The sequence below is a fragment of the Anoplopoma fimbria genome, chromosome 1, assembly GCF_027596085.1.
Source record: "Anoplopoma fimbria isolate UVic2021 breed Golden Eagle Sablefish chromosome 1, Afim_UVic_2022, whole genome shotgun sequence".
NCBI classification, from domain to species: domain Eukaryota; kingdom Metazoa; phylum Chordata; class Actinopteri; order Perciformes; family Anoplopomatidae; genus Anoplopoma; species Anoplopoma fimbria.
Window position 1 is genome coordinate 23410423 of NC_072449.1, and position 119099 is coordinate 23529521.

The window sequence follows — 119099 nt, forward strand, 5'->3', positions numbered from 1 at the left end:
GTAAGTGTTCACATAAGTGTTCATGTTGATAGATCAGATTCCAGACAAAACAAAAAAAAATCTGGTTTAGTTATTGTTTGTGAAGACTGTAAATAAATAATGTTAATAACTTAATAACCTGCATCTTTTTATGATGATCTTAGGATAAGAGAGAGACATTTTCCCAGTAGAAACATTGAGCTGCTGCTGCAACAAGCAGTAAAGTAGTGGATTAAGCTGTAAACTAGTTAGTGCAAACATAACTTTGCGTCAAAGATAATTTTTTTATCTATTATCTGTGGCGATGTCAGGCTTCAGGACTAAAATGTTGACGCCTAATCCATGTTTTGACAAGTACCATGAATCAGGCCGATCAGGACTGTGTGACTTTCTGCATTGGGAGAAATAGTGTTGCACTGACTAAATAAAAGGAGATAGCAGAGTTTTGAAGCGCTTACACGAAACTGCAGCACCCCATTTTAACCAGGATTATCGAGTGGATTTCAAAATTGCAGGTGGGGATTACGGCATTATCTCCTCAATCCCAACCCCGTTGTTCAATATTTTACCCGCAGATTACAGGCACACATGGCCCACGTGAGTCTTTCAGTGAAATGTATTTGTCAGCAGAGGTCAGCGGCTAGTGGACTGCCCCTCAGTAAATCTTATTGACATCTGACACATGATGTAAATCTCTTCAGAAAGAATCAATAATGTCCTGACTGAAGCAGACGAAGACGTGAGGTGTTCCCTGTTTGGGCGGGGGTTTAAAAGACATATGGCTGCTTCCCCTGATGAAAGGCTTTTTCATTATGTTGTTAAACCAGCAGCACACCGGCAGCAAGGAGAAACCCCTCCCTACAAGAATAGCCATCCAGCTGGGGTCAAAGGTCAGGGCCCTCCCTGTTGGTCAAAAGAGAGGAGTGTTAACAGAGAACTGTGTCCATCTGCAAGCTGAAATCAAACCTAGAGGTTAGGTTTCGACCCTTCATCCTCTGTCACTGGTTTCTATTGTTTAAATGCTTGATCGCAAGTCCCCGTTTTTAAAATGTCTCCACTATGTCTCTAATGGCTGCTCAACGCCTGCAAAGAGGCGATCCAAGCGTTAACTCTGTTCTTCTCTGTCTCTTTTGCTGACTATGACAGGAGATGGAGTAGCTCACAGGCAGAGAAGTGAGTCACTCTTCTACCTATCATCTATCTTTATTTCATCTGTCACCACAAAGCTCATAACGTCAGTTCATGACCTTCCAACCTCAACTCCTTCATCCTCTGCTGTCTTGACAGGCTCAGCGGACTGAGATTTATACCCACTCAAGGCCATAACAATGTTATCGCCCTAATTTCTCACCACCTTTTGACATATACTTGTTTGGTCAGTGACTTGCTGAGCGTGTCCAGCGTCACCCATCTTCCACCACAAACTAGTTTAGAGATTGTTGCAGTAGATTTCTTGTTTGAGGAAGAAATGGTGTCCTTTTCCTTTGTGGCTTAAAGACATTTAATATATCTGAGAGAGTAGGCCTTCACATTTTGTCTCTTTCAGTTGACTGTGAATTCAATGTGAAACAGTTTCATTCTACCGTTGTCGCGAGATATCCTTGCAATTATATTTGTATGAAAGACAATGGCAGCGGAACCGTTAACTTAGAAGTCTGAACTTTGGCAAATGTTTTGACTATTTTAACTCATCTTTTAACTAAAAACTGTTCGTTTTTACCATTTAATTTAACAATTTTTTGTAGTTTTTGTAGGGTCAATACGTTCAGTGAAAAAAATACAGTTAATCACTGAACTATAAACTGATAATAAAATAGTATAATCTTAAAATAACAGAGGTGAATTTAATCTTAAATATACTATAAAAAATCATACAAATGTCTAAAAATCCGAAAGAATTACAGCAAAAATCAATTTTCTCACAAACCTCTAGCAGTATCCGGCCCTTTGGTTTTATCTGCTGAGGTTTTGGTGTATATCTGCCTCCACCCAGTTTGGGGTGCTCAATGAAGTAAAAATAAGTCTCTTTTCTGTGGATGAATCCAAAACTATCTGTAAGGCTGGATGAACCGACCCTTTTTTAAAGCCTCACACAAGATTCACTGATGCAGAAGAAAGACTCTGAGATGTGAATGACCTCATCTTCATGTGTACTTTCTAGACTAAAGATAACAAACTCTGAGTCACTCATAAGCATGTTTCAAAGCTCCCACGCCTGCCAAGTATTAGCTGTGCCCTCTTTCACATGTACATGCCGTCAGTGTGACACTGTTACAGACGTATATGACTTGATAACGCAGGGCTAATATTACCCGAGCATAGCGGAGCTGCATCTAAAGGAACATGATGGAAAAGTGAGACATCCTCGCTGACGTTTTCTTCAGGGCAGTGGCAGCGTTACATACCGTACAGCCTCAGTGACTGAGATAACACATCATTATCTATTTTCAGTCGACTTAACTGAGTCTATGCTGTTATTATATATGCAGTGTGGAGACGTGGAGTAGAGGGTTTATAGACAGGAAAGAGACAAAGACGTCATTTTCATCCTTTAGGTGCTACATAATTTAAAAACTCTTCAGTGTTGATTAACTAATTTCCATCTTCACTATTGAGTATTAAAGCTATATATCCTGAATTGTAACCAGGCTGTAAACTGCTCTTGACCCATTTGATTTCCTGTTTTTTGTTTTGTCATGTGGATTCAGTCCCGCACTTTTGTCTTTAATGCAAATAAGATCAGCCCAGGTTGTGTTGACATTCTCTTACAAAGCCCTACAGCTGAGACTTCATGAGAAGTGAAGGCGAGTAAACTTAGTGCAGTTTAATGTTGATGGAAATCAAAAGGTAACATTTGAAATATTTTATTTTTGAAAATCAATTCACCCAGATTAACAAGAAAGGGTATTATACTTGTATCAAGCCTTCATGTTTGTACGGTAAATCAATCGTGCAGTTGTGCTAAGCTAACAGGTTGCTGGTTTTAGTTTATTTACCATACAGACATGAGAGTGCATCAATCATCATAACTCTCAGAGGAAAACAAATAAGCAGATTTCCATGAAACTGTTCTTTTGAGCTTCTGAGATTTCGACGCCTGCATATAATGGAGGTTGATATAACTGTGTTTGTAGTGATGACAGTTGTGGAGATTACATACAAAAAAATCACTTTGGCAAAGAAAACCAATCTGCTTTTCTACAAGCAGTAACTGAGAAAAAAATCTGTTTTTTAATTTTGTAATTTGGGTGAACTGTCCCTTGAAAGTATTTGAAAGCAGTTTGTGCTTTTTGAACCCAAGCAGCCAAAGAGTTCAGTGTTTTAAATTACTAGAAAAATTAGACACCAGACATTACACTTTTGTCTCCTGACACACTCTCCAGCCTTCACAGCTTCATCAGCTCCCCCTTTCTTAATGGGTTTTTTGCAGAAACCCCTTGTTTTATATACATTACCAGTCAAGAGTGGGAGAGAACCTTGCAGTTTCAGCTTCATTGTGGCCAGCCTCTGGGACTGAAGCCAAGCATTCCCCGTAAGGGAGAAGTTCACTGATCTTGTGCTAATAAATTGCTCCAGTGGTTTATCACTGGTGGCTCATGATGCAGGCTAAAAGTCCCTGAGCTGTTGAACATGGTTTAATGTTTTACTCTTCAACTGGCTGTAAAAGTCTGCGTCTATACAAGAGGAATGTGTGAATCATGCACAGCAGCTTTAACAATGACACAAAGGACAGTGGGGTCACTATACGATGTATTAAAAAAGCAGGAATGTTGAGTGCCATCTAAACAGGAAGATGTGTGCAATGTACACACAAGCTCAATGAAGTCAGGATTTCTGAAGTGTCCTTGAGCAAAATACACACAATCTTGGACCACTGCGCCGAAGCTGACCTTGCACTTAAATCCCTCTGATGTATTTCCCTTTTGATGGAACAATTGTGTTTAACATTTCACGTATGAACTGTGCTTAGGTTTTTTCTTTTTTTTTTTTAAATTGTAGTATTTGCCTTGAAGCAAATTTAGGTTGACACCAGGCTGATGTTTCACACAACAATAGATTTCCAGGGAAAAATATCCAGAAGACAATAATAATGGTGGCTTTAAAGCTGTACTTTTCAATATTTATACCATGAAAATGGTTGCTCAGTGAGCCCACAGAGAATTATCAACCAACTTTATAGTTCTCCTCAGCTTTACGGACAATTATTATTATCTTTCAGCTTTTGGTTTTACTGCCTGCAACTCAGCTGTTTTGGTTCCAGCAACAAAATGTAGCTCAGCATCAAAGGACAAATAAACGCAGTAAGCAACTAGATGGTGAACATAGCAGAGGATTTAAATGTTAAAGATACAGATATAGCCCTTAGGAGTTGTTAGATACCAAAAACAGAGCTAAAAGGTGAGTAAATATTAGGCATACATTCATCTGTTGGCCAGACTTATGTCTCCAAAAAAAAGCTAATGTTGCTTCATGTCTGCCAGATGTGTAAATAAGCAACTGTTTGCTTAAATGGTTGCCATTAACTTCATAATGTGATAATATGCCGTATTTTCAGCTTGTAAAGCAAGAAAAAAAAAACCCTGTCTTGTATCAATATATTGGCACTGTGCTTGGTTTAGCTGTATCCAAAAGAAAAGTGAACTACATTACAAAAGTAGACGCTCAACATGTAAGCCACGGTTTACTCTTAATGAATTTACTCTTCTTCTCGACAATAAGGGCAAAATTCCAGCAACATTCCTCAGACTGCTTTACAACAGTGACCTCAGCTGCAGTAAATGGGCACAATCCTGCAACAACAAGTCTTAAATGTACATTGTGTTTATAGAGAAAACAAGGCAGGACCTCCTAACAAACCAGCCACTGCTTAGTCAGGGTGTGGTGGACGTCGCCCGGGTAAAGTGCCACATATTGCTAATCCACTCCATGTGTTTGAAACCTGACACACTGACCGAGAGTGGAGGCACAACAGAGCGGATGGCCTTGTCAGTGATGGAGGGCTCCCTGGTGACCCATCAATATAGAAACAGCACTGCCTAATGATCATATTCTTCATCTTCCATCACCCCAAGACCTGCAGCCTGGTCTGCTCCAGCATGCAGGATACAGCCTGGGGCCATAAGGCAAGAGACCACAGGGGCCACAGTCCTGGCATTTTGATTTGATTTTAAACAAACAAACATTTTCTCCCAAAGTTAGATCAGTTATGGTTACTTCACATGAAATGGGTTTTATATCTTTGTTCTTTTTTTCTTTGCTTTTCTCACTGGTTTCAAGTGGGAGTGACTCAACATGTCACGCGCACCAATCAGAGTTTTGCAACATTTGAATTGAGTTACTTCAAACAAACCACATCTACACAGTCCTGGAAAAGCAGATTACCAGAGGTTTTGAGTGTTATAGTCTCAATAACTTAAGATTTTAACTTTAACTTAACTTTATAAATAAGCAGCTGACTCTTGCTCATTAAGCCATGGATATATAATGTTGAGGAGACCAAAAGATGCTTTTTCGCCTACAATATTTTTTTGTGACACATTCTCAACTCAGAGGTTTACTAACTAGCTTTTTCTGAGCATTACCACCTGTGTACTGTGTACTGTATGAAGGTGAACATTGACAGTTGCAAGTCAGTATGTTAGTATGTTTGGATGAAGAAATATGTAATCTTAAGCAGCAGTATTTGGCATATCTTATTTTCATTCAACTGAGAAAATTAGTAATAATCACAATTTTGAGAACAACAGCAAAGTTTCAGCCGGCCAATCAAGACAATAGCTTTGGATCCCGCAAACCCAGAAAAATGTACCGCAGATCCCTCTCTCAGCATCTCGTCCCACATGGCTGATTCTTAATCAGAAACGGGCAGACTGGATCAGGTCCCACATGTGGAAGACTGGATTATAAAAGCTGTGAACAATTAACATGCATGAGGGTCTGCCCTGCCTCAATGAGAAGGGAATGGTGTCTGCTTATGTTAATTTCTCTGGATTAATTTAAGATGCTTTTAAGGGCACTTCGGTGAGAGGGATTTTTTAAGTAGAGTGACTCTTTTGCCTTCTTTGTCCAGTCACAAAAAAACCTTGCATTACTGAAACAACTGTACATCCAGTACTTCAGATCCTTTGTATGGATAAATATTAAGTTAAGTGTGAGCAGCAAACTCTCTGGTGCCACCATACAAAAACATTTTAGGACAAACAGTAACGAGTCTGTGTTTCTGTGTGTGTGTTTCTGTGGTGTTGGCTCAGCGCTTGGCTGGCGCCATGTTTGGCCCCATGGCTGTGGCTCCAGATGTGAACGACTGCTCAACACAGCCAAAGAAAGGAGGAGTATGAGGAAGAGTCCGCAGCAGGGTTGAGAGGAAGGAGGGACCGCTGCAGGGAAACTGAAACGTGACCCCGTCGTCCTCAACGCTCCCTACACCGCCCTGTGTGACACATAACTCATCCTGAGGAGTCTGAGCTTTCAAGGGACTGTACAGAAATTATTTTTGTAGTGAGGGGGGCTGAAATTTATGATTATGTCACTTTAAAAAAAAAGCAAAGGTCTGCCCTGTCTAACTCTGTCTAACTCTAACGCCTCTGTAGGCGATAATCTCACTGCTGTAAAACTTTTCCTTTCTCTGCTGCTGTCAGATTTCAGTGCAGTGGCCGATCAATGTGACCCACCTCCACCCCTCCATTCTGTTATCACAGCTGATCTCAAGACTTAATAATGAAGATATAGCAACTACCTGCATAAAACAATGACGTTTTGACGGGTCTAATCGCCTCACATATCTCTGAAACTATGTCAAATAAATTCATGCAGTTAGTAAACGCCTCTTTCAATTAATCTATCCTGATTAAATTAAAGATTGTGTACACCACTTAACATCTTAATGGAACAATAGAATAACGACCATCACACTAGAAGTAGAATTTGAAATTGTTTCAATTCTTTCGTAACCAACACTGACGACAAAAAACAGTTTCTGATTACCTTTTAAATCTAAATCATAGTAGCCTTTGATATGAAAATGGGAACTATGATGAAATGTATTAAATCTTTGGTTAAAGAATAAAAACTAATCACTGATGGGAAAGAGAGACATACTGTCTAAGTGAACTAACTATTGTTTTATTGCAGATCCAATGACCTGCATGCATTAAATGGGTCACGTTGCCCTTGATTAGTAGAACAAAATCCTCCTCCATCAGACGAGCCACCCTTTAAACCAAAAAAATACAAAATAAAATACCCTCCCCCTTTTGCTGGCCACTCTTCCCTCCCTTTCATTTTTCACACCAAAACAAAGCCAATTAATTCATCTCTTCTGAGAGATACAGTGATGTGTACAGTGATGAACCAGAGTTGAAACAATCCCTGTTGTCTGCTTCCACCTCCACCAGTGGACGCCTGCCAGTCCCGCTGTAAATCAACCACAGTGGACAAATTCCTTTTATCGCATTAACTCTCCCCTCGTGTTAGGGGGCAAATATTGCTGATTTACATATGCAATTAGCAGTACCAAAGGGGCAAATTTCAACCTAACAATAGTTGTCATGGTCCAAAAGAGTAATGCAATTAGAGCCAATTGTTTAAGCACGCCCGCCCGATTAAATTACTCACGTGCTGCTGACAATCAGTGTCTGGCTGTTCGAGATGCATGACTAATGAATGACATGAGGACATGCTGCCACCTTGCATTACTGCATGCCTGGCTTTCCACAGACACAGTCGTCAAAATAACACCAGATTCCTTTCAAGTAACACAAGGTCGAAATCTTTTCACACCAGCACAAAATATCCCAGAAACAAATTATGAGTTACACAAAAAGACCCACAAATTCTTTAAAGTTTTTGAGTTGACTCTTATTTTCCTGTTTAGGAAAAGTTAATGAGAACAGAAGTTTAATTTAATGTTACATCCAAGAGGCTTTTATTATCAACTCTTTTAGTTTTACATTGCAAGCAGGAAATAAAAGTCTTAAACCTAACGTATAAAAGGAGGTAATAAAGAGTAAGAATACTTAGAAGAGGCAGAAACCTCCATGGAGCACGCTGAGCTCATTGTTTTTCATCTTTCGCACCAAGTTCAGAAAGTTCATGTTGAACAGCTTCATACAGCCTGAAATCACAGAGGGATGGTATTTTAATAAAAGCAGGGATGATCTGTTTGTATGAACAGCTCAGATTTAATAAAGTATGTAAATAATTCCTAAATCTAATATTACAAGCCTGAAATGTACTGTATGTATTTTAGTTTGACATATTCAGCTGAATTTGAAAGTAATCTAATATTAAGAATAGATGTGATCAGCATTTTACTAATCCTGCAAAAGTAAACATTTTATAATAGAAGTAATACTCCATTCATACAAGCATTTGGCTGCAAACTCAAGGGTTTTGCTTCATGCCAAATTAACTCCATGCAGACTTAGATTTTGTATTTAGCTGGCAGCCCTCCATAATCAATACTCAGGTGGGTACATTTCTAGTAGTTCTATTTTGATGGTGGCTGCTGGTTCTTATTGTTTTTATCACTTCCTTCCTGACTGACAAGGTCTAGTGTGAGAATATCAATACAGAAAATCAGCCTTCCTTTGAACTTTGAGGCACTTGAGCTTTATTCATGTATTTCTATCTAATGCTACTTGAGTTATTATGCACTACCGAACTTTTAAGAGGGACACAGTGTACAATAAAAAATTCTGCATTCAAATCGTTACTTCGGTAAAAGTATCAGTAAGATATGCTTCAAGTATAAAGTAAAAGTAATGGTTTCACAGCATAATGCCCACCTAAATGTTATTATATGTATATTATCCTGTATTATTTTACTGATCCATGACCATGTAAGCAACTGTTTTTAAACAATTTCACTGTTAATTCTTGAAGTAAGTGAATTATTGATACTTTATTTTAATAAAATATCTCAACAGTTCTTCCACCAATGATAGTGGATTGCCAGTCACTATATTCAGGAAAAAAAGAAATCTGTCTATTCCAACAGCAGTGCAAATGACCACATATATAAGCTCTTTTTTAAGTGTTACCTTTTAGACCTGATGAGTAACCTTGTTGCAAATAAATGTCAGCTTTGTGCCAGGACAGCTTGGCCCGGCAACAAAACATCAATTGTTTCCAATTGGCAGAATTTCCTTCCCTCAGCCGTTGCTGCGGCCAATCAGAGGCTGGCTTGGTGGAATGGAGCGCGTTTACCGTGGCAACCGCTCCACTCTACCTCTGCTCACTGACACTCCTCCATGGATGCATTATGCACTCCTCACACCCTCCTCTCTGTCTCCGTCAGAAAGTCAAAAAAACACCCACCGGAGAGGTGAAACTGGTTGTTCCCTGCAGCTCAGGATGAGGTTAATCCTGACGGAGCAATGGAGGGGGACTGTGTGTGTTTTACATTCTACATCCTGCTTTCTGGAAATCCATTTTCCTATTAAAGGAGATGAGGTTATCTCAGGGGTTGAGGGTGGTGTCTCCAAATGAGCAAGACATGAGACAATCTGCAAGCTTATGCAAGGCAGCGTCCCTCGCCTATAGCAGCAGTTTGTTGGGGGAGGCAGTGATATTTGAGCCACAGCACAGATGTGGGAATAAAGCTAAAGACAAGTGTGGGTGGTGCTGTGTGTTTCAATGCAGCTGGGTTTAAAGACAAACCACACTTATTTGAGTAACCCTTCCCTGACCGCGTTACAGCAAACAAACAGAGATACTAAACATGCGGACCCCCAGTGGAGAGACCTGCTTGACACAGAGCTGAATGGGTTTACAACGACAGTGTTGCCATTAGGGGCTCAGAGAGACTGGGAAGCCATGTTTAGAGGATAATCTTGGCCGGACCATCTGGTCAAGATTTTCTCTCTTTTCTCTGGATTTCTGATTTCCTCTTTTCTAACCATGAAAGGATGAAAGAAAAATGTATTTTGCGGTCTTGAAATGCAACTGAAGAGTCACATGGATTTGATTTCACTTCCTCAACTGGATAATTGAGAGACATGTAGCAGAAAGGGCAAAGGCTTGTGCTGCATCCCAATCCAGTGGTGAACTGCATAATCTATACTTATACTATTACTGATCACTTCCAGTTGCCTCTGCCCATCTGGATGCTTCAGCAATCCCATTGCCCTCCCAGTATAATCGCTGTTGACACAGGAAATTTAATCTAGATATCTTGGTGATGATGAAAGTGGTTGTAATAGGAACTGGGCTTGACAGGAGTGTGACATCGCTACTGCAGGGCTTTACTCCATGAGTACAACACTGAATTATGCTGTTGGTAGTATGGAACCTGCTGTGTATTTACCATATGCCAAGGACTGAATAAAAGTATCTATTCATAAGTTAAAAAAAAAAGGAAAGAAATTTATATTTTACCAAATTAAACATAAACAAAGCAGTGGCCATTTCAAATGCAGGCTAAATAGATTTTTATGTTTAGATTTTTCAATGTATTTTACCCACCCATAGCTTTCCATTGACCTCCATACAGCTTAAAAATAACTAGTACTCCTTAAATGCGCTCATGTTGTATAATCCATCTCAGTGATATCAAGTTTGCATCAGTTTTTGATACTATTACATTATTGTTGCATAAAAATGCAATTCAGGCAGTGATTCATTTGAGAAGTTTGTTACACATTACTTCACAATAATATTGTATTTTGTATTTAATTATTGATGCAACCTCATTGTTTCCTATCCTAAGTCGTGACAACTTTTTGTCTTTATACACTTTATTGTTATTATTTATGTTTTTATATAATATTTACTACCTTTTTTATACTTAAATTTATGAATAGTAAACACACAGCACATATTCTTCTACAAATCTGTTTTTGTACTTCTGCTGCCAATCAACAAGGTTGATGTGATCTGATTTAACTTTGACAGAAAAGATAGGATGCAGATATGATGTACTATAATGGATTACACAACGCAAGCAAGTTTTAGAGTCTTGTAGTAGAATTTTTATGCTGAAGAGAATTGAATGGAAAAGAGCTGCATGCGTTTAACAAAAGGCAACATTTCTTAGACACAGTAATAAAAATATTAATGTGAGATTTTTTCGGTAAAAGGCAAACATGCCATAATTCTGATATAATTCTTGTGTGTGTGTTTAAATGGTAAATAAAAAATAAAAAACCTGTGGGTGTATTTTTGAAAAATATCCTCCTTTCTGTCATTTTTTGAAAAGCTGTAGTTCTGGAGACTTGTAGTTGAGATGAACCAATGTTAAATACAAATGATTTGGATTTTTCATTCACTTTTCTCTATTGTTATTGTTACCACTGGAATAAAAATAATAACAAATGATTTATCAAAGTGTAAAACTAATTTGCTGCTTTGCTAGCAAAATTAAGGGACTCAAGTGCAGCCAGAATCCACCACAGGCCAACGTTTGTTATTGGCATTACATATGTTTAATCACCTAATCAAACTAATGCCTCATCTGTGGTGTATGTGTTTTAGGATGAATGGATGTGTAAGACAACGGCTTCGTCCTGTGCTCAAAAATAATCTTATATGTCACTTTAAACTAGCTGATAATAAATGATCTGATTAAAATGTACAGTTGAACTCCAGAAATAGGCGATAAAAACAGGCCAAAAGACCATAAAATGTCTATTTTAGTCTTTTGCTCTGCTCATGTATCTGTCATGTGGCCTTTTACCATATGGCTAGATTGTGGGGTGCATGGTTGTGGCCACAGGAAGCCATTACTGAGGGGCTAAAGGCTGGAGTTAAGATTATCTGCAGGACTTTAGGCAAAAGAGATTTGTTTCCACAAGCAAAACACAACACTGTATTTCGTAGTGAGAGGATTCTGAGGTGACAACAATTAAATTCAAGATTAAGCTAATTTAATTATGGTTGATGGCCATTTTAGTTGAGTTTCTTGGGAAATTGTACTTAATCTGTGAAGCTTTGGGGTAAAAATGCGATTGTAGATCTTTTTTTAGCTTCGGTACTTTCATTACTATCGAATGTGTAAATAATGGAGATTGTATCACTAAAGCATGTGGTATTGAAAAATAATCAAGTTTTAACACTTAAAGAAAGCTTAAGAGTTTTTCCATTAATAATACTAATTTCTGATACTGTATCAGAAATGCCTGCAGTACAGCCTAAAATGCTGGATGAGTATTGGCGAGTACGTGTGCCAATGCGTCTAACCCATATCACTGTATCATTTCATTTATCAATTAATTTACCCTACACAGGAAGTACAACAACAACACCTGTCCCTTGCAGCCCCATCTGATCCTGCCCGATTAATACTACACATTTGCAAATTAGTACAGTACACCTGCAGGGAAACACTCTCATGCACCTTGGTTTTTCCCCCGATAATGCTATTGTGAGAGACAATATCTGAAGCAATCAACAGGAGGAAAGTTAGTTAACATTAGCTGTTAGCAGTTGGTGCTGCTTGGCTAAATAAAGGAGCTAACAAAGGGCTCTTTTATTTACATTATGATACATTCAAGGTCCATTGAAAATTTGTTTTAGGCGAGGGTATAATATAACGTTATCATGAATGGGTGAATGCTAACTTAAAACCACTAAATAAGTATTAATATTGACCTAGTTTAGGTTGAGTTATAAGCAGAGGGAGTGTCCTTTTCACTTTGGATTTGACTGAAATTGAAGATCTGCCTGGGTAGCCGGGGAATTCGGAAAACAAAAAGAGGACACCAAGCCACAGGGACACACAGTACAGTCAGAGTGACATTCTTTAAAGGAGGTTTTGATGTGGATGACCAGGAAGCCTCTAGAGGTTCAAACGCTGCTGGAATGATTTGTCATCGTGAATGTCGACTCATGTAAGCAACGGTCACTGTAGGCCCTTTCAGGTTCACCGACTCAAACTGCAAACGTCCAGCGTACACACTGCACACGTAGCCATAAAAGTTAAATATGCACTGTTTTATCTGAGAAGGTGCTTATTAAAATGCCAAACCCTGGGGTTGAGTTTTATTCTGAGATGTACACAGAGAAAATAGCTTTAAAAAAAATAAAATTCACACACTGCATGGATGTAGTCTTACATTTTAAGCTTTGCTTTCCTCAATATAATAGTTTGTTAAATTACACAGTAAAGTCAGATAGACATATTAGGGATTGATATCAGGGATGAATAAAAATCTGGTTAATAACTCTGGCCTATAACTCTAAATATACTATTCAAAATCTTAAATTCACACAGTCACAGTGCTGTGCTCTCTCTGCAACATTTAAGGCACTTAAACATAATAACACAGGCGTTCATGTTTGTGTATGCAGTCACAAAGATTATAATTATTTTGAATCACATACGCAGATCAGAAAGAAACAGATTTCCAGAAACCACATCTCAAAAGCACACTTTTCTCCCCCGCAGTATACAAACTTAGGTTGACAGAGTCACACCTCTCTGGATGTTTGCATAGGAGCTGTCGGAGAATTCTCACAGAGGTGTCAAATACTGGCTGTTTTTTTCTATTAAAAACAAAAAATATCAAGTTGAGTCTGAAATGCTTTTGCAAGCCCATGTTATCTTTCAGTACATCTTTCTTTTGTTGTTTCTTATTGATCAAGTGAGAAGAAAGGAACATTAGCCTGGGTTGATGTTTCCAGTTGACGCGAGAACAATGATAAACCCAGATATAATATAAAAATCAGGTCAAGCACACAAAAAATGAAAGGCATGCTTAAACCATGATGACATAGAAAGCAAAAGAAAACCAACCAGATCGAAACAAACATCATCAATCTCACGTGTCCTGGTACAAGCAGAAAATGATTAGCTTAACTGCTCTGGATGAAAACACGTGTGACAAACAAGACAACAATCTTTTCAGACTCTATCATCATAATAATTATTATTAACGAGCGATGGAGTAAGTATTTTACTAATTCAAAAGTATTGAATATTTGATCTTGTTTTGTTTTTGGTTTTAGCTTTTCCTGCTGGATTTACTCTTCCGCTGTAATCATGTTTAGTAGAATCAACCACACAGTATTTGTAGCACATTTATCATGATCTATCAGAGATATCATTGATGTGTATGGGTGAGTTTATGACCTGTGGACGCCTCCAGGTTCCCTCCCCTCAGGGCTGCTGTGTTATTTCAGTAATCCAGGCCAGTGATTGATCCAAGCATCGCAGCTTTATACTGCTGGCAGGTAGCCACGGTGGGTCTGACTGACCTTTGGCCCCAGGTCACTGCCTCTGGTCTTACTTGACTGATTTTCAAAAGCTCGCTGAATGGATCCACATCAGAAGAAATGCATAAATCAATATGCAGGAGAGGCTGTCTTTTTCTTTCCAAATTAAAAATCGTACAGCTGTATTTCTTCTGATTCTGTGCAGTCCAGCTGCAGCATCAGAGAAACCAACTGGGTCAGTGAGGGCAGCGTGGTCAGACAACCGTATCATATAGAGCTGTGCAATACTACTCTTTGTCATCCAGTCTGTTATCCGGGACAAAGATACTTGGGAACACAGATGGAAGAATTAAGAAAAATCAAGCCTTTATCTGTAATATCTGCAGTCTACAAGCTTTTTATCAATCTTAACATGAAGCCTCTCATAGAAAAATAACATCTACTGTTGCAGTAAAGACTATCAAGCAGGCCTCTCATTAACTTGATGACTCATTTGTGGTTTGGTCTTTCTTTTTTTGTATTTACTCATCTGATGTCCCAATATTCAAAAATGATGTACAACTATTTTACATCTTTGCAGCTGTTCCAGTTTGTTGGAGGTAAGTGGATTTATATGACTCAGCTAATGCTCTTTGCTTTGGAGGGATGGGTGGAGCAACCTGTAAGTAATAGAAGATTAGATTTTGGATAATCCGGGACTGAACATACAAGAGTGTCCACAGCGTATGTGTTATCAATAACATTCTGACTGGGGATCTATACTGGGATAAAAACTGCACTTGGATGGAATGGATGCATGGAATTAAAACAAAAAGTTAAGCAATGAGGGGGTTTAAGTTACATATTTACTACTATAATGACACAGTACTTTCTACTTGTAACAAGGTAACAGATTTGATATTTTAATGCTATTAATTATTGTATCACATATGTAAAACAAATATTCATAAATCCTTAAATATTTCACATGTACTTGGTCATTTAAAAAGGACAATTTGAAGTTGTATTCTAGGTTCATCCTAAAAAAGTAAATATTTCATTAGTACACTAAACTTATTCTACTTATTCATATTTACAGTGTACTTTGAGGTAATCTTAAAGCCTTTCTAAGAATTTCACCCAGGTGCATTTTTTCAGGTCAAACTATTGTTCCAAGGTCAATAATGAGGCTTCATGTTCAACCGGAGCTTGTTGTCTGATGATTTGGCTGACTCGTGAGTCTGCTGTGCAGCTCAGATTTTTCCCACACCTGAACGTTTTTTCACTTCTGTAGGATGTAGATTCACCAACTCGCTCACATACATCCCCGCTTCAGTTCTTGCACTGTTAGAGCTGTTTAACTTCAGTATGAGGGACGACAGTATGACACTTCTTCATAAACCACAGCTGCTCTTTGATGTGTTATTTTTCATGGGCGAGGAAAGCCTCATGGGTTGGGCCTTTTCTTCGCCTTCACCACCATCTCCTCATTCTCCAGCTCCTCCTTTAACCCAGCTGCCATCTGACTTGTCCAGCATACGTTGACCAAGGTTTGGGTGAGCTCACATAGCAGGAACGATACCGATGTGTGCACAACGTGTGTGAGAACGGGACTCTACCTGCAAATCATTTACCAAGCGAGCGGAGGGTCATTTGAAAGAGAGCAAAGCCAAAGGGCAGCATTGTACACTGAGCTGCACGTGACTCTGCTCTGCATGGGAAACATGGAGCTTGCAAACATGTAATTAGCTGTTACTATTTTCATTCTGCGTTGCCCTGAAGCAGTACAGGGCTGTTGGTTGTACACCCAGCGCCAGGAAAGTTTGAGGCCAGCTTTTGAGTCCTATACTCTCCAACTTCATCTATGAGCTTTCTGTATTGGTCTGAGGAGAGACGGGGGACTGTCCTGGCCAGAGCACCCCTCCCTGAAATGAATGATCCCTCTCACAGAAGGGAAACTTAAAAACAGCTATCCTGGATGAAAAACAAGCTCAGGTTTTTTCAAGGATCTTGGCAATATCCTCAAAAAGGAAGACTTTACACAGAAGCAAAGCAAAGCCGTGCTGTATTTCTAAAACAGATGTTGTTTTCATTTTTGAAGTAGACTGAGAGAGTTGAGATTTTACGTTTTAGGAAGACTTTGGCCAGCTATTGTGCACTAAGTGGAAAACAGGACTGTCCCCCTGAGGAACCTCTCAGTGACGTTGACGTTAAAACCTCATTTTACTCTTCCCTAAATCCTGCTGCCCTGAACATCATCCAAACTGCAAGTTTATGCAAACTCCTGGCACTGCTTCAAAGCAGGTCTGGTGTCTGCCTCACTTCCTCTGCCCCCTTTCCTCTGCTCCTTCGCGTCTCTCCATCTCCAGCGGCGTTGGAGCAAAGACTACTAAAGAAGGAGGACAGAAGCTGGTTTCAACTCTAACCTAGATCACTGAGTGGGTGATGCAATAGAAAAGAAACTGGATTGTGGATTCATCAGATAATATGTACAGTACTTTGGACAAAGTACTAATGCTAACAAACAAAATCCTATATGTATGCAACTAGTGTTGATTATATAATATGTGGAGAAGATAGGACAAGAGGAAGATTTTTTTTCATAAGAGACAGACTTTTAAAAAAGGGCTTGGCTACTCTGCATCACTGATCTGAATGTAAATCTTCAGATGAGCTTTTTAGTATTTTAGTATCATTAAGAATTAATGTTGATAGCGATCATCAATAATTCAAATAGTGTTTTATGTCCATGCTCATGTTTTAAATGCGTCCAGTCCTTTCTTGTTTGTCAGTATGCTAGTTCGGGAGAACAATATAACGCAAGTCCAGTCAAATAAAATGATTATGCTGTTATGCTGAGGAAGTACCTGTACCTTCTAATACCAATCCTGCCAGAAAAGGATATAGTATGCCCCAATATATATGTTTAATGCAGTATGTCAAAAAATCCAGGATGTCCTGCTGCATCAGGTTGCATTTTGAAGCATGCAAGCCAGCATATGCTTCTCCCAGCTATTCTGACCCAGAATCGTCTCTGCAGCAGAGATATGACCAAGACAAGGCGCTCCCACTGAAACGACTGGGCCCCTAATAGAGTCCGATGAACAGACCCTTCCAAAAATCTACTTTACTCATGTCAACGCATGAGCACGCTCTCTTTCTCCTTCTTAACACATGCATGTTAACTGAGAGAGACTTACTTAAGGACTGGGGGCTACATACAATACACTCCAACATTCGCTAATAGTTTAGATCAGTACATTTCTCAGGGTCATGTGGCCGGCAGCCCACAGTCACACCTGACATCCCAGTGCTCCCACTACAATCCTCCCTCCTTAAAAACAGTTTGCTCAGTCTGCCGGTCTTAGAGTAAATAGACCTTTACAGAACAGAAAATGTTAAAAACATTTATTGAATAGAATATTTATCAACAGATTCTTAAGATAGATGAATATCATCATTAGCATTTTATAATGCTGCCTGGCAATAAGTCCAGTCCTCACAATATTATGCAATTAGTTTGGCTGTACAACGTTAACACAAGCCTATAGACATGGCTGAAAATGTAAATTAAACATCAAGGGGCTGCATTATAGCTAGCAGGACAGAGTATGCACTGAGATCATGCACTGCAGGCTATCACAGCAACTTGTCCTTACTGTTATCTGCAGACATCAAACTTTTGGAGAGGAGTAGACGTTTACCTGGTTGTTGTTGCCGCACTCTGATTGTGTTTTTTATTTTCTCTGGATAGTTCCGCTTCATCCACTGAGCGAGCTTGTAAACATTGACACAAACTTTGACGTGAAGGGTGGGCGTGGCCTTTGAGTAATAAAAAAAGAAAGAAGACATACCATTTATTTTAAGGAGAGGAGAGGGTGGTTTCTTTAGCAAACTGGATATATTTGACTTAATAACAACGATATTGTTCATTTGTATTGCCTCTAGTCTTGGGTTTGTGTGACCCTATTTTGGGTTAGGTCTAAATTAATGATGCATCGATACATATCGGAAATCGGGCCCTATACTGACAAAAATAGTAATTTAGCTGGATGAAGTGATAATGAGGCCAACCTATTCAATTGTGCAAGTTGTTGGTGATTGTAGGATTAATCGTTTTAATTTAAAATAATAATTCAGTAGATTTATATCCGTATCTATTTTTACATTTAGTTTTACAGTTATGAAGGCAATGTTAAAGTCAAGCCTGATGTTGCCTTATACATAAAAGAATGATCCCCATCACTTCCACCCATGGGTGAGGCATACAGCTTATTGATTAAACACCTGTATTGGAATATGTATTCCTAGTCTTAATATTCATCAGGTCTTCTTCAGATTTTGTGTCAAGGTCAATTTAGCATAATTACCACTTTAAAAAATATCGAAGTGACATCACCTGAGTATTCATTTTGGCTTGGGGAGACTCTAAAAACAGCATCATGGGAAGTGTAGGATCCAGGCTTTTTGGAGCTTGACCTATACTAGGGACTAAAAGTCAAGGTGTCTTAACATGTAATGATTTGATTTGACCACTTTTTAAAGTCTGACCCTGAACATTATGTAAGTACAACACAAAATCACTGGAGTGCCCCTTAAATACATATTCACAGCAGGGTGTCGTTTTAGCATTAAGTTACTGTCACCATATGTGTGCCGTGCCATATGGGACATTATGTATTAAAAATGTAAAAGTATTTTTTTCCAGTCTGTAAGCTAGTTTGTTGCATGTTTGTGTACAACATAAAGTCTATCCAGGAGCACTTGTGTCACCTTTCCTTATAATTCAAGAGCTCATTTCAGGATTAACTTTTCTTTAATTGTTCCTTGGAGTTGGAAGAGCTCACTGACTTTGTGTGCTGTTTGACTGTATGAATTAAATCTGATGAAATTCTGAAAATTTAAAAAATGAGCACAAGTGGTCAACAGTTTGCAGATTTTTAGTTTTTGCCACGGTTTGCACTGTATGAATCACAAATAGGTAAAACAACTATAATATATGGTATTTTATTTCAATTCAGAAATTAACAAGCACTCATCAATCAACATATTAAAACGTTTGTGCCATCTGTTCAAACTCACACGACGGCTCCTTAAAATAAATACTTTAAAGAGGAAATAATACAGACAGAATATGTGAGGCTCAAACCACAAGTACAAACGAATTATCCAAATGTCCAAAGAGACGAAAGGGTCTGAAAATTCCCAAAGTCAACCCCGACTCTCCAACGAAAAGTGTTTGTATAAAACAGCTAAGTGTTTTTAAAAATACAGAATCTTACAAAAAAGTTTTAATCTTCTCACCTCTTTAAATCACTGTAAAATATCAGCTGGTATTATGACAAGAAATCAGGAGTTTTTTCATGTATAATAATAAAAAGACAGAATGTGCTTCTGCATTTTTACATTAGTATTCACATATGTGTACTGTATCATCAAAGTCCTCCACCCCTCTGATGGTGCTGTAATGAAGACAGGTGTATCGCACATCCCTCCAACCGCTCCCCGTCACAACATTGTGTGCCGAGCTGAAGATAGACACCGGTTACCGTGGTAACAACAAAAGGTGTAGTCAGTCCCGAGACACCCACTTATTTGCAGGGACCATGTCATTAACCACATTCTCAAACAGTACACAGTCCATAATTGTAAAACAATACACTTCACAGCCAAGTGTTCATTGTCTTTATAGGTTATTACCGAGAGCGTTCACATTTTCTGTATATAAAAAAACAACAACGACAAAAACGTACTTTTTGACAATTCGTCAACTTTCAAACGGTCCAAAAAAAGAGACAAAATAGCCATCAATGGGAGAGGACTTCAAGAATACAGGTTACAGTACAAAAATGTGGTCCAGGTGGTAGCACATGAAGCATGCATGTGTTTATGTTGCCCTGCTCACCCCTAAAACCCTCATGCGAAGACATACTGTATAAAAAGGCCACATGGCTTTTTCTTCACTATTAAATGCACGTGTCCAACAACTGGCCTCTTTGTCTGCTCTGCTCATCTTAAGATCGACAAAAGGTGCTTTTTCTCCCTTATAGGTAGCCTCCACTTTGTTAACGGAGCTTCATAAGATCACTATGAAGTGTTTGGTACATGAGCATGATCCTGAAGCTATTTACTACTGGGTCGCACTTATGACAAACACAGACTGTAACTGTGATGGGAGCAGTTAACTAGAGGAGACAGATATGTAGCTTCAATGTTATCAGGTAAAAAACTTAAAAAACTAAAAAACTTGCTTGGTGGAGCTTGACAGTTTCAATTTTATGTTTAAAAAGCCCAAAACTTGTAGGACTTTCTTTGTTTTATGCCAGGCCTGTTTAATTATAGTTTTAGGAGTAGTTTGTCATTTTGGGAAATACATTTATTTGTTTTTGGTGTGTTAAATGAGAAGATCAATACCACTCTCATACCTATCCAAAGCAGCCAGTTAGCTTAGCCTAGCATTAAGACTATAAGGAGCAAACAGCTAGTCTGGCTCCGACCAAAGTGTTTTGTATGGTTTAAACAAATGAGACATAAAGTTGCTAATGATTGAAATTTACAGGTGCTGGTAAATGGATTTTGTTACCTTTTGACACAGCCAGACTAGCTGCTTCCCCCTGTTTCTAGACTTCATGCTAAGCTAAGCTAATCTGCTGCTGGTCGTGGCTTTATATTGAACGTATAGATATGAGAGTGGTATTGATCTTCTAATTCAAATGAATCAAAATTTAGTACTTTTCCTTAAGAACACAAAAAAAATGTCAAGATTGAAGCTGCAAGTTTCTCACTTGAAAACATCGATTTTATGTTTGTGTGTACATAAACTTCACGAGCAGTTTCTTACCAAGGGCTCTGTGTTTGTTAAAGAATCAGTGGGAATATGAGCATGTAAACAAAAGGCAGTTGGGCTTGAGCATGAGTCTGCTGAGCTCCCTCTTCTTTAGATCCCCCAAACGGGGCGTCTCTAACCAGAGTCTAACTTTCTCTCTTCTGTAAGTGCAGAGGCTTAGAGAAGCCCTTCACCCACTTCACCCCCTTTTTTCCATAATCTTTAACAATTGTACTGCGGAAACAACAACAAAAATATAACTTAAGATAATCTCTCTAGGCACTGTTTGATTTCCAAGGCTTTTTGTTGTAGACTGTGATAAAAGGTCAGCAAACAGATAAAAAAAAAATAATAAAAAGAAACACCAGAGAGTGATGGTTCTGCTGACCAAACACTTTCTGCTCTGTGATGTATCAAGGTCCTCCGAGTCAGCTCACACAGCCAAACAGACTCCCTTCAAGCTCTGTGGTGGAGAGGCTGTAAGGGCAGAAAATATCTAAAGGGTAAGTGTGTAAAAGTTTAAAGGTTAAGTGTCAGTTCCAGTCTTTAACCTATCTTTCTCAAAACAAAGGTCGGATCTTAAGCCATAATCTTCTGGGGAATCTCTATAGAAGCCTTGATGAAGACGCAGTTGTCTCGGATGTAGTTCCTCTTCTTGATCTCCTCGTGAGAGATGAACTTGGGGTAGCCGAAGCCCAGTGTGCTCTCGTCCAGCGAGTTGCGGCTGCTGCTGGGCTTCTGGAAGTTTTTCCAGTTGGGGTCGGGGTTGAAGGTCTCCGTGATGTGCTGTGGTTTGGAAAGCGACGGGTCGCTCTGGTCCATGATGGAGAAAGTCACCTTGTAGGAGAAGGGCCACTCCAGCAAGCTGTCGTACTCTCCAGGTAACACGCGGATGTAGACAGAGAGGTGGGAGCCCTCGCCGCTGCCGTTGCCGTTCAGGAAGGCCGACACCTGCAGCTTGTAGCCGTAGCGATGGGTGTAGAAAGGCGGGCTGAAGAACTCGTGGTTGCTCCGGAGTTTGGCCTCCTGGAGCTTGCGTGAGTAGTCGCTGAGCTTCCAGATGAGAACGCCGTCGTGGCTGACGGACAGCTCTTCCATCTCCCTCCGCAGCTCAAGGATCTCCTGCCGCTGACGCCCCACCAGGTTACACATCATAGTCAGGTGAGACTTAGTGGTGTCTTCCAGATGACGACTGATAGCCAGTTTGGGGCACTGCCAGAGATAAATCAAATAAATGATTTATTAAAAAGATGCTGCACAGTGAGTAAGTAGGGAGATGCGTAACACATAAAGAGGTTTTAATACCTGGAAAATACAAGAATTTGGCTGTATTTCACCTATTTGTTTTTCAAACAGTAGGATTATATTTGACGATAGGAGGTTCGAATAAATAAAAAAAAAGATGAGAAAGATGCTTCAATATAGGATGAGATGAAAGCAACACCTGTGCAACATAATTATCATCCTCCACTATATATATAATCTGGTGAAGACTGATGAAAAATGATCGACGATGAACCATATTGTTTTACGCTCATCGCCCTTATGTTTGCATTTGTGCAGAAAGTACGTCCTGCTCCTTTTTTTTGTAGCAGTGTGAATGAAAAGTAGCGTGTGTCTTTTAATTTAACTGAACTATGACTTTTAGGTGAAGGGGTGTGTCATTTGTGGAACATTTTGATGGAGTTGTTTTTTAAATATCACCGCAAAAATCTGGATGCTGTTCGTGTATGTTCAGTTCAGTGTGCATTATCTGAATAATGTATTTGTTTACATCCACTTAAAGTCACAGATAGACAAAGATGTGGATACTGTGATCATTATATGTAATAGTCACTCTCCGCTCTGAAGACCACACGTGTCCAATTTGTTTCAAATTGATGTCAGTTTCAAAAATAGACAGAAGTGCCAGAATATAGAAGTGTTGCGCTCATTAAAATAGAATCTACAGGCACAGTACTGTATGTTTGAATAAGAGAAAAATCATTACTTAGCACAGAGTGAACAATGATTTGAAGGAAATATAAAACGAGTTGCAAACACAGTCTCACCCTGTGTTTGCAGCCAGCGTCTTTGAAGGGGCACAGAACGAGTGCGCTGCCGCAGTTGTCCTTCACATGGTTAGCCAGATCCTCTCGGGCGATGTTGGGTGTGCCGCACTGGTTTGGGCACTGGACAGGAAAGCGAGGGCAGTGGTACTGGTGGTTCTGCAGAGGAGTCAAGAATAGTGTTAATGTGTACACTGCTGACCTACAGCATGAGTGATAAGAACACATGCTGCACGGTGGGGTTGCAGATTAATGGTTGCACAGTGGGAAATGTCCTTGAAAGTAAAACAAAAATACATGTGGTATTAAAAATGAGGCTGCAAAAATAGACCAAAAAAGATAGAAAACAAATAATCATGCACCATGGAGCCACAGAAAATATTGGGAGCATTCTGCCAATAACACATGCAAATCAGTGTAACAAAACACTCGTAAGAAAAGGACAAGCGCTGAAACAATAACCTGATGAACAGATAATTAATCAGACAGGTAATTTTCTGACAGAGGAAATGATTTATCAAGAAAATAATCTGGAGATTGATCAACAATGAAACCAGGACTGTAACTTTTCATGATCTTTTATTCTTTTCTTGATTAATTATAAAATGTGGGATTTGTTTTGTCCGGCAAATAGTCTAAAATCCAAAAGGTATTCAATTTACAATAACATTAAACAAAAGGGCAGGACACCTTCACATTTTTGTAATTTGTTCTTAAAAAATGACTTAAACAATTATTTGAATACAGTGACAGACAATCAACTAATCATCAAATTTTTGCGGCTGTTAAATAAAAATAATCACTAGCTGCAGCTTTACAGACTAATAACTAAATGGAACATGAGTGTTTGCCATTGTGCAATGCAAATGTATTATCTCATACCACTATAATTCAAAATGTACACATTATATCAGGAGGCAAAAGGCCTTCAGGCTCAACCAAAATTACGTTAAATGTGAAGTGACTAGGAATGAAAAAAAACATCATAAACGAATTGTAAAACACTTTGTGTCCAAGATCGGGTTATTACATCTTGGCCCCAAATGTGGGGGAGGGGAGAGTGACACTGGCTGCTCAGCTTCTGGCCACGTGCACAGAGGCAGGCACTTGAAAACAGCAGCTCACACTAACATTCAGCTACCACAGGACAGAGACAGCCAGAACCACAGTGAGCCTTTCCGAATGGCCTTCTCCGGGCCATTCTGAGGCTGGAAACCATTTATGATAGTATGACGATATTGACAGGAGTCTAATGTTGATAAAGATTGACTCAATCATGCCAAATTTAACTAAGTAATTTCACTAAAAACAAAGATTTAAACAGTCGTTTAAGATTCAGGTGGTAACCTCTATGTGAAACTGACCTGGATTGTGTCGAAGACGAACTCCTTGCCACAGTACTTGCAGGGCTGTGTGCGTTTCGGACACTCTGCCAAGCCGTGTTGGGACAGCAGACGACGCATCATCCTCGCCCCACACTTGTTCTCACAGTAAACACTCTCCTGAGGACACACACCCTGGTGGTTCTGGGAGAAAGAGAGGAAACACAAAATTACAATTCAAAGCAGGGTAATAAAGTCAACACATGTAATACTGTAGATAAAGTAGTGTTACATTTACTCAAATTAAGTTTATATACTGCAGTTTTCATAGCTCATAGCTGCATTTTAATGAACAAAATATATAAAACTCTTCTGAAAGCAATGGGGAAGCAGGTCAAGTTTAGACTCATCTATGATGACTATGTTCACAAACAGTAAGAAATAATTAATTTATGAGTACTACCTAAAATAGTTAAATCAAGTGTTTACTGTTGGACAGATTTATGATCTTGTTTTCTTATTGTTTAATCAAATATTGCCTAAATTAAATAGATATGTACTTTATACTTTGTTGCAGGGCTAGCAGATAAACCAAATGTATAAATTAACAACATTATAAAACGTTTTGTAAATTAAATTAAATCTGATGGATCAATCCAGACAAAAATAAAAAGTAAGCCAGCATGTCAAAGGAAATGTCATGTACTACTATTTTCGAACTAATCAATCATTATATTTAGTTGTTTAAACAGTTGACAATTTATTGCGATATAAATCAGACACTATTGTGATTATAGATGAATCATTAAAGAATGGTTGCCTAACCATCAACCATCCTCCGGTTGTAGTGTCTGTACCATGTGATTTGCTGTTTTTATCTTGTTTAAATCATTGTATTGAATATCAAGTCATCTAGGACCCTGGGAAATTAAAATGAATCTCATAATATTTCACATTTCATAGACTAAACAAACCATCTGTCAACTGAAAAAGAATCTGTGGATGAATCATTAATGAAAGGTTTTAAATGATACACAGTTGTAAACAAGAATGAGTAATTCCAATGTGAGAGCCAAAAGGTGGATGAATGCCACTGTAACTGTGTGAAGAGGGGGCGACCATGTGGGCCAGAGTAAACAGAGGAGGGGCGGTGGAAATGACAGAGGTGTTAGTGAGGAGACTTTGAGGTAATTCAGCCCGCTCACCGAGGAAAACACATTCAGCATGAAAGACCCACTCACAGGTTCTTTCCTTTTGCCAAAACACGTGTTATTTCAAAAGAGACCAACACACGTGCATTAGTCTCTCCCGCTGCTTTTCACAAAGACGTCTTTCATATAGGGATGGAAATTATGTGGCGTCACTCTGTGCTGTTTACGTCAAGCTGAGTTGTAACAGGAACAAAAATAGAATAAAAACAGGTTTGGAGTCGGTGTTTACCTCGTAGGCTTCACCGGTGAACTCGCTGCCACAAAACTCGCACTTGACCTTGCGCTTGGGGCAGTCGTGCTGCAGGTGGTCGGGCAGGTCGCGGCGTGTCAGCTTGACGGAGCAGCGGTTGGGGCAGGGTATAACATTGAAGGCGCAGGTGGAGAAGTGGCCCTGAGGGAGACACAATGAGACACACCCACACAAACACACGCAATGTTAGGAAATACAAACAAGGCAGAGTGTTTGATAAGGCAGTTGAGATTAAAAAAAACAGAAGATGGAGGAGAGACAGATGAGAGGATATCAAAGCTTCTCACCTGCAGCTGCTTCATCTGGCCGGTCCAGCGGCAGCCCTCCTCACTGTGGATGCAGCGGATGGGCAGCGCCAGGATCTGCTGCTCCAGCTCAGGATCCGGGTAGATCTGAGGAAAACAACCACACCGAGGTCAATGTAGCAGTGGAAGACTGTAATATACCACTTTCACAAAGTAAATAACATGTTAGGGTGAATCTGAATTTCAAAAACTTAAAAACAGGGCTATGAAGCTGAAAACAGGGCTTTTACTCTAACCAAATTAAAAACTGATATTTTCGAGTCGCCATGTTCAGACCCACTCAGAGGCAATTGAAATTCTCCCAATTTCTTATCTTGCACATTTAAACAGTAAAAAGTATGTCACCCTAACCCTGCTTCAAGTCATTATGCTAAGCTAGGCTTAACAAATCCTCCTACACTGCAGGTTAATGCACACAGTTGAGATTGGAATTGATTGGTGTCTCTTGGAAAGACAGTTAAGACTGAACTTTAATTAGCTCGAGGAAAAATCATTGTGCGGCAGTTGCAGTACAAGAAGTGCAAATAGAAAATATCAATGTGGTGCAAATTCAAAATATATAATACACAATGCCAGCAATATTAACAGGATAACGATGTAGATCATAAAATCCATAAAAACGGTTAAATAAGCGTGATTTTTTACAGTGACCATAGCATGTTGGCTTCTACACCGCATCATACAAGACTGAATGTTAAGCTACAGACAAACTGGAAGGTTAAAATGTTGAGAATGTGTTAAAGAACTGCAGCACTGAGTCGACCCAGACCGCTGCAGTGATAATGAGTTAGTTTATGGGTTTTAAGGGACCTTTGAAAGAGAAGGGGAGCAGAGGAAAATATTTATGAGCGATGAGGATGAGTCAGTTTTCTGCCCAAACACCCCAAATCCTCCCCTTCAGTACGCTGTCCTGGGGATTTACAGCTCTGCTCTGCCTCTCCATCCCCCAATGCTGTCACACGAGCAGAAGACTGGTCAAACAAGACAAGCCACTTCCTCAAAATGCCACAACAACCCTCTAAACAAACAACAGCTCAGTAACAGCCCGACTGCGCTCGCGTGCTGTTTCTGCACCGAAACCTGGGAGCCATCGCCTTCAAATTAAAATTTCATTTGGAAAATAATGTACAATAAAACACTTAACTCGCTCATTGTTTAGCTGATGTGTTAGGGGATACATTCCTCTGCCAAACTAAATAATCATATAAACCATATAAAATTAAATATGATCTACAGACAAAGATATACCTAACATTAAAACAGATGCTTTACTAGCGGCACTTCTACAGTAGCAGCAGACGTTTTTTTGCTGCCATAATCACATTCTTTCAGCAGAGGCAAAGAGGGAAAAAAAATCCTCTAAAGCAAACTGAGACACTCTCTCATTGTTCCAGTCTTGGAATCTGCAGGGAGACGGCAATAATGACCTTTTAATAACTTAGTCCCAGGCAGATCAGGGGGGTTAAGCTCTTTTGAGCTCCAACTAGGGGGTTTATTCTGTCTGGTTTAGCAATTGTTAGTCGCAAACTACAACCACTATTACTACTACAACTACTACTACAGCAGCAGCATCACAATCCTTTAATGACTGCAACCCTCTTGTTCTGTTAAAAGGAGGTTGTGTTTGTGCATGTTTTTTAAGGGACGGTGTGCAGCGAGCGCTACCCTGACAGAAGACCACCAAGACGGGGTAATTTGCAGGCGATTGGGAATCTTGGTAAATAACAACGTCTGACAGGTGCGCCATGAGCACATCCTTCCCGTGGGGAGTCCCTGCTATTACAGGCGCCTTCATCGCTCTCAGCACAGCATGCAGACCTGCACTGCTGCAGCTCTGGGTTAATGGCTCGACGGCTAATTCAGGCTAATGCTAACTAACTGCATGGGAGAAGTACATACAGAGGACTTCTTTCAATCGATGCCAAAAGCTGCTCAGACACAGGGATGATCATAAACTGTTGGTTGGGTTTTAAGTCTCTCATGCAAAGTTCAGAATTTATCCCTTATCCTTTTGTTTCACTCTCTCACTTTACAACATGGATATCACGTGCGAGAGAGCCATCCTGTGAGTCTGAATACAGTTAGTCACTATCTTTGTTCTCCTTTGGGCACAGTTTGATTAACCGCCTTAAAGAAACAAAGAGTTCAGTTGAAATCAGATTAAACTTTTCTTTTTTTTCTGGGAGAGATTTATTTAAGGGGCAAAACTTAATGGTTGGATCGACTGAACGTACTTCTTTTACCCACTGTAATGAAATGACATGCAGCCGCTGACGCTGGGTTAAAGATTACTCTTTTTTTAAGCTAGCACACCCATAGCACTATGCAAATTGTGCAAATATACAAATATACTCTCATGAATTAGGGATATACCTACATGCACACACAAATATGCAACATATATAAGATGGTTGTAATGTATGATGTTGTATTATGTGTTTTTATTTCTTAAAAGCCACACCAGGGACAAGGTCCTTAAACTAGCATTTAGTAGCAAGTATGTAGGCCTTGAAGTCCTACATACTTTGCATTAGTTGCACTTTATTTTAATGTAACAATGGCTTCATGTATTGTCCCAGTCATTCATTAATACATAAATAAAATGGCTATGGCAGATGTCGGTCTGTCAGTCAGTCAACCTCTTTGGTGACGACTAAAAAATTCATGATCCCCAGAGGATGAATCCTAATGACTACTGTTATCCTCTGAACTTTCCTAAAGTGCCACCATGAGGCTGCTTTGTGGTTTTGAATGAAACTACAACTATTGGATTGATTGCCATTCAATTTGGCACAAACATTCATTCACTGGGCAACATATCAATTTTCCCAATTCTTGTATTTATGACCAAATAGCTGCCAAACTAAAATCATTCCTTCCAGCCTCAGCAAATGTTAGCATGCTAAAATGCTAAGTTAAAAGGGTGGTCATTGTAAAATATGTACCTGCTTAACATCAGCATGTTAGCATTTTCACACAGCTCAAAGCAGCTCTTTTTTACATGATGCCTGTAGACTCTTTTAGTCTTATTTTCATAGTGTTATTATATTTGCGAGGAAAACTGTTTTGTGAGAGTGTTAATCATACCTTGGCATAGTCCAACGGTAGCTGGTCCTCCGGACACTTGAAGACACCCTCGCTGCAACAAACAACAGAAGAGCTTTGTTATTATTTGAATCACTCAGATTAAAAGATGACAAAATGGTTTGCAAGCATCTCAACAAAAATGATCAGCCATTTTTAAAGCACTTTCAGCGTTCAGTGAGATCACTTTCTCTGACCCTGGATGAGAACAACTGGAGCTAAATGCAACTTCTTTGACAGTCTGTAAGAGCAGCACAGCATTGCCTTTAGTTTGATTCTGTCTCTTCATACACTCTTAACATGAGTAGCTCTCCGACTCATCACTCTGTGTGACGTGTAAACACACACTTGCATCCACACATTGCACAAAAAAGTCAGATCTTTAAGCTTCTGGCTTCAATAACATTGACTCTTTCATCCTCTCCCCCTCAGAGGAAACGTCTGCACAGATATTATTATAACAGCGGAAAAAACTTCAAGTTGGGACCTGATTGCTTTATTTATAATACATAAAGAAATGATGACTTCCCACCTACTTTTATAGATTCTCTCACAGCTTCAAGTGAGTGTTTAATTTTTGCCTTTGCTTGGCAGTCCATATAACAATGAGCTAGTTTCAACAGGATTCTTTTTCCTGAGAATAAAGCAGTGTAAGCATCGCCTTTATGCTCAAGGCTCTGCCTCAGGAAAAACAGACAATTTGCTGATTTGCTTGTTTGAGAGTGAAAATAGTTTTTTTGTTCTTTTCCTAATTTTCCTCCTCCAGCAGATCACCCCAAAGGAAGACTTTATTTCAGGCCCCCACTCAGTTTTTGTGGGGCCACAGCGGAGCCCTCACTGGCCTGTTTTAGGGCCAGATGAATGAGTGCCACTGCTCATTAGGGCATCCCTACCCTGATGTCATCATGAAATATTCACACTTGTAAATAATGGAGGCAGCAGCCACTTGGGGTGAGCTGCTACACAGTATCTAAGCTTGCAATCATCCAGACACACAAAGGTTACTTAAAGAAACACAGAAAAGGAAATCGTTGGTGGATCTCTTGAGATGTCAGCGGTGTCTTTGTCTCGAGCTCTCCTGCTGTTTCTGGAGCAGAGATGCTCTCACAGTCTGCATCCAAGTCTGCTATTTTGATAAACGGTTAATTCATTTCAACATTCACTAGTTCCAGCTTCTCCTATTTTCTCCTCTTTTTATGTGTTATGTGATGGTTAATTTAACACCTTTGGGTTTTAAACTGTTGATCCTATAAAACAAGACATTTAAAGATGCCACTTTGCGATTGTGGGAACCTTTAAAAGGCATTTTAACACTTTATCAACCAAACGATTTATTGCTTAAATCAGTCGATAAGGAAAACAATATTTTGCTGCAGCTCTAACCTGTTAAATGTTTGTTTTGTTATATCCCTTTAAATCTACTGAAACTGCAGACAAGAGAGATAGGCGGAAATGTGCATTCGTTCAAAAGTCACTAGCCCTGAAGCTTGATCTGACCTCCTGTGCAAAGAGGCCTCTTGTAACCCTGGCCATGCCTAAATTATGTTAAAACTAATTAAGGGACAACAGTGTGCAAACAGTCAGTGTTTTTCTCTCGGTGCTTTAATATGGTTGGCTGCAGTGTCACCTGACTGCAGCTCCCAGAGGCACAGCGACATGTGACAGGGCGGGAGTGCACTTCATCCCGTCTACCCAGCTGCTATGAAACGAGGGAGCGTGCTGACGGGGGTTGGGGGGTTGGGGGGGGGGGGGGGCCCTGAGAGGGAGGGAGGGTTGGTGAAAAGGGGGTGGAGGAGGGAGGTTAATGCATGACGAGACAGCAGTAATTCTCCTCCATTAGGGTCACTGTGTCAGCATGAGAGCTGGAGACCAATTAACAAGCCACAGAGGACTGTAAAAGAGGGTCAATCGATTAGAGGCTAGGGGAGCCCAGTCAGCATCTCACGTGTAGTGTGAAGTCATTTACAGTACTCATCGCCATCACCGAGAAATCATCCGGCACCGTGGAGCATAGAGAGCACCACAAACACACAGCGAGAGGAGATGGGAAGAGACAGGCTCTCAGCTCCGGACAGGGGACAGCCAGAGGCCCCGTCCAGCTCGGGCCCCGTATCTGACACACAAAGAGGCAGACAGGCGAAAAGAGCCAAGTCACAGACTGTCAGGATAATTCCTCCCATGGTCGCAGAGAAGCTCCCGCAGCCACACATTCATGTGTTCGGGCCCCACTGCTGATAACACCGCTCGACTCTCTTGGTCGCTCATGAGTCAAACTCATTGCCGCTTTGTGACAGCAAATTAGCAGAGAAAGGTTGGGCCGATGTGTAACGCAGCTCCAGTTCAATTACATCCAACTTCTCTGACTACTGAGGGCTTTCTAGAAGAGACTGGAAAGCAGCATGACCAAAACACTGAATATCACAAATAGGGCTTTGTTTTTCAAATATATCAAATCATTATTTCATCCATAGTCCAAAACACAAAGATACCCAGTTCACACTGACTAAAATAAAATAAAGAAAAGCAACAAATACTCAAAAAAGCGGCAGGAGTCCAATGATTGCTTAGCATTTTTAGCCGTAACAGTAGCATTGTATCAGCCAGTGTTAGCATTACCCAAGACGGTGAACATGGTAAACAGTAGCTGCTTAACATCAGCATGTTAGCATTTAGCATAAAGTACACCATCACAGGGCTGCTAGCATGGCTGTAGGCACTTAGTCTTTCACTCGTAAGTTGCTTGATGAAACGTTGTGTAGCTTATCAGAATTGTTTACGGTTTGTTTTGCTGTAGATCAGCCAATCGATTGACTGACTAATCGTTTCCACTCTAATCACAATTTTGACTCAGGGCCAACTTCGATTGAATCACTTGAGAAACATTTAGTTGATTAAAACATTAGCTGAACAACAGAAAACAATGTTGGTAATTAATTAACTCTATAGGTCATTTATTAGGCAAAAACTGCCAAATGTTTGTTGATCCCAGCTTTGCAAATGTGAAAATTTGCTTTTTTATGTGGTTAAATATTTTGGTTTTGGTTCGTTGGTCAGACGAAACAAGAAATCTCACGATGCCCCCTTGGGCCTAGATTATTCATAGAAATAGCAGAGATCCTAAACAGTAGGCACAATTGTTTGCAGCCCTAATGCGGTCATTAAAGGATAAATATAACTGTTACACAAAGCCCAAAGGGAAAACGCCTTTGTACAAATCCTTGCAAGTGGGAACTTGCACATCACAAACAGCCGGCCTCTTTTAAACCAAGTTTCCCACAAGCGTTTGTCTCTGACCACAGTTCACACCCTCGTCAGTGAAAATCCAGGGTGAGAGGCCGATAAACAAGTGTTTCAGCGTCATGTTGGGATGTCACAGGGGAGCAGCTTAAGACCGGACAGCAGACATAATACAATCACCTCATTAAAATTTCATCACGTCCCTCTGTCTGCACGTACTGCAGGAGCAGCCGAGGCTCTCCAGCTGCTCTGCTGCGGAGACGACCATGTTTGAATCACCTCAAATTCACTGTCAGACAATGGCACACACATTATCACTTTGTGTTAGCATTCACCCCCTCTGCAGGTGAAATCCACCCACTATTCAAACCCCTCAATGCCTTGGACCTTAAATCCCTCTCCCCTCTTATTGGCCCCTCTCAAATCTTCTTTTCAGGCGCAGATTAAACAGCCATCCATTCATCCAGGCGATACCACAGGACAGCCGTCACAACATGCTTCGTCACTCTGCGCACGGCTCCTGACAGGCAGACGGTGAAGTACAAATCCCTCAGGTTTAATCTCACCGGTGCAGAGCGGAGGGTTTACTTTTCAGGCGACAGCGACCAGCATGCAGGCCACACAGAGCGAGCATCGTTGGTGACAGTAACCTTGAAACCTGCTCTATATTAACTAACAGAGAAACTCCTAAACAAACCTCGCTGTGTTTGCCATTGTATAGGGCAGGGCTGTCGAGACACGCTAAACAAACTTAATCAAAAGCATAGGGTCTTTGGAGAGGGCAAGTCTGGTTCACATTAACACTCTAAACAGACCTCTGTCACATGAAGTATTTTCTCAGATAGCATCGAGGTCCCTCCACTGAACTGCCCGCTTATCTCCTGCTGGAGCTCACCAACAGCTTTTATGTTCATCCTCGTGCTAAACCCTTTTTGTCTTTTCAAGTTATAACCAGGATTAACTTTAATATACACAAACAAAACCTTGAATTCCACCAGCGCCCTCCGTTCGGGCTTTCGGTCTCGCAGCGGAAACTAGGCTCCCCGATTCTCCTCTCAGGAAGTTAAAGAGAAAACAGGAATCTTGTTTTATCTCAGATAGAGTTCCTATAATCCCCCCAAATCCATCTGGTTTTCAGGTTGTGTGTGTAGGTCTGTGTGCAGTCATGACATCTTTCTTCTGATCCTCAAATGTTGAACTATAAGGAGTTCTGATAATAAAGAGACATTACAGAGTGACTGATATTCTTCCATGTATCATCAGTTATCTTGATGTTGTGAAAGCAGATTTCTTTTACTGAAAATATCACATTTTTACATACAAAAATGTCCCCAAAAACTTGAGGTTCCAGCGTCTCAAATGCTTTCCCTTGGCTAACATTACAGTACATTTAATATTAATGGGGTTTGGACTGTTGCCCGGAAAACTACTTGCCCTCAAAGATTTTTGACTAGAGGTCACAGGACTTTTTTCTCAATCATTAATTGCAGTGCTACATTCGACTGTTTCTTATGGATATGGAAATACAACACCTGAAAAACAAATTCATCATCACCTGCAAGATTAGTGACGTTTACAGTTGCTGCTAGTCTGATTCAGTTTTCTTTTGACAGAGCCAGGCTATATGTTTCCCTTGGTTTCCAGTCTTTATGCTAAGATAAGATAAGCACCTGCTGGTTGCAGCTTCATATTTACGGTACCCCAATTCAACACTATACTATTCTCTGTACTTTGCCCTCATACCTACTGAAAGTAGACTATATAAACTGGATTATAGTCAGAGTCAGCAGTTTTTACAGCCATAAAATTATGTATGATGTGTGACTTCGGACAGCTACTGCCACTTTTACTACGGAAACTTCACAAAGGGAACGCAAACTGTTTTACACAGATTTAATAGATTATTCATATGTTTTCCCAGCTGTCTCTGGAGCTGTCTCACCACAACCCACAATTTGTTGTAATTTCTTCCAAATGAAAATTGGGGTTCTGTCTGTGAGTTTCTGTTGCTCAAGCAATTTGGAACAATAGTTTATATTCACTGGAGGACAAAATAATCTAGCATACTGTCATCTTTCTGTATAGTTAATTTTGTCAGTCGCACAGTATGTGTAGGCTGTGCTACTTCTTAAACCAGCTGACAATCTATCCTTGTAACAACTTGTTCTCACTACTGAAAGCTGCAGAAGTTGTTCAGCCTGCAGAAGCTCTTCCTCTCATCCTCTAGCTGGATTAACTTGTGCTGACTAAAGTGGCCCCTAAACGAGGTTGAGTGACGGGGGCTGAGGCCGGGTGGCGTTTCCACAGGTGGAACCTGATACAATGTGAGCGCAGAGCTCCCTTCGCCCACGGCCGATTTGTCTCGCTTGTCTGAAATGGGAGGAGCAGCTCCTACTTTCACAGAGTGTGATGACACACCCGCCCACAGGTGGATCGACTGCTCCTTCTCAGGCTTTCTGTGTGGGACATCCACATAGAGTGGTGCTGTGACAGCTCCTTGTATGGGATTTATTATCCACTGGATAAACTGCCCATACCTATAGTTTGCTAGAGATTATATTGAGTATAAACCCTCTGACGTTCTAGTAGGAAGGCAACGCTGTCTATGACACAAAACTCAGCCTGTTGGCCATCTCGTCCAAATATCTAACATTAAAATCATCAAAATGTTTGATAACTGAAGGTAACTAATACATGCTTATGCTGCAGAAAAAAGATTGCTATTAACCAATTTTTGGAGAGGAGCTGTAATGACGCCAATTAGTCAAACTAGGTTGATATTCGATTAATTATTTCAGACGTTTTCTTCAGAGAAAGAAATCCTTACATTCTCTTCCTAAGCTCCTTAAATGTGAAATATTGTGGTTTTAAGTCAGTAAATTTAATATGGTTGGATGGTTGGACTCTGACAAAACAAGACATCTTTTGATGTCACTTGGGCTCTAAGAATAGCAATTTAAGCAGTTTTCTGATGTTACATCAGCCTTACGATTAATCAGTTAATGTTGAAGATAAACAGCAGATTAATCGTTAATAAAAATAACCGTTACATAGATACCTAATTAAAGCTGCATCTGTTTTTGACTGTTAGTCAAACAAAACAAAGAAAAATAGATATACACATCTAGCATGATAAGAGACTTCTTTTTCAGCGCATAGCAAAGCCTCTCAGCCAGTTAAACAGTGAATACTTACTGTAAATCCTCTTTTCTGTTTTAGGGGACTGGTTTACCCTGCTGTCCTCCTGCAATTTTATTCATATTTATAGAGGTCATCTGTGTGCTTAATCTTGTTCCAATCTGCTTTGTCCTTACTTTGTAAAGTACAAATTTTGTCATTAATTACTGACCATATTTCACCGAACACAGAGTCGGATGAATATTAGTCGAGTGTGATTAAGTGTTTCACGAGCGTCTAACAGAGCTATCCGTTTGGCAAAGGAGCTGTCAGAAAGTCAGTAAATTTGAGTTAAACACAAGGTTTATTCATCTTATGAATTCTGCAAAAGCACAGAAGAACAGAGATAAATTCTTAAATCATCTGTCTTGTGTAAATACAATATTCTTATACCCTTAAAAACATTTTCATAGTAAGATTTTTGATGGACTTCAGGAACCTGTTTGTTGAGTTTAGTAGAAGCCTGTCTCGAATATGACACCTGTAAAATCCCATTCGACTTCCTCTGCTGGTCACTAACAGCCCCTGGCAGCTGTTTCATATAAAGTAACAATGGCTGACAGTCTGCAGGTCATGGTCATCAACAAGACTGAAATAAATTACATCTGACTCCGTGTTAGACAACCCTAAAAAGACAGGCGGAAAATCAAACCCCTTCCAATAGTGATTACACTTATTCAAATAAATCAAGCAGTGCTAAACTTTAAAGTGCAGTTCAAATCTCTATTTTATGCTTCCCTATCCAGCCTGATACTATTTCTATAGTTTGTTGCTTTGCCAAAGCAGGGGAAAAAAATGATGCAAGTGGAAGAAAGGCACTACGAGAGAGAAAATGTGGATGTGTGTAGGTGGATGTCTGGCCTCATTCCCTGGCTTCATCTCCAGCACCCCATGTAACACACTCACTGGGACCAAATGTGGACCAAGATAGAAAAAACATTAAAAAGGATGGTTTTATTATGAGCTACACTTACACTATCTACAAAACGTGAACAAAAGAAAGCATATGTTGATGCTTTCGTTCCCTCTCTTTTGTACAATGTCCCTATGCAGAGATAATTTTACAAACTGCAGATCCTGACGGTTCGGACACCTGAGGCCATGCATGCTCATGCCGTCATCGCTTATGTAATGATATTCATTTCTCCTTGCAGTTCACCTCACCATGCTGACATTTGTGAGCACAAACCATCTGTGAGCAAGTTCACACAGCTATAGAGCGTCCAAAGGCTAACAAATTCTCAGTTTGTTTTTCTTAAATGTCAACTTTGCAGTGGCACCGGCAGCAGATGATGAGTACTCTTAAAGATGTACTGTATGTTGTTTAAGGACTCTGATGGGACTTTTTTTTACAATTTACCAGAGCAACATTTTTGGGCTTGCTCCTCATCTTTTTTGGAGACTGTTGAAGAGATAATGAAAATCCCAGACAATCTTATGACACAAACCATATTTTGGATTTGAGCTTCTATGTTTTATTTATATTTATGACTCTTGCTTTTTACCCGTTTACATCTCTGACCTCGTTTACATTTAGTTTTTGCACAATAATTCCCCTTCAGGATTAATAAAATTCTATCTTATTTCATATTTTATCTTAATCCTGCTAAAACAGAATTAATTACCCATTGATTATAAGGTTGCCTTTATGCACACATAAGGGCTTGGTAGAGCATAATTATCATTGGTTTTATACAGTATGTTAAGACCTACATTTCCTGGACGGAAATCTTTTGCTTGTGTGATTACAAAGAGTAGCTCCGAGAAACTGTGGAGGCAAAATCAGACAGTCGGCTTGAATGTGTGAGAAATGAATACGATGACTCATCGAATTGCCAGAGGTGCGGCTTAGAAAACACCGTGCCATGATAGCGAAGAGTAAAGGAAGGAGCCACCTGCCAGAGGACAAGCTGGCTACAAAGACAGAGCTAGAGGAAGGAAGGAGGGATGGATGAATGGATGGATGGATGGAGGGAGGGTCAGGAGGGAAGAGGAGCAGCCATCTGCAGGCTGAGCGCAAGCCTGCGAGATGCCTTAATCCATCCTTAAGTGTGTGAGGAGGGGAGACAGCGCTTAGAAGTATTTATAATCCCCTCGAACTGTCTCCTTCCATCAGTGTGATCGGGCTTTGACATGGAGTCTTTATCAGAGGGGACGGTTATAACATGAAATGCTAATCTTTTCTAAGTTTGTTTCTGTAGACTTTATGAATTTATAGCAACTCAAGTTGTGTAGGACTTCCTCCTCACTCTAACTTCTGATATTATGAATCAAGAGGCATAGTCTGACATTTTGTAGAATCAATTATTTGCTGTTTTGCAGGGAGTTAGATTAGGTGATTGATCACTCTCAAGTGTGTACGCTTTGCTTAACTTAGTTTAGCAAAGGACTGGAAACAGGCAGAAACAGCTAGCCTGGCTTTATGTGAAGGTTTTTGTACAGATTAAACAAACAAGATATAATTTGTTAATTAGTGAGCTTTGGCGGTGCTATAGGAGGAGCTTTAACTAGAGCAAGGCTAGCTGTTTCCCCCTGATTCAAATCGGTGTGCTAAGCTAAGCTAACTGACTGGCTGACTGTAGTTTGGCAGAAAGTAAAATAAGTAAATTTATTGCAATGTTGCAATTACTTTACCACTGTGTCAAAAGAACCGCTCGACATGATACATGGATTTCAGTCTCAGTTATGCTGTTTCATATCCACACAGATTGGCAGGAAATCAAATAAATAAAACCACAAATGTAATAGAATGTTGAAGGATCTTTTGTTTTCCTGGTTGATTTCATCACCCAGATTAAACTCTGTATGCATGAGGTACAGGAAAATCAATCCACTTTCATTAACTGCTGCTGATCTGGGTGCAGGATGGTGGCGGTGGGGGGTTGAGGGAGAAGTCTGTCCCATCAATTGTATCGGAAGCTGAGCTCATGCATGCAATGCAGTGCAGTCGCCATCACCCAGGCAGCAAAAATAACGGAGGCGTACCCACATGCACAAGGCCCTGCATTGCACTGCGTACATGAAAGGAAAGGAGGGCTTGAAAGGAGACGCGTTACGTTTGATCTGGTTGAAGAGCAGTTTGTGGAGGGGCAGGGCGGGTGGAGGATTGCGCCTGGAGATCAATGAAAGTCCTGAGCTTTAACATGTCGCACATGTCAGAGGGACCTACTGGTCTGTGAAAAAGTGCTAAAAGCACTTGCAAGGTTGCAGAACGTGTGAAAAATCCCACTTTCCATTTTACTACCCACTGTCACACATTTGCGAAAAACAGTAATCAACTGTTATTCACCAACTCCAAATGGAAGCAGTTACATGTTATAAATTTCTCCAGACGCATGTGAATTTTAGCTGTTTTAATCACAGATGACTGGTCTAATTTTAGCTCAGCTTCAGAGGACCGATTTCTGCTCAAAAGGGCGATCTGCAGCGACGGCGGCTGGCTTCGAGGAGCTGCGATGCTGCCTAGCTAATCCTGTGGAATGCCTGCACTGGACGGAGGGGCTCTGATAGAGCCAAGGCATCGCCTGGCCTATTAAAAGGGAGAGCTGCCTGCCAACTGTATGCATATGGCTCTGGAGAAGCAGCACAAGTCACAGTCGCCTCATTTTTCCTTCCAACGGCATTAATGATTCAGCTATTGGAGTCACAATCATCGAGAAGCCCAGCATGAAATCACAGCACTAATACAGATTAACTGTGGAAGCAGCAGTGCGCTTCGGGCCTTAAGCTGAAAATGCTTTTTCAATCAGAAGCCTATGTAAATGCTTCAGTAATAGCCTTAAAGGTGTCATTCAAAAAACAGAAACTCGCTAATGTGCAGGTGTTCAGTTTGAGGTAATTTCTTAATTTGTAAAAAACCTAAAGCAACAGCTGGACAATTTCGAAAACGCACTTATTCGCTTTCTTGCTGAGAGCTACAGCCCTAAACCGTCTATCTTGATAAGCTTAGCATAAAGACTGGAAACAGGGGGAATTGGCTAGGCTGCACTCTCCAAAGATAACACAATCTCCACTATATATATTGTTTGTTTAATCCATACAGTCGTTTGCAGTCGTAATGCTAACCAGATGCTTACTGTAATGTTATGGCTTTATATTTGACAGATATGAAAAGCCGTTTCTAAAGACTTTTGCTTAAGATAACATTGTTGTTGATGTGACAGATGGTTGATAGTGAAGAGGTTAATGCCCTGTAAATAATGAGATAAACTATTCGCTATCACAAACTATTTCATTTAAACAAACTTTCTCTGATTAGAAAGGATAGTAGCAGATAAATATATCTTGTCCTGTATTTAAACGCCAGGCAAGTTTTTGTTCAAGCATCCAGAGAGGAGGTGCAATTATGAAATATGAAACCTCCATCAGTCAAGACAGGATGGAGCTTTAATGGAGTCTCTCTACTTCCTCCCTCACTGTAAAGAAAGATAAAGAAAATAAATAAATCCGGACACAAAATCCCACAAGGCGTTTGTGTTAAAAAGCCATTAAAATTTAAAAAAGGATTTTACATCCAAAGGTTTCATGCTCCTTTAACCAATTAAGACGCCGTGTGTGAAGTCATCCCTTAGCAGGATAATTCTCAAGCTGTTTCCTAAATTAAGCGGTGTGGATTTCAGTATGAATTAACTGCCAAAATGCCTTTTTTGTCACACTGGTCTTAACTCCTGTGGAAGAATGAAGAGGAATATGCCAATGGCTTGTTAGCTGGTTCGAATGTCTCATTATTGCTGCGTAACGACCTCCTGATGCTCTCTGTGGGGTTTGTTTTACGAGTTTCAAAACCACCAAGATCTGTTTCACTCAGCCCAGAGGCCCAGAGAGACAGTTTCTCTTTTAAGAGAACTTACCCTGCTGTTGGCCACCAGAGGAAAGGCATCAATCAAAGGCCATTTTGAGGTAAAGTTTCACTATTTAGCAGCACCTATAGACACATGAGCTCATGACACCAGAGGAGGAAAAGGATAGGCGGCTGCTTTGCATGTATTTACCATGGATCAAGTTTTATGGCAATTCATAAGCCCTTCACTCCTCTCGTTTAAGGAGTCTGCTCTCGATGCCAAAACCCATCCAGAAGACAAAGAGGACAGTTTTTTTTCTTTTTTTATCTACTGCACGCCTCTGGGGAAAGAGCCTGAGAGAGGCACTGCTTTCATCACCATTCAATTAAAACAATTGTTTTTGTTTCACAGTGATTGTCACTTCTTTGAAAATATGTGGAGCACAAGTCAGTTGTAAACAAGCTGAGAGGGAAAACAACACAATATCTACGAACAAATAAAAAAAAAAACAGACCAATAGAACTTATATCATGTCCACGAAGGCAGATTTTCTCTCCTCATTTCTGCATGGGATTCTCTGCGGCCGACAGCAGCAGGTGGGCAGTGCAGATAATCCCTCCAACCAGTAATATCTTATGGACAACAGATCTTTTAATTAACCTGAACCTGTTCACCCCGTGCACTGGAAAAGGAAATGTAACCCAAGATCTGCAATCATGCCAACAACTTACTTGATTCAATCCGCTTCACAAAATGATTCTTGCTTGCTCGATGCTACAAGAGTTTCATTATCCTGTTTTTATTGCTGCACCTTTATATTGTTTTACATGATGTACTGAATCTGTGATGTATCAATCTGTTTTTATGCTGTTAAATGAACATTTTCAATTTGTAGTCACAAAAAAATGCGTCAAACTGCGATAAACACAAAATGTGACGAGGTGCAATGAAAACATACAAATCCTGTTGTACCTGAAGCATGTGACTTAAACGTCCGATAAAGAAACAAAAAATGTTGACAGACAAAACATCAGATCTGTGGGCACCAATGAAGATAAGCATTTTTTTTTTGCTGATTCTCTGTATATCTGATAAAAAAAATTGCACTACATTTGACTTGTTTGCTCTGTTACAAGTATATCCATCATTGTTTCTTTTTAGTGGTTGGATCTTTGAGCACAAACTCTATCAAACCGCTGGTAACCATAAAAGAGCAGGTCTGCAGTTAATAACCAGCAGCCTTTTCTGTCCTGTCATTCATAGATAAGTACTCAAACACACCTCTCGGGCTGACCTGCTGTGCGTGCGTGAGATAGCAGGTGTGGGTAAACCATTATCAGCTTTACTGTGGAAGTTATTTTAGTCCGATCCCACAAGCAAAGGAGAAATATGTGAATTGCCCTCTGTGACACATTCATTAATTTGCTAGAGATGGAGGAGGTACAATTCTACAGAATCCTTAAGAAAAAAGACAGATAATGTTTTTTTATGTGTCGACACAATGACTCATTGATTGTTTTAGAAGTTATGAAACTGATAAGCGCATTGGTTTTTTGCATCACTTGGACTTAACCAGGTCACAGTGAACTGAAGATAGAATGGAGATGGGATAATGATTTGGATTTCCCCTTGTCAAAGTCTGTGAAATGCCTCACTGTGATCCACCGTTATCAGAGCCGAGTGCGGGAAGCACAGCCATGAGTCTGATGTGTCATAAGTCACTTGTGTTCCTCTCAGGCAGAAAAACTTTTTTTCCTCTCAACTTCGTCTTTCTTCCTCGATGCTAACCTCCAAAAACTAGTCAAACTGACGGCTCACTTCCCTCTCAGATATCCTAAAAGAAAACAGCGTTATATAATGTGAATTTCTACTTTGGACTCATTTTTATTCCTATTTAACTGCTAGCAGAAAAGCTCCTTTTCCTGATTTGTCAGTTAACTGATTCAGGCTTGTGAGGTGTGCACATCAGTGGCAGTGACAATTTTAGGTCCTGTGCTTTTGTGTCCATGGTAACTGGGAGGGAAGGTGACGGCTTTTTAGGTGTGTGTGTGTGTGTGTGTGTGTGTGTGTGTGTGTGTGTGTGTGTGTGTGTGTGTGTGTGTGTGTGTGTGTGTGTGTGTGTGAACAGTTGGCAGACAGTGAGGACACACAGACACATGCAATAATTCACAAAAAACAAACAATCACTGCTCTTAGTATCAGCTGTTATAATCTCAGACATGCTGCGGCTCCAGTTTTTCCTTATCAGCCTGAATCTGTGGAGGTTCGGCCTACATGTACAGTAGATTAAAACGATACAGAAAACCACCCCCGGCCTGTACATGCCCTCCTCTGACTGACTGTGAGCCAGCTCAGAGCTGCGCCGCCTGCAGTTGTCCACTTCTCTGCTTTGTGGATGCAATGTCTTTGTTCAGCGAGGCGAGGTGCTGACGTCAAATCGCCTCCTTTGTTTCAAAACGCCTCAGCTGCATTGTTCGTCTAGCATGAATTCTTCAACCTGCCGTTGTTGCTGGGAGCAACAATGAGATAAATGACAAGATTTTTCAATCAGCGCATAAAAAAAGCAGAGGGGGAGCAAAGAGGAAAACAAAAAGAGGAATTAGCAACAATTAGATTCGTCACCTATTTCTCGTAAGAATGAATCACAAAGAGGACAATGCAATTTTTATCTTTTTTCCGTCAAATTTTATGCAATGCTTTAAAGGCAGTGTGAGCACCACCGAGTTGTTTGTTTCATTACAGTTTCAAAATTTTCTGTTTTTCTTTTGTCAATTGATATAGGTAGATTACTTTGGTTTTTGACTTTTGGTCTGACAAAACAAGCAATTTGAAGATGTAAATTGGGTTATTTTTCTTTTCTTTTGCTATTTTATTTAATTTTATTGACCAAACCTTTGACAGATACATCATGAAAGTCACCAGCAGTTGAATCAGTAATGAAAACAATAATAAGTTGCCAAGTAAGGGGCCCGTTTGTCAATACACCACAACAATCAGCCAATCCTGTGCCATCTCTACGGTTGGTGGCCTGAGAAAGTCTAGAAAACAAGCGCCCCCTCACGCTGAATAAGGTTACTAAATGATCCATCTGGACATGCACCTGACAGAGCGACTTCCTGTGCGGCCCTTTCATGGGATCAATAGTTGGCTTGTGCAGAGGGAGGAAGGAGTTGGTTCAGAGCATTAACGTGTTGACATATGTGAGAATGAGCTGCGAGACACAACACAAGGGAGTTAGTGTACTTGACAGAGTCATTGAGCTGTTTGGTTAAAGGACCACCACAGTAAACAGCCCAGCTGATGAGATGAAGGCAGAAGAGTCTTGGCAGGAAGGAAGGAAGCGGGAAGGCTGAGGGGCAACTGGGCAATGACCTTAACATTGACGGGGCCCCGGTGGATAAATGACTATAATTCAGAGTGTGTTCGCCTCAAGTGAAGGGCTTAACTGCTCTGCCGACACCTGTTCAGCTCTACAGAGGAGCCTTTCACTGAGGACAGGTGCCTCGGCAGTGAGACGCCCACTTCCCTGCGCTCTCTGCTCCACTCCCAGCTGCTTCCCTTTCAGACCTCGGACTCAGATTCCTCATATGCCGGCCTGTCAGCTCAGCAACCACTGCAGCGGTCACTCTGCAGCCTGATGGTGAGGATGGCCCCCTTATACAGATGAGACCTCTGCACAAGCACCACAGCAGCTTCTTGCATTATAACAGATAAAGTGGAAATATTGCAGGATCAGTGTGTTTATGATAAATTGGAATGTGCCGCAATCTAGGTACTTTCTCACGCTATGCTAGATGGGGGTCAAGTATGTGTAAGCTTCACCTCATGGAATAATAACATGACATTATTTCCATTACAATCATCAGTTTGTCTCAAATTCAAGAGAAATTAGCTTATGACTGATTCATTTTGGAAATGACTGATGCAAGTCATTTCCTGACTCCATTCCCTATATAAGTGGGAGCGGTAATTGTTGGTAGCCCTAACAATTAGTTTTATTATTTTATGAATGAATCCTCAATTAACCCATTAGTCATTTGATCTATAAAATGTCAGAAAACATAAATTTGAAAATAAAAAAGGTGACGTCTTTAAATAGCTTTGTCAGTCCAAAACCCACAGATATACAACTATCATATAAGACAAAGAAAAGCAAGCTCACAATTCAGAAGCTGATACAAGGGAATGTTTTGATATAATATATATATATATATAAATGACTTAAAGTGACATTAAAGTAATAATCAAAGTAGCTGCCATTTAAGTTTCTGTTGAATCACCTAATCAACTAATGGTGTCTTACTCCTGAACACCCTGTTTTGGGCATTCAGTAATGCCCAAATATTTGACGCAGATCTGGAAAAACAAAAAGCATCCAGCTGGAATAATTTCTGTGGGAGCTTGAACATGTGTGTGCTGCTGTGTGCATATTCACAGTCAGCTTTCTAGCTGGTTCAGTGACCTGTGCACTAGACAAACAGATTGAGGGGGGGTCAGTTAGTACGATGGGGAGCAGAGCGCAGAAGAAGCCAGATCGAGCACTGAAATGGTTTTGAACTGAAAAATGTTTCTCATGCTTTCAGTATATTCTGTAGTTTAACACCCCAACTACGAACCTTCTGGAGAGACTAGCAAATTTTGTGGGAGCAGGCAGAGAGCATGCTCTTGTTATGATAACCATACCTTGATCTAAGCTGTTTCACATAGCATGCATACCCAGGCATGTGTAAGCACTAGCCATGCTGCTCAGATCTGGGCCAACTGGCTGCAGTCCAGTAGCAGCAGCAGCAGCAGCAGCAGCAGGGCTGGGTTTGGCGGCTTGGTCCCAGCATGCTGGCTGTGTGAGGGGCAAGGTGCTTCGCTGCATAGCTGGAATGTTTTCCATCTTTGTTTGGCCCCAAAAGGCTGCAAGATTCATTTAAAGGACCTCTTATAGAGGCAAGTTGAGGCATGTCTATAACTGGCTCTTATAGGGAGTTGCATTTATACTGCTGCTGCTGCTCATTCAGTGACATTAATGACCGGGGTTTAAGTAATCTTGTTTATAATCTATTTCTTGCCTGGTCATGTTCCCAGATCTCAGCTACTAATTTAGGGAATATAGTGTCATTATAAGGTGTAGAAATGACAGTTAAAGGTACAACAATAATGCCAAAGTTGTAGTAAACCCTGAATTCCCTTTAAGTAAACCACCTTCAGAAATTGAAATCTGAAAAATAAAGTCTCATCCTGAAGACCCAGAGTTTAAACTAATGACCAAATGTAGATTTATTTTGCTAAATTCCACAAAAGCTACAATATTTCCGACCATACTCCGCAACAACCGAAACCACCCGGTGATGATGAGTTCAGCTCTCTTCATGTAACATGAAGTCAAACTAATTGCAGTCATTTTAAAGTTGTTCTCTGCAAATGATTCCGGTGTGTGGATGTTGAGTCACTGCTTTATGACTTTCTGTAAAAACACAAATTGCCTTTCGTCTAAACTTCCACATCCTTCTCAACAACATGTCAAAGAAAGGACACGATGTGTTGTAAATTGATTTGGACAAATGAGTTAGGGGTCATGTAGAAGTCGAGTAGAGGCTTAAAGTTCTTGTACATGCTAAAGCATTTAGGATGTATTTTTGTCTGAAGCTGTGGCTGAAATGTTTTGCTTGAGTTTCAAACAAGCAGCCACTTTCAGAGGTCCTTCAAAAGCAATGAATTATGCTTGAACTGGTGGCGTCTAATAAACTCCCTCGCAGCAGACAGATGATGTGACCTGAAAGCGAAGCACGGAGAGGCTGAAACAACTCAATGAGTAAATCCACCTAAGACGTTTTAAATGCCCCTCCATCCTCTGAGAGTCACAAGTGTCTCACTCTCGTTTCTTTAAATTCAAACAGCTGTCACAATACGAGTCTCACAATAACATCTTTTCTGGAACTCTGCAGCTGTGTGAAATGGTCAGGTCACTTTCTCTCAGCGATGTCATCATCACAGCTGCATCTCTAAAGCCTCTCTGCTTCCTCCCAGGAGACCCACTGCAAATTACCTTATCCTAAAACAAGCCGGCTTAAATCCATCTGTGTGGAAATGACAAGAATAGGGCTATTAAGTTATGGGAAGTTTCCTCCACAAATGTCCTTTAGTTGTCTTTACTTCAAACCATGGTGGGAAAGTTTACAGGCAAATCAGGGCATGTAAACAATCTTCAAATGGGCTCATGTGTCATTTACCATGGTGTTAGCCAGAAAACCCAGAAAAAACTGATAATCTACCTTCTCTGAGGTTGACACAAAGTGAGAGTTCACTCATTTCAAACCAGGTTCTGGGTCAAAAGTTGCAGTTTGAGGTTTGTTTTGGAGGGGGGGGGGGGCTTTCTTAACATGGGAAATTGCTGGCCAACCAATGTCAACATCAATTTCCTTACACCCATAAAATACTGTGATTAAGACTTGTTTCCTGTTGTTTGTTTGGATTTCATTCTCAGGCTTTCATTTTCAGATTGAGTGCAGTGCCTCCTTTAATCTGCATCCCTGTTCATACATGATCTGACACAAAGTTTAGCAACTTTTTAGATGACAGATTAATCATTTTGTTCATTTTTTAAGCAAAAACGTAAACAATACACAATATCTTTGGGTTTTTGGATAAAACCATAATAATAAACCTTTTTTTTTGACATGGATACAGTTAGTTAAAAAAAACAGTAATTGGAAGATTAATCAGCAATGAAAAGAACCTAATGGCTGTTAGCTGCAGGCGTTTTTTATAATGCCTACACTGAACCAAACTCCATGACTCAAAGACATATTTTGAATAAATCCCTTTGCTTCAGGAACTCCATTTCCAATTCAGGTAGTAATACATTTAAAGAATCAGGAAGTAAACATCCATGTTAAACTTTAAAAATAAGCGACTTCTCATATGATCATTAGTTTCAAAGTCCATGATGAGATGACGGGTAAAGTTCAGGAACATTCCGTCGCTGCAATAAAAGCAACGAGTGGGCGGCACAACTTTACAGTAGCTGTGGTTTTGTTTGTCTCTTGACTCTACAGGTAGGGCACATCATGGAGGTGACGGTACATTGAGAGAGTATAGAGTACTGACTGTTCTTTTCCCAGACAAACACTGCTGTATCTCTTCTCCCAGGGAGTGTCTCCCTCTATGCATTGATGTGGTCAAACTTACTGGGCTGTTTCCAGCTCTGTCACCCCAAGTTCATCAGCTGACAGCAGCCTCAGTGAACACCACTAAGAAGGATTTACAGAGCCCAAAGTGTAGAGCGGAGGCCTGAGGGCTTTCACTCAGCTAAACACAACATCTCTCTGTGTGTGCAGCTCACTGACCACCGTTGTCGTCAGAGACAGGATGGGACAGCAGAAACCCCTCTAAACTCTCCGGATCTGGACCCAGGATGCCTGTGCGGCCTGCGGACACCTGCAGGGGACTGTGAATGTCTCTGTGATGGGACTGAGGGACGGGGATGTTAATGAACACACAGTCATTCATCAGCCATCCATGGCATTGCTCCCATTCAGATACAGATACCCACTGAGACACAAAGCCCCAGCTGCCTCAAGTGGCAGACTTACACACAACATTGGGCACCAATGCAACACAGCTCCATTTAGCCCTTTAAAAAACGCCCAAAGTGCCTCTCTATACATCCTTCTGCACGGCTGCGTGCACAATGGATAGAAGTGGATTCATCATGTGTTTAAAAGGAGAGAAAAAAACCTTGATTATCACATGATGACAGAGCCAAATGCCTTTAAGATCTGACGTTTGATTTTTATGGGACTACTTTCTAACAAATCACCCTTTATTTGGTGTTTTAATGGTCAATAAATCACTTTCTAAAGCTTTACAGATCAGTTATTAATCTAAATAACCTTTGTGGTATATAAAGTGTCTATCCTCCAGCAGAACAAGTGTCTTTTGAGCTCTGTAACATTGAGGGTATTTCCTGTCTTGCCAAGAATTGAGAAGATTGATACCACTCTCATGTTTGTACAGTCATTATGAAGCTACAGCCAGCTGTTATCTTAGCGTAGCATAAAAGACAGGAAACAGAGGGGAAAAGCTAGCCTTGCCCTCTCTGAAAGAAACATAATCCACCTAAAAGCACTTCTAAAGCTCATTAAGATATATCATTCATGTAATCAATATTTGAAATGTAAAAAATGTCAAGTTGTGGGTTTATGAGGATTATTCATTCGCCAGAGCAGTGACAAATTGTGTTTTTTTACACTCTGGTTTGTGTACAAACTAAACAAACTAGATCTGACAGCTGTTTGCTCCTGTTTCCAGTCTTTGTGCTAAGCTAATCTAACCAACAGTTGCTGACCGCATATTTACTGTGCAAACATGAGAGTGGTGTCAATCTCCTCAACTATCACTGACAACCTATTAACATGTGTAAGTGCAGACTTTATGAATTATTAGAGCAAGTGTTAATTAAAGGATTAATGACATTTATTACTGCATTAAATAGACTCTGCAACAATTGTGACAATCAATGAACTGATCAAGTTGTTTGTCTTGCAACAATACTTGATCGTGGCTACTCCTAATGTGAGCATTTGCTGCTTTTCTCTGTTTTATATCAATGTAAATTGAGTATCTTTGGTTTTTGGATCAAACTAGACATTTAAAAGAGGTCCTTTTGGTCTTTTTGTGAGATCTTGACCGGCTTGTTTACTTTTTTGGGGAAATTTTATGGACTAAACGGTTTACTGATTCGAATTATTGGAAAATTGCCCAACAGATTGGTTGAAAGTGAAATTTATAATTAGTTGCAGCCCTGATTGAGTGATTTATGAACCATTAATAAAATTATTAGTTGGACATTATAACCGTGAGGTCACAGATCGTAAAGTAGTATCGATAATCTTGCCCACACATTATAATAAGACATACTGCTGCTGTCGTACTTTTGATGTTGGTGATTGTGCATCAGGGCATTCAGACTATAAAGGCGTGGGAGAGTGAGTATCACCTATATCAATGAGGAGAGAAATAACGGCACTACACACAGATGATGTCTCAAAGTTAAAATGAATCACAGCCAATTCCAACACTACTCCCTCCCCACAGGATTTTGGACATTGAATAATCGAGTCGTGAAGAAATTCTCATATTAACCCACTTTGTAGTTCCTCGTGACTCTGGCTAAGTCAGCAGTTGCAGGACTACACGACTGCGTGGAAGGAGAAGCTCCCGAGCCGAGCAAACCAATTACACCCATGGCAAGGCCGTGGCACCGCACTGCATCGTCCCCACAGAGACGCTGCTGTCACATTGCATGGCATTACTGTGGCTCAGTGGACCCAGGACTGATGAGCCATGAGGCCTGGCATGTGTGAGGGCTACTTAGCCCACACACAGTGAAGGGAATTGTGTTACATACCATTAAGTGTTGATTCTCCATTATTAAAGAGGCAGTGTTGCTAAAACAAAGGCGGTCCTGGTCGACCTCAATTGTTGAACCATGTGACTCATATTTGATTGCAGTAAAGCTGCAGGGCTGGGCTGCTTTTTGCCCCATGACTCTCCCTTGGTGCTGGGGCAGCCTTTCAAGACTGTGAAGTATTTCAAAGCATTCCTTGAAAGCGGAAACACAGCCCATTGGCATCACATGCTAACATGCCTATGGACACAGACAAGGCACACTCACACTCTTCTCAGCGCTGACACATGACATGGGAAAGTTAAAAAAAAAATTGTGTTTCCCTCTAGTGCCTCTCAGAGAAGTTTATTTTGACAACCTTCGTGGTGAAAATACAGGATTAACCCTTTATTGGGTATCACTTTAGCATTGAAAAGCAGTATATAAACACTGAATAAATGTGGTTTTAAGCAGATATAAGTGAGTATTAATGTACAAGTTAGCCGTACTCCTTAGTTGTACTCCTTAACAGCTACAACTCCTCATCTCATTTGTGTAATAACGTAAAATATGTCTTCATAGGAGAAGTTATACTTGTTGTCACTAATGCAACACATTATTTCAACACTTAAAATGTACTTATATCTGCTTAGAATAACATATTTTTAAAACTACATTAAAGTGTGATATAAACCATTTATTATTTAGCACTTGCATGCTGCTTATGATTGCTAAATGTGGGGAGTTAGTGTTGCCAATGAGATAATATTGAGGACTATGTTGAGGAAGGATGATTAACACTGAAGAAATGCCATGCAGTAGCATTCTTGCATGTCTTGTTGCAACAGAGCAGCGAGCTCCGGAGACGGCGACAGAGCTGTCAGGGTGAAAGTGAGCAGAGTTGGCTGGCAAGCCCTGACTGGATGTTACACAGCCTTCAATAATTACAGGGAAGAGTATCAACCTAGTTGCACAATAGGCGAAGCATTAGCTAACTACTGTCTGTCAGCCTCAATAAACTTGAACTCTCTTCACAAAAAGATGCGCGCGCTCGATGGTCAAGAGAGCTGAAAGTGGCCTCAACGGGCACGCTTTGTTAGTTAAAGATGCGACAGAGCAGCTTTGTTTCTGTTTGTCAGAGCTAGTGAAGAGCTGCTGAAATGTAATTTACTGTTGATGGAAATTTCTATTTAAGCTTTATTCAACCTGAGAAGTGGATCAAGAACTGGTAACTAAAGCAACATCTGAAACAAGTTGTTATCTTTGAGCGTAATAATGTCACCGTGGCGCAAATACATTTTGATTATCTCAAAAGTCTGAATGATTGTAACATGTTTGGATATTTCAACACCACTATCTGATGCACAATATGATTTAATATAATGATGTAAAACTTGTTTGTGGGACACCCTTTATGAAAAGACTATGTTAAGTTGGGAAATATCTCATTGACTGGCTTATCCTTTCCATTTGGTTATAACACAGTTATAAATGGTTTTAATTATCAATGCTTTGCCTATACATGTTAAATAAAGAGTTTTGATCATGAAGTCTTTAGTTACAAATGTTGATAATTCATTATTAAAGACTTTTAATCATTAAATCTATAGCTGAAAGTGGTTTAACGATCTCACCAGTCAAAGGGACTTAAAAATAAATCCTTGTAACTGAAAAGTTAATGATTAATAACAAGTTATAAAGATGTAGTATTCAATAATAAAGCCAAAGTTACAATAGGACTGCCCGCTCTCAGTCGATTAGTCCACTGATTGGCCGTTTTGGTCTTCGCCAACTATGATATCTTTAGTTGTTATGTCGTTTTTTTATGTTTTTTCATGCTGAATGACTTATTTCCAAGAAACCTATGAGCACATCTTTTGTAAACACAAGATTTAAAGTGGTGCTTTTGTGTGATTCTTTATGGAGAAACTCAGTTTTACAGATCAGTTTTTACAGAGTGTTTCTTTGGTCGAGGACCGCCCTAAGCCAAAAGTTATAACTCCTTCATGAAGCGTGCCTTCTTATCTAAAATGTCACTTTTTAACTTATTGCAGGTTTTTGCAGACATTGAAGCTGTACAGATCTCACAGATGTTGCACCAGTTGTTACATCTACATGCAGGTCAGAGAGTTAAGAATCACATTCACATCTGCACTGACATCACAAACAAACACTAGAAAAGAGTTACTCAACGAAAAAACTTTCGTAAGTTTGGAAAATTTTGTTACATTCAGTCATTCTGTGGGAGTATGAAAAGAGCATAAACTGGAGGACAAAGACGGAGGCGGGCAAGATGAGGCAGACAAAGCGCCGGGCCAAACTTATTGATCAGCAGTGAACACTGTTCCTCCCTTGCTCTCTTTGTTCATCTGAGTGTCTGCTTTTCAACCAGATGCAATTTGCTGCTGTCTAGTGAGCAAGAGGAGATATCCTGACGACTTTAGAAGCACGACACAGCGGTTCATGTACTCAGAGCATTCATTCACGTCCCCACCTTTCTCCTGTTAACAAGCAGACTGTTATTCTGATATTTATGGATTAAATTAGATATTTATCTGTCCTGATTTAATGTCGGTTACAAAAGTATTTTTTGCTTAAGAGTTTCTCTCAGGGTACCATCAAGTGAATCATTCATCAAGTGAAACTGAAGACATTTTAAGATCTTTTTTAGCGCTGGTTACGGTTTAATAATTGTTATTGAAATAAGTGCAGACCAGTCAGATTGAGTTAATTACTAACTAGAAACACAGCACTTTTAAGAGCTGCAAAACTGACTTTGACAATATTAAAATGCTATATTGAAGAATATTTAAGAGATTAAACTTCTCAAAAGGGTTTCTCAAAGAAAAATAAAGCAAACCACCGTTCGTTTCTGTTTTGTCTCCCTCTCTTTACCTTTCCAAACGCATCACTGAAGTCCTGATATGATTCATGCAAAGGAGCTGCTCCTCCATATTATCTAGATATGACAACCTCAGGATGGTTGCTCTGTGTGTAAATAAAGAATATCCACGTTCATTCAAAACATATGAATGAAATGCATTTTTTTTATTAATGTGTCGTGCCTGTCAATCAAGAAAAAATGAACTCATATGAGTCAGATCCAGTGTAATACATGAAGATCTTTCTGAAAACCAAAACAACTTTCACAATCAAATCTTCAGACCTTCAGTGTCTTTTCTCGAAAAACCTAAGATATTTAGTTTACAATCATATACAAAATAAATATCTGGAATTTTTGCGTGAAAAATGTAAACGAGACATAACATTGATGAATCTTTCTTCAAACTCCTATAAAGGGTTACTTTTAATAGATTTAATATTACAACACAAAAATATTCCTGCACTCTCACTGTCTAAGACGTCCATGATACAAGTTGATAATTTGCATTTAAAGTGTGGTAGTTGTTGTTGTTATTATTGGTTTCCTTTTAGTTTATGCTAGTTTGTGACTGTTTTTGGACAGTCCACCTAAAGATAAAACAAAGACTTTCTTTCTACAAGTCTTAACACAGACTTCAATGTTGAGGAGATTAGGAGGAGGTGAGGGGATGCTGGGAGGGAGGAGGGAGGGTCTATCAGACTGCTGACCTCGGAGTAAAAGGTCCCTCAGTGGCCCCCTGGCTGACACCAATGGAGGAATCCGTCTAATCCTGGACTAAGGGCAGACTCTCCAACACACACACACACACACACACACACACACACACACACACACACACACACACACACACACACACACACTCATCATCCTCAACCCAGCAACCCCATGCAGACTCAGCCACCCTGAGGGCAAAAGCACAGCCAGGATGGGGAGGCGGGGACCCTTAGCAGGACACCACAACAACATGAAATATATGAACACTAAGTCCCTTCACAGTATAGAGCCAATTAGTCAATACTGCAAAAGCACAAAATAATACTTTGCATCATTGTAAGCATCGTTTTTTTTGTTTTTTTTTGAAGCACGGATGATGAAGCAACAACAAAAGGCCATCTCCTTTGAGCAGAACAATGACAGCATGCTCCACCTGTCCAACAAAAGCACCTGCATGACTGATCCAAAACAAGGTGCTCATCGGTCATGTTTTCATGTTGACACAGTAGCTCATAACGGCATGAAATCATTCATTCAACGCAGGCGCTGTTTGCCAGGCCCCGACGTATGCACTGTGTCATAATCCTTGTGCAGCTAAAAATGAATGTTAAACCCTTCCGAGGTAAGGTGAGGACTGATGAGGACACACCTACACATCCTTTATTTACTGTCGCTCGACCGAAACCAGCCGAGGCTGCGGTGCGGTCTCCCGGTTTCGCCTGCACAGAGGTGGATCTCGCACCCAACAAACACACCGTAGCCTACCTCAGGAATTCTTGCAGACAGGTGTCACAGAACCGATGTCCGCAGGTAGACACTTGGACCGGCTCCCGCATCGCCTTGCTGCAGAGCGGACACTGGAACCGTCTCTTTGGCTTTTCCAGAAACTTGTAATCAAACCCGGGCATCGCTACAGGTTCCGTGGGGGTAAAAAAAAAAAAAAAAAAAAAATTAAAATTCCCCGGCCTTCAGCTGCAGGTTTAAAAAAAAAAAAAAAAAAAAGGTACAAATGTCCTCTTTGATCCCCTCTGTGAACTTCTTCTTCTTCTTCCTCCTCCTCCTCCTCCCCCCCCCCCCCCCCCAGCCCCCCTGAAAACGGGGCTATTTATCTGCACTGCTGTGTTTAAGCCGATGAGGGCTTCATAGCACGTCCCTTCCGCCACCGACCGATCGGGCTTTGGAGAGGCGAGTCCTCCCCGGTTTTTTCCTCCTGCAGCCTCGGCGACTGGTGGCAACAACAGAGCGACGCGGTGCCGTCCAGGAAACGCTGCGGAGATGGACACAGATCCGTCCTGGAAAAAACCTCTCTCTCTCTCTCTCTCTCTCTCTGTCTCTCTCCCTGCACGTTTTACTGCTCGGGGTTAATGCGTGGCCCTCGTCTCCTCCTCCTCCACCTCCTCCTCCTCAGTGGATGCAGAACTGACAGACTGAGCACAATGCATAGCCCCTCCGTCTGTTTAGGTGCACCGAGTCCCGCCTCCTCCTCCTCCTCCTCCTCCTCCTCCTCCTCATCCACGCAGGAGGAGTCAAGAAGCTGAAACGCTGCTCACACTATTTTATCCTAATTATCTCTCATTATGGAGCTTTAACTGGAGCTTTTGTGTGGCTGCTAATGAAACACAGTGTTTGTTTTCCATGCATTAATATGTATTAGGTATATTATTTGACAGATGCAAGCATATATGTGTATTTAGTGCACACATGCTGGCCACGGCTTAAGAGATATTAAATATGTAGTCGTAATGAGAAGGACATTTAGAGTAGGGCAAGGTTTTGTTGTTTGTATCAAAGACAATTAAATATTTAAGAAATGTCCAATTGATCTAATACAGGAGCCTACAGGACAGTCAGAGGTGACAGGTGCCCTCTAGTGGTAGAGCAGACACACAATGAATAATGTAATGTATCTCAGTGTGTTTTATGTTACAATGTTGCATTTATACATGATAACAAATAAAACCTCACATACTTTGTTACACAAAAAAACAAAACTGTGCATGCTTTTATGGCAGTAGAAATAAAGAGCACATCCACATTTTTAGCTTAATCTTTCACCTGCTGTATTGCCACTGGATTACATCATCATTACATCATCATACAATACAACACTGTTGAGGATCCATTTCCTCAGAAAACAATAAATAAGGATAATGATAACCTGCAAAAAAAACCTCAAATTATATTTGTACAATTATGTGATTTTGAATCAGGATCTTGATGAATACAGTTGGAGAAAAATAGATATTAATCTACATGATAAGTGTAATATATAATCAAATATAATTATAGTTACCCTAATCATACCAAGTGATAATAGCAGTATGAAAACTACATAATAAACCAGGTGATTAATGGGAGAACAATGGGGAGTGTGGAGGCAGAATAAAAGAAAAGGTAATCTGACTCTCACTGAGAGAACCAGCATTATACTGTAGGTTAGTTATTCATTTTAAGATGGTGATTAATATCTTGTATTATTTTAAAGTCAACATTTCCGGTCATGATAAGGAGATCTCGTTCTATGTTTCCGGACACCCCCAGGAAACATTACATTCTGTGAAATAGGTTGCATTTTTTAAACTGTTCAAAATGTCATTTCAGATATCCAGAAACCGGCAGACACCTGTGAGGATCATTCTTTCTTTTCGTGTGCCAATACAAGTTGTAACACTATAAAATGTAAATATAACAAAGTTATATTAACTTGTATATACTCAGTACATTTAATTACATGTAAGTACAATTGAGGTAGTTTACTTGTGTAATTCCATTTTAAGGTACTTTATTCTTTTACTCCACTACATTTCAGAGGCAAACATTGTACTTTTTACTTCACTACATTTATTTGGCATCTTAAATTTCTTTGTAGATTGAGATTATTAAAACAAATGTAAACAAATATCAACTAATACATTAAGATGCATTATGTTATGGATTAAGTATATAAGAAAAAATAGCCCTTCAATTACCAACTGCAACATCAGTGATGTACATATTAATGCATCACAAAATTATAAAAGGGTAATATAATATGTATTATTCTGAAATGTGCCATTCTGCACAATGAGTCATTTTACTTCTATATTTTGATACTAATACTTAAATACTTAAATACTTCCACTGCATTTACAGTTTACAGTCTAGGTCATCTTATGATTACAGTTTACATGATATGTGTACCATCGCTTTTTAAACATAATACAAATGTCAGTGAGTTACAACGCAGACACATACCTGTGTCTGAAATCACAAATGTATTGTATAGTGCACCTTATTTACTGTCTACCATTTCTGTGAGTGTCCAAAGTGTCAGAGTGTGAAATTTATGCTCTATAAATAGTGCCACAAACTCCTACAATGCAACAAAAACCATAGTGTCCAAGTATATGAACTTATGATCCTTACTGTTAAACCTTGTTCACATTTGTGGCATTGCCTATACTTTAGATTTTGTTTCGGTTTATTGATCTTTTTATAGTTTTTTTGTTATAGTTGCACTCTTTCTTACTTTGGACTGCAACTGCTGTACAACACTTTCCCTCAGGATATATAAAGTTCAATATTATTTTATTTAACACTACTGTCTGCTAAAATACCACAATACATATGGCTAATTTACATTAGTAAGCATATGTCAGTGATGGAGAAAATGTCGATATTAACATGTTGATAATAACTTTATAGTTAAACTATTAAGTGCCTATTATATAGGGAGTAGTGAACAAGAGAAAAAGGGAAAAAGGGAAAAAGGGAGTTGTTTCGGACAGAGTCATTAAGTCTTAAGAGGTTGATCAGTTGAACCATGAAAAACACATCGTTATCTGGTTTGAATGCTGCTGCTGAGTTACAAATGTATTGGAGGACTAATCCAATAAAGCACAATGTGAGAACTGACGATGCGATCAATATTATTGTGTTTTTTTCTTTGGACTGATGATGGTCAAGTGGTTTTCATTCTTCTCGTTTCTCTGCATTCTGTCATGTCCTTCACCAGTGGCTTAAGAGAACTCAAACCAGTTTGACTTTTTCTGGCCTTTATCATGCTAACGCTGCACGTGAGAGAGGACAATAGCTCGACACATGAAAGCTGACTAATGACTTCCTGTAATCCATCTTCAGTAACAGTGTTGCAACATTCTTTTAACTAACCTGGTGAGAGATACTCCTGTTGAAACACACAACGTTTGACCTTTTCTGTGCTTTGCTGCATGATATCAAACCGCAGAATGAAAGCAACATTCATTGTACTACTACTACTAGACAGAGAGAGGAAGACCAAGTGAGAAGTTGAGGGCGCAGCTGCGGCGTGAAAGGAAATCTTTCAACTGCAGCACAGACGGGCCGCTGGGAAGAGTTATATCCAGAGGAAGCTTCACCTTATGCCACTGCTGGGCTTCAGGGCGACCGCGTAGTGGGCGTGGGTTCGATTTTAGGACAAAATCATCTCGGAACAGGTTCCTCAAGCAAAGCTGAAACAGGAGGAATGGACAAGGGTGAAACATCAATAAGAGCTTAAACTAGTCATTTCAGTCATTTTTCAGCAATAATGTTAAAAAGGAGGAGGATTTGCTACTTCTCATCATCATATAAGATAGTTCACTGAATATCTTTTGGACTGATGGGGGAATAAAACAAAGAGTTGGCTCCGGAAAATTTTAATATTTCACCATTTTGTGACATTGCTAAAACAAACAATTATTCAATTGATTGAGAAAATATTCAACAGAATAATCAGCAATTAAAATAATTGTTAATTGCAGTCCTAAACGTCCACACATGATTTATCTTGTTGAACAGATTACTGTAGACTGATAAATCGATTAATTCCATTAATAGGCCGATAGTGGCCGACAATTAATTAAATATCGATACATTCTTGTCATGCTCTTTGACCTATATGAAACAGGATCCCCCCAGTTACATGTCTGTACTGGTAAACATGGTATCCATAACACTGTTAAAAGCTCACTTTGAGATTTCTGTTGCTATGATCATTTTTACTGTTTTTAAATTTTGGGTTGTTGTACTTTTTAAAAAGTAATACAATTTAAAGGGAGTGTTTTGAGGCCTTGGCAGGCAGAATTCCTGGTTCCAGTTTATTCTTATGTTTTTTTGTAGCTCACTTATGAGTTCTTGTATATGAAAGTTTAATTTTCTGGCTTTGAACTGTTGTGTTGAAGAGTTTTATTGTCCGATGACTAAATCATGTTGTAGATGCTTTTAGATGATTCATCAGTGACACCAGAATCTCACTAGAGACTTGTGTTAACTGTTACACTCCTATCACCTAGCCAGATTCCTTGTATGTGTAAGGTAGCTGGCAATAAACAAGTTTCTGATTCTGAGACAAGAGTCTGCTGTTCTCATAAACGACCTGACTGTGCAGCACGAAGACCTCACAGACAAACTGAAGTTTTGGACTTAAATCAGCTCCACCACCAAACTTTGATTTTGTTGGTTTGTTAATAAGCTTTAAATAAGAAACAGACTATAGAGGGGAATTAAGTAACATTGTAGTAGGAGAATCAAACAATTTAGTTGTTTTTTTTACTAAAGACATGACTTTCACTCCATTCATGATACAGTATGTGTTTAGTTCTATAACAAATCAAGGTGTTTGTAGGCTTCACTGCTTTTTGATCCTGTAATACTTAATCGAAAGTATATAATGTACATGACAAAATGCCGTAACCCAGTTCTAAAAAGATGTATTATTATTCTTATCAGTTTATGGACTGGTTCGATCAGTATCAAACCTTGCTAATGACCTCTATGAGTGTTAGTCCATGTTGATCTTCATGTCCTTGTCACATGATCCAGGTCAACCAAACATTTAAACAGCAGCCGTGTAGCCTGTAGCCAGCATCACCAACATCTCTGTTGCTTATTAAATTGTGATGCAGTTTAATCTTCTCTAAATCTGCAGCTATTTTCAATTTGGAGTGTAGAGGGACGATTTAATCCCACCTTCACTGTTTTTTCAGTTTTCATTAGAATCTGTGGTTTTGCAGAGAGGGACAGATTGCTGTTTTTTTGTTCCTCTCAGTAAGATGTCTCTGGCAATGTCATAATAATTTTAGTCTACAATCAAAAGCCGCAATCCAAAATGATACTGAATTACTACATTTGGCCTGCAGATAGAAAAGTTCTAATCAATTGTAGCAAGAAGGAACTATTTTTTAAATGTTTACAGAGCGACTGTGACTGGAAATGCTTTAAGATGTACGACTGCATGAAACAAAGCTGTCACGTCATCAGCCAGTGAGCTTTCAAACATACAAATGAGTCCTCTCATAATTCTTCATAAACATGCAACTCTATCGACACTTTCAAGAGAGGCTTGTCCCAACTTCAGCCTGTCTTTCATCTGGGGATTAGCACTCTCTCAGTTACATTTCACCACCATCCCAACATCTCACAGTGTTTGTTAACAAAGGCTAATAAGCGAAATATTACGTTTCACTGCCAGCAGAGTGTTGCCATGACAACAAGCCACCGATGTCACCGTGAATGGGTGGCTCTCGTCAAGCTGCACCGCTTTAGGTATCCCAGAATCCTCTTCTTTTCTTCCGAGGCGGCCTCGGGCCCCTTTCCCCAGGTGTACACCTCCCCATCTGTGGAGAGCAGGAGAAGAAGCTGGTCACTGTTTCTCACAGAAATCGTTAACTGACAGCTCTGTCTCTCCTGCAGCAGCAGCATAATGACTCTATCTGAAGGAAGCCAAAGCTGAACAAAGACTTCCCTCAACAAAGAAAACCTCCAGGCATGGCTGCCACTGCTGGCTTTCTCCCCGGGGAGCCAGTCACTGGCACAATATGGCATTTTACCTTTTAACCACCAAAACAGAGACTTACAGACACACAAACACACACACATCTGTTCTGTATCTGTTCACCCACGTGTTCAAAGAAGCAGAACAATGGTTTTGTATGTTAAGCCCATTGGCTTAAACCCTGTATTGTACTGCTTACCATTATTCCAAACCATACTATATGTTCGATGTAACCATTAAACTTTCAGTTCATTTCAGTTTGACATCAAAATAAACTTCCAGAGACTTGAAAGAGTTAAATAAAGCATCACAGTAAAAATGTAATCAACTGTTTTTTTAGTTCATGTTGCACCACTGTTGTGTGGTCACATGGTTGCTCACAGGGACTGAAGAAACTGGGTGACTCTCATTAAGTCCTCCTTTTTCCTCCAAAGCAACTAAACCACAGATATCTGAGCAATGTTATCTTAACTTCGTGCTGAGATGAACCCTGTTGTGTTTGCTTGTGCAACTCCTACTCTTGCATATCTCTAAAGGTAGTGATGGATTAACAATGAGAGTTTATCTTTTTTTTTTTTTTTAAATGCTTCTTTTGTGTACAAGTGCTTGTTGGAAACTTTACAATCTCAAGACAGCTGCAGAAAAGCAACTGTTTTAATGCAAAACCATTAAATTCCTTATCATTTTTTTAAAAACTGATTTGTCTTCAGGTATAATTACCAGACAACATGACCCTTCTATAAGACTAAGTTTCAGAAGTCTGGCTTTTTTGGTCACAACCAACTGAACGAGTTTGTAATAACTACCAGCATCATTAGCATCATCAGTGACAAGAAATCTTTTTCCTGTCTCCCCTGATTTTGGCCACACCATGCCAGTAAATTTCGACAGATCTTCCGGTTTTCCTGGCACTCCTGTTAACTTTGTAGCACCTGGTATGTAGGAACAAATGACACCTATATCAGTTATTAGTTCAAGAATTCTGGGGACCTCACGTATACCCCAGCCTTCAACCTATGGAGGTGTACAGGGCCTTTAAAAAACGAGCCAGTCAAAACATCAGTTATAGTAACTTCTACTCACCAGATCCGATAGCTAAGGAGAAAGCGTCTCCACAGGCAGCCATGGAGATGCCCTGCAGCCCGGGCACCGGGTAAGGAACACGGCTGCTACGACGGGAACTACATCCCATCTGACCATGCTGGTTGCTGCCGAAGGTAAAACACTGCCCCTTCTCTGGAACATGTGGGTGAAAGTGTTTCATTTATGAAAATCAATATCAGTATTAAGACTTAATACACTTTACAAATGTAAGTTTAGCTTTAGCACTATCGCTTTACTGTTGAACAGGTTGGAAGGGATCTTTTCAGCCAGCGTTTCACTCAATCTGGTGCTGCAGGAACCTAGAGAACTAGTGTGGCTATTGCTACATGAAACAGTGACCTACTGTTATTCCATATCATTATGGAGGCATCACTAAGAGATGCATCATTTGATCTGATTCAAAAATCTGATTTGATTGACAAATGATGGGAATATTTTACCTGTAACAGCAACAGAATGCGATGTCCCAATGTCAATGTGAACAATCGTCTCACTGTTGAGTGGGGCTGATTGGACAGGAGTGTAAGAAAGGACTTCTTCCACCTGACTCAAGGGATTTGGTTCCTCTCCAACTGTTATCTTATCCAGCCCAAGCTTGTTGAACCTGATCACAGCAAAACAAAAAAATCCAGGTACTTATAACACAGAGAGAGGAGTAGAGAAGACTGCATTTATTATATTCGTTTAACTCACTCCTATAATATACAATGTATGTTAATTACAAAACCCTCTCATAATTTTCTTCCTGTTTCCTCATCTGCTGCAGCTAACTGCTGAGTCCTAGGTATCTGAACAATGCTGTTCTACTGAGACCTGAAATGAATGCTGTTGTCTTTACTGTCCTACTCATACTCAACTTTACACATCTTGTCCAAGACCTCTGTGATAGACAGATTAACAATGACAGAAAAGTATTGTCATATGTTTCATTTTAAGAGAATGCTGTCTCACAGGTTTTGCACCAGGAAGGCATCTCTGATAATCATCTCACTTAATCCATCACCACCCCATTCAGACACACTGTTCACAAAGGGTTCACATGATCATTAGCTCATGTCATTTAGTCATTAGAACATACGGCCATAGTTTTGGGAGGTTAAATATAATTACCTGTTGCTTCCACATGCCACAATGCTGCACTGGGTGCTGATAATCATGGAGCAGTCGACGCCACACACCAGCCTCTGGGCCTCAAAGTCCCCAGGTAAACATACCTGCTGTGGAGAGTTGTGGCTGTCTTGGGTGCCTAGCCCGAGGCGACCTTCCACACAGAGGAACAGAAACAAGGACAAAGACCCAACAATCAAGCAGGGTGCTAAACATCTGCTGTCATATATCAATCACATACAAAACAAACACCAAAAGATGAATACTAAGATAAATTTGAAAACAACCGGTTTATTTACTACCATTGTCTCCTCTTCCCCAGGCAAATACTTCTCTTTCATTGGTCACAGCAAGTACGTGGGAAGCACCACATGACACCTGAACCAGCTCGTAGCCGAGAAGTGCCTCAACTATCTTGGGCTTGAGTAAAAAACAGAGCGAGAAAAAACAAAATGTCATCATTGTAATGTCAAAGTCAAAGATGTGTGGGAATGACGCATTGTGGTTGTCATTTCCTTTTTAAAGGTTAAAACGTCAAAATTAATTCTTATGGGACTTAATATGAGAAATAAATATATCCATCCAGTAGCCAGTTTATTAGGTACAACGCGCTAAAACCAACAGTGTACTGTTATACAACAGTCCTGCAATAAATCCTACCTTTATGACGGTTATAATGGAAAGTTAAGGAGGTGCTTGGATTCAACCTTATGATCATTTTGGAGGACAGAGTTTGTGGTGCTGTTCATCTATATTACATTATACTGAGATGTGTTTGTAATATTAAGGCAAATTTAATATATATTAGGTGAACATTTTTTTATAAACACAAGTAGAACTTATTGCAGGACTGTTGCAGCAGACTGCATTGTTTTTAGTCAGGTGTATCTACTGTAATAAACTTGCAACTGAGTTTACATTTAATATTAGTATTGTTTCCTTCGAATGGTGGACACGTACCTGTGTAACATCATTGAAGTTACCGTGTCCTAGACAGCCGTTGCTCCCGCTTCCAAACGTCATGATAATGCCTCTGTCTATAAATTGAAAATAAAAAGAAGGGATTAAAGACACTATTAGTTGATGACTGGAGGTGTATTCTTATGTAGACCAACACAATGCTTTTAATCCTCATCCAGAAACGCTAATCTGTGTCACTACAGTGAAAAGTGATGAAAGAGAGGCAACTGAGCTGAGAGGACGGGTCTTTAATCCTGTGTTATCGGCTCTGAAATACTGGATGGACTGACAGCAGCCTCCTAATGCACACTGACTAACAGAGCACCACAGTTTGAGCTCAAGAAAAACTGCAAACATGGAGAGGTTTATTTTCTAAACTGCTCCACGCTATCTGATCAAGTCTGAAAACAGAGCTGACTGTATCCACACTTTGATATGTACATTCAAACGCTGCCTCTGTGCTTTACATCCATGTGGTGCTATGCTTGAGAGCAGAATAGACATTGATTTCCTTTAAAGAAGCTGCATGCTAAACTGACATGGGTGTGATTTCTCTGATGGTTATAAAAAGCAGAACAGCCCACTAACCTGTCATGCAAGTGGTAAAAAGATCGCCACAGGACACAGACTTGATGGTGACTCCAGACTGACCCTCAAGAAAACGTGAGATGAATTGAGGCTGCATCTGCTCCACCACACCGGGCAGACTGGCCTCACCAGACCCCACTGATGGAGCCTGTGACAATAAATGATAATTAGTCTTAATGGGAGCAAAACAGTGAGAATTTAACTGTGACCTGAAACACATAAGCAACTAAAATGTCAAATGAAGAATCCACCCTCTGATTCAACATTGGGAACCATCAATATGTGCTGTTTAACGCCTTCCAGCAGTTATTCTATTATTGAGTACCAATATTCCAGAGCCAGGATCATTTCACTCTATAGAATCGAATCCATTCCAAAAACATGTTGTTCTCAGCAAATTGGTTATGGCTGTTTGCACTGACGCAACTGCTGGTGTATAATTTTCTGTCTTTGCCTCTTCAACACTGTATTTTCCCCCTCTAACGTGGCAGTTGAGTCTAAGAAGAAGATCTCTGAGGGGCTGAAGCCAAAACTAGATTTGTATCATTGATATTTTTGATGGCTGAAAAACAACTAAATGGAACTGAACTAGCAAGTTATAAAAATGCCAAACTGTATTTGGCAAGTTATCTGTGAGAAAAAGAAAAAAATGTAACCCAAGAGGGCAGAGTAGATGACAGCTTTTACTTAAAAATATGTTTTCTTTTATTTCGCATGACAGCATAGTAAACAAGTCAGAAAATGTTTTTCAAAAAATGTACGGGTTAACACAGACCTCCCATGTAATCAGACGGCCAGACTTAGTCACCCCCATCTTCTGAGTGCGGCCCAGAGACACTTGAAGCACCTCAGTGTTGAGCATTGGCAGGCGGAGAGGCGCTGAGATTCCACTTCCCCATGTGTACACCGTTGACAGCGGGAGGGAATGCACCTTCCCCGATCCTAAACCGAATGATCCATCTGTTTAAGCCCAAGAAATATAAATAAAGTTGTAATCAAAAAACAGTGATCTACCAGCTAGTTCTGTTTGTCAAATAACAGTGTTATGAGCCTGACCTCTGGACCTGTTGGTATGAACCCTTCCTCCTGGTCTACCGTGAGGACCAGTTTGCACAGTATACAGTGGTTTTTCAATCCTGGGACATAGAAGAAGAAAGAACTCATGCACAAAATGTAGGAAATCTTAATCTCAAATCATGTGCATCAAAATGTCTGTCTCGTCATTAGTCATGGCAGTACCTGCGCATTTTGACATTGCCTATATCCGTGTAGAGATTGAGCAGGGGCCTGATGCATACGGGAAGAGCCATTATTTCATTGAGTTGAGGCCGTTTGGAGGGATCCAGATTGAGCATGTTGAGGATGAGCTGTCGAAGTTCTGGGCTGTACCGGTCTGAAATCGGAGCAAATGTTCCGCTCATGATCTTCAGAACGAGGGCAGGTAGGTTCTGAAAGCAGAATTTAAGAGTGTTATACAGTGAATTCAAAAATACTTACCAGAAATATGTGAAATTCCCCAATCATCTAGGCAAAATCCCTGGCAAACGAGCGTGATTTTCAAATGTGATTTTCAAATTAGTACACCACTGTGGATTTGGCAATGAAAATATTTCAAAAGCTAACACAATCATAGTGCTATTTGAATCAATACATCCAAGTAAGCAGGGGATTTTTGTAAAGAAAATTATTTTCTTACAGCAGCCTCAAAGGCTCTCTTAAGACTCGCTAGCTCATAGAGCACACAGCCCAAAGCCCAGATGTCACTCTTCTGGTTATACGGCTTTCCCTCACACAGCTCTGGGGAGATGTAACATGGGGTACCGACCACCTGACGAGGGAAAAGAAAGAGGAATTGATTTGTGCTTTCACATGTGAGGAGGGATATGTTTGTTGCTTAAGTAATCACAGTTACAGACCAAAGGCAAATAAACACACCGTGTAGGCTTTGCTCTTGCTGACAAGGATTTTCGAGATGCCAAAGTCACCGATTTTGACGATCATCTGGTGCTTGTCAAGAAGAATATTCTGTGTCTTAAGGTCTCTGTGCAAGATAAGTTTGTTGTGTACGTGATACAGAGCAAGTAAGATCTGTACAAAGAAGTGAAGGATAGTGTCCTCGTCCAGCAGAGAGTTACAGCGCTTCTGTATGTAATCAGCCAAGGTTCCACCTGCATGAGGAAAACATTAAGAATAATAGAATAAAAAACAAGGATGACTTCTGTTCCTTAAAACCACAATAACTTCAAAATCGATCAAGTTATTGGGTTGAGTTAACAACAGTGAGATGATGATATCAAAACCAGTAAGCAATGGATTTAACATGCTTTAAGAATGCAACAGGTGTAAAAAATGTTATTGTCAACAAAAAAGGGAATTGTGACCCATAAAATAAACATGTTGTGTACATAAATAGTAATCACAGTCAACTACAACAATGTAAAGGATGACCCAATAAATTGAAGATTTACCTAGTGGGGCAATGATAACAACATAGAATGGTAATGACAAATACTATACTCAAAACAAAACAATGACACAGAAAACATTTAAAAAACAGTATTCAAAAAAAAACAATTGAGAGACATTTGTCCTTCACTTTCAAAAACAAACAAACTTGCTGTGGCGGATCCACCAGCAAATCAACAACCTCAAATATTTGCAATAATGAAAATTGTAATTGTAAATCCAGACCGTTAGGAGCCTTAACAGCAAAGTTTTGGTCTTTAACCTGAACACAAGAACTGAAGGAGCTTCATCAGGCTAATTACTGGCTCTGGGTGGTGCGGCACAAATTTTGGATTACTTCATCAAGAACTACCCTTTTTAACATAACACCTTTTAATATAACAGCAAAGTTACCTGATCACCTCAAAACACCACCGGGCAGACTGATACTAGATGGTGACATGAGGACAAGAAGGTAAGGAAGGGCTCCATACCTGAACCATTGGAAAAGTGAACCGTTTGACAATGAACATAAGTGGGGCGTGTAATAAGATATTACAGTAAGCTTACCTGGTGCATACTCCATAGCTATCATCAGGGCTTTGTCTTCCAGGAAGTTCTCATAGTACTCTATGATATTTGGATGGTTGAGCAGTTTCAGGACTTGACACTCGTTCTGGGCCGCCAGACGTTCGTCTCGTGACATCTGCTCCACTGGGATCTCCTTCAGGATCACAAATGTCCCGTCGTTTCGCCTGCGGCAGAGGTGAACGATCCTGACAGGGGAGGGGAATCAAAAAAACTTAGATTAATATTTAGTTCCATAACCAAAACAGTAGTGGTGGTGATGATGATGATGATGATGAGGAGGGTGTGTAGTCGTCATGCATACAAACGATCCTGCTGATTGTGTGTGTGTGTGTGTGTGTGTGTGTGTGTGTGTGTGTTATATGAGAGAGAGAACCTAATGTGAACAGGTGATTTGATCTCCTATTTTACTTTGTTAAGCATCTTGTATGATTTGAGGAAAAACTTATGTAAAGAAAGGTTGATGAGTGTGACAATGAATTGATGGGCCAAAAGTGTTTTTTACTTAAGTAAAAAATGCTTAAAATGTTCTTTAAATAACAACTTTATCTTTAACTTGTGAAGTGGAAGCACTAGTAATTCAGATGACTGCATTCAGTGTTCAGCTAGCCTAACTAGCTCAAATGTTAAAGACACAACTTACTAAACCTACCAAGCTTAACAAATAATCAACCCAGAGTGGATTTGTCTTTATGATTAATCACACAGCTCGCTTCAATATCCTTCAACAGAAGTTTTAATGTTAAACGTTCTGGTAACGTTGACTTTTCTAGAGATGTCTTCTTCCTCTTCTTCCTCTTCTTCCTCTTCTTCTTCTGAGGGCGGCGCAGATTTGTCTGACTCTGTTTTCCCATTTTAGGGATCTCTAGCTTTGTTACTTTACGCCTCACAAACACCGTTTTTTTTTACACGTACAGTCGTAATAACAAATGTGTGTCGCACAAACCAGCCACAATGTGTAACTAACTAAACTCAGAGTTTACCCGAAAGCTCCTCTTCCGACAACTTTGATTTTCTCATACTTTTCCATCGCTGCTCCCAAACGTTTCCGCCGTCTCCAGGCAACCCGTCCCAACTACTACAGGAAGCAGCGAGGGACACAATTAGGCAAAGGGAAAACTCTCCTGCAAAATACATGGCAAACTGAAAAAAAGGAGTCTAATAGAAGTCACAGTAGCCTACTGTTTGTGGCACATGTTTTCCCAAATGTTTTGAGTCACAGTGTCGAAGATTTTAGAGACACAGTAACAAAGTATTTTGTTTATAGAATTAATATAATATATATAATTAACAGTAAGGACAAGATATGTATATGAAGATATATACAGAGTGAAAATGTGAAGCAAATCAGTTGAGATTTTGTGATATGAACTGAAGAAAGACATTCACTTAAGACATTCATGAAATGTCAATATAAGTAGTAAAATTGTCCAAAATTCCACCTGGCCAATGTGGAGATGTGATCAACATCTGCTGTAAAACAAGATTTAAATATTTACCAAAAACAAGGTTTCCCTTTCTTTTTCGAACAAGACTTTCAGTGTTCAATCAAATAGTTCAATAAACACATCAAACATGCAAATGTTTGAACTTTTTAAGGAAGATGTAGCTTGTTCAATAAACAGACCAAACATGCAAATGTTTGAACCTTTTCAGGAAGCTGTAGCTTGTCCTTTACTGTGAAATTGGTGTATTCACCAGATCAGTTAAATCCAGTATGGACATAGTATAAACACAAATACACTATAGGTCAGATACTGTATGTAGCATGTCAGGACATCAGGAAATGTTAAGTTGTGCAGCCACAGCGAACACTGAACAAACCAAAGGTATCAACAAAGAATAACGGCAAGTAATCTGGCTTTATTTTGTTATGCAATCCAGTTTGACCTTCTAGATTTAGTTGTCATTATAAAGAAAAGATCACATCCAATCAACATAATCTCCTTTCTGAAAAGTGACTCAGTATTTTAGGTTGCAAAGTGCTATTCTTACAGTTCATTGTATGTCATTTTATTAGTTAGGACATGCCAGAAATGTATTCAGCACAGTGTTGTCGAGGAAACGACTAGAGCATGGACCTCAGATACTGTAGTCTGACATCCAGACGCCTGGTGATTATAAAGTGCCTTCCCCTTGTCAGAGATAAGCAGGAAGAGGGCTGCATGAGCACTGTTTCCCCTCTGCCATGGGGATAATACATGCTTTGTGCTGTAACAAAGCCTGCTCTGTTTGGTGCTGAAGTACATACCTCCACTATTATCATCAATTTGAAATTATAATATATCACCACAAACAGTCATCTTCATGTAATTAAACATTTTCTCTACAATTTGCAGTTTTCTAAATGAAGTAAGGTGGAGGTAAGATAAGCGAGTAGGTGGTTTCACAAACAATAGTTTGCTCGTTCTCAGGGGTATAATATCTCAACAAAGGAGCGCCTACAGGAGCCTTGCAGTATATGTGGCGCTCCTTAGACCAGCTCAGTGACATATTTGGCCTTGTGCTGCTGTCTTCTGTCAACTCTGTCTACATATGCAACAGTCAGTGACCAGGAATGCACTGTGTAGGATAGTGAAACTGATGCTAAACCTCAGGTATGAACTATTAATCTTTGGAGATTTCTCAAGACTTGACAGGAAGTTGTGGGTTAGGTTTGGTCCTCACATCGATGCTTTCACCTCACTCTCTCCTACGTTAACTAATCCTTTTCAGAGACATGATATTTCACAGAAGGAAAATAACAGGTGTAATTAATAAAATGAAGTAAATGTTAGTTATACTAGTAACTACTGTGCTTTTCCTACTGATACAAGTCTGTCTGTCTGTCTGTCTGTCTTTTCTCTTTCTCTCTCTCTCTCTAGCCAACATATATGTGTGTGTGTGTGTGTGTGTGTGTGTGTGTGTGTGTGTGTGTGTGTGTGTGTGTGTGTGTGTGTGTGTGTGTGTGTGTGTGTGTGTGTGTGTGTGTGTGTGTGTGTGTGTGTGTGTGTGTGTGGCACTTAATCACTTTTTTGCTATCTAACTTTTTTTTGCTGTTCCCTTGATGTTCCTTGTTTTTTTTCTTGTTTTACAATATTTGTTTTATAAAGCAGCTTGTAATTGTTGATTTTGATAAGTGCTTTAAACATTAAAGTAAGTATTATGATTATAACTACTATGTAGCTAGCAGATAGTGCTACAAAAATTAAGACCAATATAAAATATTTTTAAAATATTTGATTTATTTTGCTTTCGGGTTCTTCTGTACAATAACTAGTATTTTGGATGATTACAGTTCTCACTAGCACCTATAGCAGTTTAAACATTATAAATTGGGGGTTAGGGATACAGTATATGGAATAAATAAATGTATTTAATCAATGTCAATTAGTTTAATTTCTTTTTATAAATGACAATTAATCCTTACTGCTTTAGAACAAAACATAATCTCCCTCTTAACAAGACAAACCTACTTTTGTTTGGCTATTTACGATGCACTTGCTGGAAATTAATTAACCAGTAGATCTTCTCTCTTGCAGACTTACAGAGTCTCCACAGTATAGCCGTATCTCAACAGCCCTCAGGAGAAGTAAAAATCACCCGAGATCAATATAGTGCTGAGCCAGGCACAAAGATTCCTGTCTCAAACACATCAGATGATATAGGGAGACCTTCTGAACCGCTTGGTGTTTGCTGTGGCTTGGGTGCAAAACACACTCTGTCAGAAATCCTGAGCTGTTTCTTTGGAAACTTGATTCAGTGAGGTTCTGTGATAAAACTATGAGAGCAAAATACTCTCATTCTCTCACACTACAACAAAATAGCCACACTGAGGTAACCAGGAAACACAAGAAATGGTATTAAGTTACATTTCCCCCTCCAAATTCAATGTGTCTTGTTAAAGAGAAGCCTTTACTCAACTGATTTTGGCAAAATAATTATATGGTTCATGTTACAAATGTCACACTTGCACTAGACCAATAAATGTGTCCCTCTCTTATATTTCTCTCTCTCAGACATATTAATACACATGTGTAGCTGTGAAACTTTACTCTTTGGGAATAACTTAACGAAAGGAATTGCAGCCATATTAATAACAGGAAATGTTCTAGTACATCTCAACATCCTCACATCACAAACAGAGAGGTCAGTCTTCCTGGAGGTTATTTGGGGAGAGATGCCCCAAGTGGTTTGATGAAGAACTGGGAGTCACTGAGCTGAAAACAGTATCTGCCTGTATGAAATACTAGTTTTTCACATGAGCTTTTGCTTCCATCTAGTGGTGTTTTGTTATGTTGCAGCCTAAACTCTGTATGATGTGTTTCTTGATATAGGAGGCAAACTCATGTCCAACTAACACTATAGCTTATTTTAAACTAATATCTGGACCTATTTGCCTTTATTTGACAGTAGATGTTGAGAAGAGAGGGGAGAGGAAACAGGAAATAAGAGGAGGGAGGGGGTTGGGTGACATGTAACCAGAGGTGAAAGAAGTACTCCGATATTTTGCTTAAACTACACTGTAGAAATACTTGGTTACAAGTAAAAGTAAATACAAATATGTAAGTATTTAATGTAAAAGTACTCATTATGCAGAATGGCCCATTTCAGATCAATGTATATGATGTTACAAATAGTAATGCATTATGTGTAAGCATCACTAATGCAGCAGCTGGTAAAGGCGGGCTATTTTTTATATTTCTTATATTCTGACTATAGTTATCAAATCACGTTAGTGGGATAAAAAGTAATATATTGGATTTCAAAATGTATTAGTAATGGTTGAAGATGTGCAAAACTAAAGACTCTTCAACCCCAGACATAGATACACATTTTAAACGTAGCGAGTATAATGCAAATCAGATGTTATCAGCATTACTTAGTTAATTTGACTCAAAGTTCCAGTTATATAACTGTACAAAAAACATGCATACATAATGAATAAGAAGGAGCAAGACAGTAAAGCAGGAATACAAATATGCAACAAAAAAAAAGATAGGATTTAAGAAATAATCAGTTTGTTAATAAGCTGGGAAACTTTTAGCAGATAAAGAAAAGTAAACTCACCGTGGGTTTATATTTCACATAAACATCTGGGGTGCAGGTGGTAATGTGTAGAGGGACTCGCTTCCTTTTCCCCACTGGGCTGCAGAGGGGCCAGCTGAAGGGGGATGAGAAACACGCTGTGTTTATGGAAGGAGTTATGGCCAAGGAAGGAGGGCGTAAGTTACATAGGCTGCCTGTCTAACACACATGATTTACATTGTTATGCTACAAACATAAGAAAGATGTGTTTATATTCTCAATCCTATCTATGTTTACAGTACTCACCGCTGACATTGCCACCAATTTATTTAGAGAGAAATGTCATCCTGAATTTTGATAATCTAATGTGTAATGTGTTATTGAAGCCCCTATCGTTATGCTAGTACTCACTATGAACTTCCATAAAATATTATAAAGGTCTAAGTGACCTGTATTAAAACTGTTATGGAGTACACATGGTCAAGTGAGTAAGACATGATTATAATAAGGCAAAACAGATGAAAATAACTAAATGATGAATTTGATGATTGACAGTTCTGTATTTAATTAAAAATCCTACCAGCAGCATTTTGGATTGGCTTAGAGCATGCTTTGTCAGAATAAAGAGATTTGTAGTAGTCCAGCAGAGATACTAGATCGGACTGTTTTAAGTTATCCCATTTAACAAAAAAGAAGATATAATCTAGCTATGATTTAGCCTACTATCCTGAAAACTTGCTTGTCAAACAAAAAAGATCAGAAAGTTGGCTTGATCGCTGTTTAACAGAGCAACCTTTTATGGTTAAAATGCAGTTGGATATCATCATTATAAACATGGGAATGTTTTAATGTTTGTAAAATATGAAGCCAGTTGCTGCATGCAGATGGAACATTTAAGAGGATCTAAAACTGGCCCTTGGGGTTCACCATGGGCCCTCGCCTCCCAACTTTTCATTTGCATGTCTGCTCCACTACATTTCAGAGAGTAAACATTTTGCTATTTACTTCACTAATTTATATTACAGCTCTAGCTACTAGTTACTTTGAGGTTCAGAACAATACAATAGTATGAAGTGAATATATTTATATAACGGTCTGAAAGGGGCAATTCTCCAAAATGAGCACTTCCTTTCTATCTTTATTTTGTTGTATAGTATGTGTATTTATTGTCTGTGTCTGTGTAGCTGTATAGTATGTGTATTTATTGTCTGTGTCTGTGTAGTTGTATAGTATGTGTATTTATTGTCTGTGTCTGTATAGTGTGTCTGTGTATAGTATGTGTATTTATTGTCTGTGTCTGTAGTTGTATAGTATGTGTATTTATTGTCTGTGTCTGTATTGTATAGTGTCTGTGTAGTTGTATAGTATGTGTATTTATTGTCTGTGTCTGTGTAGTTGTATAGTATGTGTATTTATTGTCTGTGTAGTTGTATAGTATGTGTATTTATTGTCTGTGTCTGTAGTTGTATAGTATGTGTATTTATTGTCTGTGTAGTTGTATAGTATGTGTATTTATTGTCTGTAGTTGTATAGTATAGTATGTATAGTATTTATTGTCTGTGTAGTTGTATTGTATATATGTGTATTTATTGTCTGTGTCTGTGTAGTTGAGCTGCTGCATGAATTTCCCCATGGGGATCAATAAAGGAATATAATAATAATAATTTTATTTTTATACTTCAGGACATTTTGCTTAAGAAGGGGCCTTTACACACAGTGCCCACCCAAATACATGCGCATATGGAAGGACGCGCTGGTAGCCATACATGTTACAACTATGCAGCTATTGAATACATATATATTGGTCTTTTTAGACTTTCTTACCTAAAATCAAATGTTCGGCAGCCCTGCTCAGTGGTGACTGGTGTAACGTGATCACAGTCTCTGTCCCTCCTTGTTTTTGTGGTTAAAGGGTGCAGCAGTACCGCCCACCTCGCTCCTCCTCCACCACCACTCCCACCCTTCATTCTGCACGGACAGAGAGCGGCAACACAGAACATAAACGCTGCGAGAAGACAAGACGTTTCGTTGGAATAAGCCGCTACCGTAATCTCCAGGACGGAATCGGGGCGCTTAAAACGTGAGAAGAAGAAGAAAAAGTCTACAGCATAAACGGACTGTATCCCCGCGGTAAGAAGACTAAGTGAAAACTTTATTAGAAACAGAAGATCATCTCTCGCAGCTGCAGCAGCGCCTCCTGTCCTGGAGAACACTCCCATCTCATACCGCGTAAATCTGTCCATCATTACGCACAGGAGACGTTTACAGGAGCGTGATAAAGCCAGTGGAGGGATAAAGACGCAGGGAGGAAGCTATACAAAGTTAAAAACAAGCGTCCAGAGACAAAGGGAGAGCCGGGTCCGAGGAGGACAGGATGGACGCCCTGGTTCCTGTGCTGAAGAGCCACCCGGGCAAGACGGTGCTGGTGTTCGCTCTGATGTTCAATGTGATCCACCGGTTGCTGCAGAGGCTGCCTGTGGCCAAAGCTGTGAAGCAGGATGACTTCAAATCCTGGAAGTGGAAGAACCTCTCTGTCTCAATGGTGCACTCCCTGCTGACTGGATCATGGGCCCTGACCTGGTAAGTTTCCACCAAATCATCTGTCTATTCACCCATCTATCCATCCATCCACACAGTGGGACGTTATTGTCTATTCACTGTGTGTGTGTGTGTGTGTGTGTGTGTGTGTGTGTGTGTGTGTGTGTGTGTGTGTGTGTGTGTAGCAGTGACAGTCTGTGGCAGCCAGGAGAAGAATGGCATGTTCAGACAGGGTGAGGGACTGGGGAGAGAATGGCATTTTGAAGTAGGGAGGGAAATACTACTGTACAGTATGAGCCTCATAAAACTCTTATTGCTTTTTGATTATACTTGTGAATTTGTGGCGGACTTCATGTTTGTAAAGAAATACATCTTTTCAGGCACACACACACACACACACACACATACACACACGAACAAACGACAATGGTTTCCTTATAGACAGCCTCCTGATATATCAACTGGAAAAACCTGCTGGCTCAACGACTCTTATGAAAGCGTCATGAGAAACAATTTTTTGGGGTGGAGACTATGTTTGGGACCAAGCTCTGATTTCTTATCCTATTTGCACTCTCACTTAGGCTATTTATTTATATGTTTGTTTAATATCTGAATAAGCAGTGATTGAGAGACGTTAAATTCAAAAGTAGAGGTTTGTGCACTCAAAGTAGGGTCAAGGAAACATGTGAAACAGTACGCTGCTTTACATTTCATATATAGGTCATTTATTAACACAGTAATTCTGTCATCTGTGTTTATACAGGGAGGTGACACAGATAAAAACGTTGCTTTCTAAGGTGTGCCCCCATTTGCCAACAGCAGTGAGAAGTGACAAAGAGCACTGAAAAATCTGAGATGGAATTTGTAAAATTATGTTGTTTTTTTTAGATATATAGACACCAATAAAGGCTAGATAGTAATCGTTGTAAAATGAAAGGATAAAATATTAATAGCACTTTCTCTTCAACTACTGAGAGTAGGGATATTTATTAGTCCGGGGGTTTAAAAAGGCCTGAGCACCCGATATTAATGTCTCTGCTTAGTCCAGCTTTTCTCATCAGGAGTGAGCCCCTGTATGCCTATGTGACGTGAACACAGACCCATCTTTCAACAACATTCATCCCTCTCCAGTGTGCTGGTTTGGCCAGAGACGTTGAGCAACCTCCACTCTTACCACACTCCTTTCTCCTACCTGCTCGTCTGCGTCTCAACAGGTCAGTAAATGCATCGTGACACTTTTTCTTTAGGATAACAAATAAAACAACAGCAGTTAAGATTTGGAATCTAAATGAAAATGCTAGAATATAGAAATGTTTGGGAACTTCTCTTCAAATATTCAGTCTGAAGAGAAATTTCCTTGGTTGCAGTATTTAATGCAGGGCTGCAACAAAGAATGGTTTTCATGATTGATTGATCTGCTGATTATTTTCTATGTCTATAAATAGTTTTGACTACAAAAAGTCAGAGAAATGTCAAAATTGCTTAAGTTATATCATTCCACAGTGCAAGGTAGTGTTTCACATGAAAGTTTTTTGACAACAGTCCAAAACTCAAAGATGTATTACGTATGACAAAGAAGAAATGGTCATTTCTGCTTAAAAAAAATATTACAACAATTCTTACTACGACTTGTCGACAAACAGTTTTAGGTATAGTTTAATTGCTGGAGGGAAATGTTGGATAGGCATTGATTGACCCTTCTATCCTTGATTTGATGTTTGGGTTTATCTTGTGGGCATAACAGTGCCACCTTGTAGTTGCTGCTTTTCAGAGAAGCAACAAAAACATCCGCCCCCCTAACCTGATTCTCAGAACAGACGAATGGGCGTCTCTTCTAAATCACCGTGGACACCAAAGATAATCCACAGAGGACTCGATTGTCTGTTTGAGCTGTACAGTATGTGGTTATATCTTATGTGTTACCATGAAGACACAAATCTGTGGAGATCTGCGCTATCAACCGCAAACACTTATGAGCTCCACTGAGGCCGACCACACTAGATACTGGAGGTCATGTTGGTAAATAACAGAGTTTGGTTGTGTGTCTGCTGGCGTGTCAGTCATACAAAGGAACAAACAGAATCTTAGTAGTATATTAGTCACTTGAATACCTCAAGCTAAATGAGGCCTGCACCGTTTGATAACCATGGTTATGTTGTGAATTGTTTAGTTGGCATCTCCTAATAAAACTGACGAAGAGAAACATTAAACTCTGCTTTCAGATCAGCTCAACTAACTTCTTGGTTATTAGGTGACACAAGGGAAATCTTGCATTGTAATAACAGATATATTAATAAAAGTATGAATGCAGGTTTAACGCAAAATATGTTTTTGCAAGCCAAAAAGGCAGGTGAAAAAAACCAATCTGAGATAAAGTGTGGCAAAACATATGTCAGAAGTAAATTTATCAAATTAAACACGCAATGCTGTCAGGCGTTGATGACAAACACTGAGCTTCAGTAAGTTAAACAGTAAACAATTGTACTGTCATCTACATGGATCTGTTGTGTCGAACAGACCAAGGATGTAGGGAAAACATTTTCAGGAAAAGCTTAACTCCAAGATCAAATGAAACGCTAAATATAGATTTTATTCTCAACCTCATCTACCTCCTATCCACTTCCTCTCAGTGTCATTATCTCTGCCTTCTCAGGATACTTTGTGCAGGATGCGGGTGATATTATCCTGACAGGACATGCAAGACAATCATGGGAATTCTTACTCCATCATGTGCTGGTGAGACCACATGCCTGTTTTAAATATTAAATATTAAATATTTTCATCCTCTGAAATACTTTGGGTATAAAACATTTGCTTAAAGGCTTACAGATTTGTTGAATATGCTGTTAACTATTTGTACTTGGTATCATTTCATTTTGAATTAAAAATATTAATTGAACTATTTATTACAAATCTATCTAGCAGACTTGTCATTGTTATCTTATCTGCATCATGTATAGTGTATTTTTGTTCAGTATTCAGTTTTTGAACAATCCAGTTTCCTTATTACCCCTTTAAGTAACTTTAAGGCTGACAACATAAAGTCTGAGAAGATCATGTATAATTTGTTGTTTATCAACTTGTTCCATTAAAGCTATATGGTGTTAAATGCTTGTACCCATAACTTTTTTTGAATGGTGAGGCATTTTATATGGATTTTCCTAAAATTCAGCCTGACATATTTGGTCAACTTTGGCTTCATCACTAGAAGTCAAGTAGAAACTGAAATTTGTATTTTGTATTTTTATGACATTGGGGCTTAGGAGATTATATGAGCTGCATTGCTAGTACAAAAAGCTAAGAGTTAAATAAAGGCAAAAGCAAAGCAATTAAGGCATCAAACACGGGAGATTAGCTGTTAGCTGTAAAAAAGAAATTAAAAAAACTCACCTGTCTGTGTGTCTCCTCCTCAGGTGATCTCCTGTTTCCTGTACTCCCTCTTCACTGAGCTGTATGTAGCCGGCGCTGTAGTCGCTCTCTTTGTGGAGGTCAACAGTGTCACCCTGCACCTGAGGCTGTTGCTGAAGCTGGCGGGTTCTCAGTCCACCTCCATCTACCACATCAACAAACTCGTCAACATCTTCACCTACTTGACGTTTCGTCTGGGCACCCAGTTCTACCTCACCTGGTACATCGTCCACAACTACACCTGGCTGGACCACGGTTTATACTTTCTTGTCTCCATATTGATGATGAATATCATGATCATGATTTATTTCTACCGCCTACTACGTGCTGACTTCTTCTACTGGAGAAAGAGCGCTGCGGGGCAGAACGGGACACATAACCTCAACTCCAAAAAGTTTCCCTGTGATTAACTGGGGAAGGTTTGCGGACCTATGTTGTAGTTGTTTTTAGGGTGAGAGTTAATACATTTTGTCTTTTTTAAACTTTTTAAACCCCCCCCCAGTGATGTTTCCCTTGTTCTGTCTCACTGCCAAAGAGAATATTTTTGGGGAAAGGGTCCATAAATGTTGGAAAGTCGGAAATGTGGCTTCTCCCAGGTAAAAATACAATTCAACACAGCTTTAAATGAAGCCAAAATTCTGGGATAAACTTTTCATCTCTCAAACCCTTGAGATTTTACCATATTTACTTTTTATTTAAAATAGATTTTCAGTATCATAGGCTTATCGTTTAAATGAATAGGTTGACATTTTTCAGAACGTGCTTATTTGCATTCTTGACCAGATTTAGATGAGAAAGTTGATACCACGCTCGAGTCTGTGTAGAAATTATGAAGCTTCAGCCAGTGAGCTTAGCTTAGCACAAAGACCGGACACATGGGAAAACAGCTAGCCTGGTTCTGTCCAAATATATATATATATATATATATATATATATAAAAAAAACCATTATAGCCTACAAACTGTTGTTTTAGAGGTGTTTGCATGTTTTGTTGTCTTTGGACAGAGCCAGGTTAGCTATTCCCCTGTTTCCAGGCTCTATGCTAAGCTAACTGGCTTCTGGCTGTAGCCTTATATTTACAATTAGGCTACAGACATGAGAGTGGTATAGATGTTTTAATTTATCTCTCAGCAAAAATGTAAATGAATTGCCTATATTTCCCTGAATGTCAAACTATTACTCAAACATTGAATTTCAGTATCAGTGCCACCTGAAGGAATAGTTTGACATTTTGGAAAATAGCCTTATTAACTTCCTTGACTGACACCACTCAAACAATATCTGTAGACTAAACATGATGCTACAGCCAGCAGATGGTACGCTTAGCTTAACACAAAGACTGGAAAAGGGGGAAACAGCTAGCCTCATGACATACAAAGGTAAACAAACAACTAGTGAGATTTTGAGGTGAGATAGATCATTTGTTTTGCCTTTGGACAGAGTTATGCTGATTCCTTTTGTGAACAGCTAAGCTAGCCGACTAGCTGCCAGCCAGGATTTCCTGACTTCAGACTTTGCATTGTAGCAGCAACAGACTCACTCCCTGTCTCTATGATGCCATCTGTGGCTGAGGAGCTTCTGGGCTGTGACTGAACTGATACAGGACCAGCTGGTAACAAACAGGAATATAGGGCAACGTATGGTCCTCTAGCTGTTCTCATATAAAACCTGTTGTAATTTGACAGAAGTGGGCGTGAAGCAGGATCTTCCTGCCATCTAACAGTCTGATAATTGAGCTTATCAGGAGGTGGGCTTCATGAAAAACCCTTTACTATGAGTAGGCAGCAGAACAATCAATACTGATATTGATTTTCACCAGTAGTAAGACTAGATGTGGACTGACAGAAGATATCCCACAGTGTGTAACATATTGCCTTTTTCAGAATAGATCCCTTTTTTAAGATATTCTCTTCCTCTTCTTTCCTCTAAATGGACATAAAGCACTTTGTACATAATGTCCTTGAATATGCTATGCATTCCTTTGGTTTATTTCAAGTGGTTATACAAGTAAACACCAACAGTGGACTTTAAAGCAATACATCACCAACAAAATTATAAATTGTATATGGATTACTCACCCTACCTTGAATTCTTGAATAAAATGTTTTTCTCGCCTGCCTCTATGGCGAATTTAGAAATTCTCACACAATTTGTGCAGTATAATCCAAGTCTCTTTAATCCGGTAGTATGCTGACTCCCAAACACATGCATCTTCACTAGAAAATTACAGCACGCTAGTAAGGTTTTAGTGAAGATGCATGTGTTTGGGCAGTAGTAGGCATAGGTCTGGATAAATGAGACTTGGATTATAATGCACAAGTTGTGTAGTTAGATTTTGTAAAATGATGTTTTGATATTATTTTGCTGTTGTTAAACGCTGCCCCTATTAACTTAAATTCATCAAGACTTTTTTTTCCATTTTTGATTCTTTGTTCAAGGCATGCGAAAAAACGGAAATATCCTCATGAATTCAAGCTAACGCAGGGTGCGTAATTGATATACAAAATGGTCGGTTTGTGTGTGAAGTGCTGCTTTAAATGCTTATTTCCTTATCATCCCACAAATCACAAGTATTGACAGTGTCATTTAAAATCCCAATGAGCAGTGCATTTCATTTTCTATTTCAGCCAACAGTAGAGAGATGGACTAGTTTAGATGTGTCTGACCTGTGCAACAGTGCCTTTACCACAGTGCCTTTTCAAAAAAAGAATAGAGCATGGATTCCTTATGAATAGAAAGAAAATATATAGTGCAGACTGACATCTGTAACTCTGTGTTAAAGGTGGAACAAGTGGTGAGATTTTTGACTCCAACCTACAGTAAATTCTGTGACCAAATGTATCTTGTATTAACATTTTTTAAAAGCCCCTCTATTTTTGATGGTTGAGTGATACCATGAATTAAAGAAAAGTGTTTAAAATCACAGGAGTATTGATGTGTATTATTGTTATATATATTGATTTGATGTATTATTTCACTCTGTATAACATACATGTATTCAATCACATTCACACCTGAGAGGTAACTGGTGAAGCTACAGTCAGATACCCAATCATTAGATCCTTTACCAATACAATAATGTATAGTAACTCCATTACAAGTAAAAGTCCTGTATTCAAAATCCTACTTGAGTTAGAATACCAAAGTATGATCATCAAAATGTATTAAAAGTACTCACTGTGCAGACTGTTACTGATGTATTATAATAATTTACATTATTTGCGTTGTAATACTAATGCATCCATGTGCTTGTTGGAAGATGAGGTTTTCTTAAGTTTTTTTTTTTATCAATACCTAAAGTCATTAAATGCAATTAATTTCAGACACAGCTGTATGAACAGAGATGGAGCTACTTTTAGCTGCTTTATATAGATTAAGATAGTTTAGTCCTGTGGTTCTCAACCTAGAGGTCCGTCCCTCTAAAGGGTCACATGAGAAATCTGAGGGGTTCATGAGATAATTAATAAGAGAAAAATAAGTTAAGAGGGGAAACAACTCCTAAACTAAACACTGATTTTTAGTCGAGAGAAGAGTATAGTCATAAGCCCAAAAGGTTGGAAACTGCTGGTTTAAAGAATAGAAATAGCAATTTGATTCAAGTGGGCAACAAAATTTAGTTTTCTTTCTGTGTAAACATTTTTTAAAGTTCAGCAACTTTAACAAAAATGAAACACGGTTGAGGGAGGATGAAGAAGAAATTTCAGACTAAAAAGATTAACTTTGAAGGACACCCACTTGATTGGACTGACCCAGGATAACAAAGCTTTATGTATTTTTTACTTTCAGGAGTAGGAATGTACTTTGTTCACCATCTCTTACAACAAAGTCCGGTAAGAAAGGATCTCTTGAAGGCCAGGAAAAACAATTACAGCGACAACAATCTCTCTCACCGTACACACACACTCAGTGGCTGCTTTATAATGAATACCTGTACAATTTAATGCAGCTGCTCCTGCTATTAGGTCTACCTTTATTATGTATATAATGCTCAGTTTTTGTTCACACTAGACAATAGAAAACAATTAGTAACACCTCTAAATCTAATGTATTCGAGCACAACAACACCTTTAACTATTACTTCAATAACAAACATAAACTTACATTTACACATTAAAAAAATTGTACTTAAGTACAGTGCTCATACAGGTTGGAGAGTAAATAGCATTACATGTTAAGCATGTAAAACCTGGTCTAAATGCACATTTCCCCCCCCCACATAGTAAATAATTATATTATTAGCATAATTTAGATATCTTACTACAGAAACTAATATAATTATACTTGTAATAAAAGTGTTGTATATATTTCACATTTTAACAATGTATTGTAAATCTCGAGGACAGCATACCATGGAGCCCTATCATGGAATACAAACTTGTAGCCCAGCTACTGACTGATTCTTTGTCCTCGTATTTACACAAAACGAGACTCAAAAGTGCTAGATTTTGTATTGAATTATCTTGATTTTGTCTACAACCCTTTTCTGGCACTATTCTTGGCATTTTCTTTTAGATGATGATTTTTAGACAAGCCTAAAGTTGGTTTCTATCTAACCTGCACATTTATTTTATTTCAATTTACTTTTCTCCGTCTGACATTTCCTTTTATAAAACATATGCAAATTACATATACAAATACACATTTTGTTAAAAGACTTGTAATGAGTATTCAAATGTAATAATTTGATCAGACAGACAGATGTGCTGTGTTCGTCAGTGGGGGAAAGCCTTAGAGCTCCCTCTATTGTCGACATATTTAATTGACGGGCAGGAAACGGCCGATTTCTCAGCAACAGTATTACATGTGTTATTACATTATGATGTAAAAATGGTAGTAATAGATACATTTGGATGGCCATACTTAAATAATGAATAAGCTTGATCAAATCGAAAAGAAACAATAAAAGGTCAACGAGATAAATAGATAAATAGAAAAATATGTTTTTCCTTTCCTAATTTCCGATTATTCCTCATTTCCTCCAGCAGGGGACCGAGCAGAGGAAATCTGTGAGGGAAGAAAAAAAGGAATCCAGGGATCTGAGTCAGCAGCAGTCTGCTTCTCCTCCTCAACTTCCGTGGATCGATTTCACCTCCGATCACCATACACTCAACTTTAACCTTCATCAGTGTGAATATGCATGAGTCTACATCACAATAGGAAGCGATCTGTGCGAGGTAGAAGACCAAGCCGAAACACAGAGGAGAGAAGAGTCTGTCTCGATGAGGTAACGTTAACTTTTTTTTTTTTTTTTACAGCTAAACACGCTGTATTTCAAAAGTTTAATTTATTCATGTGTGTGTAACTTTAACTTAATGTTATATCTTTCTTAACGTGTAACTTTACATCGTTAGTAGAATACTTTTGTGTTTGGATGTAAAAGAGAGTTTTAAAGTTTCAGTTTTGTGGTGGACCAAACCAAACTCTTTTTCTTCTTCTTTACCAGAAGCTTTGATGAGCAAGAGGATTAAAAAGGATCTGCACAGTAAGTGGATCAACACTGATTACAGTTGTCTGGCTGGACATGTGGTCGTTTTGCTAAACAGTGGATAACAGTATATTTGCTCTCACTACAGTTTATTATTTGAATGTCCGGCTCTCTATTTATTTCCAGTAAGCTCCAGTCTTTGTGGGGTATCAGTCAGGAGGTAGATGTGTGTGTGTGTGGGGGGGGGTATGGTCTATGTTCTGGTTGCCTGGGAAAGTTAAACAAATATGTAGATTGCAGGAAGAGATCATGAGCTATCCCAAATGTAATATGAACTAACACAAAGCTAGTGAGACTTTTTCTTCGTGCTTTTTGAAACTAACATTTTAATTAGAATATATTGTCCCACAGGAAGATTTTTTTTTTGCAGCATGGCCATATAAAAAAAAACCAACAATATACACAGTAATAACACTAATGGAAAACAATTGAGAGTAGAGCTGCATCTAATCAGTATTTTCATTCTGTTTTTCTAATTGATTTCTGTGAAATGTTTGCAGTATCGAACGTGATGTTTTCAAATTCAATAGATAGATATTCAGCTTTCCTATCAAAGAAGACTCAGAAAACCCGTTATTATTCCCATTTAAAATGCCGAACCAGTGGATTTTCTTCTTTTGGGGGGGTTGAAAGAGGGACTGAAACAATCAATTATTAAAGTAGTTTCAGATAAATTTTCTCCTGATCGATTAATCCAAATTGTTTCAGGTTAAGAAGTAATATTTTAAATATATTGTAGTGATAAAGTTAATGGTTACTCTTTCTTTAATCATTCTGTTTTAGTGCAACATAGACAGAAAGATGCTGCACAGGATACTCACAGCTATAAAGTGTCAGAAAAGAGTAAAAAAAACACCATTCTGATCCCGTTTCCCAGGGTGATGCATTAAAATGTCTTTTTTTCATAAATGTCGTATTAATTAAACGATTAGTCAACCTACAAGGGGCAGCAAATCCTCCTATTTGAAAGCACATTAGTTTGTTTTTGTTTCCTTACAAACTTCATGTTACATGTTGTAAGTTTTACTTCCAGTAGCAAGAGTAAATGCTGGCACCAGGTCTGATGTATGGGTCTAAAAATCAATCACTGCAGTTTAGATTTAATGAAGAAGCAGATTTAACATGTTAAAATGTCTTTCTTTTTCTGTCCAGCTCAACACGTGTCCCTCTACTAAACATTTCTGCAAAGCCTCATGTCGCTCCGAGTTTCAGGCATGAGTGTTCTTCCTCCTGTCCGAAAGGACCGTATCATTGCTCAGCTCCCTAAGGTAAAGTCATGTGCTATTATGATCCCCTTCAGTTGTCCACTATCCCCCTAAAACAGACTCACAACTCCTCTTCCTCTCTTGTAGTATTTCACGAAGGAGGCAGCCTTCCATACGAAGGGGGATTTCAACAATAAAGTGAAGACGGCCTGTCAGGAGCAGCGTACCGGCACTGTGGGGTGAGTGCAGCAACTAGCAGCCTGATGTTGCTGGATGTGATGTTTTTGTGGAAATTATTAATTTGTTACTTATTCTTCTATTCTTTTCAGCAGATTTAAAATTTCTAAGGTCATTGTTGTGGGTGACCTGGCTGTGGGGAAAACCTGTCTGATTAATAGGTAAGCTCAAACACTGTCACTGTTGCAGCTCTGGAAATAAATAACTCAAACAAAACATTACTCCGAGGACACGTACCTCCTTCACAGTGGCAAAATCTACTAAATTTGTTATTTTATTATCAAAAGTGTAGAAATAAACCTGTATTAAAATATAAAATGTAATAGACGGTGGTGTACTTAGGTACAGTTTTGAGTATTTATTTAATATGCTTATTATATTTAAGTAATTTAGATTTCTACACCACTACATTTTCAGACATTCTCAACTATTGTACTTCTTACTTCACTTCATGTATCTGGCAGCTGGAGTTACTAGTTGCTTTACAGATTATGTTTAACAAAACATATGATCAATTGATAAAATATGATTCTGTGCTATGGACATAACTATCCAACAGTATATAAAGTAGGTTAAAATGTGTCCCACCTCCACCAGCGGTAACATTTAAATGCTGTTTAATTGTTAAAGCTTAAGTAATATTATTTCAATAATATGATAGATGTAATAATAGAACTCTGAAAAACCCAACAAGTACTTAAACTTAAGGCATGTTGTGTTGAGGTCCTAGATTGCGTCCAACTAAATACCCCTCCTTTTCCAAGCGTGTTCGGTGGCCTTCAGGTAACATAAAAGGCTAACGCTAAAGCTGGTGTTTGGTTTGTCCCTTCTGGGCTACTGTAGAAACATGGTGTTTCAACATGGCGGACTCTTTGAAAAGGACCCTCTCCCTATGTAGATACAAACGGCTCAATCTAAGCTAACAAGCTTTTTATGTTTTCAGATTTTGCAAAGATGCTTTTGATAAAAACTACAAGGCAACGATCGGTGTTGACTTTGAGATGGAGCGCTTTGAAGTGCTGGGCGTTCCTTTCAGTCTTCAGCTGTGAGTCTAATTTCTTCATTACTAATAATAAAACAAAAAAAAGTAAACTGAGTCCGTCTGATTTTACATAAATATCTGTCCCTATTTCACAGATGGGACACTGCAGGCCAAGAAAGGTTCAAGTGCATTGCTTCTACGTACTACAGAGGAGCCCAGGGTGAGATATTTCTTTGTTTTAGGGCAGCATCCTCATTAGAAAATGTATTAAAGACCCAATTCTTTCCATGAACACAATGTCAGTTGGGAAAAGGAAGCTGTGTGTACATAACATTACTGGAATTTTTCTGTTAAATCGGTCAATTAATTTAATATTTTCCTCTTCTTTCAGTTGTGATTATTGCGTTTGATGTAAATGACATTGCCTCTTTGGGCCATGTGAGGTAAGCTGATTCATGATGAGCAGATTGTTGGGCAGTTTTCTTGCTCCAGCTGGGAGACTTGATCTTGTCTTGTTCTGTCTGCAGACAGTGGCTGGAAGACGCCCTGAAAGAGAACGACCCCACCGCTGTCCAGCTGTTCCTTGTTGGCACAAAGAAAGACCTGAGCGTACGTATGGTTACTGTTTGAAGTGGACATACATGTGAACATTTCTGTGTCTTTTACTGGAGTCAACTGTGAATGGTTTGAACCACAACTCAAAGCCTCTGTGTCCCGACTCAAAGCTCAGCAATGTATTTGCCTCGTCCTTCACTTTACTAGACTCCAAAGCTTTTCTGATAGAGGCTGAAACGATGGACATGCAGACATTTCTAAAACATTACTAACGTTATTCAAGCAGTGGTCTTCTATTTTAAGAAGTTTTTAATTTTAACTATTTGAAATGTGTATCTTATTTTACTCTACTGTGAATTTTGGAGGATATTTGGTATTTTGTTTTATTCTGTTTGGACAATGCTGTGGCTTTTATAACAAATTAGATTACTGGATTATGTAATTTAACTCTTTCTTATTTCAAGAGTACTTCCCTTTTACTTGAGTGATTTCTTTGCAGAAGAATCAATGTGACAGAGAACTGAATATATTGGGCCAAAACAAGCAATTTGCAACATATGTTTTATATTTATTCTACAATTTTATAGATTATACAATTGATCTATTAAGCAAGAAATTAGTGGTCAGATTAATTGTTAATATAAATAACTTGGATTTTCTCTGGTTTGTCCGTCAGTCTCCTGCACAGTATTCTCAGATCGAACAAGATGCCCTCAAAATTGCACAAGAGATCAGTGCAGAGTATTGGGCTGTTTCATCGCTGACAGGTGAGTGTTTGGATTGAATACTGTAAAATGACCATTAACCCCACCATTGACTCAGAGCCACTTAAGATGCAGTCAGAAAAGGGGAAGGGGTATCTTTTTCCTTTTTGCAGAAGGGAGTGCAGTCTGTCTTTGTGGGGAAGCAGTGGAGGGTCTTACATTTTTGGATGCCCCAGATTTATGTTTAATTTAATTATCTTGTGAGACATACTCTCGAAAGATCAAATAGTCATGTAAAAACATGCCTTTAGTATTCAGCATTTATCTTCGTTTTTCAAAAACATTGAGGATATGGTGAGAGAAAAAAGTTAAATGGGAATACAGAATTTATTCAGTAGCTCTTAGTTTAATAACAAGACACACTGTATTTTATTGAATTGAATCGCTAATTCCACTCCTAATCAGTGATTTGAGCTGCAGAAAAACGATTGTTCCATTGACATTTTAATCTTTAAATCAGGAATGATGTGTGAAATTAGGGAGGTGGGTCCGGCACTTTTTTTCCTATGTAATGATGACGATCAGAGGTTAATATTAATAATCCTTGAGAGGGTCTTGCTTTTTAAGAAAGTTAAACATCCTCTCAAACCTTATCATTTACTAACAGTTCTTTACTGATTAATATTTCCTCAATGCTGTAGGGGAAAACGTCAAAGAGTTTTTCTTTCGAGTTGCATCGTTGGCATTCGAGACCAACGTTCTTGCTGAGTTGGAGAAAAGTGGGTCGAGGCAGATTGGGGGTGTCGTCAGTGAGTATCCAAACTAACTGCAATCATGAAAACCTTCACATTTGTCACATTGTTTTAACATCCTGCTATTAATTTGTTCCAGGAATAAACAGCACTTCAAACAATGCGTACGCTTCATCAAAGAAGAAGCAGCAGAACTGCTGTCAATAAGGATGGCAGCAGAAGTTTAAAGTCTAAGGTACAGACTGAAAATGAGGGAAAAGACTGGAGGGATTTCTGTGGTCAAGGCAGGAGGAGGGACCCTGGAGTTTTACTTCCTGACATGTTTGAGTTCAGTTTTTCCTGGCCTAGAAAGAGTTTTCCTCTGTGGGATGTGGATTCTTGTGGTGTTGCTCAGAGTTACAGAGTAACACAGCAATTACACACAAAATGACTGTTCTGTTACTGCAGAGATGCCAAAGAGAGACTGTGGATGTTTTTAAGATGGCGTATGTGTGGATCTCGCTGCTGTATTTTGTTTAACAATTACTTCACAACACCTTTTAAAGTCAGTTGTTTTAAATGTCAGTTTTTACTTGGTACTAAACCTCTTTTCATGGTAATGTTGATCAGACCGTCACCATCTTTCTGTTAAAAGTAAAAGATTATGCATTATGTGGTATTTGTTATAAAAAGTATGTTGGTACGTAGATGTTCATGCATGACTGGTGACAATAAGAAGCCTTACATGTAGGGACTTAGGACCCAGGGGGATATAAGCGAAACATGGCAACCTGAGGGGGAGTCTGTGTTGTTAGAGCAACTGAGGAGTAATGCTAATAAAGAGTTTCAGTTAAGAGCAGTTTGTTCTCATGTATATATATCATATATGTGTCTTTGAAAACACGTCACAGTCAATCTTAAGAAAAAAAACATTGATTTGAAGAAACACTGAAAAAGTAATTCGAATTTTGTGTAGCCGGAAGGTTTTTTTATGCTTAACTATCCTGTTTGTCATCTCACGACCCCTATGGATTTATCTTCTGACTGGTTTCAATCTCCCGGTTGGGAACCATTGTGTTAGATGCAGACTTTTGTTTTAATCAACAGTGTGTGCTTCAAAGGTACTGAATTTGGATGATCATTTTTTTATGTCAATAACTGAAATAGTGTGTTTTAATATTTTAAGCATTTATTTTCTTTAAAATTTCTCATGGTATGTTTTACATTTAATAAAAAATATATTAAAAAACATTTCAATGTGTTTTGAAAATAACATTTTTCAAAACTGTATTTTCATAAAAAATAAACATGTATATGCAGATAAACTTTCTTGACCATCTCAGTTATGGAAAATATCACTATTCCCCTTTTCTTTTTGACCAAAGTTGTAAGAAATCATCTTCTCTTTTTCAGTTGAAGCTTTTAAAGGAATCAAGATACTTCTGGTCAATTTGGCTCTGGAGCTCCTCGGGGATGCAGTGAGAGAATTTGTAATTTTCTTTAATCCACTGTCCTCCTTCAGTGTTCTCGATGGCCACGGCTGCTACACCTGCAGGAAAGTGTAAATACGTTTCAATTTTAAATGAGGATCTTTGAATTATGTTAGATTATAACCAGTGGTGGAAGAAGTTTTTTCAGATATTTTACTCAAGTAAAAGTAGCAATTGTTAATCTAACAACAATACTATATTTAATTTGTTTGAAATATTTTTGTATAAATAATTAAGTCCGATATTTCCCTTTGATGTTGGAGATGTAGTGGAGTAAAAGAATAAAGTAGCATAAAATGGAAATACTAGTAAACTACAAGTACAGCAAAATTGTATTTAAGTACAGTACTTGTGTAATTGTACTTTGATAATTCCCCCAGTGACTATAAGGTAACGATCTCGACTGACCTACAACAGTGGCTCCGAGCTTCTCCACCAGCTGGATCGCAGCCTTCATAGTGCCTCCAGTCTCTATCCATTGGTCCACTAACAGCAGCCTCATACCTGCAGAAAGGATCGACATGTAAACCACAAAGTCAAGTGTTTAGAGAAAATCATCCTAATTTTTTTTTTTTTTTTTTAAAGAGGACATGGCAAACACCATTATAAACAGAATTTAGATAAGGTAAACAAAAGTTAAAATGAATAGTAAACATAGTTATACTGTATCCAATGCAAAGCAAACAACAACACAAGTAATACATTGTTATATAAAACAATCCGGTAAATACGTGCATATGTTGAAATGTAAAATTGCACCAAAAGGATTAAGTAAATAATCCAAATTAAATCTAACATTAACATTGTTCTCTCTGTTTATGATTTATTCCTCCACCAAAGGACTAGCCTGAACTATAAAATCAAATTAAATAAAAATAATAATAAGAAAAATAATATTTAAATAAATAGACCAATAAATCTCCAATAACAGTTTTCCAAATTGTAGGAAACAATTGTTACATTTATGGAGATAATCTTTGACAGGTTAAAAATCAATAAAAGAGATTGAACCTCATAATATCTGATATGTCAAAGAAACATCAACATTTTTAATATTCACATTAACACTAGAGGGTGCTGTGTCACAGGGGAAAAATGGACATAATGTTGAGTAGACCTGGGGTTAAAATCATTTGGGACATGCGTCGTTCAAGTTAAGGTTACTTTTACATGATTAGTTAATTAATTTAATAGCCATGATAGAATAAGTAACTATTTTCGTAATCAATTAAACATTTCTCAAAGAACAAGGCCAAATTTGTTTTTGGTGGTTGCAGCTTTGATACTTTTCTTTGTCATATATAATGATGAACTGAATATCTTTGGGTTTTAGACTTTTGATTGGATGACACTTTGGGCTGTGTATTATTATTATGGACATTGTTCCTTATTTTCTAATCAACAAAATAATCAACAAATTAATTAATGAATTATGAAAACTCTTGTTGCTTGATGGGATTTTTTATATACAAGAATGTTAAATCCAGGATCGAGGTCCTCTTCAAATCGTTGTGTTTAAATATTACTCATAATCAAAAATGTTACTGATAAATACAGCTTTGCATTGAAGCTTTTTCAGATTCTCACCATCCCTAAAACACTTAGAGTACACAGTTTTGGTGGCAGATGATGATCTAAGTAATCACTGAACCCATGTTGACTTTTTACATAGACATAATCCAATTACAAGACTGACTATTTACAAAATACACCAATAACATAGGTCTAAACTGACTGATATCCTTGTCAGCAAGTGTGGTCTTTTTTAAAATATATATTTTAAGATGTAGCTGTAACAACCCTTAGGTGTCCAAAGATCTCCTCAAAAGAAATTACTGATATGGTTTAAGGGTAAAAAAATAAGTATGATTAACCTGGTTTGAGCACATCCAGTCTTACTTCCATAGTCTTTTCTCTGCCTGTGTAGTCTGTGTAGTTTTGATTTTGGGTAGCGACACACAAGTGTCCTGCTTTTCGAATGGCCAGAAAACCTTTTCCGAGGGTGGTAGCAACAGACGCACCTGAAAAACATTTTTCAGAAACAGTTATCAACAATGACAGAATGATATCTCAGAAATAATCAACGTCTGTGGCTAACCAGCAATGAAAAGTATAATGCCATGTGCTATGAGTAGTCATAGTATCTAAATTTAGTAACTTGAGTCAGGGATTAGGTTTCCTGACCGATGTACTAGCAGAGTAACTTAAAATAAATGAGTGTGGTAGACCAAGTGTCTCTCGAGCTCTTAACCAACCATTTACTTTCCTTCTTAAAGTGAATTGGTGTGTTTTCATACCAAGAATGAACCCCATTGCATCTATCCCGGCAACCAAGTCAATAGTGTCACTGTGGAATGGACTGAGAAGGTCTTTGACACAGTCTGCAAGAGCCTGAATGGAGTGCAAAGACAGTAAATGCACAAAATGCAAAATGTGCACACACACAGCTTGCATATTATTCTTATAAATGAGTTTTATGCGGTGTTCAATGAGAAGGGAAACAGTATCAGTAACTAAAAAATCATCCCCCCCATCATACCTGGGAGTTACAGTAGAGTCTGGACGGGTCCAGCCAGGCAAACGATGGTCCTTTTGTGTTGGGTGCCATCAGAGAAAGGTACCATCCTTTATGTCTGTCTGCAGGAGCGGCCAACACGTCCATTTGACAAACAACACTTCGCTTCTGTGCTGTTAGAGGGAGAAACTGGGGTGAATGAAGTGGACTGTGAATGAGAAAGTGACCCGTCTCAGGTTCCAGTGGGAGGAATTGTGGGTGGGAGGGGGCTGTTTTATTCACTGTAAAGTTATAATGATTTGAAGACCAGTCTCAGACTTTTAAACTATTGTAGAAGAAAGTAGGTTTTATTTTAATCTGATATTGTGTTTGTTTATCCTCATTAAGTGCCTGCCTTGACAGTAATATCTGTGTTAAGACAACCTGTTAACATGTATTATTAGACTTACCTTATTAGACCTAGCACTGCAGGCCAACATGTAGCATTTGCATGGTGGAATTATCAAGATAGCTGACTAGCCTGCTTGCTAATTCAACCATGGTAAAATGCTACACTGGTGTCAGAAAATGAACCGTACAAGGTTGTCACTAATCTGGTGATAGTGATGTGCTTTCCTACCCTGTGTGTGGATGACGCATTAAGTTGTTAACTTTGACTCATTTACTCTAGATCTCTACGCTTCTTTACGTTAGTAACGTCCACTGCCGGTTCCAGTCGTCATTGCAAAACCTCACCTCAGTGAGTCCACGACTTGCCGTAGGTCAGTTTATTTTATACTGAAGTAAGGGCGCTACACTGTTCGCAAGATGCAGATACCACTTGACATGAAACATGAAACGCTTCACCACAATCATCGGTTTTCTTCTACAGCTTCAGCAAAGTAATGTTCACTGGAAATGGTGACCTAGATCATTGTAGTTTCTGAATATTGCTTTTATTCTGTAGTTGAATGAAATCAAACACTTTGGCATGCATTTGAAAATGACGTAAAGTATTTGGGGTTTGCAACAGTTAGAACGACCCTTTAACAGAGCAATGTTGTATTTCAAAATTGATTCGCTACAGTGAATCAATAAAATAAATGTATTTTTGTGATTTGACCTGAAGCTCTAAAATAATATTAAAATACTGTCATTTTTCTCATGGGATCTGTGCCAATCTTGGTCTGGTATTACATTAAGACACAGTTTCAGCTCATATTTTAAACTTTATGAGAATTGGTAATAAACATGATGTTGGACTGATTTCATGTTCCAAAGTTTGACACAGAAAATGACGTATTACTTTTAAATACAATTCTTTACAATAGGTTTTCACATCAGAGATTGGTATGCAGAATACTACCCTCCCAAATCCCAGATATTTGGATTTCGGTCAATACCATATAGTCTTAGGTGCCTACTGTGCAACATAAACAAATCCAACTCTGTAGTCACTTGATACCACTTGATATCAACACTAAACTGGACAAAGTCTGACCAATGATCCTCTAAAAATGTTCATTTTTTCTGTCATGCATGCTTCATGTGGTCTGAATACCAGAGGATTGATGTCAAAGTAAACTCAGCTTGCAATCCTGTTCACAGCTGGAACAACAAAACCTATTATTTTAAAGTACTTTTCAAAGTTCTCAGACTAGAAAGTTTATTGCCGCTCATCTGGAATTTCATCCCAGTATTGTGCAACAGAGTTCAAGCTGAGCTAAGGGGTGTTCACCTTTCTGCCAACAATGACTTTCCCACAGTTTTGTCTCATATGCATCATGATCCAACTGACCTTAAAGTAAACTGAATGCTTGTGTGCTTTATTTTAAACTTGTTTGAAACTCAATTGTTTGCAAGTTAACAATATTAAAAAAATGACTAAATCTGAGTAGATATTCACATATTAACATGACTGATGGTAGTGTGTGAGCTCATGCTCATGCATTTATCTCATAGAGAAATGCTTAATCCTGCAGTAACAATCGTTTTGGCCACCCGGGGGCAGCATAAACAAGCTGTAAACACAACACTGACAGAGACTATCATAACCTTTATGAGGAACTTTCATTTTGTGTTGATTTTAGTCCCTGTGGAAAGAAACGGTAAAGTAATAGGAGTTTTTGGTGAACTTGCATGATTTTTTTCTGATTTCACCAGAGTTAGACCAGTTGCCACCGATGACAAGCATTAAGAATAACTTTATAGAAATAGCCAATCTTATCGCTTATGCTTTACTTATGTAGGTCATATAGAGGCATTAGTATTAAATTGAGGCTGTTTCATAACCACTTAAAGCTTCGTCATTGTAACTTTAAGTTGATATGACAAACAGTATTTTATTTAGAGCCGGATGAGAACGGTGAGACTCAATCAAAACATGACACACAAAAAAGACAACCCCGGCAAAAAGGAGGGTTTTGAGATATCAAACTTTAGAGCAGCTTTAGAAAAAAAACATGCTAAACATATCACTGCTAATATTTTTGAAAGTATCTTTTTTGGTGATAATCCGACAGGGCCCATACCCGTTCTCCTCAATTTGCTGTTACACTGCTCAATCCCTTGTTTGAATGCGCTGTTTGTTTGCAGCAGTTTCACTGTATTGGCCTGCTGCTTCATGAGGGACCTCCTGGTAAAATAAATGTAAAAAATGTAATAATTAATACATTATTGCGGGGAATACAATTAGTTACAAGAAAAGAACAAGAAGAGGAAAAGGGGTACAAAGGCCGACAATTTTAAATGACAAAGACGTTTTTGAGGAATTGTGATGACCATAGTCCTGAAGACTTTCTAATTTGTCAGTCCTTTTGGTGTTCAATAGAACAGATTCATTTCATGCTTTAACTGGATGATATTGGGTTTTCTTTCAGACCATTTGCTTTAAAAGAAATACTAACTTCTGCCAACTACAAGTCAAAGACGCAACCTTGTCGCCAGAAATGAATGTTGGCATTGTTTGTTTCTGCAAACCGTGGATACGTTAAATTTGACGTTTCTGAACCAAAAATATATTTCATAAATCTTTTTCATATCAGCCGCGTATCACACCTGCAGAAATGCACGATACCACGTGGTCAGCGCTGTGAAAGGATAGTTAGGTTGAGACATCAGAGCTACTTGCATAAAGTTATCCCAACATACCGCCTCTGGAGCAAAGTAAAATGTAAGTAACTATCAGAACCAGCCATCTTAAATTGTGGAACAATGATCAGCAGCAACCAAGGAACTGTATGCAATGCATTAATGCAGAAGTATATCAATTTCTAAATAAGGCTACTCAGTACCACCAAAATATATATACTACTATATACAATAGAATATGTATCAATGTCTTTAAATGGCACTTTACATAGCAACAATGTTGATGAGGGAAATGCATTCTCTCTTAACTTTGCAAGAAACACTTTGCACCTGCATCCACATTATCAGTGCAGCACTGAGCTCACAGTAAAGTGTGAGTCAGATGCTGACTCATCAACTCATTCAAAGCAGCTTGTAAAACTTGTTTGAAAGGATTGTTTCCCAGGGGGAATAAATACAATACGTATTTTATCAAGTGTCACATTTCTCTTTCACTGGGAGCTGTTCTCCACATGAACTCCAAATTATCAGCAGGATTATCAGACTCATTTCTTTCTCTAAATCCCCCGCTGCAGTGACCAATCTAATTCACAAGAAACCTTTCTTGCCCCTCCCTCAAGATCTGGTCGAATGTTGCCTCTGGTGATTTTACATCATCTTTCTCCGCCTTCCAACAATCCGATTTCAGTGCCTTGAGTAGGCTGGATCTCCGCCTCTAGAGCTCTGTGTAAGTCCAGCCATGTGACAAAACACTGGGCTGATTAGAAACCCAACCTGACAAGAGGTTTTTCTTTTCTTTGGGAACAGCCACTTGTTCAGAGATGCAGAGGAATGTGCTGTGCATCATTTTCTGAACTCACAAGGGATTTTAGTGAGAATTTGTCAAAGATATTTCAAATGTAAACCACCATAGGTCAAACACAGATATACAAAACAAATCATGCATGAAACATGTTTCCTGAAAATACAAAGTGCAGCAACACTGCAGCTGCTGATACATAATAACTGAATGTATGAATACATGTTGCACAATGCTGCATGTACATTTTCAACCAATGCAACAAAAGAAGGAAACAAAATTTGAATATTTTTTACAATCTTATTTTTCAGACATTTATGACTACAACAAAATCCATAAGTCACAAATAAATCAAGTGTTATATAAAAATGGGGAAATCAGGAATAATACTAATTAAATGCTCTACACTGTAAAGAATTTTTCCATTAAATAATAGTAAAGTGCTGGCAGCAGAGACGCCAGCCACTTACTGTGATTCTACAGTACTCATACTGTGAAATTACTTAACAGCCTGTATTCTACTTTACATTACTGTAAAGTAGAATACAGTATATTTCTGTATTTTTTCAATCTTCAGTAAAATACTGGCAGCAGAGATGCCAGCAATATACTGTAATTCTACAGTAGTCATACTGTTGAACTGTTTCACAGTCTATTTCAGTAAAAATTAATGAACTATATTTCTGTGATTATTTGAGTTTACAGTAACATTCTGGTTAGGTTACTTTAAATTCTGTTTACTGTAGACAGGCCAAATTGATAATACAATAACTCAGTTTAGCAGATTAGAATATCTAAAATATCAACATAGACATATGTATTATAATGGAAATTATGCAACATAAGGATTAAACAACTTAGAAAGGATATAATTCAAACTCACTTTTATTAACAGGGCAGTGTCAACATAAATACTACTACTGTAAAAAACAAAAAAAAACTTAAAAAAAACACTTGGACGACACATCGAAACAAGCCAGAAAGATTTGGAGTAGCAAAATGAAAACTGTGAGGTAGGCTTAGTTTCCCTCTTGAAAAAGTCCTGTGAGGTAGGCTCCTGTTTTGCCTCTTAAAGGAGTCCTTTGAGCTCGGTGCATCAGCAAGAGTCGGGGTGGTTGTGGACAGTTCCAATTCCAAGAGGATTCTTCTGGGTCAGATAGAGATGACCATCACCTTGCTGGTCGGTGTTCTTCTCCATATATTAGTTCCAGCGTTGCCACTGTAAAACAGCAACAAACTAAAACATTTAACCAAATAAATCAATAATAACAATGCCAAATCAATGCTTATAAAGTTAATAATATCAAAGTCTCCTGTGGCTCAATGTGGCAACGTCAGTCTGCCAAAACAACACATGGAGTGAGAGATAGACTATTAGGAACACTTTGTAGTCTTAAATGGGTAGTTTCAGTTTTGTAACATAAGGTGATATTACTACTTTAATCCCCCCACCATTCCCACCTTCAAGTTTGCTTAGTGTATGTTTGTGGCATTGGAAACTATTAACAAGGGGCAAAAGGATATCAGCTAGCTAGCTAGCAACCACTGCTACAACTCTTAAGAACATTCTCACATGATAAACCGTTAGCATTTGATTGAAGATGGTGAATCTAAAATGCACGTAAATATAAATGTTTGAGCCGTTTAAATGTCAAACCTCATAAGTAACTTAAAAATCATAGACTGGCTAGCTATCATCAGTTTGATTTCAAACCTTATTTTTGGTAATGCATAAGATACTGAGAGATACTGTAAATTAACAGCAATTGGTTACAGTATACCTTTTTGACAATCTGTACATCAGACTGTTTCAGGGTTGTGTCAAGTCATTTCATGGTCAAAAATAACCCTATTTAATCATTATAGTTTGTACAATAAGAAACTAAAGGGTCACATAGCTCTCCTCTTGAATATTACTGAATCAGCCCAAAAAAATAAACTAAACATATTTTGCTTCAGATAAGAGAGATGTAACATGATTTAGGGTCTTTTATTTAATATGAATAATCTTAATGTTCACCCCATGATAGGGACAAATCAATCATAATTGGAGGTATTTGACTGAGAAGGAATTCTTTTTTTGACCAATCTGATAAATTATAAAAAAAAAGCAGTTTCCTTATGATTAAGCTAGTTTAGCAAATTATTATTATTTTTAATTATAAAATCCATAAACTGACAATAGATTTTAGTGATAAAAAAAGAAAGAAAAGCAACAAGAGGCAATTTGAAGTACTTATTCTGGACTAATTTGGCTGATAGAGAGTCAAATAGTCCCTACCATGATACCACACGGTCGGCTGATGCCTCCATTATTTTAAAGAGGTTTCTTTTCTGAGGGCCTTGTGGGCTGCTGAGGCCCTTCAGTCTGTGTGCTTTGCGTGCGACAGCGCCAACCTTTCTCCACATTCCACAATGAAAGAGTTTTGTCCCTACATTGTGATTTAGGTCATCACCAATTCAGTGCTTGTTTTGTGGCATTTGAAAGATGTCCAATCTCCTGGGTTGGCAAAATCACCCCATGCCTGTTACCATGGAAAGCGGGGGCAAGCTAGAACCTCCTCCATGTGTTCCCAAAGTAAATCTCCACCTTCTGGGGGGTTTAGCTGAGGGGGTTGGGAGGTAACTAGCGGTCATCTCTGTGCAGTGAAAGGTGCTTGGGGTTGATGCTCTGTGCACACCCACACATTAACCCCTCCATACTGCACGGTGTAATACAGTGGGGGTAAGACACTGGAGGGTGAGATCTACTCTCAGAGGGTATCAGACCTCTGCGGCTGGGTACATTACATTACAGTCATTTAGCAGACGTTTTACCAAAAACGACTTACATTACAGAACTACTAGTCACCAGTTCTGGTGTAGTAGTTCATTTAGAATGTCCCGTAACAGGGTGGACATTTGGCCTATGTTAGGTGTGAAGAATTTGGTCAAAATTTATAATATCCTGAGCTGGACCAATATATTTTTCTTATAATTTAACATGCGACTAAGATAAAATCATGTATTCAACATAGGTATTCAAGAGAACTACTAGTCACCAGAAGTCATAAGTGCATCTCCTTTCTTAAACAAGCATCTTAAAGCATAAACCAGAGCAAAAGTATAGTGCAGAGGCAGATTACTATGAAAACAATAATTGCAACAGACTAATACGAATATAATAAGTGCTACAAACTACTACGAATAGGATAAGTGCAGTAAATAAATACAAATTCAATAAGTGCAGCGAACTGATACGAATACAGTAAGTGCAACAACTAATATGAATGCAATAAGTGCTACGAGGATCTACTCTCAGAGGGGTATCAGACCTGGGTAATAGATAAAGAAACTCTACCCAGGCTGGGAATATAAAGAGGTTAACTCGGCTGACTCCTCCCAGCGTTTGCCGGTCCTCGTATTGATAATCACACCACTTGTGCTTCGCCTTAAAAGTGACCGAGCTGCTCGGGAGCGTCGTGAGGAGCTGTCTCCGTTACGCATGGTGCTGAAAGTGCCTCTCGCCGCATCATGTGGTCGGTCTTCTTTGTCTTTCTGTCTTATCTTGACAGGAACTTCGTCAAGGGTGACCTCCTGAGCCTCGCTCTGGACGCAGAGAGGGAGAGCAAAGAGATGTTCTCCATGATGCTCAATGGCACCTTTTGCGCCAAAATGTCAACCGTGAGGGAGAGCTTCCTCTACCAGGTGTCAGACGGAGCCGAGGCGGTGCGATCCGTCGTCAGCCCCGCAGGGAAGCTGGTGAACTGCTCCGTGGAAGCGAACCAGATGCAGGTGAAGTCGTTCATGCACGAGTGCAGGTTGGGACTGAAGGAGCACAGAGCCGGGAGGCAGCAGCTGGAGACGCGTTTTGCGAGCCTGGATGAAGCCAAGCTGATGTGCCGGGAGTTTAAGGAGAGGTCGGAGAGCAGAGGCGAGGTGGAAGGGGATGAGAGTGAGGACAAGGGTTTAAAAAGATCCAAGAGAGGCTTCACTTATCCTGGGACCCTGTGGTGTGGAGCTGGAAACATGGCTGATCATGATGGCCAGCTGGGTGGGTTGTGTGACAATATATATTCAAGCAAAGTCATTTTTATTATACCAGTGTGTGATAGTAATTTCTACCTCCCTGTTGCAGGAGAATTTGCAGACACTGACAGCTGCTGCCGTACCCATGACCACTGCCCTCACGTCATTCACGCCTTCTCCTCTAATTATGGCCACACTAATTTCAAGTGGCACTCAATCTGCCATTGTGACTGTGATAATGCGTGAGTAAAACATTATAAGTCTCACCATGTGAATCTCATGTACCCGATACAATTCCAATTCACTTTTAACTGGACCATTATTAAGCTTTTAGACATTGAGTTCAGCTGTTTAATCCTTCTGGCAAATGTCGTTTTCTGAAACTCATAAAAAAAAAAGAAAAAAATGTTTGCATTGAATTGTAATAATTATAAAGATGCACCGGGACTCATTAAAGACTATAACTTGTAAAAAAAAATGAAGTCAGCACATTCCAGCTGTCCAGTTTTTAAGTATTTGTTTTTCTTATTAGTTCACAATTTATTTCAATAGCGATGCAGTCATCAGGTCTCCATTCAAGTATACAGTTAAAAAGTAAGACTGTATCAGGAGGACCAAGCAATACATATGGACAATTATATCATAATGATATTGCAACTAACAACATTTTGGGATACATTTTAATTTAGTCTGGAACAGTTTAGTAGATTCTCTATTATATCCCAGGATAATCTGTAGGAGAGGAATCGTAGGAACAAGTCACACTCAGCTAACATGTCTACATCCTTCTGTGCAGTTACTCTGCTCCTATAGGTCAAACTGTGTTGCCATCTCCAGGAAGAGACAACTAGACAAGAGCCTGACTTTTTGTTCTCTCTTTAGGTTAAGAGGTTGCCTGAGGAAAGTCAACGACACATCTTCCAGGGTAGTTGGTCAGGCGTTCTTCAACGTCATCGGTGTGCCCTGCTTTGAGCTTGCATATGAGGATCAGTGTGCAGAGCGGCACTGGTACGGCATGTAAGTATCAGTGTACTCTGGTGTAACATAACGACTTAAAAGTAGATTTGCAACACACTGAGCTGTATTACTTGCTGATATCACTACAGTCAAACCTTCCCTTCATTTATTATCTTGTAGGTGTAAACGTTATGAGAAGTTTCCCATTGCTGTGCTGAAAGAGGCGGTCCCGTACGACTTTGGCGGTATCGACGTCATCGATGAGCTGACGGTGGCTCCTTCCAAGAAGGAAGAGTCCAAGAAAAGCGGAGAAGACGAGAAACCAGAGAGCACAACAGTGTCTACTATGTCAGGCCCTGAAGAGCCTTCTCTCAGAAACGTTGTCACAGCTGCCGAGGACTTCATCAAGGTCCTTGCTACCGTCTCCACCTCGCAAAGCTCCACCGCCGACTCCGATAAAGGCGAGACGCAAAGCTCAGAGAAGAAGAAGAGGAAGAAGAAAGGGAAGAAGAAGAAAACCAACAAAAAGCAAAAAGGAAAGGGGAAGGGAAAGGGGAGGAAGAGGAAGCAGAAAGCAGAGGAAGGGGCTGCAGTTTCGCCCTCTGGCAGCAAAGCAGAAGAAGTCAACGCTCTAAGTAACTTTATCGGGGAGTCACACAAGCAGGAGCAGTCAAGTAGAAACACAAACAGAGTCAAGGACGGTGAATATAAGCTCGAAGGAAAAGACGAGCCCTTTAATGAAGTCATGAAAGATGAACCAGCGATAGATAAGGAGACCGTTTCCATTACGTCAGCTACAACAGTCCAGAAGAAACCAGCAGAGTCCACAGAAGAAATCACTCCGTCTACGCCAACAACCACGACAACTGTGAGTCCACATGAAGGACACACAAGAAGGCTCCGAAAGGGAAGGCGAAAGAACAGCAGGAAAATCTCTCTTCCTCCCTCTGACGAGCTTGAAATGAACACAACAGACATCCTAAGAGCCGTTTCTGCCCCCACCATCATCACCAAAACTCCAACGGCACAGCCTGAGCAACAAAGCTCTGTTGTCAGCACTGCCAGTACCCCCATTATAATCCCCAAAGTCAAAAGGAACAGGTCAAAGGAGAGAGGAGACAGAGAGGGAGAAAAAAAGGAGGAAACTCAGCTCGGCCTCTCCCATTGTGGCCGCTGGCCATGAAAATTCCTCTGTGGACAATCTGAAAGTGATCCCTCTCACCGGGGCTCCCACCGTAACGTCGGTGCTCACCACAGATCGGAAGGTTTCACACAGGATGGACGTTTACGGAGGGAAGACGACCCTCCAAGGTACGGCTCTGAACTTTAGTGTTTTGAGAAGGCATAAGTCGAAAGGATCGAGAAGCAGAAGGAGGAAAACTGTTTTGCCTCTTTCGAATGAAAATCCACTTTTTCACAACAGCTCTGAAAATGTGATTCCTATTCAAGAGAAGATTGATGCAGTGAACGGTCCTGCAACCACCTTTGCAGAAGACAGTCACAGTGAATGGAGGCTTTTTACAGCTATCACAGCAGCCCCTTCTATCGTTACAAAACGACACAGGCAGACAATCAGACAGCAGAGAAAACCAAGAAAGAAAGCCATGGCTGCTTCTCTCAGCGATGGACCATCTATCCCCAAACAAACTGAACAAACACCAATGACTTTTACAACCACGCCAACCAAAGTCGCCACCACTGAAGAGCTGATTCTACAGAGATATGACAAACCCCGCGGGACCACCTCAGCAACTCTCGTCATGAGTCCCATTCAGTTATCAATTGAGAGAGCAAAAGCCCAATTCACCAGGAAGAAGAGGAGGAAAGCAGCACTGTCGGTTAGACAACAGTGAGCAATGTGGTGCAACACGATAGGCTGAAAGAAAACTTAGCTGGCTAGGCTAGCTCCTGTCGATCAGATAAACTTCTACATCAAAATATATACAGAATAATCTTTTCTGCTTCAGCATTCAAATCAAAGAAATAGAAAGGAATCATGTTTGATTGTGAGAATCATGTTTTGTAATACTGTTTTCTGCATGTCTATAATAACATTTACGAATCATTAGCCTATGTGGATGTATCTGCTGGTGCCCATGTTTATATCTAGTGATGGAATAAAATAAATAAACAATGTAGCATGTTTTTCATTTTTCGTTTTTCATTTTCAATTCTAGCTGATAGTTAGACGAGTAGATTGATACAACTACTTTACTCTAAATATGAAGCAAAAACGTGCGAACAGCAACATGTGTTTTACAGTTTAGTTTTAGCACAAAAACAAAGGATTTTGTTACCTTAAGACAGAGCAAGGCTAGCTGTTTCCTCCTGTTTCCAGCCTTTGAGCTAAGCTAATGGCTGCTCGCTGTAGCTTTATATTTACCATATAGACATGAGAGTGGTATTAATGTTTTCATTTAACTCTGCAAGAGAGTGAATAGCTGTATTTCCCACAATGTCAATCAATTCCTTTAAACACTGTAAATATTTGTAATTGCTGATAAAATCTGACAATATTATGAGCAGAAAGAGCTATCTAGCTAGATAGAAAGAAAACTCAAAATCATCTTTTTAAAATCATAAGGTGTGCACATTCTCTTGGTTATCTCAGCTGGAAATATTTAATCAAAGCAAGATCTAAAACTCAGAGGCTGGCTTAACGCTAACCTGCTTAACCTGATATTAATTCTTTGTGAGTGTTTCTTTCCATACTGCATACTCAGAAACCATGCCTATAAAAACCTGCCAGTTCATGCACTGTGCTCTTTTGTTAAAGGTATTTTTGCACTGTAGTTGCCCCGCCCCCCCACCACCCTGTGTGGTTTAAGGCAGGCTCACATTCTCCACACAGATTAGGTGCTCACTTTGCACTCTACTTTCACCTCTCAGCACTGAGGGGTTTGTAACAGCCAGTGCAGAGGATGAAATCCTTCCAGGTCAGCTGATTCTCACATGCTTGCATAAGACACATTTATCTGCTTTGAAAAGGCTGAGATGTCCAGATTAGATCTCCATCACATCTGATACATCCAAAGTAGAATGCACTGTGAGGAAACATTTTCAGATGTATTTTCTCAGCAATTCTTGTGTGAATCTTGCAAACAGTGGGAAACAATGTAACAATGCAGACTTTTATACTACAGCTGAGATTTTTTGGAAGTCTACCAAGCATCCAAAGGAGCTTGGCATTCGGACACAATCATAAGCTGAAATGGCACAGCGATTTACACAGTTGGATCTGTGATAAGACCGTTTTTCACAGGGATGGGAGAAAAAGTAGCAAGAATTCTCCATTTCCTCTACAAAATGAATATGTTTTGGGCTCATGTTTACACTTAATTGTATGTTTAAATTTATAAATATCATATCTGAACTCAAATGACTATGATGCTCTTAAAAAATACCCAAGAATATTATTATTTGCTATGCCCTGGTGTTTACACATACACATCTTTAATTTACATGGGAGATAAAACCCTGAACAAATGTGTTATAAATTATTATAAAGCTATAGATGATAGGTGCTTTAAGGATCTGAGATGGAAAGCTTGTTTAGTGACCTTACAATACACATGGAGATCTGAGGCACTGAACGGTAGTGAAAATATGCCAGCACAGTGTGATGTGGACTTAGCGCCACTAAAGAAGCCTAGCAGCAGCACTTTGGACACTTTGCAGAACTACTAACTAACTTTCTACATCATGGAGCAAAAGATGGAGTTGAGCTAATATTATGAAGTAAAATCTTACTTTAAAATATAGATTTAAAGCAGTTATTTAAAAGCAGTACAGACTTTCTTTGAGGTAATTTACTGTGACTGTGGGATGAAACAGGAAGGGGTGTACAGTACGAGTATCTTAGGGTCATACTGGGAACAGCAACCGGTATTGGCAGACATCTGTGCATGGAACAGAAAAAAAACACAATGTTAAAAAGTGAAATAATTAAGATCTACAGCAAAGCATTTCCTGAATTTATGTGAAAGCAGCTGAGCTGATGCTTCCTTCACAGTGCATTGGTTAGATGGCCACCGTGCAGAGGTCTTGTGAGGGCTTTGAAACAGGAGATGTGTTGGGAGGCACGCTCTGGTCACGCAGGAAAAACACACAAAGGGATATACAATCCAAAGGATGGGCGATAATGAGAGGATAGCATGCTCTGTGGCATCCTATTAGGTGAAGAATCCAATAATCCATTATATTCACCAACACAGAGGAGGATCTATTGATTGAGAGAAACTAACCTGTCTTGGTTAGATTGGCTGGTGTGGCAATGATGGATAAAGAGGAGTGGTGTCATGCTTCTGCTCCAAGTGATTCAATTTGACCGCTCATCAAATACAGACAATCCTGCTTCTGCAAATGGACTATGCAGGTTGTGTAGAACTTTGCAAGTGTTTTGCAGCTAGAAAAAGGACAATAAAAAACATTCAAATGAATATCTAAATCAAAGGTGAGCTACATATGAGCTACACAAAGAATGTGAACAAATCAGGGTCAGGGAGCATCAATAAAACGCCTTTCAGATTAGATAAATAATCTTGTCCTACATCTTCTAAACATAAGACAATATAATATTCCTGTGCTGATTTTTAATTTAAACTACAATAAGCAATTATCCCTGCTGTTAAACGTGACTTGATCTACTCTGCAATAAAATGATCATCCAAGAGCACAAAAAAAAACCATTGAAAACAATTCTAGACAGCAACTCAGCTTATTTTTTATGCTTCTATAACAAATCATTATCTTCTTTCTGGCAGGTGATGTTGGCAAAGACCAGCCCACATTTCTCTGACACACATTTTCTGTTTGGGTGCGTGGAGCTTCAGCCTGGTCACGAAACAGCGAGCCAAGTGTTTGGCCAACATTTGTGTACCTATACAACTGTAGGCTCTTTGTAAATGGTTGTTCATTAACATCAGAAAGACGGTGGGTGGTAGTGGTGGTGCTTGGCAGTCCCCATCTAACCTTGGCTTTCCTCCTTACTTGAAGCTGAGCAGGAAACTCCCGGGAGCTATCTTCAGGCAGAAGTACAAAAAGTGATGAAAGGTTTCTCTTTCAGCAGCACAGACTGGGTGGACCAAAGTGGTGGACTGACAGAGCAGTCACGCTGCTAACAGAGCTAAAAATGAATATAATCACATTTTCTGTGAACAAATTCGTGCATCTACTGATCCGATCATCTTCTCTTTATATCTGTTGATATTGTGGATGAAGAGGCTGAACACTTACGTTGAAGACTGAATAAATAAAGGAGACATTTAAGCAACAAGAAAAACACTGTTCAAGGTTGATGCTTTTCTGCCTCCTCCTCAATGTGTTCTTGTATACATCGAAGAAGCTATGAACTTTTAACCTTGTCAGATTACAGGTTTTAGTTTTATTAGCATGTAGACTAAACAACAGAAACAGAATTTTAAAGGAGACATCTCGCTAAATTAAAGACAAACTGATTTGTAAAACATGAATTAGAACAATACAAGTAAATACAAAGAAAATAAGTGACAGGAAAAGACACACCAAATGAACATAAGAATATGGCATGCATTATCTGACAACAACAATAACAAAGTATGCTCTATTGTTTATTCCTTCACAATATGTAGGACTGCTCTTACCGTCTTACTTCCGAGGATACATATAACCTGTGTGCGTTCTCCTTCAAAAAATACATTTAAAAAAAGCAACAGAGGCCAACCAGAGACTGCTATTCACCTACTTTCACTCACTTTTCATGTTCAATCTCAGCATCAAAGTACGTCTTTTTTTCTGCATTCAAATGTGTCTCTATTGTGACATTGTGTGATTTTTTTCATATTGATTTTTTCAATCAATATGCGAATCTTGATTGCCACCAATAAAAAAAGTGTGTTCACCATGAGGTCAGCATATCATAATATTGCGTCTTGTGGCCTCTAGTGGACAAAACCTGAAGGGATGTTAATCATGTGTGTCTGTCTTTGCAAAATTGTGTTGTTCGGTTAAACTTCCTCCTTTTTTTAAATGCTGTATGCAAAATTCAATTCTGCACTGCAAGGCAGTGTTAAAAGTACTCAATATAGTTTTCTCATTTAGGTTAAATCCACCCACTTACAAACAGCTCTAATCTTTTGGTCACCCTGTACAGTCAAAGATGCCACCAGAGGGAGTCTTTGTAAAACAAAACATTAAAGTCTGCAGATTGTTGGGAACTATCTAGTAACTTTAAGATATCCCCGAAAGGTTATGACAGTTAAAATCAAACCAACATTTCACATATTTGTGCCTGATATTTTACACCGTTTTTCACTGTTGCCATTTTTCATATATTTAATTTAATTATATTTTCTCATCTTGGATAATTTACCAATTTCTATCTGATACTTTCTTACTAACATTCATCAAATATACATATATGGTTTTTTTTATGCATTTTAGAAATGTTTTTTGTGTATTTTAGAAGGTTATATTGCATGTATGTCTTGGACATTTTGAGGAAAACATTTGGACAACAATTTGATGCCCTTATTTATTGCTATTGGTGCATCTCTTTGATCCGTGTGTTTACTGCGAAAGCAACAAATAATTCCCCTCTGTATGATAATAAAGTTGAAGTTCAACAAATTTCATCTTCGAATCAGACATTTCATTAAATAAGTGAAAAATGATAGTACAAACTTGAAAAGTTATTCCATGATCAGATAAAGTAATTGTCTTAAACCAGTCAGATGAAGGATGTGTCATTACACTGAATCAGCTGTCACATGGTGCAGTACTACATCATCTGCTCCACAGGTCGCATCTGAACGTCTCCGATCTGAGAGAAACAACATGAATGTTATCTACTTTATAAAAGAGCAAAGGTTGAAAACGTGTGTGATAATACACTATAGAAAGCATTAAAATATGTACGTGAAATCCCATACCTCCACATGAGGAGGTGCACTGAGGACATATGTGACAGAATTTGCAATATCTATTGCTTCCAAGGGCTGAAAGAGAAGTGAAAAATGAAATAACATGCTGGCAATTATATCAAGGATACTCAGGGAATGTAGGAATGATACCTTTACCTTAAATTTAGAGTATACAGCAGCAGCTATCTCAGCATTATTGTTGTAGAGCCGTGAAATGAATTCTGTCTCCACTACACCGGGAGAAATGCACTGCAAAAAGAGCAGCGTTGGGAAAGTTACTGAGAAAGTGTAATAAGTTACCTTTTACATACGACTCCTTTAAAAGTTAATAAACTCAGTTTACTTAGTACTTGGTATCAAAAGTAATTAGTTACGTTATAATCCACTCACAAAGTTCACAACAGACTCTTTGCATCTTTGAGACAAATTTAAGACTTTCTTGTAGAAATAATTTCTTAGTATTTTCTTACTGTGGCTCTGATGTGGGTCTTCGCCTCACGCAGCTCCTGTCTCAGGCCCTCCGTCAGGGCCGTCACAGCGTACTTGGTGGAACTGTAGAAATGTCCATCAGCACTGCAAACTACACGATGTCCACTCATGCTGCAACAGAAGAAGATTTATAATTTGTAGGAAAAGTGAACCAGGTCAGCACAAGCATTTACCCTTCATGTATTGATATTGCCTTTGAATGTAGAAAATTCACAAACCAATTTTCTTTGTTGATCTTTAAAACATTCAAATCGCCATAACTCAAATTTGAATGGTGATGATGATAATATTTAAAATATCAAAGAAACAGATATTTGGGTGAAAGGAAGTGAAATTAAGAGAACTGTACTTCACAAGCTTTACCTGTTTATGTTTATGATGTGCCCGTCATCAACATTTCTTTCTTTCATTGACTGGTACGCTTCACGGGTGCAAATACACAATGCAAGAACATTCACCTGCAAGAAAAAGTAAAATTTAAAGATATTACCTCCAGATAACTGCATCCAATCTGACGGTGGGAAAAATGGACACGAGTGCCCCAGTGGTAACTGAATTTTCCTTCATACATGGAAAGATAACTTAAGCATTTATTGTTATGTACACAGAAAATGCATTTTTGACACTTAGCTATGAGCCAAGTGTTTCTTACGTTTAGTTGATTCTGGACTTGATGTTTCCCTCAACATTTGCTGTGTTTTTTCGTTGTGTGGGATTTGTTTTGTGTAGAGGATGATGTATCTGATAAACTTAAGATTCACTGATCTAAAATAATGTCATGTTTCACTACTTATGACTCGTCATAGTAGCAAAAGCCCAGGTGTCACCAATAAAATGAATGATGGCTGGCGCTATTCAAGTGTCTCATCAAGCCATAACAGTTTGAAAGTGAGACAGCATGCCCAATAACAGCTCCTTAAACAAATGCATCTAATAAAGTATATTGTAAACACATCTTTTGATTTCTAAGCACTATATTCAATTCCTAAAATTAAAACATTTGGGTTCTTACATCCAGCATGTTCTTCCAGCCGCTGGTTTTTCCATTTAACAGATGCTCTGGATGAGCCAAGCCAGCGTTGTTGATGCACACATCCACCCCTTTGTGCTGCTCTTTGATGGCTGCAAACATGGACAAAATCTCCTCTTCATTGTTCAAGTCACACTTGAAAGGCACCAGGACACCGCTGTGGCCTGCACTTTGACACTCAGATGCCAATTTCTGAAATCAAAAATGACAAAAAGGTGTCAGACAATAAACTTTACTCTACTTTGTTCAGTTGTTCGCGGGGCACCCATCTGTCAATCATAGATTTTATTTTGTCATGTTCAAAAATATTGTATATTGGTGTATTAGGGAAAGACCTTGCACAACATATAATGAAACTGAAGGAAAAGTATTCAGTATTTAATTAGTGTTTAAGGGGAGGTGGAGTTATTTGTATCTGCCTCTTTCATGGACATCTGCATTATTATTCTTTATTTTATTCCTCTCTTTTCTTTATTAAATAAAAGGGATTTTTAAAATATTTTTAGACAGCAAACGTCAGCTGAGGTTGAGAGCTACCTGGGTCTTGACAAATCTTTTCTCTTGATTGATTGAACTAGAATAGTACAGAAGCTAAACAAAAGTCACTCATTACAGTTATGGCATTATCTGTGTGGAATAGCACCTCTGTCTCTTTTCTTTTAAAAGGTTTAGGTTTTAATAAATAAAAACCTCTATAAAACACTGGAGGAAAGACTGTATTCAATTGTCTATACAGATTCATGGGTTATTATATTACACTATTACATCGAAAGAAAGTTTTTTCTCTACATCAAAATATATTTAAGTCATAATGAGAAAGAAGAGAGTTTAACTAGTGTTTATTTGAACAGGAAAAGTAAAAAAAGACCAATTTCCTGGTGGCGTGATCTCGATAAACATTAACTTGACTTAATAATGTGGGCAGCCAACACATTTTAATGGCCAAAACCTGGCTTTCAGTTACTGCGATAAATACATTAAATGCATTAAATACATTATATTAATTGAGTGCATTGTCACTTATCTACGCCGTACATTCACTTTCAATCAACGTTATCCCTGCTTTTCAACGTTAACTAAATAAAAAAGGTGAATTAACTTTAAAGGTCAAAACAAACCTGAATCTTTTCGACGTCCCTGGCACAGCCCACCACCTTCATACCGCAGCGGACCAACTCCTGAGCTACGGCCGCACCAACCCCGACCGAAGCTCCGGTCACTAGAGCCACTCTGCCCCTCCAGCGGTCCATCTCTCAGCTAGAGATAACCACCACCGCAGGTGACTTTGAACGCAGCACAGAGGAAGTAGTTCAACGAGTTCCACCACTCGCCACCGTGCTGCATTCACAAACAGTGCTAACTGTAGGATTTCGCATTACCCAAGTGGTGCAGAGTGATTTATCACGCAGTTCAGATAGTTGCATTGTGATGGAAATAATCTTGAGCCATAAAGTAAAACACTGCGTTTCAACCATAGACTGCATAAAATGTTTCAACTGAAATAATTGCTACAATGACCTCAATAAATCAATCATTATTAAAACATTTGTTTTGAATGACTCTTGCGTTTAAACCCCTTACAGTTTAAATAAAAGGTCATACAATTGTATTCTATTAATATTGTGGCGTATAAAATAACTCCACATCTGTCCATCTCACGAAACAGAACGTATCTCATTGACACAACATGTTTGTTAGTTTTGTAGCATACCGCCTTGGCTCCTATTCTACAACAAAAATGCCAGAATGCTATCTTCGAATGAATAACAAGGCTTTTTCAAGATCACAAATAAAAACACTAGGTTGGAGAACAGTAGGCTGTCTTTTATTACGCAAGTGTTTTTCAATAACAGGCTGTTCAGTTCTCAAGCATGCCATCAACTGAACTAGGTACAGGTTTAAATCATTGTGATGCATAACTTCACTTACACAGAGAGAAACTATCATAAAATCGGTAACATGAATCTAATCTGTCAGTTGACACATACAGCTATAGCTCTGTGGAGATAAACATCAAGCATAAAAAGATACACTGCACTCAGGTGCCAATAAAGGAATATAATAATAATAGTAAATCATGATACACCAGATCAGTTCCACCTTGCTTGAAAACCCTAAACCCTATGTGCTTAGGCTCAGGTTTACAAAAAGGGCCGTTAAATTAAGGAGATCTGTTTTTAAAACCCTAAAACAGCAGATGACAACCCATGCTGATGGTCATGTGCAAAAGACTCTGTAAAGAGACACGATTGTAGTTTCTATCCAAAACATTAAAATACAGATTATCAATTTACTAGTATAAGAAAGACTTCACAAAATGAATTACAAAACAGAATACAAAAGACAAGAGATGAAATGCAAATTATATAGTACAGTACCAAAGCCAGATAACCCCAATTTAATTTGTCAGTCTGGACTCTTTTTGAGCACATCAAGATTGCCAAAGGCTACAACTGCTGGCCTCATCATCTCAAAATGTACTATGTGAGTGGCATTTAAAGGTTGTAACTACAGTCTAAAAATGTGAAATCTGTTCGAAGCCTATCAGGTAAAATACCTGTCTCATGTCTTAATACCAGCATTCACCACAGACAAGAAAGTGGTAGGACCTGAGACAACAAGGGCTGCCCTACTCACCAGTCCCTGGGGGCTACATCTGCATAAATGGTAGTTCTGCTTCAAAGAGTTTCAAACTAAATAAACATAACATTGAAAGTAGATCTACTGTAATCACATACTGTCATTATGTGACCATAAAATGAGCCCAGAAGATGAAGCTGGTAAAGTTCTACAGTTGATATTATGAGGAATCAGTCAAGCCTAATGCAAATGTTGTGAAAAGGTTATTACACTGAAGAACATGATGTAGTATATTATTGTATATAGTATATGATATAAGTATTACTTTGAGCAGTATGTGGTCGTATAAGTGCTGATGTTAGTATTTGTACCAGATTATGAACGAGCAGAGTAATATCAGTAATTAAATAGAAATACAGACAGAGAACACATTGCAAGACAGGTTGGAATCTGAAAAAACTGATATAAAATAATTATTATAATACATAATTCATCAATTCTAGAAAAAGTAGTAGCCTACACGTGGCCAGGAAGTTATACTTGTAAAAGCGGCAGCGTTGATCTTACAGGTCCAAGGCATGCGACCATGTAAACAGTTGTTATGTTAAAGATAAGATAAAATGATCAGACAGGACAACGTTAGGCTGCTGCGGCATCGACTCCTCGTAGTAAAATGACGAAAGAGCCAACCGGAGCTTAAAGCAAGGTTCCTGTCAGTTGCCAAAAGTCCTGCTGCCATCTAACGGCGCTGTTGGGTATTGCACCAATGTCCAAGTCCACAAAGACTTAATTGATGTCCCTCAGACATGAAGTAAATCATCAGGAATAGTTGGAATACATTTAATTGTCATTCCTTTAAAACATTAACAAAAAAAATGTGACCACATTATTTGTGTGTGTCACAGTAACACCATACCAAGAGTAATAATTGTAGATTAATTGTCTGTCATTTAGTGATAAATCAGACGAAGAAGATAACAAAATCTTTGCTGCACCTAAATAACTTATATCTGATCAGGTGGGATTTTTTCTGTCAACAAAATCTTAACTGCATCTTCAAGCTGTGAGTTGTCAGGCCATATCTTGTGAATGAAGGTCCATACAGTATCTTGAGAATATCAGTCTGCAGATATCAGTGCTTGCTGTGGTCACAAATCAGGAGTCATAAAACTAAAGCATGTTGTGTGGGCGGGATTGATGGGGAGTCTACCTGTCTTATAACACGCTGGTTGAACTCTGCTTTTGGCATCATCTCCAAAACGTTCAATTCAAAGCAGGCAGACTCCGACAGTACATTCACAATGCAGTTTGCACCGGTTTTATTTTTGTTTGCATCTTCCATGAGGATTGTCTCAGGGGCAGGTACGTTCTGAAAGAGATACAATTAATTAATTAATTGATTAGACTTTGCAAATGTATTCAGTTTTTTTTTTTTACATTTGGTGATTTCTTTTAAACATACAATATTGTTCAACTAACCTAGCTGGAGGCTTGTATTGGTCATTTTTGTATTGGTCATTGTATTGGACTTTGCTGTTTTATATTTTCCATGCAATGACTAAACTAAACATTTTCTTGTAGATTGGTGCTACCAATCCCAAGTTTCATGTAATCACACCTGCACAGGTAAACCTCAAGACAAACCATTAACATGTTAACTGAAAATGAGGAAATATATATTAGTGGAGTTAATTTGTTTCAACTACCTGCCTTCACAGGTCCAGTGCTATGGGGATTGGTTTCACAGAACTGCAGTGGCAAATCTCAGTCTCCAATTAACATTGTTACAAGGAGAATGCTTCCAGATGAACGTCTCACTCCTTTTCACTTCATTGGCTATCAAGAGGCTTTTCATGGTCGCCTCATCAACACCGGTCACAGTGGTACGTCTTTGTGATAATTGCAGATTTATTTGAGGAAGTAGATTTGGTAAAAAGACAACAATGAATGATTTTAAATCAACTTGACTAAATCAAACTGATATAAACCACTGAGATTATGGTTTTACATGGCTCTATGTAATCATCACCAGCGGGGGCTTTTTTCCTAAATTATTGAAAGATGACTTGAGTGTTTTTCCAGTTCAACTGGATTTACCATCTAGTATCAGGATCAAAGGAGGAAATCTGGCTGCAACATATAAAGCAGTTCAGCTTCACCTGCATTGGGGCAAAGATGGAGGACCTGGGTCCGAACACACTGTTGATGGAGAACAATTTCCAATGGAGGTAAGAAATATGTGTAGTGAAGTGTGATATGATTATATGATGAAGCCACTTTGTGTACTGCACTCAAATAAATAAAATATTGAATCTTTTTATGCCATCTACAGATGCATATAGTCCACATAAAAGAAGAATACGACTCTCTGTCCCAGGCTGTAAGAGACCACACAGGCGTGGCTGTTCTTGGCTTTTTCTTTAAGGTGATTTCATTTGATTATCATATACAAAAAAGTGGAGATCTGCTAAAAATTGATCTGCTTAAAAAACTGTTATAACTAAGATAAACAAAATTGGCCCTGACAAATTTGGTGCCCTAGGCAAGATTTAAGCTGGTGTCTCTGGCATCGCAGCCAATTCCACCACCAATCATTGCATTCACACACTCCACAGAAACTGTTTAGCTTTATATCTTTGAGATAAAGCTTTGCAGATAAAATATAAAGGAAAAACTGTATTCCTCAAAGTTTTGTTGTAAGTCACTCCCCAAACAACTGACTAGTCTATTTAACTTACACCAATACATTTAAGGTGTTAATATCTGACGCTAACTCGAGCTATCTTTTAGCTATTAGGGTGAAGCCTTGGCATGATGCTGTGGGCAATGCAGAAAACAGGCCCTATTTAGAAGGATACATAGTTGTATTGTTTTGGGCTTTTAGAAATAATAGTATTAAAATAGTATTAGTAAAAAAATGTAAAAATAAATCTCTCCTCATTTTGGGTGCCCATTTAGATGGATGGTGTCCCTAGCATTTGCCCATGCTGCTGATCCCTAAGGATGGTGCAATATTTGTTGTTGTCGACAAACATCTTTCTTATGAAAATGTAGTCAAAGTGGGCTATAGGTTCAATAATTGCAAATATATAATTCCCCGGTTAGATTTCAAAGTATGGACGTCAGTGATTTTTCTGTTATACTTGATCAACTGGCCTCAAAACGTTAAGCATTTTTTCAAGGTTTTACCATAACTGACGGAAGAACAGGATTTTATGAATATAGTGGTTACCAAGATAGTAAAATAAATGTATCCCCTAATGAAGACATGAAGACAAAAAAAGTATAAATGGTCCAAAAGTTGCGCCTTGAGGAACACCAAAGTTAAGAACAAGGAACTTTGGAAAACAAATATTCACTAGCTGTTTTAATGTTGTGATAATTGAGCTAAACTGAAAAAGCTACAAAAGTAACAGGAAGAAATAAACCATTAACAAAGCACCAGGATGTGTTAGAACCAAACCATCTACAGTATGTTTCTCCAACTTTCACAAAAATGCCAAGTAACTTGAACATTTTACTCTTTAATTTCAGAAGTCCAATTCTCCAAATAAGAGATTTGATCCACTTCTAAATGCTCTGAAATACATCACACGACCTAGTAAGTCATATCTTCTGACATGGAAAAACAAGATAATTTTGCATCATTATCTTCAAGCCACATTGTGTATCAGGTCCTAAATGTGCTGCTGATTGTTCAGTGTTAGGCTAAAGTACAATTGTTATGAGATTACAAAGGGTCATAGAACAGCTTTTTTAACACCTCAACAATAAATAAATTAACAATAAAGCTGTCACCTTGAACCTCTTTGTTTTCTAATAATGCATTTCTCTTGTTAATATTTTTTATAAAACTAGCCAACAGCACGACACTGAAGGGCATGTCCCTGGAAATGTTCATACCTCCTCAGAAGAATAGAACCAAGTACTTTCGCTATGATGGCTCCCTCACAACACCCAACTGCGCTGAAGCTGTCATCTGGAGCTTGTTTGAAAACACAGTTCCACTAAGCAAGAAGCAGGTGATTATTTTCACAATAATCTAAAAAAATATATATTTGAATACAATTTTCTTTATCTTTAAATGCTCACAAAAAAGCTTTCTTACACTCTGCATGTGTAACCCAAAACATCACATGCTGTGGTATTCAGTTAGAGAAAGGTATCAGGGATAAACCATATTTTGAAAAATAGGTTAGATCGTAGAATAGATGCGTGTTTGCTAAAACATTCCATAATAACATTGTTGTAGAATAATGAAAAAGAGAAGCATTATGTGAATTATTTGAGTGGCCTCGCTTTTCTAGCACTACATCCACTGTATTTATAGAATTTGCCATTTCACTTTTTCACCTGTCTGTTATGATTTTCTATTACAGCTCGCTGTATTTGCCAAGCTTCAGTTTTCGAATGGAAAGCAGATGGTCCAAACCTACAGACCTGTGCAGCCCTTGAATGGACGGCAGGTGTATTACTCCGGAGGCCATCCTACTCAGCTTTCCTATGTGTTACTCATCACATCAGTGCTGGTATGCACTCTCCCTGTCACCCTCTGATTAATTTACTACATCTTTATAAATAAATACTGCTGCTTATATCCACTGATGATTGTCAAATAAATGAAATATAATGTGGTGTACATAAAAAAAACCTAATGTGTGTATTAACTGCATGTACTGTGTGTGATTTTGTTGTTGTAAAGACAACCTCATACGTCAAATCATGCGTCATTAGCATTTCCAAAAATGTTTTGTATATTTAAGTTGTAGATTTAGCATCTTGACACCTCATAATCTATGTATTTTCTATTTCTACACGAAACTGCATTGACGTTTGCTGACAATACAGATCAAACAATTGTTTTTTTATGTTTGATTGGACAGTTGCCATGTACAGAACAATTATAGTAGATGTTGTTAAACTGCCTCTTGTGATATGTTATCAAAACAAATGTGTTTGTTATAATCAAATGTTCCTTCCTGTCCGTCAGATGTTTGAACTCTTAACTGTCCTTTCTTGCATTCCTTTCTCACTAGTTAATCATCTAAATTATGTTGTGCGTGTTAAAAACTGGCTGCCACCTCTCAACCTCCCCTACCTGTCCAAAGTCCTTGAGAGAGCTGTCGCATCACAACTCAAGTCCCACCACAATCTCCATAATCTCTACGAACCCTTCCAATCTGGCTTCTGTTCAAAACACAGCACAGAAACCGCCCTACTGAAAATCACAAATGACATACTTCTCTCTGCTGACTCTGGCTTCCTCACCATCCTCATCCTCCTTGACCTTAGCGCCGCCTTCGACACCATCAACCACTCCATCCTCCTCTCACGTCTCCAGCACTCCCTTGGCATAACTGGCACTGCCCTCTCCTGGTTCACCTCATATCTCTCAGACCAACATCAATTCATTACCATAAACAACTGTAAATCCTCCACCTCCCCAGTCACCCACGGTGTCCCCCAAGGTTCCGTGCTTGGTCCCCTCCTCTTCATCATTTACATCCTTCCCCTTGGACAAATCATCCGTCGTCATGGTCTCCATTTCCACTGCTACGCTGACGACACCCAACTCTACTTCTCCTCCAAGACCATCACCTCAGTCACCCACTCCACTCTCACCACCTGTCTCACTGATATAAAATCATGGATGCAACAGAATTTTCTCAAACTCAACTGCAATAAATCTGAAATACTCATCATCGGCCCAAACTCCCTCACCCGCTCAGCCCAGACCTTCTCTCTTAACATTGGTGGTCCATCGTCACCCCCTCCACCCAGGTCCGCAACCTTGGAATCATCCTCGACCCCACCCTCTCTTTCCTACCCCACGCCAACCACATCACCAAAACTGCCTTCTTTCACCTCAGGAACATTGCACAACTCCGGCCCTCCCTGTCCTCTGCCACCACCGAAATTCTCATCCATGCCCTCATAACCTCCAGACTCGACTACTGCAACAGCATCCTCTATGGCTCTCCCAACAAAATCCTCAATAAACTCCAATATGTTCAGAACTCTGCCGCTCGACTGCTCACCTCCACCTGTCGCTATGAACACATCACCCCGGTCCTACGCAACCTCCACTGGCTCCTGGTCAAATACAGGATAGACTTTAAAATATTACTCACCACCTACAAAGCCCTAAACAACCTGGCCCCTCCCTACCTTTCAGACCTCCTCCCCCTCCACGCCCCAACCCGTTGCCTCAGGTCCGCCGGCGCAAACACTCTGAAGACCATCAGGACCAAGCACTGGACCTGGGGTGACAGGGCCTTCTCAGTTGCTGCACCCTCCCTCTGGAACGCCCTCCCCATCCACATCCGTCAGGCTCCCACCCTATCATCATTCAAACAAGCCCTCAAAACCCACGTCTTCAAACTCGCCTTCACCTGCTAACCCCTGCTCCCTTTCCCTCCCTACCCTCCACTACATGACTCATTCCGCACAGCTTCTCCAGTTTTCTTTTTTTTACTAAAATGTTCTGTTTGTTTGTTTTGTTTGCTCCTTTGTGTTCTTTTTTGTTTTGTTTGTCTTCGCCCTATGTAAAGCGTCTTTGGGTATCTAGAAAAGCGCTATATAAAATTAAAGTATTATTATTATTATTATTATTAAAAAGTCTCAGACTTTGGTACACCCTGTTTAGTCTCAGTTGTTATGTCAAGCATTATTCAATGAATGAATAATTAAATAAAGTATAAGTATATCATATATCGGTTTGCTTTGTAGAAAATCTTTTTAGAGATTTTTAGTGGCATGTTGATATCTTAAGTAACAGAGATGGTGTGATGTTGTGGATAAAGTTGTACGTTCTAGTTTTTTTCCCTGTCTGGATTACTGTAATGCACTTTCCACTGTAACCAGTCATTGCTTTACCTCCCCTAACATCCACTACGTGGCAGCACCGAACAAGTCTGAATGACTCTTTGGACTGTGAATGCATTCAACTCTGGGTAGCAGTAGCATGCTACATAGAGTATTAAAAAAAAGGGCATGAATATCCTCAAATATTTAATTTATATGTTTAGCAGTCCTGGGGAAGTTTCATCTCTCATGGTATGACTCGCTAACAAACCCACAGCCATGATGTCATGAGACAGATGTTTGACTGGACGGAAACAGTAATGGCGGCCTTTTTTCTGGTGTGTGTTAGCACATAGATTTGATGAATTCATTCTAACTGGTAAAACATATTAATCCTCAAAATTATATATTTAATTCCAATACTCAGAAAATAAGTTAAACTGCAGCAACCCTTCTAAAGCAATGACACATGTACAGCTACCCTTGTAAACTGCAGTAAAGTATTAACTCCCTGTCTGAGATAGGGAGTCAGCAGTCAGCAAAGGTAAACATAATCAAATCAGTCCTAATCAGTGACCTGGTTAGTAAAACACCCAGTCGTGTCATTAGATGATACGCTTGATTTATGCACCTTGACTATCTACAGTATAGCACCCTAAGTACTTGAGGAGATCACTTTGGATAAAATCCCATGTTGCACAGGAATAGATGTCTAA

At 39.1% G+C, this 119099-nt stretch overlaps 7 protein-coding genes across 10 annotated transcripts; 3 read left to right on the top strand and 4 right to left on the bottom strand.

The window, feature by feature from the left end:
• Nucleotides 1–19114: 19114 nt before the first annotated feature.
• Nucleotides 19115–54235, bottom strand: traf4a (tnf receptor-associated factor 4a). The gene is made up of 7 exons (XM_054600015.1): nucleotides 54093–54235; nucleotides 29159–29210; nucleotides 26054–26158; nucleotides 25746–25907; nucleotides 24348–24509; nucleotides 22987–23142; nucleotides 19115–22147 (listed from the first exon to the last, which is right to left on the bottom strand). Exons 1-7 carry the CDS (start codon nucleotides 54233–54235, stop codon nucleotides 21515–21517), a joined length of 1413 nt encoding a protein of 470 aa, XP_054455990.1. The 3' UTR covers nucleotides 19115–21514.
• Nucleotides 54236–57732: 3497 nt separating this feature from the next.
• On the bottom strand, nucleotides 57733–67958 carry nek8 (NIMA-related kinase 8). Its single transcript, XM_054604281.1, is given in 16 exon segments — nucleotides 57733–57796; nucleotides 59784–59912; nucleotides 59915–59941; nucleotides 61183–61335; nucleotides 61644–61807; nucleotides 62314–62464; nucleotides 62613–62730; nucleotides 63271–63347; nucleotides 63859–64006; nucleotides 64634–64818; nucleotides 64915–64994; nucleotides 65098–65306; nucleotides 65555–65686; nucleotides 65794–66026; nucleotides 66874–67079; nucleotides 67875–67958. Coding segments are annotated over 16 exon segments (2088 nt in total). The 5' UTR covers nucleotides 67922–67958; the 3' UTR covers nucleotides 57733–57767.
• A 5896-nt stretch (nucleotides 67959–73854) lies between these two features.
• On the top strand, nucleotides 73855–78321 carry tlcd1 (TLC domain containing 1). Its single transcript, XM_054603944.1, has 4 exons — nucleotides 73855–74478; nucleotides 75568–75650; nucleotides 77090–77172; nucleotides 77850–78321. Exons 1-4 carry the CDS (start codon nucleotides 74273–74275, stop codon nucleotides 78252–78254), a joined length of 777 nt encoding a protein of 258 aa, XP_054459919.1. The 5' UTR covers nucleotides 73855–74272; the 3' UTR covers nucleotides 78255–78321.
• A 4562-nt stretch (nucleotides 78322–82883) lies between these two features.
• rab34a (RAB34, member RAS oncogene family a) lies at nucleotides 82884–88977 on the top strand. 3 transcript variants are annotated; one of them, XM_054599800.1, is made up of 12 exons: nucleotides 82884–83068; nucleotides 83288–83326; nucleotides 84482–84597; nucleotides 84682–84773; nucleotides 84864–84932; nucleotides 85715–85816; nucleotides 85909–85973; nucleotides 86145–86196; nucleotides 86281–86362; nucleotides 86985–87075; nucleotides 87714–87821; nucleotides 87904–88977. In XM_054599800.1, exons 3-12 carry the CDS (start codon nucleotides 84523–84525, stop codon nucleotides 87969–87971), a joined length of 804 nt encoding a protein of 267 aa, XP_054455775.1. In that variant the 5' UTR covers nucleotides 82884–83068; nucleotides 83288–83326; nucleotides 84482–84522; the 3' UTR covers nucleotides 87972–88977. The 3 variants fall into 3 exon arrangements, with proteins under 3 accessions (XP_054455775.1, XP_054455794.1, XP_054455785.1); XM_054599819.1 differs by having other exon boundaries at nucleotides 84867–84932; XM_054599810.1 differs by having other exon boundaries at nucleotides 83291–83326.
• A 175-nt stretch (nucleotides 88978–89152) lies between these two features.
• zgc:174895 (uncharacterized protein LOC100126024 homolog) lies at nucleotides 89153–92471 on the bottom strand. Its single transcript, XM_054605107.1, has 6 exons — nucleotides 92368–92471; nucleotides 91773–91921; nucleotides 91531–91624; nucleotides 91108–91254; nucleotides 89642–89737; nucleotides 89153–89292 (listed from the first exon to the last, which is right to left on the bottom strand). Exons 2-6 carry the CDS (start codon nucleotides 91893–91895, stop codon nucleotides 89153–89155), a joined length of 600 nt encoding a protein of 199 aa, XP_054461082.1. The 5' UTR covers nucleotides 91896–91921; nucleotides 92368–92471.
• A 14544-nt stretch (nucleotides 92472–107015) lies between these two features.
• Nucleotides 107016–110287, bottom strand: LOC129090885 (dehydrogenase/reductase SDR family member 11-like). 2 transcript variants are annotated; one of them, XM_054598289.1, is made up of 8 exons: nucleotides 110274–110287; nucleotides 110118–110153; nucleotides 108982–109191; nucleotides 108333–108427; nucleotides 107951–108080; nucleotides 107637–107729; nucleotides 107490–107555; nucleotides 107016–107380 (listed from the first exon to the last, which is right to left on the bottom strand). In XM_054598289.1, the coding sequence occupies exons 3-8, from the start codon at nucleotides 109099–109101 to the stop codon at nucleotides 107339–107341; spliced, it is 546 nt and encodes a 181-aa protein (XP_054454264.1). In that variant the 5' UTR covers nucleotides 109102–109191; nucleotides 110118–110153; nucleotides 110274–110287; the 3' UTR covers nucleotides 107016–107338. The 2 variants fall into 2 exon arrangements, with proteins under 2 accessions (XP_054454264.1, XP_054454263.1); XM_054598288.1 differs by lacking the exon at nucleotides 110274–110287 and having other exon boundaries at nucleotides 110118–110249.
• Nucleotides 110288–111770: 1483 nt separating this feature from the next.
• Nucleotides 111771–116139, top strand: ca4b (carbonic anhydrase IV b). The gene is given in 10 exon segments (XM_054606222.1): nucleotides 111771–111779; nucleotides 112854–112941; nucleotides 113161–113205; nucleotides 113298–113462; nucleotides 113662–113807; nucleotides 113912–114004; nucleotides 115114–115180; nucleotides 115438–115601; nucleotides 115959–116110; nucleotides 116112–116139. Coding segments are annotated over 10 exon segments (957 nt in total).
• The last annotated feature ends 2960 nt before the right edge of the window (nucleotides 116140–119099 follow it).

Coding starts and splice junctions, on each gene's coding strand:
- traf4a (XM_054600015.1), bottom strand. CDS start 54,235: ATGCCCGGGTTTGATTACAAGTTTCTGGAAAAGCCAAAGAGACGGTTC. Junction 24,510..25,745: donor TCACCGGTGAAGCCTACGAG/GTAAACACCGAC, acceptor TCTTTCTCCCAG/AACCACCAGGGTGTGTGTCC. Junction 23,143..24,347: donor TCGTCTTCGACACAATCCAG/GTCAGTTTCACA, acceptor ACTCCTCTGCAG/AACCACCAGTACCACTGCCC.
- tlcd1 (XM_054603944.1), top strand. CDS start 74,273: ATGGACGCCCTGGTTCCTGTGCTGAAGAGCCACCCGGGCAAGACGGTG. Junction 74,479..75,567: donor GGATCATGGGCCCTGACCTG/GTAAGTTTCCAC, acceptor ATCCCTCTCCAG/TGTGCTGGTTTGGCCAGAGA. Junction 75,651..77,089: donor GCTCGTCTGCGTCTCAACAG/GTCAGTAAATGC, acceptor CTGCCTTCTCAG/GATACTTTGTGCAGGATGCG.
- rab34a (XM_054599800.1), top strand. CDS start 84,523: ATGTCGCTCCGAGTTTCAGGCATGAGTGTTCTTCCTCCTGTCCGAAAG. Junction 84,598..84,681: donor TCATTGCTCAGCTCCCTAAG/GTAAAGTCATGT, acceptor CCTCTCTTGTAG/TATTTCACGAAGGAGGCAGC. Junction 84,774..84,863: donor CAGCGTACCGGCACTGTGGG/GTGAGTGCAGCA, acceptor TATTCTTTTCAG/CAGATTTAAAATTTCTAAGG.
- zgc:174895 (XM_054605107.1), bottom strand. CDS start 91,895: ATGGACGTGTTGGCCGCTCCTGCAGACAGACATAAAGGATGGTACCTT. Junction 91,255..91,530: donor TGCAATGGGGTTCATTCTTG/GTATGAAAACAC, acceptor AATGTTTTTCAG/GTGCGTCTGTTGCTACCACC. Junction 89,293..89,641: donor GCTCGGAGCCACTGTTGTAG/GTCAGTCGAGAT, acceptor ACTTTCCTGCAG/GTGTAGCAGCCGTGGCCATC.
- LOC129090885 (XM_054598288.1), bottom strand. CDS start 110,249: ATGGACCGCTGGAGGGGCAGAGTGGCTCTAGTGACCGGAGCTTCGGTC. Junction 109,192..110,117: donor GGGACGTCGAAAAGATTCAG/GTTTGTTTTGAC, acceptor TTTTGATTTCAG/AAATTGGCATCTGAGTGTCA. Junction 107,556..107,636: donor CTGTATACTCTAAATTTAAG/GTAAAGGTATCA, acceptor CTTCTCTTTCAG/CCCTTGGAAGCAATAGATAT.